Source organism: Vitis vinifera, chromosome 3 (assembly GCF_030704535.1).
Source record: "Vitis vinifera cultivar Pinot Noir 40024 chromosome 3, ASM3070453v1".
Lineage (NCBI taxonomy): Eukaryota > Viridiplantae > Streptophyta > Magnoliopsida > Vitales > Vitaceae > Vitis > Vitis vinifera.
This window is the reverse complement of record NC_081807.1, coordinates 20,561,201-20,705,379: the sequence shown is the minus strand read 5'-3', so window position 1 is coordinate 20,705,379 and position 144,179 is coordinate 20,561,201. Positions and strand designations below refer to the sequence as shown.

The following is a 144,179-nucleotide window of genomic DNA, read 5'->3' as shown; positions in this document are numbered from 1 at the left end:
TTGGTGGAACACGACGTACTGATGGCTCTGGGGCCGAAGAAATTGGCGGTCTCCGTGTCGAATACCGGCGCTGAGGAGGGCTAGAAGGCACTCTTCCCTCAGAAGATGGCACGGTTAGGGCCTGAGAGGCCTGAGATGGATCCTGAGGAGTGAAAGCACTTGGTTGAGCCTCGCCAGATGCAGACGGGTCTGTATGGCCCCCTCTGGTGCGCACCATAGCTGATATGGACGAGAGGTGGATTACTCTTCTTCTCCTTAGTGGCCGCGGGGTGCAGAATGGTGAGGAATTTGCTTCACAAGGTGGCAGTGAATTCTTCGCAACGGAGGATGCTTGTGCGAAATGGTCAGCTGGAGGCCTTTAAATAGGAAATTCAAATAACTTTTGGCTTCCTTCTTGGCCGTTAAGTGACCGTTGGTGTTTCGCACGGCTAGTGGCTAATGCGAAATTTTTCGCATTGACGTTTGGCTTATGCGAAATGGTGATCGCTGATGCGAAAATTTTCCCATTAAGAGTTGGCGGTACGAAGCTGATGTCAATTTTTTCGCATTGAGAATTGGCGGTGTGAAAATTTTCGCAGTGAGAAAAGGTGATGCGAAATTTTTTGCATTGAGTTCGCATTGAGAATGGGCGATGCGAAATTTTTCACATTGACTTCGCACTGAGAATGGGCGATACGAAATTTTTCGCATTGAGTTCGCACTGAGAATGGCCAATGAGAAATTTTTCGCATTGGCTTTTTGTCTTGCGAAGTGCTCTGTTTTCCTCTATTTTGATCACCAAAAATTAATGTAAGTCATAATAAAATAAAATTAAAGCTAGAAATTCTAACTTAAAAACATATATCAAATCTATAAAACTTGAATTTTAGAAATTAAAACAAAATAACAAACAAAAAACCAAAAATAAAAAAATAAAAAAATATGGACTTAGTGTCTTTCGACAAACTAAGCCCATCTAACTATTTTTCCTTCAGGCTTGATGTGGTTTAAGGAGGTTGATTTCCTCCTTGTCTTTAGAAAATGGCTCCAAGAATAGCTTCAGACGTTGGCCATTGACTTTGAAAGTCTCGGTACTGCTGAGTAGCTCAACCACTCCATTTGAATAAACTTCATGGATAGTAAACAGACCTATCCATCTTGATTTCAATTTTCCCGGGAAGATATGGAGCTTAGAGTCATAAAACAAGACTCTTTGTCCCTTTTGAAATTGTTTGCGGGAGATTAACTAATCATGCCACCTTTTTAATCTTTGTTTTGCAATGTTTGAATTGATATAGGCGTCATTCCTCAATTCCTCCATCTCATTAAGGTCTAGAAATCTCTTCATGTCGGCTCTGTTCAAGTCCATGTTAAGTGTCTTGATTACCCACCAAGCTTTGTATTGCACTTCAACTGGGAGATGGCACGCTTTGCCATAAACTAGGCAATAAGGAGACATTCCAAGAATGGTCTTGTAAGCTGTCCTGTAAGCCCATGGTGAATCATGAAGCCTAACAGGCCAATCTCTTCTGCTCGTGTTCACCACTTTCATCAGTATGTTCTTTGTCTCCCGGTTGGCTAACTCAACTTACCCAGAAGTCTGAGGGTGGTAAGGTGTAGCTACCTTATGCTTCACCCCATACTTGGCTAAGAGAATTTCAAACGGTTTGTTACAAAAATGAGTACCCCCATCACTGATTATGGCTTTAAGTACTCCAAATCTGGAGAAGATGTTCTCTTTGAGGAATTTGAGAACAACTCTATGGTCATTTCGCTTGCACGGGATTGCTTCAACCCATTTAGAAACATAATCCACTCCCACCAAGATGTAAGAATAGCCAAAGGACATAGGAAAAGGTCCCATGAAGTCAATGCCCCATACATAAAAAAGATCAACTATTAAAATGGGATTCAAAGGCATCATGCTCTTACGCGTTAATTTCCTAAGCCTCTAGCATCTGTCACAGCTTCTACACATGGTGAGGGCGTCTTTGAAGAGTGATGGCCAGCAAAAACCCGATTGCAACACTTTCATAGATGTCTTCTGAGAAGCAAAGTGGCCTCCACATGCGCTTTCGTGGCAATGACTGAGGATCCTTTGTTGCTCTTGCTCAGGGACGTACTTCCGGATTATTTGATCCGCACAATATTTGAATAGGAATGGCTCTTCCCAATAGTAAGCATGAATTTTTGCAAAGAAGTGCTTCTTATCTTGTGCTTTTCACTTACTTGGAACTTTTCCGGTAACTAAATAGTTAGCAATATGAGCATACCAAGGAGCGGCTTCTATCAACATGAGTGACTCCTCTGGAAAATCATCATTTATTGGCAAACTGTGGGAATTATGTGCTATGGCTAGCCTTGATAGATGGTCGGCTACCACATTTTCAACTCTCTTCTTGTCTTTGATCTGAAGATTGAATTCTTGAAGCAAGAGAATCCATCTGATCAGCCTCGCTTTTACATCTTGTTTAGTCAACAAATATTTCAAGGCCGAATGGTTAGTGAAAACAACAATGAAAGACCTTACCAAGTAAGCACGGAATTTGTCTAAGGCAAAACTACAACCAGCAATTCTTTCTCTGTGGTTGTGTAGTTTCTTTGCACTTCATTCAATGTTTTGCTTGCATAGTAGATCACATAGGGCTTTCCATCTTTTCTTTGCCCAAGAACAGCTCCTATAGCAAAGTCACTGGCATCACACATCACTTCAAATGGTAATTGCCAGTTAGGAGCTCTTACTATTGGAGCGGTTGTCAGCAATAACTTCAATTCTTCAAACTCCGTTGACATCGATCATCCCATACGAATTTAGCATCCTTCACCAATAGCTCACAAAAAGGTCTTGCAAGTTTAGAGAAATCTTTAATGAACCTCCTATAGAACCCAGCATGGCCAAGGAATTGCCTTACTCCTTTGACAGTTGTTGGTGATGGCAACTTGACAATTAGTTCAACTTTTGCTTTGTCCACCTCAATGCCTTGGCTGGAGATAATATGCCCAAGGACAATCCCTTGGGGTACCATGAAATGACATTTCTCCCAATTGAGCACCAAGTCTTTCTCAATGCATCGGTTTAGCACAACTTCCAAATTGACTAAGCATTCGTCAAACGCACTTCCATATACGGTGATATCATCCATAAAGACTTCCACAATATGCTCCACCATATCACTGAAAATCCTTAACATGCATCTTTGGAATGTTGTTGGTGCATTGCATAAGCCGAAAGGTATTCGTCTGTATGCATAAGTTCCTAATGGACAAGTGAAAGTGGTCTTCTCCTGATCTTCAACAGCAATTTCAATTTGAAAATACCTAGAGTAGCCATCCAAGAAACAGTAGAATGGATGGTCTGAGACCCTTTCAAGCACTTGATCAATAAACGACAATGGGAAGTGGTTCTTCCTTGTTACAACATTCAAATTTCTATAATCAATACACACCCTCCAACCTGAAGTGAGGCGTGTAGAAACTTCTTCCCCCTTATCATTTTGCACCACTGTGATCCCTGATTTCTTTGGCACGACTTGCGTAGGACTCACCCATGGGCTATCTGATATGGGGTAGATAATAACGGCCTGAAGTAGCTTAAGCACCTCAGCTCACACCACCTCTTGCATGTGAGGATTCAACATTAGTTGGGGTTGACGAACTGGCTTAGCTTCTTCTTCCATGTATATATGATGAGTACAGACTAAAGGGTTAATCCCTTTCAAATCAGAAATTTTCCACCCTATCGCCTTCTTACATCTCCTGAGGATTTCAAGTAGACAATCCTCCTGAGTAGTGGTAAGAGATGAAGAAATAACAACAGGGCTTTGCTTATTCTCCTCCAGGTATGCATACTTCAACTCCGTGGGTAATGGCTTTAGAATAAGCTTTGGGGGCTCCTCCTTAAAGGTTTCTGGTGTCTCCTCCTCATTGAATAAAGGGAGAATTTCTTCCATCATCTTCAAATGAGGCAGAGTAGCAAGCAAATCTAAGGGTTTAGGTAACCCTTCATCAAGATCCCCAAAATTCTCGTTCAGATCTTCTAGCATCTTTCGATCACAATGCTCCTCTACTAAGTTATCAATCATGCACACCTCTTCTGGTCCTTCTTCTTCTCTCGTATGGAATTGTTTATTGCACATATAGAAGATATTGAGTTCCAACGTCATGTTGCCAAAAGTAAGTTGCATGACTCCATTCCTACAATTGATGATAGCATTTGAAGTAGCTAGGAATGGTCTTCCAAGTATGATAGGAATATAGTTAGTTCCTTTAGCGACTGGATCCGTATCAAGAATAACAAAATCCACTGGGTAGTAGAACTTGTCAACTTGAACTAGGACATCTTCAATCATACCTCTTGGAATTTTCACAGATCTATCTGCTAGAGATAGAGTGATTGATGTTGGCTTCAACTCTCCTAGTCCCAATTGCTTATAGACAGAATAGGGTAGCAAATTCACACTTGCTCCCAAGTCCAACAAAGCTTTCTCCACACACATCTCTCCAATCATCACTGATATGGTAGGACAGCCCGGATATTTGTATTTCACTAGGGACTTGCACTGTATAATGGAACTTACTTGCTCAGTTAAGAAGGCTTTCTTACTCACATTCAACCCTCTTTTGATAGTGCACAAGTCCTTCAGGAATTTTGCATAGGTCGGAACTTGTTTGATCATGTCTAGCAAAGGGATATTAACTTTCACTTGCCTCAACACTTCAAGAATTTCTGATGCGTTGTTGATTCCCCTCTTGCAGTGCAAAGCTTGTGGGAAAGGTGGAGGCATGTGTTTCTTTATCACTTCTTTGTGGTTAATGGTCCTCTCCGGTTTTTCATTCACCTTAGCTTCAAGGTTCTCCTTCTTTGTACTGCTTCCTTTCTTCTTTCTTTTGTTTTCCTCCCTCTTTTCTTTCTCTGCTTCAGTCTCTGGTTTTTGCTCTGGCTCTTGCTTTGGCTTAGGTGTAGGCAGATCAACCTCTTTACCACTCCTTAGAGTGATCACTGCTTTGACTTCCCTCATCTAAGAAGATTCTCCCTCCTGAGCCTCCACTTCATGGATAGCCTTTGGATTCTTATGAGGTTGAGAAGGAAATTTTCCTTTCTCTTGCACTGTGTTGAGATTAGTAAGCCTTGAGATTTGGTACTGGAGATTATCTATCTTCTGAGATAGATCATTGTGCTTCCCATCTATCCTTCTGTCTCGATTGACCAATTCTTGCATGATTTGATCATTGACGGATTTTTGGTCCGCTACAAAGTCTCCCACGACTTTGTTAAGATTCAGAATGGCTTGTTCAAGATTTGTGGCTTGTTTAAGATTTGAGGCTTGCGGGGGTGCTTAGCTAGGTTGCGTGTACTAAGGTGCCCTTGGCTTCCAAGAGAAATTCAGATGGTTCCTCCAATTTGAATTGTATGTGTTGCTATACAGAGCATTATTATTGGGCTTGAATTTTCTTGATCCCCAAACATTTCTCTCATAGAGCTAGCATCGTAGGACACTCTTCCACCAAGTGCTCAAAAGATTGACAAATTGAACACGGCTTAGCTTGCATTGATGTGTCTGAAATGGCCTGCACTTCAAGTTCCTCCATTCTTCTTCTTGCCATAGTTGCAAAGTTTGCTTTCGTATCAATTCCTTCATTCAAAGTATACATCCCAGCCTTAGCATTAGAAGCATTTGGTTGAGAATTCATTCTTCCCACTTCTCTGGCATTGGGCTCATCCTATCCTCTGGAAACTTTAGCTATATAACTCAAGAAATCCATGGCTTCCTCTGGATTCTTACTCATGAAGTCTCCTCCGCACATTGTTTCTAAGAGTTGCTTCATTGAGGAAGACATGCCGTCATAAAAATAGCTCACCAATAGCCATGTATCAAAGCCATGGTGAGGACAAGCGTTGATAGCTTCCATGTATCTTTCCCAACATTCATAGAATTTCTCATTCTCCTTAGCTGAGAAGTTTGAGATTTGCCTTTTCAAGCCGTTGGTCCTATGAGTCGGTAAAAATTTCTTGAGAAATTCAGCTTGCAAATCAGTCCAAGATCGGATACTCCTTAGCCTTAAAGAATTAAGCCAGACTTTGGCCTTGTCCTTTAAAGTGAAAGGAAATAGCTTAAGCCTCATCAAGTCGATTGAAGCTCCTCCCTCTCAGAAAGTGTTACAAACTTTTTCAAATTCCTTGATATGCTGGTAGGGATTCTCACGGTCCATTCCATGAAAAATAGGTAGAAGTGGCACAATATGTGGTCGGATCACTAGCTGCTCTGTAGGTAGCACTATACATGATGGTGCACTCATACAAGGCGGATGCATGCTGTCCCTCATGGATCGATATGCGTTGAGATTTTCAGTTGGAGCATGTTAACTATGTTGATCTTCAGGTATAGCTTCCATGACTTCCACTTCCAATTCCAACTCTGTTCTTGAGGATTTTTTATTTTCACAAGTCTTCCCTCACTGTCTCGTATCCAATATGGCATACACAACTAACAATATCTAAAACAAAAATAAAAACAAGAAAACACAAGAAAAACAATTCTAGAAAGAAAAAAAAAATACGGTTAAATAAAAACTAATTAATTCTAGAAATAAAGAAAATTATGGTTAAATAAAAACTAATTAAAAAGATAAACTAAAAAAAAAAATCAGAGATAAATAAAAAGAAATAAAAATAAAAAGTTAGTAAAGGAAAAGAAAAATCACCAAACTTGTGATGAAGATCACAAGTATTCTAAAACAACCTAAAGGCTTTATTGAAAAGTCCATTTCTCATTTAGTATGCAAGCTCCACAAATCTCTATATGGACTCAAACAGGCACCACATTCCTGGTTTGAGAAACTCTATGAAACACTTATAGATCTTGGTTTTACATCTGCTAAATCTGATCAGTCTTTATTCACAAGGTTCACTATGAATCACACTACCTTTCTCCTAGTATATGTTGATCATATACTGGTTACTAGCAACAATCCTAGTGTAATTCAACAATTAATCTCACAATTAAACAAGAGTTTTTCTCTTAAAGATCTTGGTGAGATAGACTATTTCTTGGGCATACAAGTGAAACACACCACTGAAGGTCTACACTTGTCTCAGACTAAGTATGTGCATGATCTCTTATGTAAAGCCAAAATGAACAATGCAAATGGCATGAATACTCCCATGATCAGTGGTCAACAACTTACAATGTCTGGAAGTGGTACTGTGCAAGACATTCAACTCTATAAGAGTGTTGTATGTGCACTTCAATATGTCACTATCACCAGGCCAGAAATTTCCTTTTGTGTCAATCGAGTTTGTCAATATTTGAAGGATCCACAAGAAGAACACTGGCAAGCAGTAAAAAGGATACTTAGATACTTGAAAAACACTATTCAATATGGACTTCATTTGACCTATTCAAGTACTTTAAATTTGGTGCAATTTTGTGATGCTGATTGGGCATCAAGTCCATATGATAGAAGATCTACATTCGGCTATTGTGTCTATCTTGGAAATAATCTAGTTTCTTGGTGCTCAAAGAAACAACATATTGTCTCTAGATCATCTATAGAGGCAGAATACAGAAGCTTAGCTGGAATAACTGCTAAGATCACATGGTTAACTGCCCTACTAAGTGAATTGAGGCTCATATTACCAAGAACTCCAGCAGTATGGTGTGATAATCTGAGCACAGTATTGTTATTTGAAAATCCAATTTTACATGCTAGAACCAAATATATTGAGCTTGATTTGTATTTTGTGCGTGAGAAAGTTATTCAAAAGCTTATTGATGTGAGACATGTTCCTTCAAGTGACCAAATAGCAGATCTTTTTACCAAAGCTATACCCAGCTCCAGATTTTCTCTACTTAGAAGCAAACTCAGAGTTCTTGATTTAAGTACTTTGAGTTTGAGAGAGGATGTTAGGATTATAAAATAATAATTTGTTAACTATTAGTTTGATAAGCTGTTAGTTTGTTAGCTGTTAAGAGGATGTTAGATTGCTATAACAGATTGTTAGCATTGCACACGTGTAAGCAAGTTAGTTAGTGAGAAGAAACTATTGTAATATAAATATTGAGGTTTGCTCTGTAAACAAAACACAGAGGATTTCTTCCAGATTGAATCTGAGCCCTTTCTTTCCCTCTTTCTCACTTCTTTCTCTCTTTATTATCTTAGTTCTAACAACCATAGACTTTTCCATCATAACATGGACCCCACCTGTCTTCTTCATTCACTCTATGACGCCCACTCTTCCCTTTTACAAGGAAGTGACTTTTCAAACTAAGGCTCTATGGTATGGGGTTGATTTTGGAAAAAGACCAGTGAGGTGAGGTTTTCGAGACTTTGGGGATCTCTCTAGGTTGCTAGGGTTTTTGGAGCAATTTTATTTTCTTTATTTTTAGCAACTATGGATGAAGGGTTTAGAGGTTTGTTTGGAACTCTTTCCTAGGTTCTTAGACTAAATGGGCTTTGGAACTGTGTCTGTGGAGATATCTCTCGGACTGGTGAGGTTTCTTGGGCTTCATTTGGTGGGTTTTCTGTCTTGGTTCTCTCTGGTTTAGGGGTTTTTGCCTTTATAGAAAAGAAAGTGGAAGATCAGAGGAGGGTTACAATGGAGAAAAGGAGAAAGGCAGTTGAAAAGAATAGGGAAAAGAAAGAGTTAGAAGAGAGAAGCTAAGGGTTGTCTTATGGGCTGGAGATTTGTTTTGATAACCGTTTTTCAAAAAGTTAGTATATATATATATATATATATATATATATATATATATATATATATCATGTTTTACAATATGAAATTAGTTAACATTGGAAATTTTTTCATAAAGAATTGACATGGGCTTTCTTTTTACATGATGGCCCCCAAAATTAAGAATCAAGGAATGGTACATGCTTCCTTAAGATAAATGGAAAGAGAGATTTAAAAAAAAATAAAAAATAGAAAAACTTGTCGCTCTGCTTCTACCGTGCATGTAACTTTTAAATAATGTTCAACAAAGAAAACTTTTAAATTTTCTTTTTAGAAAGAAAACTATAAAGCTTTTTTATTAAATTTTATTAAATTATTAATTGTTTAGTAAAAAGGTTTAAACATTTTGGTAAAACAAATTGATGAGATTGTTAAATTTTATAAATATAAACTACTTCCAAAACTTTTTTCCAAAACAAATTTCTTATTTAATTTTTAAACATTAGTCAAATCAAGACTTGTATTTATAATCCTTATTATTAACATTCTAAACGTCGTAACTAAGAAGCGATGATGGCTTTGAACGCCATAACTGAGAACTGACATCTCTTAACGTCAAACTGAGTAGGACGACTTTGAATGTAGTAACTGAGTAGATATTGGTGACTTTAAACGCCAAGCTGTAAAAAGATGGCAGCTCTAAACGTTATAACTAAAAAGGGATGGTGGCTCTAAACGCCAAACTAAAAAGAAATGGTGGCTCTGAACGCCAAAACTGAGAAGGATGACTCTGAACGTTAAACTGAGAATGATGACTTTGAACGTTAAACTGAGAAGGACGACTCTGAATGTCAAAACTGAGAATAGATGGCAGCTCTGAACGCTGAGCTGCAAGGAAATGATGAAGAGGGAAATATGCTTCAATGTAGCGTGCCACCACAACTCCCAATCTACTGAAAGGGTCTGAAAGAGACTCCATGAGTCTCAAAAGATGCTTTGCTAGTGAGTCGGAATGGTAAAATCGACTATAAGTATGGCCTCACAATCCATCCAACTAAATCACAAGGCCTAATGATGTGTCACAATAAGTCAGGCACTTCTAACTCAAAATGCTCTACTGGAGAAGTCCATCATCATCTCAAATGACTGCTCCACTAGGGGACCTCAAAAGAATAGTTTGTTGGGGTAACTAGCGCGACCTCAACATAACAATCTACGGAAGAGTCATGGATAGTGGGACAGCCAAAACCCGAAGGTTGTGCTCCTCTGGAGGCTCATCTCGGCAAAAATCATCGAAACAATGACCAGTAATGCAAATAAATATCCATCGGCTAAGTGATGAAGATTGTAACAAGTTTGTGAGAAAAAAGTCATCTTCACAGCTAAAAAAAGGGAAATATGCCCCAGTATAGCAACTAGGGCATCCGGTCTGTCCTGATAACTCGAGAATAATTCAATGGGGAATGTATAAGAAATTTGACATGTACTCCACTGAAATGATGATGTGGGAGTCTATGCACCTGAGATAACTCCATCTAAGAATCATGATAATATAAGAAAATGTGAGCCTAACTTAATGACTTGAGAAAGACTCCATTGAAGAATCAAGACAAAATGAAAGCAAACCATTGGCCCAACATGTATCTCGTGACTGAGAACAATCATGCAAATTAATGAGGATCTACAAATCTTAACCAAAACGAAAGTATGCCCCAGTATGGCATCGAATGTGTGATAATACGGAAAACCAGATGATATCAAATCATCCATCATTGAATGTGCAATCTTAGTAATCCATGTCCATAATTGAATCAAACCTACAAATCAAAAGGGTGTGCCCCAAAAGGAGAAACATGATGATAACCAAATGTCGAAAAATGTAGGCTTGACTGGATGGCTCCAGAGAGGCTCCATTGGGGGATCATGATAAGATAACAAACAGATCATCATCTCGACGTGTATCTCATAGGTGGGGATGATCATGCGACTCCATGAAGATCTGTAAATCTCAATTGAAACAGAAATATGCCCTAGTATGGAATCAGATGTATGGTAGATCGATAAATCAAACAAAATCAAATCATCCATCATCAAATGTGCAATCCTAGTCATCCATATCCATAACTGAATCGAGTTCAAATGTCAAAGAGGTGTCTCTTAGAAGAAGAAGCATGATGATATCTAAATATCAACCAAATCTCAAACACTTGTCCAAGTAGGGGCAGTCGAAGACGACATTTGATCCCATGACCTCAAGGTGGTCTTAAGACACGGGACATAACGTAGGCTAGGGTGATAAGGTAATAGAAATGAAGGGAAACTAGGCCCAAATACCCAATGATAAAAAACCTATGCCCTCATGTATAAAATGCAACATGCATAGAAAAGCTTGTGAGCCATGGACCTGAGGGTGCCCAATGTGAATATAATATCAATAATGAAACAATGAGGCAAATCAAACCGATAATGAGATACGCAAGTACGATGCAAGGGAAAAATTGAACCTGGAATAGGTTAGTGTAAGAAAAGAACAAGGGGGTGAAGCGAATAGGATGAATCACAAGCAATGACGAGGATGATAGCGAAACAATAAATATACGAAGAAAAGTGATGATCATCTGAAGTCAAACGTGGAGTGAAGCCACATCAATAATGAATATAATGATAGAAAGGACAATGACCTAAAGTCTCTAGGAGAAGGTCACTCATCTCACTCTCAAAGATCTATGACAAAGTGAAAACAAAGAAAAGATGATCTCAGAAAGCTCACATGCGAACTCTCAATAACAAACATACTAAATAAAATGACCCTCAGATATCAATATATACGCTCAATGATGGAGAATACTATGTACATACACACATGTGCTTATTTTTCTTTTCATTTCATTTTTTTTCTTTTCTTTTTCCCAGATTTTTTTTTTTTTTTTTTACATATATACAAATGCACATACCCTGGACATAAACAAATGAACCCCAAAGATGATATCAATAATGGATAGACACACTCTCAAGTGTTAAGGTGACAAAAACTCTCTCTGACGAGATAACCTTCTCAAACTAAGGATCTCTAAATCAGTGTTCGTATAATAGATAGTGGAAATGATGTGACTATCCTCCACGTAATGAATTGAGGAGGATCATCACTCAGGGTGGAGAGGATATGAAGAAAAATAAGTAGTAGATAGAATAAAGAAGAAGAGATGAAGAACACAACCAATGAGATATGAAGGAATGTAGTAGTACGATGGTAGGAAAAATAATGAGAGAATAATGTGCTCGTAAGCCGAAGGCTCATGAAACTCCTGAATGAAGCATGCATACACTAAAGGGCCCCTATCCCAGTATAGAAATGTAAACAAGGTAATAAGAAAGAAAGACTCTGAGGCATATGCGAGGCTCAATGGGCTAGCAACGGTCTGTATGTCAAAAGGGAATAACAAGGTATATGGTTAATCGAAATGATGGCCACCCATCCTACGACCATGGTCTCAAACATAATACTTCTTTAGTTGATCTACATTGTTCGGCTCTAAGAATCGATTTCCATCTAGATCCATCAACCATGCAACACCCTCTAGGGTCAGCTCCCTAATGAAATAAGGTCCGCTCCAATTGGGTCTGAACTTCCCTCTATGGTCTCTGATCAATCCCCTGATGACCTTCATAACCATGTCACCTTTCTATAGCGGTCTAAGTTTGACCAGCTTTTTGAATGCAAGGGTCATCTTCCTTTGATAGGCACAAACATGGTCTACTGTTCTCAATCTCCTCTCATCTAGGAGATTGAGCTGGTATAATCTAGCATAGGCTCAATCTGTCTCTGAAATCTGCTGCTCCAATGCTACCCTCAATGAACCCATCTCTATCTCAACTGGTAGCACCACCTCTATACCATACACCAAGGAGTAAGGTGTGGCTCCTATAGAGGTGCAAAAAGAAGTCTGATAAGCCCACAATGCAAACAGAAGCTTCTTTGACCAATCCCGAGAAGTCTCAATCATCCTCTGCAAGATCCTCTTAATATTCTTATTCGCAACCTCTACTGTCCCATTAGTCTATGACCTGTATGCAAACAATCTATGATGTTGGATACCGTATTTCTGTAATAAAGTGCCAACATCTGCTCTAAAATGTACTCTTCTGTTCGAAATCAGCTCGTGAGGGACTCTATAGCGATAGATAATGTGTGATATGATGAAACTAGCAACCCCAGATGATGTCAATCTCGCATATGAAGTAGCCTCCACCCACTTGGTGAAGTAATGAATGGCAACCAGGATGAACTCATGACCACTAGAAGACTTTGGTGAAATCTTCCCAATAATGTCTATACCCCATACTGAAAATGGTCATGGCGAAGTCAATGCATGTAACTCTAAAGGGGGCACGTGAATGAGATGTATCTGGCATTCTGAACATGTCTGAACAAATTGGCAGCAATCTGTCTCCATGGTCAACCAAAAATAGCCAGTCCCCATGATCTTACGGGCTAACATATGCCCTCCCATATGTGATCCACAAACTCCCACATGAACCTCTCTCATCACCCGATATGCAGAGGCATGATCTAGATACAGTAGTAACATCCCATCAGTTGATCGTCTGTATAATGTCTACCCACAGATCATAAATCGGGTGGCCAACTGTCTCAATGCTCTCTTATCCTTAGTTGTGAAGGTCTCAGGATATGCACCAAATCTCAAAAACTGGTATATGTCATGGTACTAAGGCAAACCATCATCAAACTTTGCTTCATCAACCAAACAACAATAGGCAGGAACAGATCTCTACTCAATTAGTAAAGGGCGAACAATGGTATCAACAGGAATATCAATCATGGAAGCTAGGGTAACTAAGACATCAACAAACTGGTTTTGCGCTCTAAGCAGATGTGTATATCTCAAATCATCAAATCTCCCAACCAGTAGCTCTAAGTATGCATGGTAAGGCCTAAGCTTCACATCTCTAGTCTTCCACTCACCTTAAATCTGTCTTAATATCAGATTGAAGTCACCAAACACCTCCATCTATCTGATCCCGGGCTCAAGAGCTATCTCTAATCCCAAGATGCAAGTCTCATACTCAACAATATTGTTCGTGGCAGGATGTCGATCTAAGAATGTCAAACAAACAGATCTAGGAAAGTGATCGCCATGAGGGAATATCAACAAGACACCTATCCCATATCTAGAATGGTTAACCACGCCATCAAAGTACATGCACCAACCTGATATACTAGTCACAACAGCAACATCCTCATATGGGAAATCATCATCAATCGCTCTACCATCGAAAACTGGTAATAAGGCTAAGTGATCCGCAACAATGCTCCCTTTAATAGACTTATGAGTGACATAATGAATGTCAAACTCAGTCAAAAGTACCAACCATCTTGTGAGTCGACCAACCAAAGCAGGCCTATCAAACAAATATCTCAAGGGATCTAGATGGGATATCAAGTGCACCGAATACTCGGTCATGTAGTGTCTCAGTCTTTGAGTAGCCCAAACCAATGCCAAATAGAAGCACTCAATCATGACATATCTTGTCTCATAATCTAACATCCTCTTACTCAAATAATAAATAGCTCACTCCTTTCCCGAATCATCTAGTTGAGCCAACATGCATCCCAATGCTATGTGTGAGACTGATAAGTATAGGAGTAAGGGACGGCCTGGTGTAGGAGGCGCCAAGACTGGAGGTGATAACAAGTACTCTCTGATCCTCTCAAATGCGTGCTGGCACTGATCATCCCAAATAGTAAGTTGACTCTTCCTCAAAATTTGGAAAATAGGCTCATAGATATTTGTCAATCTGGCAATGAATCTGCTGATGTACTGAAGTCTACCTAAGAAGCCTCTAATCTCTCTCTCGATCCTCAGTGTAGGCATGTCAAGGATGGCTCTGATCTATTTGGATCCACCTCTATGCCTCTTTCACTAACCATGTATCCCAGTAGCTTCCCATAAGTCACTCCAAAAGTGCCCTTCTTAGGATTCAGTCTCAATCTGAACTCTCTAGTCCTCTCAAAAAATCTCTCTAAAGCTGCTAAGTGATCTGCTCTATCTCGGGATTTCACTATCATGTCGTCTACATAGACCTCGATGTCTCGATGCATCATGTCATGGAAAAGAGTAGTCGCTACTCTCTGATAAGTAGCTCATGCATTCTTCAAGCCAAATGACATCACTCTGTAGAAGTAAGTACCCCAATATGTAATGAAAGACGTCTTCTCCATGTCCTATGGAGCCATCAGGATTTGATTGTACCTGAAAAACCCATCCATAAAGAATGACATCGAATGACCTGCTGTACTATCAACTAGCATGTCAATGTGTGAGAGAAGAAAATCATTCTTGGGACTGGCCTTGTTGAGATCTTAGAAATCAACTCAAACTCTCACTTTGTCGTCCTTTTTGGGAACAGGGACGACATTGGCCAGCCACTCAGGATACTCAACCATTGATAAAAATCATACATTGAGCTGCTTCTGAATTTCCTCTTTTACCTGCAAACTCCAGTGAGGGTGCAATCGCCTCAACTTCTACTTAACTTGTCTGACATGAGGCAGAAGTGGCAAGTGATGCTGGACTATGGATGGATCAAGGCCCGACATGTCCTCATAAGACTATTCAAAAACATCCAAATATGACCTGAGCAACTAGGCGAGGCCATCCCTCTCATCTGTAGACAAATCCAATCAATCCTCAGCTCCTTAGGCTAGTCTACTGTACCAAAATCAATAACCTCAATGTCTCCTATAGCAGGTGAAACCTTCTGATCGATGGGGCCCAGGTCAGAAGCAGAAGATGAGTCATCATCTATATCAAATATCTATGATGTGGATGAAGAGAGTGTAGATAAAGTAACATCACAAGAGACAGGCAGATACTTGAAAATGCTCAAATCCATAAATGAAGAGTCATGAACATCATCAAAACGGGAGACAAACTCCGATAAAACATCAAATGAAAGAGGTGGGTCCACAAAGTCGGACGCTCTCTCAACTGGGCCAACTAAGCCCTTAAACAAATCATCAACAACTATAACATCACCATCTGAAAACTCCAAAGCATGAGCAGTGTGGATCTCCTCGGCAACCTTAATGACGAACACCCCAAAGAGATCAAATGGCGAAGCAAGCTTAGGCTGAACTATCCCATCAATCTGGCTCATATTCATTGCAAACATCTCATCAATGTACTTGTCGTGTGGAACAACTCCATCCACCATGTCCCCAATCTTGGCAAATGTCCCATGCTCATCGACTTCATACGAGAAATAGAGTGTCATGAGGCTCATATGATCTGGAGATGATGGGGTAGCTAAAGCAGGAGTGGAAGTGCCAAGAGTTCCATCACTTAATCACAATTGATGGACAAAACGTTGAAGGTCAACCTCCTGAACAGTGCTGAATCCATCAATAATCCCACCTGAATGCGATTGTAGCTCTAGTGCCCTCACGAAATAGTTTACCAAGCACATGTTGTATGGGCGAATAGGATAGTCAAATGGCGTGTGAGTCAATCGGGCTCTCACTCTCTTCTTGTGCAATCACGCCATATATCGATAATCGACCTTCGTAGGAACAAAACCAAGAGCGAAAGGAGTATCGTGATCAACTGGGGCAATGAACACTCCAGAGCCATGCTAATGACGTCCTAAACCCAAACCAAGTAAGAAAGACATAGACCTCATCATGTCCAAAACCACTGTACTACCATGCTCATCAAAAGGAAGCGCCACATGATCTCTACGGAACTGCTCTACCTCCACAGTCTGTATCTTGTCAAAGGTGAAACCAGTCAAAAATAGGTCGTCGTTACTATGACTAATCTCTAATATTGGCTCGGAAGTAGAATAAGTGTCTTCAGTAGACTATATAGTAATGACTCTGCCCTCATGTATGAACTTCACCTTCTAATGAAAGAAAAATGGTATAGCTCTGGCTCTATGGATCTAAGGCCGACCCAGTAACAGATTAAAGGAAATAGGAATCCTCAAAACCTGAAATAAAGCAGAAAATGTGACCGGGCCTATCTACAAATCCAACGTCAATGTACCCAAAACCTCTTTGCATGTACTATCATAGGCTCAAACTGTCTGAGAATATGGCTCAAAGTCTGAAGGTCTGAAGTCGAAAGCGACTGTTGTAGCTAGCGAGCAAACGTTCAGGGTAGAGCCATTGTCTAGAAGGACAGATGGAACTCTATGCCCAGAACAACTAATAAAAATGTAGAGAGGTAGAGTATGGTCAGAACGTTTAAGAGGTAGATAATCAGCAGAGAAGACAATACATGTGGCCCGATCAGCTGTCAACATGTGGATCAATCCATCAGGAAAGGTAGATGTCTCAACTCGTATTTGACTCAATGCCCTGACCAATGCCTCCTGGTGGAATGTAGATGATGCCAAAAGACTCTAAATAGAGATGCAGACCTAAGTGCTCTGAAGTTGTCTCAGAATCTCATCATCCTCTCTCCTAACCTCCTCATGAGAGGCTGCACCCTCCAAGGGTCTAGCGGTTGTGGGGGGCTGCTGTCGTTCTACCCTACCTCCGTGAATAACATATTGTATATGTGGAGTATAACATCATCAACATATGGAGTGTGGACCTCATCATCATCTGGAATCGAAGTGAACGAAGTTTGAACACTGTAGCATGGGAAAGTTAATGGCTCAACTATGGTAGATCATACTAGCGTCATATCAGGAACAATTTGAATGGTGTGGGCATCCATTGGCCCAAGGTCATTCCACCTACCTCATAAATCCCATCCGCTACTATAGGCTCTGGCTCTGACTCATCCCAACACAGCGTGTGGATATGATTATCAAGCTCGACAAAGTCAATGAATTGTATGCCATCATCCAGAGGGGGAATCGCGTGTGTAGTATGGGTCGATAATGGGTTAGTGGTTACACTCAATTGACCCAAGTGAACCACACTCTGATCAATCAAATCTTAGATGACATGCCTTAGAGTAGTACAATGGTCAGTCTCATGCCCTGGCCCCTAATGATATACGTAATGTAAATCCATCCTGAACTGTGGCGAGACGGGCTGAGATAATGGCCTATGAGTAAGAGCTGTCAATAACCCAACCTCTATGAGCTTTCAAAGAGCTTGGCTCAAGGGCATACCCAACCATGAAAACTGTCTTTGCGTCCTCAATGCAAAATGAGTGGAAGTCTGTGGAGCTCTAGGTCTAAGATATGAAGTTAAGGGTCTCGTGACAATCTGTGCTACGTAGCATGGTTGTACTAGGGTAGAATAGGAAACCAGAGGTCTCTTTGTGCCCTGTGTGGCGTAATAAGGTAGTGCTAGTGTGGGAGGCAAGTAGGCCTGATCATACGACCGTGGAGGTGCTCATGGCCTATACTACTAAGGTGGTGGTAGGTAGTAGAGTCTAGAAGTCTGCCCAACTGTCTGATAGCGTCTAGGAGGTCTCAACCCTGCTGAACTGACGACACCAACATATCCTGATCTTTGTCCTCCTAAAGGCTTCTTCCCCTTCGAGTCAGTAGGGGAAGACTCGGACCATAATCATCTAGCTATGCCCTCATCTATACTGTATAAAGCCTGTACCAAGGATCCAAAATCCGTATGAGGAAATCTTATCAAGTACCTAGCAAATCAAGGCTGCAAGCTCCTCATGATCATACTAATCTGATCCTTCTTAGATGGCCTATTAATAACCTATGAAATCTTATCCCTCCAGCGGGAGATAAATGAGGTGATTGACTCCTTTGGCCTCTGTCTCAAAGCCTCCAACTCTCTCCTCGAAACATTAATGATAATGTCAAATGCAAACTATCTCAAGAACTCCTGGGCCAAATCATCCCAAGTCCGACGACATGATACATCCAATGAAGCAAACCAACGTTGTGTCGCACCACTCAAGTACATAGGGAAAAACATAACCATCTGGGCCTCAACCAATCCATGGGCCCTTATAACTGTATTGTAAAGCCTCAAATGGATACGAGGACAGCTAATGCCCGTGTATCTCTCAATCTTAGGCATCCTAAACTTGGCCGGTAGGCTACTGGTGCTCCATCAAAATCCTTCCAAGTATAGCTCCGTTTGAAGCCCTTATCTACCTCAACCTCTACTCAAGTCTATCCATACATGCATGTGAGTTCTCTAAGGTCGGGATAGGCAATGTGATAGGAGGCTAGGCAATCTCGGTCTGACTAAGCAAAGTGAAAGGTATAACCTGTGGTGCTGATTAACTGGGTGGAGGGGGTGGTGGTGGTACTGTAGGGTCATATTGTGCGCCATCCTAAGGCGAGACTTGCTTGGTCTACTACCCATCTATCCTCTGGCAGAGGCCAGCTATAGCCTCCTAAATAGAAAGCCACGGCCGAAGCAAATTGATCGACGGTAACCACCTGCGAATCCATATCCCTTTGATCTGATCTCTGGTCTAACTAGTTTGATGCTCTGATCAATCTACCCTTAACTCTGATCTAAGAAGCTAAACCCAAATTGAACGTATCAATACTCTTGCAATAGTGGAAATACTAGATAAGATATGGTGTAAGGGAAACTCCACAAGGAATGTCTATCAAATATGCCGAAAGGTAACCTGGAAGTAATCAAACTGATATTCAATTCTGAGAAAATATATAAGAGACTACTACGAAGGTAACTAAATTTATCACCACTAATCCGACTCTAAAGGCCCACAAATGCACCCATGTGTAGGAAAGGAAATCCTGATCGAAGGATTTAAGGCTCAACCTACAAGGTTAAGGTGGCTCTAAAAAGAAGAGAGGTGGACTTTAAAGGATCCTTAGTAGAAACGATCATACCCTCCGGCGGTACGCAACCCTCAGCATGCCTCCAAAGAGACGGGGCACTTCCATGAAAGGTGGTCATCACCTCCACACATGCACTACCTCAACATCCTAGGGGGGTTTTCTATAGTGTAAACTTTCGCAACTCTCAGTACTCAATAGTCAACTAGAGTGCACAGTGAGTAGTGTGGGTGCATTCAAAAATCCTATGAAACTAAAGTAGAAAATGAAACACACTGGTCACACAAATATCCATGAAACCTAGCTCTGGGTTATACAGGTCTTCAAAGATCGAACTCCAATCAGCATTAGTGTGTCCATCTCCTCCAGAATGCTCCCAAACATTGATATAACCTGTCGCTAGACCCTACTCCTAACCAATTGGCTCGATCAGAGAAACAAGCACACATAAGACCTCACACTTGCAAATGTAAGAATTGAAATGAAGGAAAAGGTCGAAACCATAGGATTGGAGGTAAGGGGATCGATATGCAACCCACATAGACAAACAATCATGCAAACACACAAGAGAAGAGCATTCATGCAACAGGCAGTCAAACAAAACGCTTGTATATCATTCATGTCCACACACAAGCTAGATGAGAATATGACAATCAAAATGAATAGCAAAAAGGATAGCATGCTCAAATATGATCAAGATAATATACAAGCAAAATAATCAACATTAAGACAAACAAAATATACAGCAATATGAGCATACATGTCAAAGTGAGTAGGATAATCATGGCAAGAGCAAAATCAATATGTTAAGACAAACAAGAAAATCAATCAATATCATCAACATGTCAATGTCTTAAATGGATATAGCGATTAAGCATGAAAAATCACCACATCAAAATCCTCAATGTGCTATGATCACTTAAGCATAGAAAGACACAAAGAGATGGTATCCATCAATCGCCTAATCAAACGCCACATTTGTCTCATCTTAAGTTCAAGCTTGACCCTCAAAACCTCCCCAATGGAGTCGCCATTTTGTGGACCCCGCATTTCATTAGATGTGTTCCCATTCGATGGCGAAACTTGCTTTTTTATGTGTTTGGTGAAAATTTGATTTTTAGAAAGAGACTTGGATTCACCACTTATTTTTGTTTTATTTTTTTAAGGGAAAAACAAAATAAGAAAGAAAAACCCTAAGTGTGATTCCTAAAGGAAAAAAAAAAGTCTGTGAAAAATCGAGTCTAGGTCCGGGGGTCAGGTTATGTTGTAGTATGTGGCTCATATTTGAGCGAAAGACATACAGAGAAAAATGAGCAAATGTTGGAGCGAAGCAGATCAACGACATTTGCCATTCAGGCTTATACTTTTTTATTGTGGGCAAACACTAGGTTGGGGAAGTGCAAGGAGCAATGCCCTCCGTGGTACAATTTAGGGGTATTTTTGGAATTTCATTCCTAAGAGTTAGTATAAATACCCTTTTATGTAACCCTAATTTGATACATAGTGAAAATCCTTTTTCCTTGTTCCTGTGGACGTAGGCAATTAGCCGAACCACGTTAAATCAGCATGTTCTTCTTTCTCGTTTTTCTTATTTTTGCCATTAATCGTTGTACGGATTCCAACAATTGGTATTAGAGCGAGGTTGGATCGATGTCTGGGATTTCTTCTGCGAAGTTCAACATGGTCAAGTTTGATGGATTTGGGAATTTCAGCCTATGACAGATGAGGGTTAAAGATCTGTTAGTGCAGCAAGGTATGGTGAAGGCGTTATACGGAAAGCAACCAGAAGGAATGAATGACATGGATTGGAAGGATTTGGAAGCGAATGTTGCGGCAACAATCAGGCTTTGTTTGGTTGATGACGTGATGTACCATGTCATGGATGAGGAGTCACTGACGGCAATCTGGTTGAAATTGGAAAGTCGATATATGTCGAAGTCGTTGATGAAGAAGTTGTATCTTAAGCAAAAACTGTATGGTCTTAAGATGGCAGAGGGCACAAATCTAAGCCAACATATCAACGTGTTCAATTAGATCATTAGTGTGCGAATTGATGTGAAATTCGAAGACGAAGACAAGACGTTGATGTTACTAAATTTCCTTCCTGTTTTTTCTACGTATGAAAATCTGGTTACAACTCTGATGTAGGAGAAAGAAACTCTTGATTTAGAGGAGATCACGAGCATTATTTTAGGATTTAATCAGAGGAAGAAAGCCGATGATGAGAGTTCTCAGGGTGAAGGGCTTATGGTAAAGAGTAATCAGGAACATGGGAGAAGCAAGTTCCGGAGTGAATTGAGTAACAATAAGTCTCGATCTAAATCCAAGAAGAGAAAAGACATACAATGTTACAAGTGCGGAAAAAATGGGCACATGAAAAGAGATTGTCCACAGAAAAAAAAAAGGGGGAGGGGGGGGGGCTCAGTATCATAAAACAAAGATGGTTCATCAAAGTCTGCGAATGTAGTGGTAGAAGAAGACTCAGAGAGTGGTGATGGTGATATGCTGTCAGTTTCATCCGATTTAGATCATCTTACAAATTCTTGGATCCTGGACTCAACATGCTCTTATCATATGACACCCAATAAAGATTGGTTTAACACATATAGGTCGGTGAATTCTGGTTCTATTCTAATGGGTAATAACGTTTCATGTAAAGTTGTTGGAATAAGGAATATCATAATTAAAATGTTTGATGGTGTGGTTAGAACGTTGTGTGATGTTAGACATGTACTTGATTTACAGAAGAATCTGATTTCTTTAGGGACTTTAGACTATAACAAGTTTAGTTACAAGTCTACAAGTGGAGTAATGAAGTGAGCAAAGGTGTTATGATAGTGATGAAAGGGTAGAAACTAGCAGTAAATATTTATAAACTGTTGGGTACCACTATTGTAGGTGGAGTTGCAACTGTAGAGTCTGAGTCAGACAATACAGTTTTGTGGCATATGCAGTTAGGGCATATGGGTGAGCGTGGGATGATGGAGCTTCATAAGAGAAATCTGTTGAACGGTATCAAAACATGTAAACTTGATTTCTACAAGTATTGTGTTTTTGGAATATAGAATAAAGTGTAGTTCAAGACAACCACACACAAAACAGAGGGGGTTCTTAACTATGTTCATACAGACGTTTGGGGACCAGTAAGGGTAGCATCTTTGGGAGGAAGTATGTATTTTGTGAGTTTTATTGACGACTACTCACAAAAGGTTTGGGTGGTGTACTTCATCCGGCATAAGTTAGAAATGTTTGCCAAGTTTAAGTTGTGGAAAACTGAAGTAGAAAACCAGACAAGGAGAAAGATAAAATGCCTCAGGTCAGATAATGGTACTGAGTATACAGATTCAAAGTTCACATAATTGTGTGAGCAGCATGGGATTAAGAGACACTTCACAATACGCAAGACACCACAGTAGAATGGTGTAGCAGAAAGGATGAACAAAATAATAGTTGAAAGAGCTTGATGTCTCAAATTAAATACAGGCCTTGAAAAGAAATTTTGGGCACAAGTAGTGAACATGGCATGTTACTTATTCAACAGGTCACCCAGAGCAACATTAGATGGGAAAATAACAGAGGAGGTATGGACAGGCAGTCTGGTAGATTACTCTGGTTTGAGAGTATTTGTATGTCCAACTATGTGCACATTCCTAATAAAGAGATATCAAAGCTTGATGTGAAGTCTAGACAGTGTATCTTTCTAGGGTATCAGAAAGAGGTGAAAGGCTTCAAGCTCTAGGATCTAAAGGCAAATAAGATGGTGATCAATAGAAATGTGGTTTTTGATGAGAAACCCATGTTACAATGTACTCAGAAATGAGAGAAACAGGAACCAGAAAGTTGCAGCAGTAATGAGTAGTTGATACATGTGGAATTAGAGACCCTTGATATAGAGGATCATGCATGGAATGCAGGGAAGTCTAGTTCAGAAGATTAGCATCATCACAGTATAGCCATAGATAGACCCAGACATGCTATTAAGCCACTTATTAGGTATGGTTTTGAAGATTTGTTTCTTATGCATTGATTACTAGTAGCGGGGATCCTACTACTTTTCAAGAGGCAATACACAGCCAAGAGAAAAGTAGATGGATGGGTGCTATGGTGGTGGAGATTCAGTCTTTGCATAAGAACCAAACATAGGATTTGGTGGAGCTTCCAAAAGAGAAGAGAGCAATAGGATGCAAATGGGTGTACAAGAAGAAAGAAGTAGTTTCAGAAAAAGATGGTAAAAATTTCAAAGCTCGTTTAGTAGCAAAGGGTTACTCATAGAGGAAAGGGGTTGACTATGATGAGATCTCCTCCCTCGTGGTCAGACACACTTCCATCAGGACAGTTGTAGACCCTCCATTTTGTCCCTTTAGCACATGTTTTTAAGTTTACTTCCAGTGTTCCACAGTGTTTCTTTGATGACCCATTACTACTCGTGTAGCTTACCTTTTCTAAACCACTTTGGAGACTTTAGTTGAGGGGTTTATCCAGTTCCACATTATGACCTTGGCTGCCTTTTAAGTTTAAACTAGGCTTCACTTTACCCTTTAGGTTAGACTTAGTTAGGCCCACCTAGTCTTACCCTTGGCCCGTATAGGTATACCCAACCCATTAGGCACTACCTTAGGCTCATTTAGACACCTTAGTGTCACAGACTTAGTCGTTCACTAAGCTCGTGCGGCACTTAGGCAAGTCAAGACGCTTGACCTTGCTAAGTCAGCCTTGCTCCTTAATGCTTAGCTTGCTCGGCTAAGACACTCGCGACTCGGAAGCTAGAGAAGATTAGTAGGCAATTCTTTAAAGAATGGAAGCTTTCACTAACTCAAGGAAGCCTTTACAAGTGCTTGGAAGCTCACTTGCTTGGTTAGGAAGTGATTTGGGTGGTGCCTTGGCCAAATGAGGCCCTCACCTATTTATAGGCACCAATGGAACTCTCTGGAACCTTGGAGGGTTCCTTACAAATCAAGAATATTCTAGAACTCCCTACACTAATCTATGTACAACCCTATGTACAAGAATATGCAAGAGATCTTTAGAATCTTCTAGAAAGCCTTGGACTCCTCTCATGCCTTCCACCATAGTGTAGAGATGTGTGGACATCTCTAGGCATTTCTAGAACCTTCCACACTCTTCCCACTAATGGCTTAGTGTAGATGGCTCCAGGAGTCTCCAGAAGCTTCATTCCTCATATATAAGCCCATGGGGAGGGTCATTTGAAGCATCCTGTGACATTAGGCCCACTTAGGCCCATTTAGACACTTTATGCCCATTTAGGCCCACTTGGCCCATTAGACCTTTTTAACGTGACTTGTATGGTTGCATGTCCCGTTTATCTCATTTACTTATTTATTTAATTTTATTTTTATTATTATTATCAATCACTTTTTATTTAATCATTTATTATATTTATTTATTTATTATAATTTATTTTCATTGTTATCAATCACTTTTATTTATTTAGATATTTTATTCTTTTTTATTTTTTTATTTATTTGTTCATTATCTTGTTATTTATCTTTTTTTTTTTTATCATGCATGGATTCATTTTTTAAATTCAAAAAAAGACTTTTCTAGTGGATGAGATAGAATTTGGATAGAAGAAGACTCCTTACGTGGAAGGGCTACCAGTTGATATAAAAACACAAACAAATGGGTTTTTCAGGGACTTCGGCTAGGGAGATTGTTTTTGAGATGGAGAAAAGAAAAGAGAGCATAGAGGAAAAGATTCATCTTGGAGAGGGGAATCGGAAAAGAGTAGCAGACTTTGCTTCTTTAGAGAAGTTCTAAGGTAAGTTTTCTATTTATTTTTCTGGCTCGCCTTCCCAATCTATATTCTTCATTCTCTCCTTTTATGATCTGGAACACGGTTTGCTTGTTGGGTTGAAGACAGTAGAAACTCCGTGTGAACTGTGTCGATTTATAGTTCTTACATATGCTTACAGAAATTGTTTCATTCCTTGTTTTTTTTTTTTTTAGCATTATTTGAACTCAATGAAGCTCTATTTCATGTGTGTTATCTGAAGATGTTGGCTGCTATCAAGGATACGTTACCTTAATTAGCGGCTCAATATCTTGTCCTTAATTGGCTATTCCCTTGTACATATTTATTCTTTCTACTTTATGTACTTTGTAAATGGCAATATGTAGAAGAAACACTCACCACAATAATGTGTGGTGCTTTTCTGCAAACGTTCACATGGTATCAGAGCCATTTCGGACTAGCCTCCATTGATCCCTCTTGCTTCAATGGCTGTCAAAAATACCTCCTCCACCCTTCTCCCTTTCAACACCATGATTCACATGGTGACCATCAAACACTCCTCCTCCAATTATCTCCTATTGAAGAGCCAACTTCTTCCTCTCCTTGAAAGTCAAGAACTTCTCGGCCATGTGGATGGAACTCTTGCACTTCCTCTACGATTTGCTCCTACTGACTCTCAAACGTCAAACATCAAGCACTTGGCGTGGAAAAAAACTGACCAGCGTCTCTTGAGTCTTTTTTTTTCCTCCCTCATGGAGGAAGCCATGGCTGAGGTCATGGACCTCTCCACCTCACGCGAGGTTTGGTTAGCACTCGAAAATACATTTAGTCACCGATCAAAAGCTAGAGAAATTCGACTTAAGGATGACCTTCAATTGATGAGACGTGGAACGCGATCGGTAACCGAATATGCTCGGGCATTCAAGGTCCTTTGTGATGAACTCCACGCCATTGGAAGACCAGTTGACAACACTAATAAAGTCCACTGGTTCCTCTATGGCCTTGGTTCTGATTTCACCAGTTTCTCCACAAATGGCTCAAACGCCACTACCCTTCTTTCCCGATTTGGTCTCCAAGGCTGAAAGCTTTGAGCTTTTTTAGAAATCCCTTGACAATCACGGTCCACCTACAGCAACTTTCACAGCCACCAATCACGGTCAACCTCACTCAGCTTTCCGAAATCAGTCTCGCCATCAATCCAATCACCACTCATCTTCCTACCGTGGCAATGGCCGTTCCAACTCCGAGCAGGGCAACAATCCGCCATGCTGCCAAATTTGCCGCCAAGAAGGGCACTATGCTGATAAGTGCAACCAGCGGTATGCACAGGGTGGAGAACCTATTGGCACCACAGCCAACCTTGCCGAGGCCTTTAAGGCCTCTTGCTCTCTTAATGGGCCCGAGCCTAGTGACTAGTACCTGGACACAAGGGCTTCAGCCCACATGACACCAGACTTCTCCCACTTGGATCAAGCAAGTAATTACACGGGTAAGGATCGTGTAGTTGTCAGGAATGGTGCTTTCCTTCCCATTACCCACACTGGTACCATCTCTCCTATCCCATCTCTTAAGTTATTGGATGTATTAGTTGTTCCTCGCTTAACGAAAAATCTCTTGTCCATTAGTAAATTAACATTTGATTTTCCTTTTGTTGTTACATTTACTAATAATTTTTTTTCTATTCAAAATCGTCAAACGAGAAGGATGGTGGCAACCGGTAAAAGAGATGGTGGCCTATATGTGCTGGAGCGCGGAAATTCCGCTTTTATTTTTGTTCTTAAAAATAAGGCTCTTCATGCCTCGTATGATTTATGGCATGCTCGTCTTGGACATGTTAGCCATTCTGTTATTTCTTTATTAAATAAAAATGGTCATCTTTATCTTACCTCATTGTTGTCTTCTCCTTCATTATGTGACACGTGTCAAATTGCAAAAAACCATTGCTTGCCTTATTCTAGTAATGAACGATGCTCGTCTCACGTGTTGGATCTTATTCATTGTGATATTTGGGGTCCCTTCCCCGTTAAATCAACTTCAGAATTTATTTATTATGTGTTATTCATTGATGATTATTCCCGCTTTACTTGGATTTACCCTTTGAAATTAAAATCTGAATTTTATGACGTCTTTATTCACTTTCAAAATCTTGTTGAAAGCCAACATTCCACTCACATCAAAATTTTTCAAAGTGATGGTGGTGCTCAGTTTACAAGCAATAGCTTCAAATCCCACCTTAGCACCTCGAGTATTCATCATCAACTCTCTTGCCCCTATACCCCCGCTCAAAATGGTCACGCTGAAAGAAAACACCGACATGTGACAGAAACCGGTTTGGCCTTCTTTTTCCATTCTCATCTTTCTCTTTGATTTTGGGTTAACGCCTTCAGCACTGCAGTCTACATCATCAACTGTTTGCCCACACCGCTTCTTGGAGGTATGTCTCCCTTTGAGCTTCTCTATGGTTCCTCACCTAATCATGAGAATTTTCATCCTTTTGGTTGTCGTGTTTATCCTTGTCTGCATGATTATATGTCTCACAAATTTTCCCCTCACAGCATTCCTTGCATCTTTCTAGGGTACAGCCCTTCCCACAAAGGTTTTCACTGTCTTGATCCTACCACCTCTAAGCTTTATATCACCCACCATGCTCAATTTGATGAACACCACTTTCCCTCCAGAGATGGCTCCCAAGCCCAACCCTCCTCTTCTCTCCATTTTTTGAATTTCCTTGAACCAAGCATGCCTCATATTGACCCCCCTCCGATGTCTCTTCTGCACCATTCTCCACCCATTACACAGTCTGAATCTAACCTGTGTATTATTTGTCCTGACCTAGTGGACAAGTCTTGTAGGTCCCTCTTCCCCGTCTCTGGAGCCTCGCCCACCTCATGTTGCTTCTAATGTTGCTCCTACTTCAGCTCCTCCGTTGGGTTCTCATCTCATGCTTACTCGAGCTAAAGATGGCATCTTCAAGGCCCGTCATCCGACGAATCTCAGTGTCTTAAGCTCCTTTGGGTTTCTCTCTTCTCTTCTTGCCTCCACCGAGCCTAAAGAATTCAAGTTTGCTGCTAAGAATCCTGCATGGCTTGCTGCCATGGATGAAAAAGTTCAAGCTCTGCAACATAAATCGCATCTAGGTTCTAGTTCCTCGACCTGCCCACACCAATATTGTTGGTTCCAAATGGGTGTTCCAAACAAAATATTTGTCTGATGGGTCCATTGAGTGCCTCAAGGCTCGTCTTATGGCCAAATGCTATACTCAGGTACCTGGTCTTGATTACATTAACACTTTCAGTCCTATTATTAAGGCTACTACTCGTACCTCTACCGGAGCTACGCCTTACTCCTTGGTGTATGGTATGGAAACAGTGCTACCTGTTGAGATTGAGATATAATCTTTGAGAGTAACATTAGAGCAACAGATATCCGAGATCGAGTGGGCTCAGTCTCGTTATGATCAGCTCAGCCTTCTAGATGAGAGGAGATTGAAGGCAGCAAATCATGTTTAGGCTTATTAGAGGAAAATGACTCGTGCATTCAGGAAGAGGGTTAAGCCCAGGAAATTCCAAAAAGGTGACCTAGTTTTGAAGGTCCTCATGGGATTGATTAGCGAACCTAGAGGCAAGTTCAGACCGAGTTGGAGCGGGTCGTATGTTATTCGAGATTTGACTCAAGAAGGAGCTGCCTGGTTGACAGATCTGGACGGAAATCAATTTTCAGAGCTAGTCAATGTGGATCAGCTGAAGAAGTTTTACGCGTGAGATCATGGTCAAATGATGGGTGGCCATCATTTTGAATAGCCATATTCCCTGTTGCACACCCACACATTGATATATCCCATTGCTGGCCCGTTGAGCCTCACACGATTCATTATGACCTATTCATTCACTTAGCCTTGCATACCTTTTCTCACTTGGGTTGGGGGCCTCCTCTTGTGCGCTTTGCATTTATGTCTAGATCGGTGAGTATTGTGAGTCCATTGTGTCATTGTTCGTTTGTTTCATTTTTGGGTCATTCATGATTTCTTTTTTCCTACATTGTGCATCTTCACTTTGTCTGTCATTGAGTTTTGTTTCTATCCTTTCGATTATTTTCGCTTCTATCTTCCCTTTTGTGATGATGACACACTCTCATTCCTAAGCTGCAAGCGAGGCTTGTCACACCCTTTGTTCTACCCTTAGGTTTTGATCCAAGAGTTTTAGTAAAAAAAACCTTGTGCTCGTTCGATGTTCATGTCATTAATATTTGGGTTTTGCGTGGTTTGTCGATAGTATCACGGCTTGATCATCAAAGGTCATTTTGGGTTTGAGATACTTATTATTCTTCTGAGAGTCGATGAGAGCATTGTACAATCCTTTCTTCCATGGATCTGGGAGACATATTAGGAGTGAGGTTTGGGTTTCCTTTGCACTAGGTTCCTTGGATCATTATCTATATCACCACTCCCGTCATACAGTGACTTGCTTCGATTTGGCATTCATGTGATGAGTTGTTCGTCATTATCACACATTGCTACACTTTTATCCCAGTTTGTTTCATCATTTTCTTCTACACCCATTCATCATTCGTCTTATCCCTTTTTGTCTTCTTTTACCCTCATCGATCGTCGTCTCGCTTCATGAACAACTTGTTCTTTGGTGCACATCACCTGTCGTTGGACAATGTTCATTCAGATGCAGGGTTGAGTCACCTTACTCACATAGTCCTCCGATATTTGACATTGCACACACAGAGGCTTGGCATTATCTATTAGGTATTTGGGCATTTGTTCCCATCATTTCATTCACCTTTTACCCTTAGTCTTCATTACGGTCCGAGTCGTAAGACCACCCTAAGGCCATGAGATCTCGTGTTTGCTTCGACATGTTTCATTCGAATAGGCTCCGTCTACTGATTGAAGTATGAGATGCCAACAGGGCTCCATTTCTTAGGGGATATCGAGGATCGCATACTGTTTTTCCGTTTCGTCTCTTCGCCTTTGGTCCACGATCAGAGACAAATGATGTACAGAGTCGAGACTGTCCAAGAACCCCTCCGCTTGCTGGTTTGTTATATTCATACTAGGGCATACCCCTATCCTTGCATGATGGCATCAGTTCTTATACTAGGACGCAGGCAGCCTATTTCACCAGGTGACGTTTGGCATCAGTGTTTGAATAGGCTCCCACATTCAGCTTGGTTTCTTCATACAACAACTTGCTTCTGATAGATGGCCCAGGATCAGATTCATACGTATTCGTCGACCCAGTGGGTGTGCACATTAGGGCATAGCCCATACTTTGTCATGTTCGCTTATCCAGACGATTGGGTCTTCAGTGATATCAGATGTACACACTGGGGCATACCCCTTATCAGTTTTTTTGTGGATGTTGGATGTTGCGGAATAAAGTCGATGTTGTTCTAGGAATGAATGTTTGTGATGTTTTCAGCTCTCTGACTTTGACCATATGTATGGTTATGGGATTCCGACATGGTATGGATATCCTAGACTGGGGCATAGCCCTTTCTTTTCACCTCTAGTCACATTTCTGAGTTGTCCTACAGGGGCATACCCCATTTCTTTCCTTCTTGTTAGTGGTGTTCTTGTTTTCTCACTTGTCATTTATTAGCATTTTCTAGATGTCACACTGAGGCATACCCCCTCGTCTTTCGTGATTGAGATGTTTGATTTCTTGCTTATTCGAATCATTTAGTGGCGTTCTCATGTTCATACTAGGGCATACACCCTCTTTCTTTGTGTTGTGCTTGGCTAGTTTTTTTGGGTTTTTCGGTACTCACTCGGACCATTCTCTGGTACTCGCCCTGACCCTTCTTCAGTACTCGCTCGGATTTTACCCTTCTTCGGTACTTGCCCAGACCATTCTTCGGTATTCGTCCCGACCATTTTCTGATACTCACCTGGATTCTACCCATTTCTCGGTACTCGCTCAGATCCTTCTTCGGTACTCCCCTAGATTCCACCCTTTTTTGGTACTCTCTCGGACCCTTTTTCGGTATTCACCCGGATTCTACCTCTTTCCCGGTACTCGCCCGGACCCTTCTTCGGTACTCACTTGGATTCCACCTTTTTTCGGTACTCACCCGGACCCTTCTCCGATACTCACCCGTATTCTACCCCTTTTCAGTACTCACCCGGATACGATCTCTTCTCCAGCATCATGCCTGGATTTCCTTGGGTTCTCTGGTACTCGCTCGGACTTGATCCATTTTCCTTCAATCTACTCCGGCCTCGTTTCCGAATTTCCTGATCTTTTCCAACATCGCGTCTGGTTTCCTTTAGTCTTCTCTAACATCATGTCCAGATTCCTTTAGCTTTCTCCGACATTGTGCCTGGATCCCCTAGTCCATTTAGTCAGCAGGACTTATTTCCCTTAGCCTTTTTTATTGTTGTGTGTGGACAAAATTGTTGGTCATTTGAATTCTTCACTAGAGTTCATTTCACTCATTCACAGCTTGCACTTCACACATGCATTTCACTCGTTCATTCACTCTACTAAATAGGGGCATATTTCTAGACCCTCAATTTTGACCATCGACACTTGCATTTATCTTAGGGGTGTCACATGCACCCAATTTTTTCCTCATGGCACCGTCATGGCCCTCTTTTGAGTTTGATCGGTTTTCGAGCCTTGTGTAGGTTCATCTGTGGTCCAATGTAGTACAAGTGTGTAGTTCATTTTAGAGTACCTTCATGGCCAATTCCCTAGTTGTTCACATCATGCTAAAGAAAGGAAGTGAGGTCTCCCCAAAACTTCAGTTTAGTTGGAGTTCATAGGAGCACATTCGATTAGGGAGCACTTGGGCTTGTTTTGATCATATCTCCTTCATCCGAACTGGGAATTGTGCACCGTTTTTTTTGTTGGATTCTTTATTCTTCAAGGAATATTCTATCAGAATTTCAAATTTTTCATCAACTTTTCGACCAGATGGTCAATCGATTCGTTAAGTTTTTTTTTAGGCAGTCGACCGGTTGGTTCATCAGGGATGCTTGTGAACGGCTCTGTTTTGGCATTTTTGGTGCCCTTGTTAAGGCTGGTTTGAGCCCTAGTGCTCCAGATGGGTTAGGAGGATGTTTTTATGTCTGATTTGAGCTATTTTTCGGGTTGATTGCAACCCACCTTGAATCCATGTGGATTCTTGGTGGGCAAAGAATTATGAAGTAATGAGAGGGCAGCTGCCCACCTCGGGAAATGGGGGAACTGAATGTGTTGAGGGGTTCCAAAGCTGAAAGTGATCTTTCCAGAGCTGAATGGGAAGAAAATGGTGTGGTGCGGATGCTGAGAGGGGGAAGTTTGAGAGGTTTTTGGAAAAGATGGGACGTTGGGAAGAGAAAAGGGGTTTTTTGGAGAGGTCCTAAAGGAGACTTTATAGAAAAAAAAAACTGAAGCATGGGGAAGGAGTCTAGAGGTCTCTGAGGGTTTGGCACCTAGAGAAAAAGAAAAAATAGAGTTGGGAAGAGAAGTTTGAGGGGTTTTAAGGAAAACAGAGAGAACGGGAAAAGCAAGAAAAAAAAAAAAACAGAGATCTAAGAACATGGGAGGTTTTGGAGAGAATGGCTGAGAAAGCAAGAAGTGGAGAGCGAGAAAGTAGAACTGGAATCCGAACGTGTTCTTGCTTGAGAGGAGAACCTGCAAGTATATTTGTTGTGTTTCCCTTACTTGCTTCCATTTATCGCTCTATTTTTCATCCGCTCTTGTGGTTCTTGGACATTGCTGGATAGTTTGGTTGTGAAATCGTGTTACTATTATGCTTTCTTCCCATTTGATTTTGATTTTCATCAAAGGGTAAGCTTGGATGTGGCTTCAGTTGTGCCACTGATCATGGATCTCATCAACTTCTACATGAAATGGGTTTCCATTTGATAGGTCTTTTATTCGTTTTCCATGACCTTCTCTGTTTTTTTTTGTTTTTTTATTTGGGGTTACCCATCAATAATTCGGACTTAAACCCCAAGTCTTATGGCTACATGTAGAGGTTCCATGTAGCTGAGATTTCAATTTGCTCCATGGTGACTCCAGTAGTTGCATTGGGGGGACTTTAGATGGCTGAATTTCAACTAGATTCATAGGTTATAGGAGGCTTAAATTTCAATTTATTCCATGGGATTAAAGTAACTATAGGTGGGAGGCTTCAGGTGCATGAAATTTTAGTTCGGTTTCAAGGGATTTAGGTGGCCGCATATGGATGTCCGTGTGGCCGAACTTTCAGCTGGGTTTCTTGAGTATAGGGGGGCTGCATTGTTGGTTGATTAATGAGCCCTATGGCCTTAGTTTTAATAAGGTTGGGTGGCTCGGGCTTGGCTTTTTACAAGGAACACATTGTATTGTTTCGGTCGATTCTCTCTTATCTGGGCTCAGAATTGAGCACTGCTTTTTTTTTTGTTGGATTCCCTATTCTTTGAGGAATCTTCTGTTAAAGTTTCAGATTTTTTCTCAATCGGTTGGACCAGTTGGGAACCGGTTCAATAGGTCATACTAGGCAGCCCTGTTTAATAAACATGTTGCATTGTTTTGGCCGGTTCTCCCTCATCCGGGGTCGGAATTGAGCGTCGTTTTTTTTTTTTTTTTTGGATTCCTTATTCTTCGAGGAATCCGCTGGTAAAGTTTCAGAATTTTTCTTAATCGGTTGAACCGATAGAAACCGGTTCAACAGGTTCTGCTAGGCAGCCCCAGTTTTAGCATGTTTCAACCCTCATTTTTGTTGTCGCTTGAGCCCTTAGGCTCCAAGGCATTTGTGGACCACCTTTAGGGTCAGAGTTCGGTTTGGTTAGATTTCATGTGAGCCCACTTTATTGATGAGAAGAATGTGGGTTAAGCAAGCATGGTTTGGTTTGATGGAATTTAAAGGAATGTGTGCAAAAGAAAGCAAACCATTTATTTCATTTTGACCTATTTCCCTCCCTTTTGGGTATGAGATTTGATGCTTGATTGAGAGTGCATGTTGTATGCTTGTAATACTTGCCTCACCTTTTCCTTGCAGCGCATGGCTGGGGACCATAGGTATGCACTTCGGCTTTGGATAATGGAATTCACATGAATGCTTGGTGCATGATTGCTATGTATATTTGTTGTGCATTTGAGCTTATTGACTAACCTCTTATGCAGCACTTGGCTGGGGAACTCAGGTATGCACTCTAATTTTGACTTGTTGAGTGTATGTGCATGCTAAATACTAGGCGAGTCCATGTGATTCATGTCATTTTTTTAGCCTAAGGTTTGTTTGATCTTTGACCCATATGTCCAGTTTATTAGTAGAGACCGAGTTCCGGGCCTAGAGGGGTGCTACCTCGCATAAGGTACCTTCTCGATAGGTAACCTGATCACCAGACCCAAAATCTAGTTTTCGTAGACTGCTTTTTCCTTACTAGAGTCATGCTGGGTTTTTTTTTTTTACTTAAATTTTCCCCATTTAAAAATAAAAATAAAAGGTAAGTGGCGACTCTAAACAAAACTGTTCCTCACTGGAACGAATTTTTCAAAACTCGAAAATCAGCTTTCCCTTTCACCTTTAAAATAGCAAGTCGCGTCGGTCGGTGGATCAGGTGAGGGTCCACAAGGACATGAGACATATCATTGTACCGCTCTGAGACATGCCATCCAGGATCTAATTGATTAGGGTGTGGTCCACTTGGGTCAGCCGAGTGTAACCACAAACCCATTACCGGCTCACACTACACACGCGATTCCCCCTCCGACCGATAATATGCACTCCATCGACTTTGTTGAGCTTGATGATCACATCCACATGCTGAGTTGGGATGAGTCAGAGCAAGAGCCCATAATATCAGACAAGATTTATGAGATAGGCAGAGTGATTTTAGGCCTCGGATGTCCACACCATTCAGACTGGTCCCTGAGGCGACATCAATGTAGACGACCACTGTCAAGCCATCAATCTTCCCCCATTACAGTGTTCGGACTCCATTTGTTTTGATTCTAGATGTTGATGAGGTTCAGACTCCGTATGTTAATGCTTCTTAGACTCCATATGTCGATGATGCTCACACTTCAGATGTGCAGTATGTTATCCGTGGGGGTAAAGTGGTACGACAGCAGCCCCCTGCAGCCGCCAGACCCTTGGAGGGGACGTCATCCTATGAGGAGGTCAGGAAGGGGGATGATGATATTTTGAGGCAGTTATAGAGCACTCAGGCTCACATTTCTATCTGGAGCTTGTTAACATCTTCTAGCACTCATCGAGATGCTTTGATTCGAGCCTTGAGCCAGATCAGAGTCGAGACTACCACCACTTCGAAGGGGTTGATCCATATGGTGACAGCTGGCAGAGCCACATGCATAGTGTTCTCGGATGACGACTTGCCACCAGAGGGTTCGGACCACACATGTCCCTTTTATATATCGGTCGGTTGTTCAAGTCGTCGAGTCCCATCTGTCCTTCTGGACAATGGCTCGGCCCTAAACGTCTACCCTCTAGCCATTGCCATTGCCCTTGGCTACACACCCTCTGATTTTGGTCCCTCCACTTAGACCATTCGAGCATACGACAGTACTCGGAGGGAGGTCATGACCACCTTGGAGATTGAGCTATTGATAGGTCCGACTACATTTGCCACTATATTCCAGGTTTTGAGGATTCCCACATTTTTTAACTTGCTTTTGGGCTGACCTTGGATCCATAAAGCCTGGGCCATTCCTTCTTCCCTTCATCAGAAGGTGAAGTTCATTCACAATGGCCAGATCGTCACAGTGCAGTCTATGGGAGACATGTTTATTTTTGTTGAGCCTATGCTTCGGATTAGTCATAGTGATGATGACTTACTTTTGACTGGATTCACGTTCGATGAGGTGCAGGCCCTGAAGATGGAGGATTTTTGCCGAGACTTTGTGGCCATGTTGTTCGACTAGCACGATAGCATGGTGGTGCTCAATATGATGAGGAGTATGTCTTATCTACCCGGCATAGGATTGGGGCGGCGTCAGCACGGTCCCATTGAGTTCATGACTTTCCTAGATCACGATGTACCATTCAGACTCGAATTCATCCCCACTGAGGCTGATTATCAATATATAGTGTGATTGTTCAAGGAGAGGATGAGGGCTCGACTAACTCATACACCGTTCGATTATCCTATTCGCCTATACACCATGAGTTTGGCAGATTACTTCGTGAGGGCGTTGGAGCCACAAGCACCAACGGACGATATCATTGGGGGACTCAGCACTACTCAGGAGGTTGAGCTTCAGTGCCTCGTCCAGCAACTACAGTTAAGTGACCGAGCCCCTGGCACTTCAATTTTTACGTTGACCACTCCATCATCTCCAGATCACATGAGCCTTATGACGCTCTATTTCCCAGACGAGATCGATGAGAACGGGACATTTGTTGAGATCGGAGACATAGTGGACGCAGCCATGCCACGTGACGAGTATGTTGACGAGATGCTCGCGATGAGTTTGAGCCAGATTGAGGAGATAGTCCAGCCTGAGCTCGCTTCGCCATTCGATCTCTTCAAGGTGTCCGTCATTGAGATTGCTGAGAAGATCCAAACTACCCTTGCTCCAGAGCCTTCTGAGGGTGTTATAATTGTTGATGGTTTATTTGATGGTCATGTTGGCCTAGTTGAGGGAGCGTCCAACTTTGTGGACCTACCTCTTTCCTTTTATGTTTTATCGGGATTTGTTTATCATCATGACGATGTTTCTAACTCTTCATTTATGGATTTGAGCTTTTTTTTTTTAGTATTAGCCTGTCTCTCATGATATTACTTTATCTGCACCTTCTTCACCCACGTCACAGATATTTGATATTGATGATGAGATTGCACAGCATGATTCAAATGATGACTCATCTTCTGTTTCTTATTCAAATCCCATTGATCAAAGAGTTTCACCTATTGTAAAAGACACAGAAATTGTTGATTTCGGCATAGCAAATCAGCCTAAGCAGCTAAGGATCAGATCATATTTATCTACAGATGAGAAAAATAGCCTCATCCAATTGCTCAGATCTTACTTGGACGTTTTCGCATGGTCTTATGAGGACATGTCGGGCCTCGATCCATCTATCGTCCACCATCGTTTGTCACTTCTGCCTCATGCCAAACTAGTTAAGCAGAAGTTAAGACGATTGCATCCTCGTTGGATTTTGCAAGTGAAGGAGAAGATCCAAAAGCAGCTCAGTGTGGGATTTCTATCAGTGGTTGAGTACCCGGAGTGGCTAGCCAATGTCGTTCTTATTCCCAAAAAGGACAGCAAGGTGAGAGTTTGTGTTGATTTCCAAGATCTCAACAAGGCCAGTCCTAAGGATGACTTTCCTCTCCCACACATCGGCATGCTAGTTGACAGTACGGTAGGTCATTCGATGTTATCCTTTATGGATGGATTTTTTTGGTACAGTCATATTCTGATGGCTCCAGAGGACATAGAGAAGACATCCTTCATCACCAAGTGGGGTACTTATTGTTACCGAGTCATGCTATTCGGGTTGAAGAATGCAAGAGCCACCTATCAGAGAGCAGCGACCACCCTCTTCCATGACATGATGCCCCGGGATGTCGAGGTTTATGTAGACAACATGATAATGAAATCCCGAGGTAGATCAGATCATCTAGCAGCTTTAGAGAGATTCTTCAAGAGGATCAGGCAATTCGGATTGAGACTGAATCCCAAGAAGTGCACTTTCGGAGTGACTTATGGGAAGCTCTTGGGATATATGGTCAGTGAGAGAGGCATAAAGGCAGATCCAGATAAGATCAGAGCCACCCTTGACATGCCTGCATCGAGAACAGAGAGAGAGGTCAGAGGCTTCCTAGGTAGACTTCAGTACATCAGCAAATTCATCGCTAGATTGATAGACATCTGTGAGCCTATTTTCTAACTCTTAAGGAAGAATCAGCCTACTGTTTGGGATGATTAGTGTCAGCATGCATTTGAGAGGATTAGAGTGTATTTTTTATCGCCTCCAATATTGGTACCTCCTATACCAAGCCGTCCTTTACTCCTATACCTGTCAGTCTCAAACGTAGCATTAGGATGCATGTTGGCTCAGCTCGATGATTTGGGCAAGGACAGAGTCATTTATTATCTGAGTAAGAGGATGTTAGACTATGAAATGAGATATGTCATGATTGAGCGCTACTGTTTGGCATTGGTTTGGGCCACTCGACGACTGAGACATTATATGACCGAGTATTCATTGCATTTGATATCTCGTCTAGATCCTCTGAGATATTTGTTTAACAGGCCCACTTTGGTTGGTTGCCTCATGAGATGGTTGGTACTTCTGACTGAGTTTAACATCCATTATGTAACTCAGAAGTTCATTCAAGGGAGCATTGTCGCAGATCACTTAGCCTCATTTCCAGTTTCCGATGGTAGAGCCATTGATGATGATTTCCCAGATGAGGATGTTGTTGTTGTGACTAGTCTGTTAGGTTAGCGCATGTACTTTGATGGTGCAGCCAACCATTCTGGATATGGGATAAGTGTCTTGTTGATATCCCCTCATGATGATCATATTCCCAGATTTGTTCGTTTGGCATTCTCAGATCAACATCCTGCCACGAACAATATTGTTGAGTATGAGGCTTGTATCCTAGGATTAGAGACGACTCTCGAGCTTGGGATTAGACAGATGGAGGTGTTCGGTGACTCTAATATGGTATTGAGACAGATTCAGGACTTACCATGCATACTTGGAGCTACTGGTTGGGAGATTTGATGATTTGAGATACACACATCTGCCTAGAGCGCAGAACCAGTTTGTCAATGCCTTAGCTACTCTAACTTCTATGATCACTATTCCTATTGATGCCACTGTTCGCCCTTTACTGATAGACGATACAGAGCCAGATGATGGTTTGCCATGGTATCATGACATATATCACTTTTTGAGACTTGGCGTATATCCTGAGGCCGCCACGACTAAGGATAAGAGAGCATTGAGACAGTTGGCCACTCAATTCGTGATTTGTGGCGAGACGTTGTACAGACGATCAGCTGATGGGATGTTATTATTATGCTTAGACCGTGCCTCCACTTATCGAGTGATGAGAGAGGTTCATGCGAAAGTTTGTAGACCACATATGGAAGGACATATGTTGGCCCGCAAGATCATAAGGATCGACTATTTCTGGTTGACCATGGAAACGGATTGTTACCAGTTTGTTCAAAGATGTCCTGAGTGTCAAATACACAGGGACCTCATTCACGTGCCACCCTCTGAGTTGCATGCATTGACTTTACCATGGCCATTTTCTGTATGGGGTATCGACATCACCGGGAAGATTTCGCCGAAATCTTCCAGTGGTCATGAGTTCATTTTGGTTGCTATCGATTACTTCACCAAGTGGGTGGAGGCCGCTTCATATGCCAGATTGATATCATCTAGGGTCGCTAGTTTCATCAGATCACACATTATTTGTCGCTATGGAGTCCCTCATGAGTTGATTTCCGATAGAGGAGTACATTTCAGAATAGATGTTGACACTTTATTACAGAGATACGGTATTCAGCATCATAGATCGTCTGCTACAAGCCGTAGACTAACGGAGCGTTAGAGGCTGCGAAGAAAAATATTAAGAGGATCTTGCGGAGGATGGTTGAGACTTCCCGGGATTGGTTAAAGAAGTTCCCATTTGCATTGTGGGTTTATCGGACTTCTTTTTGCACCTCTACAGGAGCCACACCCTACTTCTTGGTGTACGGTATGGAGGCAGTGCTACCAATTAAGATTGAGATAGGTTCATTGAGAGTAACATTGGAGCAGCAGATTCTAGAGGCAGATTGGGCTCAAGCTCGATTAGACCAGCTCAATCTCCTAGATGAGAGGAGATTGGAGCAGCAAACCATGTCCGTGCTTACCAGAGGAAGATGGTACGCGCTTTTAAGAAACGGGTTAAACCCAAACCATCACGAATAGGTAACTTGGTTCTAAAAGTCATTAGGGGATTGATCAGAGATCCTAGAAGGAAGTTCAGACCCAATTGGAGCGAACCTTATTTCATCAAGGAGCTGACCCCGGAGGGCACTGCATGGTTGATGGATCTAGATGGAAACCGATTCTCGAAGCCGACCAACGTGGATTAGCTAAAGAGGTACTATGTTTGAGACTATGGTCGTAGAATGGGTGGCCATCATTTCGGTTAGCCATATACCATTTCACCTTTTTTCATATATAGACCATTGCTAGCCCATTAAGCCTCGCATGTGCGTTATAGCTTTTCTTTCTTATTGCCTTGCTCACTTTTTACACCGAGATAGGGGCCCTTTAGTGTATGCATGCATTGTTTGGGAGTCTCATGAGCTTTGGACTTGCAGGTGCATCTTTCTCTCATTATTTTTCCTACCATCACATTACTACATTACATCATATCTCATTGGTTGTGTTCTTCATCTCTTCTTCTTTATTCTATCCATTGCTTGTTTTGCTTCATATTCTCTACACCCTGAGTGGTGATCCTCCTCAGTTCATTACATGGGGGATAGTCATATCATTTCCATTATCTATCCCATGGACATTGGTTCAGAGATCCTTAGTTTGAGAAGGTCATCTCGTTAGAGATAGTTTTTGTTACCTTAGCACTTGAGAGCGTGTCTATCCATTATTGATATCATCTTGTGGGTTTATTTTATTCATGTTCAGGGTGTGTGCATTTGTATGTATGTAAATGTATGTAAAAAAAAAACAATGAAAAAAAAATGAAAAAGAAAATAAAAATAAGCACATGCATGTATGTGCATAGTATTCTCCATCATTGAGTGTGTATATTGATGTTTGAGGGTCACTTGATCGAGTATGTTTGTCTATGAGAGTTTGTATGTGAGCTTTCCAAGGCCCTCTATTTTTTGTATTCATTTTGTCGTGTGTTTTGAGAGTGGGGCGAGTGACTTTCTCTTAGGAGCTCTGTGTCATTGTCCTTTCCATCATTACATTCATTGACGATGTGACTTCACTTCATGTTGGATTCGAGCGGATCATCACTCCTCTTCGTGTTCTTTGTTTCACCATCGTTCTCGTTTTTTGCTTTTGAGTCATCCATTTCATTTCACCCCTTGTCCTTTTCTTACAGTGACCCATTTCCAGGTTTGTTACTCTCTTTGCATCATCATTACATATCTCATTATCAATTTGTTTTTCTTCATTACCTCATTATTGTTATCATATTCACATTGGGCACCCTCGGGTCCATGGCTTCCGAGATTTTCTATACATACTTCATTTCATACATGAGGGCATGGGTTTTTTATCATTGGGTATTTGAGCCTATTTTCCCTTCATTTCTATTACCCTATCACCCTAGCCTACGTTACGTCCCGTGTCTTAAGACCACCCTGAGGCCATGGGATCAAATGTCTTCTTCGACAGCCCCTACTTGGACAGGTGTTTAAGATTTGGTTGATATTTGGATATCATCATGCTTCTTCTTCTAGGAGACGCCTCTTTGATGTTTTGACCCGATTTAGTTGTGGATATGGATGACCAGGATCGTGCTTTTGATGACGGACGACTTGATGTTGTTCGATTCTTTCAATCTACCACAAATTCGATGTCATACTGGGGCATATTTCCTTTTCGGATGAGATTTACATATCTTCATGGAGTTTCATGTTCATCCCCATTTGCGAGATGCACACTTAGACGAGGACGTGTTCTTTATTTTATCATGATCCCCTAGTGGAGCCTCTCTTGATTCATCTAGTCAGGCTCATATTTTTCGGCATTTGTATGTCACCATGCTTCTTATTCCGAGAGACGTTTCCTTGACGTTTGGGTTCGATTTGGATTGTTGAGATCACACATTTGATGATGGATGATTTCATGTCACCCAATTTCCGACCTACCATATATTTGATGTCACACTGGGGCATATTTCCGTTTCGGTTGAGAGTTATAGATCTTCACGGAGCCACATGATCACTCTCACTTACGAGATACACTCCGAGACAATGGTCTGCTTGTTTTCTTTTCATGATCTCTCAGGAGAGCCTCTCTAGAGCCATCCAGTCAGACCCACACCTTTCGGCATTAGGATATCATGTTTCTCCTTCTGAGGTATGCCTTTTGATCTATGAGTCTGATCCAGTTATGGACATGGGTGACCAAGATCACGTATTTGATGATGGATGATTTGGTACCGTCTGATTTTCTGACCTACTGCTCATCTGATGCCATACTAGGTCATATTTCCTATTCGATTAAGATTTGTGGATCTTCATTGATTTGCGTGATCACCCCCAGTTACAAGATGCACAACTTCATTTTATCGTGATTATCCGATGGAGCCTTTCTAGAGCCATTCGGTCGGGCCTATATTTTCTAATGTTGTCATGATTCTTGGATTTAGTTATCTCCGATGCATAGACTCCCTCATCATCATTTCAGTGGAGTACAGATCAGATCTCTTATACATCCTATGGAGCTATTCTCGAGTTATTAGGACAAACTAGATGCACTAGTTGTTATAACTAGGGCATGTTTCCCTCCTTTAGCTGTCGAGATGATTGTTTCCTCGTAGATATGTTACGGTCTTCACTATTTTGGCCAATGGATGTTCATTTGTGTTACTAGCCACAGTCTCGATGATTTTTGCCAAGATGAGCGTTCAGCAAAACACGACCACAAAAGTTTGACTGCCCCACTATCCATGACTCTTCAGTAGATTGAGATCGTAATAGTTACCCTGACAGACTATTCACTTGAGACTTCCCATTGGATCATTCATCTGATATGACAATGGATTCCTCCAGTAGAGTATTTTGAGTTAGAGACGTTCAACCTACTCTGGCACTTTGTTAGGTTCGTGATTCAGTCAGACGAATTGTGAGATTATGTTTATAGTCGATTTGACCATTCCGACTCGCTAGCAAAGCATCCTTTGAGACTCATGGAGTCTCTTTCAGACCATTTATTTGGATTGAAAGTTGTAGCAGCATGTTACCTTGGAGCATATCTCCCTTGCATTATCTCTTTGCATTTCCAGTTTCGACGTTCAGAGTCATCATCGCTTTTCAGTTTCGGTGTTCAGAACCACCATCGCTTTTCAATTTCGGCATTAAGAGCCACCATCGCCTTTCAGTTTCGGTGTTCAGAGCCATTATCATCGCTTTTCAATTTCGACGTTCAGAGTCATCATCATCTCTTCTCAATTCTAACGTTCAGAGTCATCATCGCTTCTCAGTTTCGGCGTTTAGAGCCATCATCATCGCTTTTTAGTTTTGGCGTTCAAAGCCACCATCGCCTTTTAGTTTCGGCATTCAGAGCCATCATCATCACTTTCCAATTCTAGTGTTCAGAGCCATCATCATCGTTTTTCAGTTTCGGCGTTCAGAGCCATCATCATCACTTCTCAGTTCTAGCGTTCAAAGCCATCATCGCTTCTCAGTTTCGACGTTCAGAGCCATCATCATCACTTTTTAGTTTCAGCGTTCATAGCCACTAGCGCCTTTCAATTTCGGCATTCAGAGCCGTCATCATTGCTTTTCAATTTCGGCGTTCAGAGCCACCATCGCCTTTCAGTTTCGGCGTTCAAAGCCATCATCATCGCTTTTTAGTTTTGACGTTTAGAGCCACCATCGCCTTTCAGTTTCTGCATTCAAAGTCATCATCGTCGCTTTCCAGTTCTAGCGTTCAGAGACATCATCGTCACTTTTCAGTTTCAACTTTCACAACCATCATCATCGCTTTTAGTTTTGGGGTTCAGAGCCATCATCATTGCTTTCTAGTTCTAGCATTTAGAGTCATCATCATCGTTTTTCAATTTCGACGTTCAAAGCCACCATCGCTTTTCAATTTCGGCATTCAAAGCCACCATCGCCTTTCAATTTTGGCGTTTAGAGTCATCATCATCGCTTTTCAGTTTTGGCGTTCAAAGCCACCATCGCTTTTCAGTTTCGGCGTTCAGAGTCATCCTCACTTTTCAATTTCGACATTCAAAGCCACTATCGCTTTTCAGTTTCAGCGTTCAGATCCATCATCATTTCTCGGTTTCGGCATTCAAAGCCATCACCGTTTCTCAGTTTCAGCATTCAAAGCCATCATCGCTCCTCAGTTTCAACGTTCAGAGTGATCATTGCTTCTCATTTCCGACATTCAGAGCCATCATCATGTTCACAGTTTGGCGTTCAGAGCCATTATCTCTCCACAGTTTGGCGTTCAAAGTTATCATTCTATCATGATCGAGCATTCGTTGCCACCTTTTGGGCGTTCAAAGCCACATCTTCTGGTGTTCAGAGCCTTCATTTTTTTCGGTTTGGCGTTCAGGGATGCATCTCTAGTTCGGCGTTCAAAGTAGCTATCCCTGCACAGTTTGGTGTTCAAAGTCATTGTCCCTTTCACAGCTTGGCATTATGATCAGGAATTTGTTGCTATCTTTTCAGCGTTCAACGCGACATTCCTAGTGTTCAGAGCCATCTTTCGCAGTTTGGAGTTCAGAGTCGTCATTCATTCTCGGAGTTTAGAGTCATCATATCTTCAGTTTGGCATTTAAAGCCATAAGTCAGCCTGTCATTCAGAGCCACCATTTTCCTCTAGTTTGGTGTTCAAAGCCACATTCCTGGCATTTAGAGTTGTCTTTTTTCTTGTAGTTCGGTGTTCAGAGCCACATTGCTAGCATTTAGGATAGTCATTTTCTTTTAGTTTGGCATTTAGGGTCGTTCTTACCATTCAGAGCCACTTCCATCAATTTTAGGCGTTTAGAGCCTTGTCTTCAGTTTGGCATTTAAAGCCACCACCATCTTCTTCAATTTGGTGTTCAGAGCCATGTCGTCATTTTGACATTCAGAGCCATTGTCCAGCTTGGCGTTCAGTGCCACCATCTTCCTTTAGTTCCGGTGTTCAAATATGTTGTACATACTTATTCAGGCATTTAGATTCACCATCTTTCCTCCTTTTGCCATTTAAAGTCGTTTTCCCCCAGCCCTGTCATTCATAGTCATGGCTCTTGACAACCATATTCACTAGCATTGCACATCTTACCTTCATGGTTTTGCACTCGTCTTTGGTCTTTCCTCACCTCGTTACCTTATACTTATAGCTTATTCATCATGCTCTTCTAGACTTCCCTTTCTCCTGCACATGACGTGGTCCATTGAGTTCATGACACATATTTCAGTCATGTTGTTGGACATCCCACACTTAGTGTTCTCATGTAGTTCACCTAGGACAATCCCCTTTGGACACATTATTTCCTATACTTGGAGGCAGTTCAGCCATTACTCATCTTTGGCATCGATTTTTGAGTCACTTATGGAGAAATCTTAAATAGAGCCTGGATCCCTAGTATGACTTTGGGAGCACTCTGAGAGCTACTTTCCCCTTAGGATTTTGGAGCCTTGAGCGAGCTTGTGTTTTATTTATGTACCTTTCGGGGGTCTTTCTTTGTTCTTCAATAAAGTTCACTCCATTCCACTCACTTTTCATACTTTCCTTTTACTCTCGTGTTCATATTCCTTGCACTCGTGAACTCTATCGAAAAGGGGCATATTTGTAGACCCCCTCAGATGGAGGCATTTTCTCTTTTTTCCTTCTTTCTTATTTTTTTCTTTTTTTGACTGCCTTAAAAGTGAGATGGTTTTGGGACAGCCAAAGAGGACTGATGGGTGAGCTATTGGGCGGCCAGATGGGACGGGATACAAATATATAGCTTGGAGGAGAAACAAGCTGGAAGAGGGCAGGGAGAGATATTTTTCGTTTTTCTGGTGGTTATGAAGCGGGCTGAGAAAAAAAAGAAAAACCCAACTGAGAGGAGACGTGGAGGAAGGGAAGTAGAGCTAGCTGAGAGAGATAAGAGAAAAGGACATTCCGAGTTTGAGCAGAGGAAGAGCCTGTCGTTTTGGTCCAAGTATGATTTTATCATGCTTTGCATTTCCCATTTCGGTTTGTTCTATTTCATTTCCCGTCGATTTTGGGTTCATCTTGATGCTTGAATAAGGTTTTGAAGATCACGTTCTTGCTTTCTTTTGATTCCACCTATATCCAGCCCATTGATCTTTATTAAATGGAGCTAGGTTTAACGATATCATTTACGTTTGTGCATGCTTTGTTTTTGTTTACTTTCTCCTCTGTTTTTAGTATATTTTGGAGTGTTGGGCATTACGTTTGAGGTTGGCCATCTTGGGTGGGCTTGTTTCTAGGAGAGCACCATGAGAGCCATTTTTCATACTGTTGGGAATTTAAGGATGTTTGAGAGCCATTTGAACCATATCGAAATGCTTGGATATGCTCAAACCCGGCACTATACTCACCATCTATCTCTCATGTATCCATTAAACCCACTTCCTTCACTACCTTCCATTATCTGTTCTCCCATTTATTCCCCACCCATTCGTTTTCTGTCTTCCCACATACATGGAGCCTTATGCGCATGGCCACCTTCATCTTTCTATCATCCACCCACCGAACCCATCACCATATCAAACCACCTTCAGCTCGTCCTCCACTCCTGCACCCGCCCAAAGATCAAACATTTACCCATGGTTTCAGTTTCGGAAATGGGTACTTCCAACACAGACAGCGCAAGCATCAACATCAACACCATGGCGGTCGGCACCACCACTGACGACCTCAAGGACAGCATAGCAGCAGCGACAGCAGCTGCCTCCTTATTCTCATCACCATCCTCTTCCACTCCTAGCCGATACGAGAACCAATTGTGTCGGTCACCAGTAACGGCAGCAGCGTTTTTTGGGTGCTGCCGGATTGCTACCACTGCTCCCGTCTCTACTGTGTCGATGCGTGGTTGAAGCTCAACACGTCATGCCATGCTTGCTAGAACTCATGTGCAGTCGTCTGTAAACTGGCTGCTAGTTGGCGTTTTTTTTTTTTTTTTTCATGGAGAAGTGGGGCTTCGTTACTCCACTTCCTGGTGGTTCACTGATGGCATGAAACTATTTAAACAATTAGTGAATGAAAAGTCAAAGGCATGAGTTTTTTTTTTTCATTAGTGGCATGTGTCTAGTGGCCTCAGGTGATTTATTATTAGTTTTTTTTCTTTTCTCTCATGTGTCATCTTCTTAATTCCACTTTTTGTGTTAAAATTTTCATTTTTTTTAAATTCTATTATCAAATAATTCTTCTAAAATCCCAACATTTCAAATTCATTCATTTTATTTATTTATTTTTATTTATCTATTTATTTATTTATTTATTTATTTTTAAAATCCCATCTTTAAATAATTCTTCAAAATTCCGATTTCCAAATTTAATTCCGAATTTAATTTCCAATTTCCAAAATTCCAATTTTTACATTTATTTATTTATTATTACTATTATTATTTTGTTTATTTTTTCCATCTTCAAATAATTTCCACGATTCCAATTTTCATAATTTAATTTTCATAACTCCAATTCTCAAATAATTTGCTAATTTCTTTCGAATTTAATTTCTAAAGTTCTAATTCCTTAATATAATTTTCAAAACTCTAATTCTCAAATAATTTTAAAAATTCCAATTTCTTTCAAATTTAATTTTCAAAACTCCAATTCTTAAATTTAATTCCCAAGACTTCAATTTTCAAATAATTTTTTAGACTCCAATTTTCAAATAAATTCCAAAAATCCAGTTTTCTCTCGAACAGTTTTAATTTCACTCTGGTTTTCAAATAATCTTCTGTTTTTATTTTATTTTTCATAAGTAAAAATGGATTTTTCATAATTATGAAATAATGAAATTTGTGAGACCAATGTATGCAAGATAAATAGGGCTTTGGTAGGGGCCCCTACATATGAGATTTCTCTTCTGATTGTTAATTGTTATGCCTAATGGATATTTTTTTTATTTTTGTTCTAATCTTTGACATGCATGCGATATATTTTGTATTTGTTATTGCGCACTAACTTTGTTTCATGATAGCGCTTTATTACCTGCTGCCAAGGTACACTCTTGCTCTCACATCGTTCATTTATTCATTATCATGCCTTGCTTCTGATTTGTGATCACTTTGGTATCCATTGATTTCCTTACCAATTGTCATGTTTGCTTCATCTTATTAGTAGAGACCTGTTTTTAGGGACTTGGAGATGTGTTACGACTCACCACTATACCTTCCCAATAAGTAACCTGACTCCCGGACCCAACTCGATTTTTCATAGACCTGCTTTTCCAAATAAGGAATCACACTTACAGTTTTTTTTTTCTTATTTTGTTTTCCCTTTAAAAATAAAACAAAAATAAGTGGCGACTTCAAGTCTTTTCAAAAAAATCATAGTTTTAAACAAATAAATAAAAAAAAGGCGAGTTTCGCCATTGAATGGGGACGCATCGAGTGAAAATGTGGGGTCCACAAATATCTTTTAATTTTTTTAAAAAAATAATCAAAATCAATAACACTTATATTTATAATCTATCATCTCATAAAATTTCAAATTTTGTTTTATTGAAATTGTTTAGTACCTGTATTATTTAAAAACAATTGTTTTGTTTATTGGTCAAATTTTTGCATTCAAAAAAAAAAATTTTTTTGGTTAAATTTTTCTTACTTTTTTGAACTAATATGTATGTCATTTTATTTTTAAGAATTTTTTTTTTTTTTTTTTTTTTTGGTGGGTCAACTGTAACCTTTGAGGAAAAAATTTTCACAAAGAAATTTATTTTTAATTAGTACTTTATAAAAATGTAATGAGAATTCTTTGTTTGAGTTGAGAGTTATTTACAAATGAACAAACAACGTTCCTTTATTTGAACTTTATTTTCCCCCCTCCTTCATACACAAGAAATCTCTTTGTTCAAAGTGGCAAAAAAAAAAAAAAAAAAAAGGAAAAAGCAATAGACAAGTTAAAATGTTAAAGGAAAAATACAAAAACTTCATTTCAAAAAGTGAAGTGCCCAGCTAAGAGGACAAAATTAGCTTGAGATTAGTTTTCTTCTTGTCAATAAATGTTTTATTTTATTAGTATTATTATTATTATTATTTAGGGGGCATCACATGTTCTTGTTATTTTTTTTTAGTTGGGCATCCCATATTGTATCCCTTAGTGGAAGATGAATAAATTAAAATAGAATTTGTATTATACATATAAAATTTATTTTTTAAAAAATAAAATAATTTTTGAGAATTGATAAATACACCTATCTAAAATTTTTATAAAATAAATTTAATATATGAAATACACCTATAAAAGTGCTAACTAATAAAATTAGAAATCAATAATGATTAGGTGTATTTAAATCAAACCTTTGAAAGTCTAAGTGAAACTAATCTTTCTCAAAATCTATTTAATTTTAAAAAAGTTTTCTATTTAATGCTGAAAAAAAATGGAAATCTAAACTAATATTTATGAGTTTTATCATTAACATTATTGAATTGTTCATAAAAACAATATTGTTATTTTAAAATATTTTTTAGATGAATCTTTTTATTGAATTAATTCTTTTTAAATTATCAAAATCAATAAGACTTATATTTATAGTCCTTCAATAATTTTATAAAATTTCAAAATTTGTTTTACTAAAATTTTTTAGTACTTCTATCATTTGAAAAAGCATGTTTGATTTATTGGTCAAATATTTGTATTCAATTTTTTTAAAAAAAAAAAAAAATTCCCCTTTCAATTTACTTGTAATTTTTAATTTTAAGAGTTATTTATGGATCAAATTTAATTTTCAATCTTTGTTCATGGAAACCCAACTCCAACACCAACCAAGGAGTCATGAAAGGATGGTTAATTTTAAAAGTTGGAAAACTGAAAGTAGCCTTTGTCCCAAGTTCTTTACTTCAATACCATAAAATGGTATCATGGAGTCCTTCACTTGTTTCTTTTGGGTCACGTTCCCCTTCTCATTTCTCAAAATGTGCCCCATTTGGTGGGTCACATCCATAGATACCAATCAAGATAATTAGACATTCTTTCTCATTGAATGGAAGTATTATGATTCATGACCATCATTTGCTTAATTAAAGAACATTACTTACCATATGGAAGATGTCTCTTGTGAAGCCTTCTTCTCCGATAATAGTTAGTAAAGAATCTCAAGCAATCTTTGAGTTGGGTAAAATTAGTACGTTTGAATAACCAATTGAATTCATGAAAATATAAATTTAAAACATATTTAAAAGTTGAGAGTTAGAAACTTCTTCCCCTACTCATATGAAATAACACAAATTCATCATCAAAATATAATATAAAGAGGGTTCTTTGCTTATGTAAAAGTGTTAAAAGTCTAATGAGGATTCTTTGCTTAAGAGAGCTTTTTTTTTTCTTTTTTCTTTTTTAACTTAATTTTCCTTTTTCTATTTTGATCTTTCTTCAAACACAAATATTCTTTCTTCGTAGATTAAAAAAAAAAAAAAAACACGTGATATACACAACATATGTATAGGAAATTGAAATTTAAGACCATAAATCCCCACATTTTTACTAAATACATCTAACCTAAATGAAATTAGATATAAAATAGTTAAAAATAATTGATTCCAATTAATTAAAATATGAATTTTACTTAAAACCCGTGTAAAATCTCAATGCTTAATTAATAAATAAATATTTAAAACTTTATTTAAATGTCAATCTTTATAGTTTTTTTTTATATTCTATCTTTAGCTGTATTTCTAATTTTTTTATATTTTTTAATTTATTTTTTTACTGTTGTTTATTTTTATCCATTTTCTTCAAACACATTAAATTTCTTCCCCAAAAAAGGAAGGCTTGTAATAAATAATATATATGTTATGGCGAGTATTTGATATGACAAAAAATCTTGTGTCAAAAGCTATAATAAATAAACCATCCATGCTTATTAGTTCTCTCCCTTAAATTTGTATGGTGTTTTCTCCTCTTACATTTGTAGCTCATTTGGTTATTAGTTGTTTAGAAAACAGGTTTTTGAGCATTGTTTTTAAAACAAAGTCTTTTTCGTAGATATATTTTAATTATTTTTAGGGACTATTTTTAAAATTAGTTATACAAAATTATTTAAAATAAAGCACTATTTATAAAAATTATTTTTTAAAAATATTTTAACTTTTTAAATAGACTTTTATTTTAAAAAATATTAAATAATTACTTTTTAAAAAAAATATTTCTAAACACTTTCTCAAACATACCCTTAAAATAGGTATATAAATATATAACTCAAACTTGTTGCGAGCACATCTCATGTTTATGTTTAATAATATGAAGTTAGTTTACATTGGAAAATTTTTCATAAAGAATTGGCATGGGCTTCCCGTATGATATATTTAACAAAATCATATGTGTCTCTTAAATATATAGTTCTTTTTTTTTTTAAAGAAAACTAAAAAATTTTGTATTTAATTATTAACTGCTTATTAAAAAGGTTTAAACATTTTGGTAAAAAAAATTGATGAAATTATTGAATTTTATAAATATAAACTACTTTTAAAACTTTTTTCCAAAATATTTCTTATTTAATTCTTAAAAATGAGTGAAATCAAGACTTGCATTTATAATATTTGTCATTAACAATATTGATTTGTAGGGGTGCAACTTGGGTGGGATAACCCAACCCAACACATTTTTAATATTCAAGTTGAGTTTGAATTAAGTTAAATTTAATTTAGATATGACTTGAACCAATGTTTAAACAATTTAGGCTTGAACCTAATTTAATGTTTTTATAATTTTTATAATATTTATTATATTATATAATAATTTTTTTTTCTTTTTTCTTTTAAATGATACATAAGTTTATTTTACATTTTTATTGTTATCTTGAAGTTTTATTTTATTTACTATTTAAATTTTGATATAAAAATATAAAAAAAAAAGTTTTTAAAAAACCACATATAGATTTGAATCATACAACCTTGCTAACCAACTTGGTATCTTAGCCTTATAGGATATTCATGAACATAATTCAATATTTTATTTTTAAATTTCATTTAATCCATTGTTAAGAATATGAAAACCCTACATTATGATCATTTTTGTAACTAACTTTTTCTTATATCTTTTGTATATTAATTAAATATAAAAAATATAAATATGTTTCAAAAAATCATACAGATGTCATCATTTTTTTATATTATAAATATATTTTAATTGTTTTCAATTTTTTTAGGGATTATTTTAAAAAATAATTGTGTAAAATTATTAAATATAAAATACTATGTATAGAATTTTTTTTTTAAAAAAAAATTTTGAAAATATATAAAATAAGTTAAAAACAATTCAACTTCTTAATCAATACTTTTATTTTAAAAAATATTAAATAACTGCTTTTAAAAACAATTCTTAAACACTATGTTTTGATAAATGTTTTCCAAAAAGTTAGTATATATCATGTTTTATAATATGAAATTAATTTACATTGGAATTTTTTTTCATAAGGAATTGGCATGGGCTTCCATTTTACATGATGGGCCCCCAAAATTAGGAATCAAGGAAAGGTACATGCTTCCTTAAGATAAATGGAAAGAGAGATTAAAAAAAAAAACAAAAACCCAAAAACAAAAAGCATGTCGCTCTGCTTCTACTATGTAACTCTTAAATAATGTTCAGCAAAGAAAATTAATAGACTTAATAAAAATAGATTTTTCTTCCAATAAAAAGAATTTGCATGATATATTTAACAAAATCATATGTATCTCTTAAATATATAGTTCTTTTAAAAAAAAATTTTGAAAAAAAAACTATAAAGCTTTTTTATTAAAAGTTTAACTGTTTACTAAAAAGGTTTAAACATTTTGGTAAAACAAATTGATGTGATTATTGAATTTTATAAATATAAACTACTTCCAAAACTTTTTTCCAAAACAAATTTCTTATTTAATTTTTAAACATTAGTCAAGACTTGTATTTATAATTACGTTTAAAAAAACTTATCATTTTTTAAACAATAGAATTTTTTTCTATTGAATTCGTGTTTTTTTTTAAAAAAAAATTATCAAAATTAATAAGAGTTATATATTTAATCTTATAGTTAGTACTTTATCATTCTATTTCCATTAATTATGTTTAAAAAAATTAGAATACCAAAAAAAAAGTCTACAATCATTTACTATAGTCACACCATTTATAATCTTTATTTAAATAGTATTTTTTATTAGAAAAATACTATTTAAGAAAAGAAAAGACTATATTTCTAGTCAAAGCAAACCAATCTATTAGAAAAATATATGTATATATATGTACTAGTATTTTTTATTAGAAAGTTTTAGGTAGGATTCTTTATTTAAGGAAGAGGAAATCATAAGCATAAATACTTACAAAATATAAAAAGAGAATTCCTTCCTTCACATATAGGTAAACACTTTTACTTTTTTTAATTTATTCCTTTTACTTTTCTTTATTCTTATAAATTCTTTCCCCAAAACAAGGAAGAATCTCAAGCACCCTGTGAGGTGGGGAAAATATAAAGAGGATTATTCTTTGCTAATGGCGAAAGGAACCCCATTGATTTCTTTGCTTAAGCACGGAGGTATATACAAAAGAATAAAGAGCTTTCCTTTCTTTCAACCTAATTTTCTTTTCCCTGTTGTTTGTTCTTTTCCCCTCCTTCAAACACAAGAATATTCTTTCTTCACGGAGAAAAAAAATCAAAGATATACACAACATGACTATGGAAGACTCAGATTTGAGACCATAAACACCCACATTTTTAGCAAATACATCTAATTGCCTCATCATCAACAAAATGTCTGCTGATCATTTGCAGTTCTTGAAGAACAAGTTCATTCTGGACTTGGAAGACGCGGAGGAGGAACACTCCGGGGAAAATGAGATCCCCCTTCTCGCTCATTTTCTACAGATTAGAGATGTCTTGAAAGCAAAGGACATCACGGCATCTACACCCATCAGATTGAAGAATTGTCTATACAACGCCATCAGCGCATTAGAAGAGTGCGTGGTGTTGTCGGAGAAGCGTGAGCCCCGAAAGAAGAAGGATGGTCCGATGCATGGATATACTCTGGCGGAGCATTGGCTTTTATGCAAAACCAGAAGGTTGTTGGTTCAAATATCGAGAAGGCTAACTGCTACAGCTGATGCGGTTATTCCTGGTATGACCGACATGGCCGTAAGTTCATCCTCCGCCTCCTTACCACTTATTCCAAGACCAAACCCTGAGAATTTTTATCCCAACCATTTTCGAAGTTTTTATGGACAAAGAAATGAAATTATTGATCGACTTGATTTTGGGAAAGGATTTCAGGAAATTGGAATCGTGGGGATTGGGGGCTCGGGTAAAACCACTCTGGCCCAATTGGTTTTTACTAAAATCGATGGGTATCTACGGGATAACAGAATTTGGATCTGCTTATTCCCGAAACTGAGTGGAGATGTGGACTTCAAGGAGATGATAAAAGACATGTTGAAGCAGTGCGGGGCAGCATCTCGGGAAGTAGAAGTAGAAGAGCTGTTGGAGAATCTTGGGAAAGCTTTGAAGGGTAAAAGGTATTTGATGGTGTTGGACGGCATCTGGGACATCAACATCCACTGGTATTTCAAGTTAAAGGAAAAGTTGAAGTCTGTAAGGGGTGATGGGCATGTCATCATCACCAGCCGACTACCCCACAAAGCAAGAATGATGGTGGGCCCTCACAATCTGTATCACATACAGCCTCCCATGGGCCACATGGCGCGATTCGAAGAAATATTGGGTAGGCTTGAAAGGTATAAGTTGAAATTGAAGGATGAGGCTGCAGAGCAATGTGATGGCCTCCCATTAGCAATGCACACATTGGCACCAGTGATTGAAGACCGGATCCTGGGAAAAGTCGACCCGATCATGGGATATAGGTAATATCTGAGCATTTATGGTATTGTTGGTTTTTATTTGTTTTAATGGTTTCATAATTTATTTCATTTTAAAATATAGAAATATGATTTAGAAAATTTTATATTATGAAATAAAGGTTTAAAAGTTATTTGTTAATTGTCAAAACAAAATCCATTATTTCAATTTTTACCAACTTTTATTTGTTAATTCATTTTCTTATTTTTTTTTAGTATAATTGAAAAAGCTATATACATATATAAAAGATCATATTTTGTTCATATTTATATTCCTATTATATTTATAATATTCTTATTTTTTATATTATAGATCTCATAAAGTTTTTTTTTTCCTTGTTTGTTTTCAGTTTTTGTTTTCTTTAGGTTTATGTTTGGATCCCGAAAAATATTAAGTGAGGAAAAAAAATATAAAGAAAATTGATTTTCTCATATTTGGTTTCACTATAAAATTTTAAAAAAAAATTAAATATGATTAAAATTAGTTAGAAATTTATATATTTTAAAATTATTTAATCTTTATATAATAGAGGAAATGAAGTGAAATGAGTTCGAAGAAATATATAAAAATAATTTTTAAATTTTAAATCTATTTTTTATTTTCTTTAATTTTTTTTCCTTCAACTCTTCCTCTTTATTTTTTTTCCTCATATTTTCCCTCAAATTTTTTAAGAACCAAACATAAACTTAAATTTTTAGTTTTGAAAATGTCAAATTAATGTTTTCAATTTTTCCTTTTGTAAACTCACCTTTTCCCAAAAATTGAAAATGAAAATATAAAAAGAATGTAAACAAATAGGACTTCCCATTTTTTAATATTTTTTAAGTACAAGTTGCTTAAATTAAATCTTTATAACCTCTTACGTATATTTTTGTTTTAACGTAGTACAAAAATTGCTTTTGATAATGTATGAATCTTGAAGTAAATCTCATTCACAACACAAATTTTCTATTCTAGTATTTTTTATAAATAAAATAAATATATATTTTATTTATTTATTTTTCGGACTTTTCCTTAAATATGTCATTAAAATCAAGCTTATTATTAGTTGTTGTTGTCTTACAGAATTTGTAGTTGGATCTAATTTCAATATTTACCAACTTTGGGAACAAAATGTTATTACGATATTGGATATTTTCATTATTATTTTTATTTTCTTTGTTATATTTTTTGTTTTAAGGTATAATAAAGCGTTTTAATACATTTATAGTTAAACACATAAAATAAATTAATATCTAAAAGTATAACAACTTCTCATAATTTATAGTCTAATAAAGAAAGTAAAATATTTATACAATATTTTCCAAATAACATTTGATTTCAAATAAACCTCATATTGTATTTTGTTAATATTCATATATATATATATTTTAATATTTTGGATTTTCTTTGTCCTTGTCAGTTCTCTTAAAAAAATAAAAATTGAAAATGTACCTTTTTAAAAAAAAAATGAAAATAGAAATATGCTATCACATATGGTTTCCATTTTTTAAAATAAATATAGGAGTTCCGGTTTCTTAATATTTTCCTTTAAAATTATTTAATTTTATGTGAAAACCATTTTAAAATTAAATATGTATAAAATATTTTTAAATATTTTAATTAAATCTTTAAAATTGTTGTTACAGGAATTTACTTTTTAGTGGAACTGATCAGATGGTGTTGGTCAACCTTGAAGATGATGCTATATTGGGAAATGAGCTTTTGTTATCATGGCGTGGCACCTCATATAATGAAGAATGGGTTTGGTTTTAAAACATAACCTTTTTATATTATGATAAAAGATTCATTTAATGAGATAGTTTGCTTTTCATCATCAGGTGATCGATGTATCAAAGCTTCTTCTTCATGATGTATTCAACAAAGTCCATCAATTTATTCTATCATCTTTAAGGGAATCAAGAGGTCGGCCCACTAGGATGATAATAGTAAGTTGAGTTGCAATCACTTTCTATATATTCTATTTATTATATCATATATTACCATATACATATATTCACCAGGTTTGGAGTGGGGATGCAATGGCTAATCAACTCATGCAATTAATCATGCAAGTAGTCAGAAATCTCAAACGTGATTCAAATCCACCAATTCTCTTATTACCTTTGGGATCAAAAGCTAATATTTCGTTTTCACTTGGATGGGTAAGTTAAAATCTGCATCATTTATTTCATAGTCATTTACGAAACTTCTATCTCTAACACCCGGTGTAATTCTCATATATTTTTTAGTTGTTGTTTAAATGAAAGTCTATTGTTAATTGATTATGTTAAAATTGAATTTCTTAAAGGCGAAATCTTTTCTATTAGTTATTTAATATAATAAAATTAGAATTCCAAATAAATGATACTTAATTTAATAAAAGAACTATTTTTGCATTAAAGAATTAATGAAAAAAAATAAAAAGCATCATTATATTTCTTTAAATATTTTTGATAAAAAAATAAAATGATGATGAAGTATATTATTTTTATTTACTATAAGCTATTTATTGTATATAATATCTTTTTTCTGTTTTGTTATAATTTTTACTCCATAATTTACTTTTATTGATTTTCTTCTTATATATTACTTAAAAAATATAGTAATAAAAAATTTGAACCAAAGGAATATAGTGAATAGAACTTCTTTTAAAAAATTGAAAAAATAAATTTAAATTATTAACAAATTACTTTTTCAAACTTTCTATATTTTTTTAGGAAAATGTTTAAAAAAAATTCATAGTATTTCCTTTTTTATTTTTTTCTATTTGGTTTTTCTTGGACGAAAAATGATTTTTCTTAACTTTCTTTTTCTTTTTCTAATATTTTTTGAGAACCTAACACAATCTCAATAGTTGTTATTAAAAGAAAAAAAAATATTATGATGACACAAATTAAATAATTCATCATTTTTAATTATTTAATATTTTATGAGATACTTTAAAGGTAGAGTTAATTGTACTTAATTATAAATCTATAAATAATTCAAGTATTATTTATAATTAAATTAATTAAGATGAAAAACAAAGTAACAAACATTGTGGATTTATAAGAAGAATATTGAATCTTATTTTAAATTAAAATTTGACTTTTTTTAGATAAATTTTTTATTATATAAATTAAAAATAAAATAACAAATAAAAACTGTTTAATTAATTTTATTCTTATAATTAAAATTTTGAGGTTAAGACAAAGTAGTGAATGAATGTTTGATATCTTTTTTCTTTTTTATTACTTTCTACGTAAATGATAGTTAAAAAATAATCCTTAAAATTATGTAGAATATAAAATGACAATTTTTTTTATATATTTTAATCACATCATGCAAAATTTTATTATTAAATAAAGATTTAATTACTTCATTCAAATAATATATTTTTAAAATTTTTAGAGATAACATGATAAATGTAAGTAATTTTAAATTTGTACAATTTCATTATCAAACAATCAAATTACATTCAACGCTTAAACATAAGATAATAACAAATACTTTTCATTTTCATTAATTCAACACTATAATTTCAACATCAACGGTGTTTTGTACCTAATTTTCAGTTTTATCTATACTACCTAAATGAAAGGAAGGTAAATTTCTTAGAAAAAACTTAGGAAAGTATGGTCTAAAGATCCCATACTTTTAAGCATATTTTGTTCCTTCCTCCATTTTCCTTCCAATAAATTAGAACTGATTGAGTTTTAAGCATATTATTCATACTGCATTCCTAAAAATTTGATACTTGCAATTTTATTCTATAATTTTATATTTATTATTATTGATCCATCCAACAAATGATGATAATATTGTACCTAAAGACATTAAAAAATCCAATAAATTCAATCATTTCAAACAAAGAGAATGCTAAGCCACTAGAGATTGATTCCAGTTCTTACATTAGAAACCTCAAAATTGTTCTTTACATGCTTTAAATACATTGTAGTTTCTATTAATAGTATTCTTGCAAAAAACGATTAAGCCTTGAAATATTTCATGCTTCATTAAATAGATTTTTTTTTCCTGAAAAAAAGGCTTCCAATATTTGAGGTCTTTCAATCCATCCACAAGATGACTTGACCAATATTTAATGAAATTTGTAATATGAAGGTGTTGGTGCAATAACCTAAAGATAAAAATAATTACATGCATATATATAAGGTCTTAAAACGGTTTGATGCCACCAATATTACTTATATATGCATGCATGTGAGAACAAGTTTAATATACCATAGAGAATTTATTGAGGAAAAAGAAAACAAAGATGTCTCTTGACCCTTGAAACATCTCATATTTGTTGGCTTTTAATATCTATACTTGAACTCTAAATTAACCTTATTCCACTATTTATCCTTCATGTTTTACATTTCTACGTACTTGGCATGATATTTATGATTAAATTCACAAACTTTTCCTTCTCATATCCTAGAATATGTGTCGAGATATTCTATCAAAAATTGTTTGCTTCACCCATTGAGCCATCTTCACATTGAAGAAGGCTAAATAAAACATTTATCCAAGGGGTGGAAAGGAATATTGATTACATAATGCAATGATGAAGTAGAAATCACATGTATGTGACAATTACTTGTGAGCTTGCAGGAGAATCAACCACTAGGAACATTACCTAAGCATATGATCAAATTACGTGAAGAGTTGTGGAGCAAACCAAAAAAGGATATAGACAGGTAATGAAGTTTGCATTTAAAAGGCACCTAATAGAACACTAGTTGAAGATTATAGTTATGATTATTAAAAAAGATTTCATCCCTAAGGTTTTTATTTCATTTCCTTACATTATTTCTTTGGTATAGAAGACTCTTTTTTCTCGATCAATTGCAAAAAGACTCAAATTTTATTATAGGGTAGTACATCTTCATTCCAGTTTGTTAAAATTTTATCACAAGGTCTCATGGTTCTATAAGAAGCTTCCATTTATTGTTTTCATGGGTCTTTTAGTGGCATTTTCCAATTTTTTTTTCTCCTCTTTCTTGTAAGGTAATCTTCCATTTACCATAATGGTTATATTTTGAACCTTGATAGCACATATTTTGATCAATACATGACACCTAGCATATATGAAACCAAATTGTAGGACATGTATTGTTATTTAAATAGACAAAGAATATAGATTTATAATAATGTTAGCACATGTTAACATCCATAGATTTTAGATCTTATAAAATTAACAAGTTGTCCCTCTAAACTATTAAGCCGAAATTGTTGATTGAAGTTGACCTTGCACACTTGATGCTCCTATTGGAACCTAGGATCCAATGTCCTTGGATGAAGTGATCATACCCTCTCAACCATCCAACTATGGTCCTCATTCTATGGAGTCATCTAAAAATATTTTCCAATCAAGGAATATTGAAATGGTTGATAAGGTATGAAAGTTTCCTCATCTTTGAAAATAGATTTCAGGTTACTAGCTTTGTTGACACTTTTGTACCCAAATGCTAAACGTTTAATAAATCTAAAAGGATCTCATAGGCTTTTAACTAAGTATGATTTTTCTACTAAAGTATTGTTGAGCAAGCCTTCATTAAAAGATTATAGGTGGCTAAAAAATAGCATGTTCCGTATCGTCTTTTATAGTTATCAAAAACTCCTAATTTTACATCATCCCAATTTTAAAACTAAATTGAAACGTAATCACACATCATCTCTCTCACTCCTTGGCTCAAAGATACATAAGTTTAGAGACATAATAGAAATCTTCAATAAATTCAAATACTTATTGAAAGTCAAGGAATTTAGGAACCATTTTTTCTACAAAAAAATCTTTTAAAATGAATAGAAAGCAAGGCCTACATATGTAGCACTTAGGTGACATGGCTTTATTTAAAGTTTTTATATGTTTCTATTTTAGATCCTATCCATTTTGTCATTATTTAACATTAGGCAGTTGTGAGTTACAAATTTTATAAAAGGCTTCTTATATCCTATTCACAATTTATTTATTACTACATTCCTTGATTAATTTCAATTGTTATGATAGTAAGTAATGTTCTATTTCCAAGTTGAAATGAAAATTGATTTTGGTTGTCCTTTGAGGGCTTTGACTATTTTTGCACCATTTGTTTTTATACCCAATGGCTTTTAGCCACTCTTGCTTTGTTTGTTGAAACCTCTCAACCTTCCTTAACATTAATATAACCTCATTTTAGTTATACTTTTTCTTACATGTGTTCCAGTTGGGGGGTTGTAATGAAAATGAAATCTATTCTAGAAGGTTTTCCGTTTGATAGTGCTATTGAAGAAAACTCGCAACCTATGGTAATGTTTATCGAAATGCATTTTTCTTTAATTTACACAACCATATCTCCTTTTGATTCTAAAAAATATCAATGCACTCATTAGTCCACTAATTAAGCTTGAGGATCTTTATTCTTTGTTTTTAGTTGGCTTTGTAGTTTTTCATATATAGACTTGTTAATTATCACATGCTTAACATAGGATTTTAACTCTACTTAAAATTCTTTCGAATCATACCCATACCATCTATTACCTAATTAAGAAAAGGTATCAAAGTATGTTTTGAAGTAAGAGTTATATATTGCTCTAAGTTTTGGTGGTAGTAATCGATTGCTAGAAGAAATTTAATCATTTTTAAAAATATATTTTATAAATTATGCACATTATTGCAATATGTCTAAGTGTTAAACTAGATCAAAGAAATAAAAATTGCATTCTTATAAAGTATGTTAGAAACACAAAGATAGGCTAGGTTGATTAACAAATCAATAATAGGACAATACAAATTCAGTTGAAAATAGGAATATATAAAATTGATAATTCGTAGATTGATGAGCAAACGATTGAAGGAAAAGCTTATATTGGAGAATACAAAGTGACACACACCATATGGGAAGTAGGTGCTTCTTAGTGGAACCATCTATTTATGTCATCCTTGCTTAGATAAGTGACTTTGTGGTTGGTGTTGTGGATAATTTTAATGCTAAATAAAATGGGTTTCCTTGTTGTGAAGATACCTAGAGATGTGATGACTAGGTAGTTGATCATGTTAAAATGAATTAAAATGATCTTACTATATGTAGGTAGTTCTTACATGGTAAAAAATGTGTACAACAAGAAGCTATGGTAGTACAGTGGAACCAATTGTCTTCCACTTGGATGGTTAAAATTGTAAGTAACTAAGATAGAAAAAAATGTGAATTGAGGCGATAATGATCAAGTGATAAGGTAAATAAAATTCATATTTGAAAAATGGAAAAATTGATTGAATTTGAAGATATAAAATTTGTCCAAATTCAAATTTTATCAATCAAACAAAAAAGCTTCATACTTGGAGTTAACTAGAGATCAATCTCTATTATGATTTAGGTCATCATTGTAGGAAATCCTGAATCTCTTATTCATTCCCTATCCCAAGTTCAAGTTAGGTGTATGTATTTCTTCCTAGGGATCTAGATATTAGAAATGGAAGCAAAAGATACAATTTTTAACAGAAGGGTTTAGATTAAAAATGCTACACTTTAAAGAACTTTAATATTTGGATATTAACAAATCTAATCCATGCGGTGAAAATGAAGATGAATTCTCTGGAAGTCTCGTACACCCAAAATCTTCCACTTGATGGCTTTAACATGATCTTGACATTTTAACTAATAAGAAGGTATGAAGGATGGAGGTTGTTACTCTTCTTTCTTTGGAGGTGGAAGACAACTCTCTTGAAAACCTTAGGCCCTAAGGGGGTATTTATATGGTTCCTTAATTAGGCTTAAGTGATTTAAGCCCACTAAAGGCTTGGGTTACTTGATCTAGCCCAAAATGGGTTCTAATTAATTAATTAACCTTATGGTGCCACCTAATTAATCAATCAGTCCAATCCCAATACTTTGCTCACTAACCCCTGTGCAACCTTGTGTAGTTACCAAAATTCCCTTATGCATAAAAGTGAACTAAAAGTCAATCCAACCCTCATAGATTGTGCCATCAAGGTATATAATCTCAAGCAGGGACCACTAGGACTTATAGGATAGTATTGGCGCCCTCAGAATCCAATTATGAAGTTAATTCAACTTCCCATTACAAAGAATCAGCTACACTCCAGTACTTTATGTAAATAACAATGAGACACTAAGTGCTCAAATTTGTGACTTGTTATCCATTGCGTTCAATCTCCTTATGAATAGGTGTTCATAGTCTAACCAAGTAAACACTATCAACCTTTCAAGGCTTCCTTTACTATCCTTGAGTTATAGATCTTCCTATTATGTGTTCAATTGACATATTTTAGCTCTCAAAGAGCTTAAATCAAGTTTAACTTAAGGAACTACGACATAATTTACATAGACACACATCTTTAGGATCACCCAAGGGGACACTCTATCTCAATCCCATGAAATATCATATTGTCTTTATTCAGAATACCTATTGCTACTGACTTCCATCAATTGTGACCCAATCCATAGGAAATATATAATCAATTTATGATCTCATCCCTACATTAAAGCCATTATTAACTTTACCACAAACTCAGTATTCTCTCAAGGCTGAGAAACAACATGATGAAGAAATTTGGTGAAGTTGACAACTTAATAGCTTTATGTCATGGCTTACTGATTCATTCCCAATTGGTGTCTCAGCTGATTCATGTCCAGCTGGTGCTCTTTGATTGAGAGAGTAATCAACAAAATTTATAACCTATATCACCATGCATTAGGATAGCTTTAGCTAATATAGCATAGTGGCTCTAGGATCGTTCACTGGGAAGGGTTTTCAACTCACAACTGATACCAATTCAAAGTTAAATTGGTGCTTTTTACTTTCAAGGTTAGCTTTAAAAGAAAACATAATAGTTGGTGTAAAAGGTTTGGTTTTAAGCTAACTAAAAATAAAGTAATGGAAATTACTTATGAAGAAAAACATTCCTTGGAGGTTTGGGTTCACAAGGGAGGTTCTTTATGCAAAAACAGAGCTCCGGTCATTTGGTTCATTTTCTCGCATTAGAGAATTAACATATAGTCAATTCTTTAACCGGTGCTATACAGATGTATCCTTTAAATGGATTTCAGCTCTAATTCCCTCTCACTAATACAACTTGCAATGGCTCGTGCCTCTCACTAGCATTTGCCATTCAATGTGATCTTTAACTTTGGACTTCCCTTCTCAAGCTCGCAAGAGATAACTAATGGATGTCTCCTTGGAGTCCAAAAGCTTACCAAGTGTTGGCAATTCTAGAAAATCCTACCTTCAAACCACCTCCCAAAAGCTCGCAAAAGATAAACAAATGCATCTCAATGGATGGAGATCACTTGCCTAACCAAGTGTTGGCCCAGGTGATTTAAAGGCGTTTTAAGTTAACTAAAAAGATAAAAACCATCAACGGGTCACACTTTCTCTTCATTAAAAACTAAAACAACAAAACTTCCAATTTATGCATGTGAAAACTTACCCGGCTTTCTTCACTCCAAGAGACGAAGAGCCTAGCCTCTCATCCTCTGAGGAAAAATCCTCAGAGTTTGATTGGCTAGAAATAAGAAGAACGAAAGAAAAAAAATAGGAAAAACAGAGCAAGTGCTTTGTTCGTCGGTTTCATATATATTTTCTGATATTCGATATAGAAGATTACAAAACTATATATAAGGGGTTATTCACCCTTTGTTCTTACTTAAAGACTAAGGAACCCTATGATAGGTGGATTACAATGAGAGTTTGGGGATTTAGACATCAAATATCTAAAGAAAAATATCTCAAAATGTCGATCGCAAATATCAGGATGCTGTAGGAGAATACCGCGGCACTGTGCAAAATTCTGTCTTCAGCTTGGAGTGATCCGGGTACGCGCTGTCAGGGGATCCGGACATGTCTGTCCAGGGAAGTTGAAACACCGCCATTTCTCCCATCCGGCGTCAGGTGCCGGATGTGAAATATCCGGAGAAGGTGGAAATGTTTGCCGGACAGAATTCCGGATGGGAGATATCCGGAGAAGGTGAGACGTCGCAAGGGGGACCGTCTACGTGTACAAGGTGTAGAGACCCCTTCCCCTGATGACACGGAGCGCGCATTGCTATCCGGATCAACTCCATCCGGATTCCTCAAGAGGACATATGGCGGCGCTCTCCTATCTAGACTTCCTCAGGGAGAAGCACCCGACACTCGCGAACATCATACCCGGACGATAGCATATCTTATCCGGATATGTTGTCCGGATCATTGACTATAGTGAGCAAGACTTGCTACATCATTCCGACAGCCTGCCACTGCCCATGTTCCGCCGCCTTTCAATAGTGTGTCCGGACGCCCTGTTTGGACATCTTTTGCAGGGAAGACTGAAGGATCCCACATTCCTTGCATTCCGGATAGAATTTCGGATATGAGATATCCGAATTTGCTTATGGCAAAGGACTTAAAAGCTTTGGTTCTTCATGTTTCTGAGCTCTCCATTGCTTTGCCATGGATTCCAAAGAACTCTCCTCAATCTTGGATTGCTTTGGTGATAAAAAAGCTATCAAAACACCAAAACTTAACACAATTTGATTAGAATTGATTGCAAGGGTCCTTAATATGTTAATTGGGTTAAAAGGTGATAACTACTACTCAAAAGTGTTTAAAAGAGTTAATCACAAGCTATCAAATAGCACTTTTTGAGTAGTAATCACTTACCATAGGTCTTGTTCAATATGTAACCATATACACTAGTGCACTCACCTTGGAAAATCCATTTCAATGGCTAAAACTAACAATCTTTCCAATTAGGAGGTAGTGTACTACAACCTCTAATGGATTACCTAGGCCCATGAACTAGTTGTAAACAAGTCATTTACTTGCAAGGAACCTATGACTTGGATCTTTCGTACAACTCCTAATGCACCCAAGTTACATACATTGAAAGAGATGCGGGTCATAATACTTACAAGGTATAATGCATCAAATGGAGATAAATAAAAGTGAACTAGAAATTTATTAATAAATAATAAAATTCAAAAGTTTATTACATCATGTCATGCTTTTAAGGGTTTTATCCTAACAATTATGATCTACACTTTATCAATCTAGGTTAAAGACTTTAAAATCTCATTTAAATTGATATATGATTTAGCTTTAAGTTTATATCAATTTAATGCTCAAATTGGGTCTCTTAGTTGCATGGATCAAGAATACATAATTAGTTTAATTCATCTTCAACCACCCTTCCCATATATCCTATAATGAAACTACATAATTTCACCAAATCTAACATTAAGTATTCAGTGAATCGAGAAAGATTACATTATATTCCTTATTCTAGGCATATTTTCTTAAAATAATCAATCAAAAAATTTAATCAAGATCACCATCCATTCATAGCTCCAATTAACCAATTCACCATGGATCTTGACTCTAGTTCTTTTCTTCTCTATAAAAGTGAAAATTAGCCACTTATTTTTTGGAGATCTAATGGTAAAAAATATGTTTGGCTCTAAAGAAAATGAATGAAAATTGCTAAGAAAGTAAAATAAAAAGGTATTTCTCCAAATGAAAAATTATACAGCTCTCTCAATTACAAAAATGGCTAAAAAAAATCTTAAATGAAAATTCTTAACTCCTACGTATAGTGATTACAATGAACACATGGTACAAAAATAGGTGACTAATTTTTTTAGCCCATCAAGAATTTTCCAATTATGCTAACCCAGTAATGGAATGAGCCTTTCAATTTTAAATGTGGAGAATTAGCATTGAGTTGAATTCTTCTCACATGGTGGATTTGATACTCATATGAGCATGCAAGGCTCTATGGAGAATTCATCATTATGACATTACTCAACCTTTCTTTGAATGAGTCTAGTGCAAATAGCACATGAGAATGTAGCTGGATTACACCAATTTTGTGGTTGCTCGAATAGGGATTTAAAAGGCTCACATAGGTGTTAGAAAATAGTGTGAAAATAATGCTCAATTATGGCCTTTTATGGAGCTTTGCATAGGCATTCCAACCATTATAAAACCAACCAAAAGCATACAGATTATAACTTTGTTGGCATAATAATCCAAAGATTCACATGGATATTCAAAATTGGTTGTTTCTCGTTCAAATATAGCTACAATTCCCTTATCAAATTAACTATTCATACAAACTTCCAACCATGAAATTTCAACCTTTAAAGTTGCTTAATGCATGAAGTTCCCAACCAAGCTTGGATTCTTCATTTCCTTCCAAAGATCAATCTCTAGCCTTTCTCCAAATCTCTTAAATTCATCACTCCCTATTGTAATTTTTGGATGACACCAAGATAATAATAGGGGTACATGCTCTTTAGATCCTAAGGCTACTAGATCTACTAGGCTAGGTTTTTAAAAGACTACTAGTCTCAAAGTTAGAGTCTAACCCTAAAACCCAAGGGGTTTATATAAACTCTTCTATGGGCTTAAGTAACTTTGGCCTAACTTAAGCTTGGGTCACTTAATCTAACTCACTACGTCTTAATTAATTAATTAGCCATAATGGGCTTTAGTTAAGTAAATAGCCCAATCCAGAAAAACCTAAAAAAATTAATCATAAATTCATGTGCAACCTTTCTCTTTTACCAAAACTCTCTTATGTATACAAATTATTAACTCTCCATAAAACATCAAAACTTTGGGCCAACAAAGACTATAAGCTCGAGTAGGGACCATTAGGACCCATAGGAAAATACTATCCCTCTCAAAATCAAATTTTAAAATTGACTCGACATTTCACTAAAGAAAGTAAATTGCACTCCAATATCGTATGATATTACATCGAGATAAAAATTGATTAATCCAATTTAATCAATTTCTTGAGTTCATGAACTACTATCCACTAGATGTAGACTCCACATGAACTGAAGTTTATAAGTTAATAAGGTGAAAGTTATTAACCTCTCAAGATTACCTTTATCATTATTAAGTCTCAAATCTTTCTATTATCTGATCAACTGACATACTCTAACTCACAAAGAGCATATATTAAATTCCACTAAAGGATTTACTATGACCACATATTTCATGATTACAAATCCTTAAGATCATCTAAGTGGACATATTTTCTTAGACTTATTAGATATCTTGGTACATATCTTGAGAATACCTATTGTCACCTGTCTTATCTTGGAAACCCCAAATTTATCTATTCCCGGTTCTACCTTGGTTTGTCCCAGGAAGGGGCTAGCCAAACTTTCCCAATGATGGCGCCAGTTTTTGGTTTTGTCATGAGGCAAGTTGCCACGGTTCTGTGTATGTTAGGAACATCAGTATGGACATTAAGTACAAAAGGTTACTTGTTAACAACACCAATTCTCCCATTAGGAATGTTCTTGGTTTAAACAAAATCTAGAAATAATTTTCAATACACTTTACTAGTTCAAATTTTAAACCAAGGTAGTCATTAAAACTCCAAACTCCCGATAAATTGGTGTCCTTGGTCTAAAAAGGTAAACCCATTAAGATTACCTTTCCAATCATTGAGTTACAAATCTTCCTATTATGTGATCAATTAACTCCAATGAGCATATGTCAGATTCCACTAAAGGAATTACTATGACCATATACAGATTTCATGATAACATATTCTTAAGATCACCTAAGGGGACACACAGTCTCAATCCTATGAGATATCATGGTGCCTCTAGTGAGAATACTTGTTGTTAACAACCTTCATCAATAGTGACCCAATCTATAGGGATATATGACCACTTTAGAGTCTCACCTATAGGTCAAAGCCTCCTATTGATTTTAGCACAAGCTCAATATCCTCTCAAAGTTGAAAATCCATACATTCTAGTAGCTTGGTGAATCATTAAAACTCGATTGCCTTACATCATGATTCACCCTAGGTCTTATCCAATGTGTAACCATACACACTAATACATTCACCATGAGAAACCCATCCAAACGACCAAGACAAGTCATCATTCCAATCAGGAGGTAATGTACTATAGTCTCTACAAGATTGCCCAAATCCATGAATCAACTGTGAACTACTTATCATCTTACAAGGAACCTATGACTTTTATCTTATGTGCAACTCCTAATGCACCCAAGTCATGTATAATGCAAATTATATGGGTTTAAATTATCAAATCAATGTCAATGCATAAAAAAGATAGTTAGAGGAAACTGAAGTCTAACTTTGTTATATCATGTCTTGCTTTTAAGGGCTCAATCCCAAACTAACCCCAAAAAAAAAAAGATTGAGCACTATAGAAAGAATATGTTCCACAATCACATCACCTCTCTATACTATCTCATAAAATAGGTGGTACTTTCTCTCCATGCATTTTATTTTTTAGTGGTATTTTGGTTCTTTAAATTGTGTCACTACCCTACTATTATCACATAATAGGATCTTAGATGATACAACTAAGAGAATTAGCCTTAATCCCATAATGAAAATCCTAAGCCAAACGATATCCTTTGTTGCTTTAGAAGTAGCAACAAATATCACTTAGAGTGTAAACACATATCTAAAGGTAGACCTACGAGAGTCCTCATTAAACTGAAAGTCTAATTCCCGATACCCAAGGAATACCAACTCAATGCATGACTCATAAACATATAATCCCTCATTCTCATAAGATACTTAAGTATATGCTTGACATACGTCCAAAAGTCTAATCCTCGATTAGACTAATATCAACTTGCCATTCCTACAACAAAGCAAATATTCGATCTAGCACATAGCAACACATACATAATCCTACACATTGTAGAAACATAGGGTACTAGCTTAATGCAATTTATCTCTTCATATGTCAAAGACGCTAATCCTAAGAAAGACAACTCTAAACTTAAGGGTAGAAACCCTTGGAGTCTTGTATCATGCACTTGATCAAATGCTTATCAATGTAGGTGATATAGCACAATTTTCCCATTCTTATAGTCCAAAAATACTTCAAACCCAAGAATATATTGTGCCATCTTCTAAATTTTCATCTAGAGATGAGTAGAGAACCAAATCTTAACTGATGACAATATCCTTATATCATACCAATGAGTATATTGTCATCTACCTGCAAGATCTTAAAGCACCATCATGCTTTCTTTCGCCTTCTTGTACACACAAGGCCTTTTGCTATGAAAATATTTGGTTACATCATAGTGATGCTAACATCAAGATAATCATTCAAGAATGCTATCTTGATATTCAATTGTTGTATCTCATAGTTGAGATACACTGCAATGGATGGCAAACACTCTAATGAATTTTAGTATAACTACTGGTAAAAAGGTTTGTTATAGTTGAAAGAATGTTATCAAACTATAACTTTAGCTACAACCTAGCCACATAAAACTCAGTCTTTCCATCTACTTTCATATGGGTTTTACCTTTTCCAATGCTTCTATAGGAACCTAAACTATGTTAGAACACAAATATTTTAACCATCCCTTCATAGCTCCTTGCCATAAGTGAGCACTAATGCAACTCACTACTTCATCATAACCTGTGGGATACAAAACTCCTACTATGATGAGGCACTTGTGTACTAGAAATACGGAGAATGAAATGTGCTTATACCTTTATATCCATAGTATTCTATGCAATGTAGGACTATCTTTTAGTGTTTTCCAATCTATATCTTTCTTTGCCATATTCCTTATCATATTGGAGCACATGTTTCAACTCTAATCAAACACTTTGTCTCAATCCCATGAGATATCATGTAGCCTTTATTAAGAACATGTACCTATTGCTACCAATTTCCATCAACAGTGACCCAATCCATAGGGAATATATGATTAGCTTATGATTTCACTCATAGGTCAAAGTCATTGTTAACTTTACCACAAACTCGGTGTTTTCTCAAGGTTGAGAGACAACATAATGAAGCAACTTGGTGAAGTCATAACTACTTGATAGCCTTAAGTCATGACTTATTATAAGTCCTATCCAATGTGTAACCATACACACTAGTGCACTCACCCTGGGAGACCCATCCTGATGGTCAAGGACTAGTCGTCCCTCCAATTAGGAGGTAGTGCACTACAACCTTTAATGGGTTGCCTAAGCCCACAAACCACTATAACTAAGTCATCTACTTGCAAGGAATCATGATTTGGATCTTCCTTGCAACTCCTAATGCACTCAAGTCACATATAATGCAAGAGATGCAAGGTAGAATGCTTATAAGGTATAATACATAGAATGAGGATAGATAAAAGTGAATTATAAATTTATTAATAAATATTAAAATACAAAAGTTTATTACATCATGTCATACTTTTAAAGGCTCTATCCTAACATTTACTAACATGATAGTTAATTAATTTTGTTAAACCAAACTCTTGAAACATCAATGAGAATTGATTCCCTAACTTAATCTCAAATCAGGAAGAACTATCCTTTAGCATATTAATCATTATATGAATTAATACTTCAATTGGATGAAATTTTATTTAATTTTTTGTAGTACTGATACTTCTTGTAACAACATTTTTTTAGGAAGCTGACAAAGAATTTCATGTAATATTTTGGAACTACTTTATTATCGGTAAGAACTTTATCTTACTCTTTTTCCCTTCTTTTATAGGTAATATATTTATTCTCTATTAAGATTCATTATTATATAGATGCATTTATGAAACATTGATTTGTATTCCAAAACTTTAACTTTTATCTTGTTTTCTATATATGTTTCATGAGACTAAGGACAAAAGTTTCCTACTATCTTTTTTATGTTGATTCATTCCACTTTTTATTTTTTAAATTGCCTATTAATTATGTAGCTATTTAGTTATATTTATATTTAATTATATACAAGGCTTACATATGAAGAGCTGTAGAAGATAACTTTTGGAAGGTAACATAACAGATTTTTGTTTTATCTTTTCAAATTTGATAAAAAAAAATGCATCATTTTAGTTAACTTGATTTTTCTTAGTGAACTAAAAATAGAAAAATAAATCATATTAGTTGGTAATAGTGAGCATAATGTTATGCCATGGGAAATAGATTTTAAAAAATATCTAAAGGAACAAGTGATGAATAATGGGTTATCATATGTTAAGGTCAAAAAATAATTTTGAATGTTTAGTCAATTTCAACATTGTTTGTTCAATAATTATTACAACATTTTTTATAAAGATTTGAGCTATTTTAAAACCTTAAAACTTATTTATCCATAATAAAAAAATTAAAAAGATTATAACATTTGTCCATTTTATTAAACTATATCCAATACCAATTGATTTATGCATTAGTACAATTATTCGTAATGTTATATTCAGCCATCCATGTAGAATCTTCATCAATGTGTGAGATAATTCAATATTTAATGATGACTACAAGGAATGAAATTGTGGAGTCCTTCCTCTCTCATTTTTTGTATTTCATTCTCTTGATTCTTAGATAACATATTATGGACTTCCCCATGAGCTTGGCCATTAGACTTTTAGTTTGAGAAACATTATAGAGGACTTCTCTTGAAATACAAAACTTGATCTATGAAAAAAACATTAATTTTTCTTTGTTTTTTAAACCCATCAAATCTATTAGCTTAAAAATCTTGTGTGCCCATAAGGACCAACTATTAAGGTGAAACTTCATTAAGGAAAGATTCATAAAAAAGAATGGGCATGAAATTGATCTTTGACACACATGGTTCAAAAGAGTAAGGATTTTTCAAATTATAAATTAGTGATTCTTGTGACCTGTATGCCTTTGAGTTTGATGCAACTAGCATATAATTACGTTCTTATACTTCTAGTTCTCTAACATCCTTCATGGATGCAACTTTCATTTCTCAACTAAAATAAGCCCTATGCTCATCTTAAATACCAAACCTAAGACTTTGCATATTAATTATCAAATTAGATATTAGCAAATCAACCTTTTTTTATAGAAAGCATTCATTAAATCCAGTAGGTATTAAATATATTTTGTCTTAGCAGAGTCATAGAGTTACTTTTTCCTTTTTGAGATCATGAGAATTGTGCATCTTAAAGTAGGGATAATTATTTACCTCATCATGGATGCATTCCTCTATTTTTTTTCCCTTAAGAGATCCTCCTCCTCTTGATATCAAGGATTTTAACCACTTATATTTAATCTAACATTTGACATTGAAGTCAAGAAGAATAGAACAAGTATCAAGAAAGAATGTATATTATCTTCAATAGTCACCATCCCCACCTTAAAGGTTGTAAAGTTAGTATTTATATCTACTTCTCAAATCTACAAACATCAATAAAATATCTAAAAAATTGAACAATAAACAAGTACAATTCTTTAAAACAAAATAACAAAATAAACTATTGCTATCAAAAATTTTAATACATCATCATTGTGGTAACAAAATTTCGATGAATCGTATCATCTTTCAAGTGCTTGTTTTAAAATGTGTACTATGTACTGAACATGGTTTCAAAATTTCTAGTGTTGGTATAAAAAATTGGCAACTTCAAAAGTACCATTCCTCATGACTTTCTCAAGTTTCTCATACCTCAAACACATCCTAATAATCACAAATTACTCCTTAAAACACCATTTTCATGGAATCAAGCTCAAAAAGAAAAATTGCATACTTATATCAATATTTTGGATGAGGCGTCAAACTAGTATTACAATTTCGATAATCAGGTGAAGTAATTTGTTCCAAATATTGTTCAATGAGTATGTTGTTGAAGTGGGTATTGAATCTTTGATACCAAGTCTTACTTGCATCAAATTTGTATCAAAGTGTTGTCAATTGTAATTGCTAAATAACGCCAAGACTTGATATCTCTAAGGCCTCTATTGAAATTTTGATGAGTCATCTCATGTATCAATTTTGTTTCAATATAAACCATTGGGCTTCGAAATTCTTTTGTTAACAATCCTTCCATTCACAATTTTCAACATCAAAATACACCTTTAGGTATTGATTTGGTTTTAGCATTTCAACTATGCCCTTTTCCTTGCCTTTTTCATATTTTCTTATGGATCCAAGCTTCTCCACCTTGCTTTCATCATTCTCATAACTCTAAATTGTCTTTGATACTTCCCACCAAGACTTAATCCTTTTTTTTATTTTGCATTCTACACTAGATAAACATATTAGTACTTAAATTGGAACATAGCATACGTTTATGCTAAAACAAAATGATTATCACTTAAGGTATATAAAAATTCATTTTTAGCATATATAAACATTTATTTGAGTGATAATCAATATGTTTTCTCTAATATACTAAATAGTCATCCAAGTGTTTAATTTGAGTTCTCATCATTGTTCCAGAGAAACTCTATTTTTTTCTTAGAAATGTTGTGAATTATGTGGATTATAGAGAGTAAATTTTCAAAAATGTGAGTTCCTAAACTACTTGAGTTTAGGTTCAATTTAACTAGCATATATTTGTATTCTTGTGTTCAAAGGTCTCACATAGATTATCGATTTTTGAACATCATTCCCTATCCTTTAGGGCTTACTTGAATTAGTAAAATCTTATATTTCATTGCCAGAAACTTTTATTTAATAAATCATATTTTTGTTACTCAATCCTATAATTGAGAAACTATAAACTTTGGTTGATCCTAATAGTTCCTCATCTAGGATTCATTTAGTAAATAATATAGTAGGACTATTCATTTTTCTCTAAGTTTTTCAAGGCTACTATGCATACTTTCATATCACATTTGACAATTTTATGGCCTAGTTTGTTGATTCCTTTGGATCGTTTTTTTTATTCTACTTCAAACTAATTGTTCTATCTATGAAATATTTAGTGGATTTTTGTTTCCTTGAATTGATCGATATCATGTCTCATTATATTCACCTCATTTTATCATATAGACTTGCCTTCATATTTTTAGAAAACCATTATTTGATATTTTAGAAGTAAACATTCAATTACTCATTTATTGCACTTAACATTGAATGTAAATAAATTGTATTTTTATACTAATTTCTTTTTTTTTCCTCTACGTTATTGCATTATGAGTTTTAAGATATTCAACCAAAACTGCTAATTAATGAAAATCAAGCCAAATTAACTTGGATTACATTGTTGATTGATTTAACATGTTTATATTAGGATTGGATATTGAAGATTTGTCACAGAAAAATGATGGATGTTGTGGTAGTTGTTCTTTGACGTCTTGGCCAAGGTGATTGTTTGATAATGATATTTTCAACATTTACAAATAATTGTATTTGTCTTTATTTCATACTTCTTATAATACTCTACTTAGTTTAGAGTAACAATTATGTGGCTAGATCGAAGTTTACTTGGTTTTGTTAAGATATGTCTTAGATATATGTTTGTTTTGTAAATTAAAAATGCATTAAATTATGATGTGATATTATCCTTGGAGGTAGAGTGAGGCTTGAGAGAGAGAGAGAGAGAGAGAGAGAGAGATTTCATTATATGTATTTCTTTATTTCCTATTCCTTATGATGTTCTAGTTAGTTCAAATTAAGATTTTGAGATATATTTAAACATATGTTTGTTTGATGACCAAAAAGTACTTTAAATTTATGTGTAATCTTCTTCTTAACAAGGGATAGAAGGGAAGGAAAAGAAAATAATGTGAGAAAAAAATGGAGTGGGAGAGAGAAATAGAGAGTGATTTTTTATTATTTATGATAATGAAATTCTAAACTAGTCAAAAGACAAAAAAAAAAAGGATACTTTTATTTGATATTTGGTGGTTCATGGTTGCTTGTGACAAAAGTCAAAATAAAGATAATAAACCCTTAAACAAGCATTAATTTTTTTGAATGTGTTTTATACCTCTACTTATCTTTGGAATAATCATGTCTTCAAGTATTGGATTATGTGAGACTTAAGTTATGCCATCTTGAAGACCATTTCATCTAATTAGAAAACAATAGTATAGGATTTTTCATAGGGTTATTTTAGGCCATTAAGATCAAGCTAGTATCCTTGGAATCAATCCAAATAAAGAAGAAGACATGTTTAACATGAACCCTCCCAACTGATAGGGTGTTAGAATTCACCTTAAGATGGTAAATGAAAAGGTCAACTCTCTTTTGGTAGTTTCTTCACTACTTAGAATCCAAATATGTAAGGAAGTAAGGCTTATTATTTGGAAGATAGTCCAATTTAATAGTAATAATTTGATGTTGTAGGAGATGGTCTAAATGGGTCAAACCATATAAATCATTACATCCTTTATGATTATTATTTTTTTCTTTTTTCTTTTTTAATGTAGCGCACAGGGTACAAACTCTTTAGTGATGAGGATGTCCTTTATGGAAATTAATGAACTCATAGAGAAAATATAAAATGAAATTCTAATATACTTATATGTTATCAATAGAGTTAGGGAGTTTATTAACCGCTCTTAAATAAGTATACTATATGGTAGAGTCCCTAAATATAAAAAGAAGTTATAGATAAGAATCTCAGTGAGTTGAGTATTATTCACGAGGAGATGGCCTTAGAGGTATAGGGGAAATGGAAAGCTTTGAAAAGTGAGCAAAAAATTTTAAGGTGATTGTGTCATTCAATTGTTGACCAAAAAAATGTTGATAAATTTTCTTCAAACAAGGGGAAAACCTAGGTGAAATTAAAATGAAATTATATTTGAAAAGATTTGCGAAAGTTGTAATGATTGAGGGATCCCTTTAGCTCCTTTACTTTTATGAAAAGACCCTCAATTAAATTAAGACAACTTAGATTACCTACAAGTATTCTCAACTAGAAGGTTTTCAATACAAGCTATTTTTAACCAATCTAGAAGTCTCACACTTGTGAGTTACACCTTTATATGTATCCTTAAAGTTTCCACTACTTATTTGTTCGTTAAACCATTCCTTTAGGAGCTCAATAAGAGTTGTCTTACATTGAAAATGGATTTTGACTATTATGCACTTGAGATACTCTTAAAGAGGCTCATAAACTCAAATTTTTAGGCATCAAGAACCAATGTTCTAATCAAAGCAAGGAAGTCTAGATTACAAGCTAAGTTTATCACCAAACACCTAAGATTTGAGAAACACTTCATGGACAAAAGAATGGTCATAAGGGTCTCTTTCTCCTAAACTAGATTGCCATATGCAATGGGATGTCGTCACCAACTCTAAAATACCTTAAATAAAATACCACATTGGGAGTGTGTTTATCACCTATCATGCACCTAATATGTGATTTTAGCCTTATTAAATGCCCAACTTATGACTTCCATCACTTATAAATATCACTAAGCCAATGATAAATTGTTTCTTTTTGAAAAAAAAATGCTCAATCTTCAAATATATAGAAGAATTATGTTGAAGACTATCTTCATCGTTTCAATTTAATAACCATTATGGTTTTAAGGAGTATTGTTGTTGATGCCCATGAAATATGGCAAAATACTTTTTCAATGGGGAAAGTTAAAAGCTAATTTTGAACTTCAATTAGTTGAGAAAAAATTGGCTCAAAGTAGAAGGCATAGGTGATTTTGGTTGCTAAAGGGAGAATATAAAAGAAGAATTATCATGGTGAAAGTAAGTTTGGATCAGAATTGATGTCTAGAGAAACAAGTACTTCAATTATTATAAGAAAAAATGCATCATGAAAAACTATGTAGAGCACAATGGACATGAGAAGGAAGCTTAATAAGTTATATTGAAGAATCTTCTCAAAAGATCATAGAACCTTGCCTATATAAAACGTTGCATATCTAAGGGCACAAAAAATATTTAGGTATACTTACAATTCAAGTCTTGAATCTTAAGTAGTATCTTTCATGAAATCTTACTCTACACCATTATAAGACCAAATATTTTAGCAAATCAAGTTCAATATTTGAATGGTAAAACATCACTAGTCTGAACTCCCCAAAGTTGAATACTTGCATCCACTAGTCATTTATGAAAATAAATCTAGAACATCTCTCTTCACAAGCCTTTAGGCAAATTCATAAGTACCAAGTTTGATGTTGCTACAATGTCTAAGGATTTCATTTTGTTACTCTAAGAATGGATTATGAGATTTTTATTTCTCTTTGAAAAGAATCCTTTCCATGTCTTTTGTCTCAAATTGGAAATATAAAGAAGAATTAATAAATAGGGGAATATAACATAATTATCTCTCAAAATTAATATTTGTAGGAAGGGGTTTAATCTAAAATAGAATTCTAGATTTTTGAAGATTATAAAGTTTGCAATCATTTTAGGTTGGCATGAATTAAGAAGCTTGTTTCATCCACTATTAGATTGGTTAACCTAATTTTCTTGCAAGATCGACAATGAAAAATGGTCATTAGTCAAATGGTAAAATCTTTTATCCTATCAATCCAATCAAGAGCTTAATCAATTTATAATCTTATTTTTATCAATCCTAATTTAGTTTTATTTGATGGAGGTTTTTTTATTAGAAGAAGTTGACCACATAGATGTAAGGTTCAAGTTTGGATCCATTTTGGTGACTAGATATGGCTTTAAGGACAACTTAACGTGGTGGAGATAGAATTTGCCCATGGACAATAATGGTTCCATCCTTCTACATTGAACCAAAGCAAGTCTGGCAATTTATATATCATTCTTTCTTAGCAAGCTTCCCAACCCAGTCATTAAACCAAGACCCTCAAACCATCCTATTTTACTTAGTATAAGGAAGAGGTAAGCTATCTATCAAGATGGACCAAGACCATGTTAAGGACCTCAAGCTTTATTATCGAGTGAGATGGAACTAAAACATATAGTTTATATGTTCTTAGTCACCCTTGAAAGAAATGTAAAATATGAGTTTATCAATTGAGTGACTAAATTCTTCATGATCCTTGTTGTGAATATATCCTCTTGATGAGGTAACTAGGTGCTTACTCTTCATGGCCTCTTGGAAAAATGTTGATTCATATAACCACTTTTTTGAGAAGTGATGAGGATGATAATTGAAGGAACCCTTGATGGAGTGAGAAGGTGCTAATGAGACCCAACTAGTAAAGGTTAATTAGGAGGATCTAACCTGGGCATACAAAGTACACAACTAGGATTATGGGATCGCCATATATGCATGTCTATGTTTAATTATATCCTCATATATAGATATATATACATACACAAGCACATGTTCATGTATGTCGACACTTTACCTTTCACTTTAAATTAATTATATTATTAAAACTCAAGATTGAAGTATTAAAGATCAAATTTACTCTTTTCAATTTACAACTCATGTTCCTGAAACAACTACCCTCTCCACGTGTATCTATTATTGGAAAGTCTTACTTTAACATTTTTAATAACAAAATTTGACTTCACTTTAATGATAGTTTGTTCATAGCTTATGTCAACATAGGAGGTTGAAATCTTGACTTGTGATTGAATTCATAGTTATCATTGTGCTAGGATATCTTAATTTGAAGGCCATCAAATAAGTTGACTTTTGGATTGTTTTATGTACTTAAAAGGAATATTTAATTTTACACTAGCATTTTATTTATTTATTTATTTAATAATGTGAGGAGCATGAGAATGCAGGAACATTGTTCTACCTATCAGTATTAAAACTAAAGATGAACAAGGAGAGTGGAAGGAAATAAGCATACCACACAGGTAAATATATTATGTTGCTATATTCTAATTTATATTTTTTAATTAAACTTTCTTGAACTATAGCTTCCACACTTGGTCACATGAAAGTGTAAATGGATCTAATGGGCTTACATTTCTAAGTGTCTTTGTAGTAGAAGATAATGATCGAATAGCTACCTGAACTCCATAGCACAAGGAGAATGATAATTAGATTAAGATGAATTACTATGTTTAGCCACTTTACCTATAGATGATCTTCATGAACCTTCCAACAATTCCCTAAATTGAGATATCAAATTTGAAAGAGGTTTGGCTTGAGGAGAGGGATGATATGGATAAGAACATGTAATGATTGTAACATTACTAATGCCACATAATTAAGCATGCCTATTTAGTGCATACAATGTAATCAACCACCTATAGACCGTTGAAAGCATTTTGAGTATAATAACAATTTCTTTTATCTCTTAAGTTTATGCCATAACCTTGAAAAGGGATTGGTAATCTTGTTAAGTATTTTATGAAGAAGAGCACTCTCAAAATTAAAGAGGATATCAACACACAAAAAATAGTGTTGTGCTAATTTTGTGCATAGTTATTCCAAGTGTTTTCAAAGGATCATAAGTGAACTTAAAAACATTCCATTGAAATATAATTAAAATGGTGGTAAAATTTGTACATGTTGAGGTCATGCTCATAAGGAAGATTATAAAAAATAAAAATAAAAATAAATCAATTGTTGAAGTTTGGATTCATATATAATCTAGGAAAATCATATAGGAAGTATTTTTGCATGTTTGAGATAAATTCATCATAGTTTGACCACCTTATATTAATGTTTGAGGGAAGCACTACAAATTTTGATGATTGCACCTAAGCAAGGTGTAAATTGGTTTTTAATAGCATGTCCAACAAGTTGTGGAGTAAGGAGATCAATAACATGTGTAAAGAAGGATTCAAAGAGAAGTAATAGTGTCCATATAATAAGATCTAATATTAATTTTTCAAGGCCATGTATAGTTTGATATTCAAGTTGTTCATATCATCTTTAGATATGATAAATTGAGGAAGAAAAGAAAGCACTCTACTAACATAGCCATCAAGGTCATAACCTTTGAGTGAAAAATCTAAGATTGCCCCAGATGATGAATTTGATTATCTAGCTTGATTGATAAAAGATATATGATGTTGGTATTTAAAAAAGGATGATGACAAGTAATAGTAGTAAAAATAAAAAAGGACTATTTGTTGAAAGAAACAAAGAAGTGGAAAGAATAGTTCTAAAAAAAAGTATATTATCTTAGAATGACTTCAATATTATCATAATAAACTAATATTGAATCCAAAAGCTTAAGTTGTTAGATAATAAACCTCTTAGTTGTGGAATGTAACCCAATCTTTATACCATTATAACTTCCCAGTATTAAGGTAACAAAGGTTTGTTGTATGTCATCTAAAGCTAAGAATTTATTTTTAGGTATTGTCTATATGGGTTGTACTTAATTAATCATCATTGTTACTTCCTTCTCTTATATGTAGCACCAGGTCAATCATTTGCGTTAACTTGCCTTGCTTTCCAGATAGACCAAATGTTAAAAAAAAATATGTAAGTTCTTTTTCTTAAATGTACTCTTTTATGTCCAAAAAGAAGACTAATTTTTTAATGGATGCAACAAGCCAACTTTATGATTACATCATTAGAACTTTCACTAAAGAGACAAAGTTTGTTTTGATGCACAGAGAAACTTTAAAGATCCTTTTGTAGATGATGGGCTTCTTGAAGTTATTTTTTTTAAAGATGCATGGCATGGAAATGATTTTCTTCCTTCCAAAGATCGAGGGGAATGTCTTGTGCAGGTTAGTTAGAATGCATCTATATTTGCCTTAAACTTGGAACTAGGTAATGTCTTAAGCTGTTTGAACTCAAGGATTCTTACAAAAGAAACTTACAAATATGAAGTATTGATCTATATATATTTAGATACTCACATTGGTACATTAAATAAGCAATCAAGTAAGAAAACAGGTGAAAATTTATTATGGAACCCTTAAGGCTAACCAATAATATTACTATTTGAAAGAAATTTTGTGTTTACTCTTGATATAATGAAACTACCTAGAGGGGGTGAATTGGTAGTCCCTGAATTAATCCTCAAATTTTATTTTTTATTACTTGCTTAGTTTCTTCCTTTAGATTAGTTTTTAAGCAAGAGAAAAAAATCTCATGCACAGATAAATAAAAGTGATTCTAATAGTACACAAGGTATAACATTGAAAACCACCTAGCAACCTACGAGATGTAAATGCCACAGGTGGTCTTAATTGCAAATAATTCACTAAATATGAGAAAATGGTTCATAGTTTTACTTAACCCAATAGACCTACTCCCTAGGGTCTTAGATCAGCAACACCTACGCTTAACTTCCCTAATGCGACACTCCTCTATGTTGCTTAGTGAATCCCTTGAAGCCTTTATCAATGTTGAAGTAATTTGAATTCATACCTTTGTTGAAACCAAGATGTACTTTCAAAAGGGATCTTGAAAGATTTGAGAGTTGAAGGATGAAGCTTTGAGATGACAACTACTCTTTTATGGTTTTTCTTTTTTGCTTATAATTTTCTTGAAGTCCCTTAATTTTCAACAAAACAAATTCTTTTATATTAAAAATACCTTACACTTTTGTTATGAAAAGTTTCCTAATTGTAAAATATTCTAAAAACCCTAGTAGCCAATTAGGAGAGTTTTTAATTTTTAAAAATATTCCAATCTTTTTAGAATCAAACTACAATTTAGAAATAAACACAATTTTAAAACTTACCAAAAATCATTTTTGGAATTAAAAAAGTAGTTAAATCGAATTAGAAAACAGAAAGTAATTTTCATCTTAATTTCTTGTATTAGTCAGTTCAAAAGCTTTACGAACCATATATACATTCTTGCCTCAAATTAGATGACTTTGTACCCTCCCGAACTCAATTCTATAGAAGCATGAAGTCCTTTTAACCATTAAGATCCAAAGAAGTAAGTTGAATCTAATCAATAAGAAATGGAACAAAATTGCCAACTAACTAAAATACACAAACATTGTGTGTTTATATTCTAGATTGCCAACTTCTACACCCATGTTGACAAGTTAACTCATAAGTTTCAATTGAAATACTGCTTAACAAAAATAACTTGAAGCAAACAATTTTTTCTATGGTATATCCATCAGTTATTTATGTGTGGAATAACCCATAGTTTGCAAGGATGCACCATTGATTCAATGATGTTTACAACAATTTTCAATTATAGTAGTGTTTAATGTTACTTGAATATTTGTTATTAATCACATGGTTTCATTATAAACAAATTCATCTCATATGGCAAATATGATCTTATTTTAGTTTAGGGAATTTTCTTCTAATTTTTATTATACCATTACAATGCTCAAGACTATAAATAAGAAAATTCATTAAGATAAGTTCTATTTTTGCTTTCCAATTTAGGTGGAAACAATCCGCTTTGAGCTTTACAATAGTGCAGTCAACAATATCCATATGAGCATTGACGGGAATAGATGGAAACATCCTCTCCCTATTGAGGACGACAATAAGGTGATTGAGATCTATCATTCAGGAAAAACAAAGGTGTTTGTAAATTCCAACTCAAGATGCAAATTCAAATCGCCCGATGAGTGATATTGAATGTCTTCCAAAGAGTTGAGTGGTGTTCTCAGTCCATGCTAGAACAATCTAGTTGTATTACTTTTATAGTGAGTAAATATTTCATATAATTGCTATCCAGTTGAGTAGACTGAAAATATTTGTTTTCATTTCATAAATTTTAATAAAAAGAACTTTATTTTTTTATCCTTAATTATAAATATTTATACTTTATAGTACAACTCTAAAAAGTGATGGGGGTTTTATAAAATAAAATAAAAAAATAAAAGAAAACAAAAAACAAAGAAAAATAAAAATAAAAATAAAGATTAGGTAATGTTTGTTTTTTTACTTAATTCTAAATAAAACTTAAAACTAAATAGTAATTAGTACTATTAAGTATTAAATTGTTTGTTTTTTTAAATATTTTATTTCTATTCAAAAATAAGAAGTAAAGAAAACCAACATGTTACTTTTAACATTATAAAAAAAAAAAAAAAAAAAAACAAGCCAAATATTTTAACTTTTTCTATTAAGTAAAAAAATTCAAGAAATAAGTAATAAGTCAACAAAAAGTAAAAAAATAAACTATCTGAAATCTAAAAGTAAGTTGTTTTCAGCAAAAAGGTAAGAAAACAAACAACACCTTAGATAATGTTTCATTTTCCATTCCTTGTTATATATTTGGTTTAGCTACTAACAAAGCTTCTATAAATTCCAATGTTGCACCAATAATTATAGTTTTGACAATTTTATGTAGAAATTAGGCTTAGAATCTTAACAATTATTTATGAAACTACTAAAAAAATAGCTAAAAGATATAGAGTTTCATTTTCCATTAAAAATACTACCATAGAAATACTATAAAGGCATTTGAACAAATCACAACTCAGTAACGGCATTAGAGCATTAGAAATTCTTGGAAAGAGGCATAGCCAATAAAATTGGTTGAGTCGTTAATTGGTCATGTCTCCAATTTGGTTCACTTGTAAATCCATTTTTAGCATTTACCATAAAATCCGAGAACTTGTGAATTGTAATACAACTATTGGTGTACTATATGTAAGTTGGTTAAAATTTGTATAATTGGGAGTAGAAAATTTGTTCTTAATACTATTAACATAAAGCTAAAGGTTTTATTTCTTATCAATCTAACCTAAGGTTTTAAAAAAGGAAACATGTTAAAAGTATACAAAATAAAGGGGTACAATAAAAACAAAGTAAATATTTGTTTGTCATACAAAAATAATAATATTTTCTTTCCTCTTCACTAATTATACTTCATATGTGGCCACTACTTCCAAAGCATAAAGAGCCTAAGGCATCACTCGACAAGGAACAAAACAATTCCATGTAGCTAGCACTTGTGAAGTACAAAGAACATGAGATATCACTCAATAAAGAACAGAACTGTTTTATAACAAACCACAGAGAACCTAAGACATCACTCAACAAAGACTAAAGCCACTTTATATAAATGCCACTTCCAATGCATAAAGGGTTTGAGGCATTACAAAGATATTAGAAAGTGTGTTAAATTCTCTTTTAAGTTAATTTTTTAAGTCTTTGACAAAGAGAAAGTCCTTATTTAGGTGTAATTGGGACTCTGAGATTTGAAAGCCCTGGGATTGCAATCTCATTGAAAAAAAAAATGAAAGTTTTTCTTTGTCTTTTCCCATGGATATGGACTTTAAGCTAAACCACATAAATCATTATACATTTTATGTGTTTTTTATTTTGTTCTCTTATTTTCTTCCTATTATTAGTTTTCCTTTTCATGGTTTTCCATAACAAACTAATATCAAAGCTAAAGTTGTTAGACCTGGAATGACAATAAAGTTTGAAGTTGAGAAGTTTGATAAAAGAAACTATTTTAATTTATAACATACTAAGATGTGTGTAGAATCTAATGTCGAACTATCTTATAGTTTTTGTGATAATATTTAGATTCTTCACATGAATAGGTATGAAGAACAAATCTTGAGGAAGGTTAGGATCTGTTTGGAAATTATTTAAAAAATAATTCTTTTTTTTTGAAATATTTTTGATAAATAATTGAAAACAATAAAAAAAAAAATTAAAATATGTTTAAAACACCTTATTTTTAGAATAAGCTTTCTATTAAAAATTTCATAACCTTGTTTTACACGACAATTCTCAAAAAGATTCTTTATCTCAACACAATTTAATGTTTAATGAATTTTAAATTTTAAGGCTATTTTAGTAATTTCATGAGAATGAAGTTACAGCAAATTCCTCTTATCCCTTTTTTCTTTTTTCTTTTTTTCCCCTTTTTTTTTTAATTTATTTATGAAATTTCAGCAAATCTTACTCGACGTTATTTACTCCACGGTTTTAAAACTTACACAAGAAGGGACATACAATTTTAATTACTCTACGGTTTTAAACTTACAATAATCAAAAGAGTATTACCGTTTCAACCTGAAAAGGCTTGAGGGGTTAGGGTTTCTTCTTCAAGCCTTTGAGGGATAGCTTCGCGGTATCTTCGATGGCGGAGACGACGGAATTGAGAGTGTACAACACCATGACTCAGCAGAAGGAGATCTTCAAGCCCGTTGTCGATGGCAAAGTGTCCATGTACGTCTGCGGTGTCACCGCTTACGACCTCAGTCATCTTGGCCACGCCCGCGCCGCCGTCTGCTTTGACGTCCTCTACCGGTTTGTTTTATTCCTCAACCATTTAAGTTGTTTGATTTCATTTTATTCTGGCCCGCAAAGATTGATTTTTTTTTTTTTTTTCCTACGATTGATCCTTTTCGCTTCGGTTTGCAGTTTAGGAAAGAATTTTTTATTTTTTTTTCATTTTTATATTAATTCCAGGTGCGGGTTTAGCGTAAAAGTAAGAGGTCTATCTGGTGTGATGAAAGTGTGTGACAATTCAGAATTCTGAATTTATCATCTTTAGAGGAAAAAAAAATTTAGGGTTGGTTTGGCTGCGAAATCGAGATATGTTTGTTGTTCTCGAGAACGGGAAAATTTTGAGAATAATACCCAAAAAAATAAAAAAAAAACCTGTGAAGCTACAAGGTTTTTAAAGCTATTTTTGAAAGCAGTTGTTCTCGTCTTTCAATTGAAGACATTTCTCAAAAAGTAATTTTGATTCCGCTGGCAAACAAGCCCTTATAGGCTTCTTGTAATTGATGCTTCAATCTCAGGGTGATGCGGGATGAACCCTTGAAGAAGTTTGATTTTGTCTTTGCAATATTAATGAAGGGATTGTTTTCCAAATTGCGTCTTTGACATACTCATTGGCATGCCTTATAACATGCTTTTTATCAAACCCGGAGAGTAACTCTGGTGTATCTTAAGAAAAATGACTCAAGTTCTGATGGAACTCTCTTGATTGATTTTTTCTAGTTGAATCAGGTGTAAAGGATAATTTGTAGATTCTAAATTTTACAACACTTGGGCCATGAAGTTATTTGTGTACTAAATTTTACAGATGTTGACGACAAGGTTAGAATTTTGATCGAAGATACTATTTTATTCTATGCTTTGATGATTTAAAATTAAAAATTAAAACAGAGAAAATGTGAAAAGGAGTGGTGATCAAGAGGCATTTAGAATGGGATATGGGGAGAGACACTTCGCCAAGAATTCAGCATGCTGAAAAGTGATGATGATTGTAATATACATGCCTTACCACTTAATAGTAAAAACAACCCTCAAAGTACTCCCAAGAAGAGGATATTGTTGCTATCAATTTTAGCACACTATTGGCTTACCCCTTGCCTCATACATGTTTAAGACATTCAAAAGTTTCCTCATTTTTATCTTTGTAGGATCACATGAAGCAAATCCCATTTTTTAATGTTTCACAAGAAAAAAAAAAACTAATTTCATTATTTTTGTTATCATTATGATTATGATGTTCGAAGAATGAGAAAAGGAAGATATGCTAGATGATAGTTTTTAAAACCAGTTCTCAATATAATTTTTGGAAACATTTTTAATACTTTTTAATTGTTTTTAAGAATAAAATCCTATTGAAAATTAAAATATGGAAAACATTTTTATGTGATCGATTATTCTCTACAAAGACAATGTATACTTACATATAATGTAAAATTTTTTAACTATTCATTATATTTTCAATTGTTTCTCAAAACATTCTAAAAAAACTTAAAATACCTTAAATTTATCTTAAAAAAATAGTATCTTTATTAGATAAATTTTCAAAGAACTATTTTCAAAACCCAATTGATTTTTTAAGTTTGCAAAATTCATTTTAAGAATAGTTGCCAAGGCCTAGAGTTTTTTAAGCACAAACTCAAATCCATTTTTTTTTTTATATATATATACTTTAAAAAAACTCCATTTCATTTTTTTTTTTTTTTTTTGAGTGATGATTTGAGATGGAGAAAAGGAAGTTTTTCAAACATAAACTTAAATATATTTTCAAACTTCTCACTGAGTAAAGTAAAATATGAAGGTGTTTATGAGAGAAAGGACCAATTTAGTTAATTTATTTAATAGACTTTGAGAAAATGTATATATAAAAAACATCAAAAAGACAAAAAATGATCAATTTTCTCACATGAAATGAGTTTTTAGTCCTTAAATTAGACATTAGATGCCTAAAAGTTTGTTTCTTTTATATTTGTAGGATTATATGTGAAGGAAAATATGAAAGAAGACAAGAAAAATGAAAAAAGTTAATAAATTTTTCATTTTCGTCCACATAAATCATTATACATTTTATGTGTTTTCTGTTTTGTTCTCTTATTTTTGTCCTACTATTATTTTTCATTTTCATGGTTTTTCATAACAAACTAGTATTAAAGCTAAAGTTGTTAAACCTAGAATGACAATAAAGTTTGAAGTTGAGAAGTTTGATAAAAGAAACTATTTCAATTTATAGCACACTAGGATGTGTTTAGAATCTAATATCGAACTATCTTATAGTTTTTGTGATAATATTTAGATTCTTCACATGAATAGGTATAAAGAACAAATCTTGAGGAAGGTTAGGATTTGTCTGGAAATGATTTCAAAAATAATTTTTTTTTTTTTTATAAATATTTTCGATAAATAATTGAAAACAATAGAAAGAATAATTAAAATATGTTAAAAACACCTCATTTTTAGAATAAGCTTTCTATTAAAAATTTGATAACCTTGGTTTACAGGACAGTTCTCAAAAAGATTCTTTATCACAACACAATTTAATATGTAATGAATTTTAAATTTTAAGGCTATTTTAGTAATTTCATGAGAATAAAGTTAGAGCAAATTTCTCTGATCCCCTTTTTTTTTTCCCCTTTTTTTTTTAAAAAAAAAAAAATTATTTATGAAATTTCAGCAAATCTTACTCGACGTTATCTACTCCACGGTTTTAAAACTTACAATAATCAAAAGAGTATTACCGTTTCAACCTGAAAAGGCTTGAGGGGTTAGGGTTTCTTCTTCAAGCCTTTGAGGGACAGCTTGGCGGTATCTTCGATGGCGGAGACGACGTAATTGAGAGTGTACAACACCATGACTCAGTAGAAGGAGATCTTCAAGCCTCTTGTCGATGGCAAAGTGTCCATGTACGCCTGCGGTGTCACCGCTTACGACCTCAGTCATCTTGGCCACGCCCGCGCCGCCGTCTGCTTTGACGTCCTCTACCGGTTTGTTTTATTCCTCAACCATTTAAGTTGTTTGATTTCATTTTATTCTGGCCGGCAAAGGTTTATTTATTTATTTTTTTCCTACGATCGATCCTTTTCTCTTCGGTTTGCAGTTTGGGAAAGAATTTTTTTTTTCAATTTTATATTAATTCCAGGTGCGGGTTTAGCATAAAAGTAAGAGGTTTATCTGGTGTGATGAAAGTGTGTGACAATTCAGAATTCAGAATTATCATCTTTAGAGGAAAAAAAATTTAGGGTTAGTTTGCCTGCGAAATGGAGATATGTTTGTTGTTCTCGAGAACAGAAAAGTTTTGAGAATAATACCAAAAAAAAAACCAGTGAAGCTACTAATTTCATGAAGCAAATCCCATTTTTTAATGTTTCACAAGAAAAAGAAAAAAAAAAACTAATTTCATTATTTTTGTTATCATTATGATTATGATGTTTGAAGAATGAGAAAAGGAAGATATGCAAGACGATAGTTTTTAAAACCCATTTTCAATATAATTTTTGAAAACATTTTTAATACTTTTTAATTGTTTTTAACAATAAAATCCTATCTAAAAATTAAACTATAAATGTTATTCTCTATAAAGACAATATATACTTACATATAATGTAAAAGTTTTAGATATTCAATTGTTTCTCAAAACATTCTAAAAAAAAACTTAAAATACCTTAAATTTATCTTAAAAAATAACATCTTTATTAGATAAATTTTCAAAGAACTATTTTCAAAACCCAATTGATTTTTTAAGTTTGCAAAATTCATTTTAAGAATAGTTGCAAGGCCTAGAGTTTTTTAAGCACAAACTCAAATCCATTTATATATATCTACTTTATAAAAAAAACTCCATTTCATTTTTTTTGAGTGATGATTTGAGATGGAGAAAAGAAAGTTTTTCAAACATAAACTCAAATATATTTTCAAACCTCTCACTGAGTAAAATATGAAGGTGTTTATGAGAGAAAGGACCAATTTAGTCAATTTATTTAATAGAGTTTGAGGAAATGTATAAATAAAAAACATCAAAAAGACAAAAATTATCAATTTTCTCACAAAAATTATATAATGAAGAAAAATAAGTTAGATGAATATGAAAAAAATATATAAAAATAATTTATTGGTTTTGAATTTATTTTTATTTTTTAGAATTTTCTTTCATTCCGTTTTATTATTATTATTATTATTATTTTCTTTTCCTCAAAACCAAATATAGTCTTAAAGTTAATAAATTATTTTTATATGCTACTTCAAACTCATTTCACATATTTTAACTCATTAATACAAAAATTAAATAATTTAGAAGTGTAAAAATTTCTAACTAGTTTTAATTATATTATATTTTCATACGATAACTAAATATGAAAAAAATAATTTTTCTTAGTATTTTTTATCATTAGTATTTTTCATAAACCAAGATTAGAAGGAAAGAAAAATGGAAGAAAAAAAAGATTTAAAGTTAATAAATTATTTTTATTTATTATTTAAAATAATTTTAAAAATATAAGTTTATAATTAATTTTAATTATGTTTATTTTATTTTTGGTGTTTTTTATAAGACAATAAAAAAATGAAAATTTTATTTTCTTAATACATATTTTTTTTCCTTCGTGCGTTCCAGGTACCAAACTTAATTTATAAGATAAGTGAAAAATGATTTTATTATTGGATGTTAGGGAAAAAAAAAAAAAAAAAGGAACTATGGACCCCGTATTTCGGCTCATGCAGTTCCACTCAATGGTGAGCTCGATTTTTATTTTGGAAAATGATTTATTGTTTGGAAAATGACTTGGAGTCGCCACTTATTTTTGTTTTATTTTTAAAAGGGTAAACCAAATAAGAAAAAAAACCCTAAGTGTGACTCCTTATTTTGGAAAAGGTGATCTGTGAAAAATCGAATCGGGTTCGGGGGTCAGGTTACTTATCGGAAAGGTACAGTAAAGACCGTAGCACCCCTCTAAGTCTCTAAAGTCAAGATCTCTACTAATAAAATGAAGCTGACATGACAATCAATAAGAAAATCAATAGATAATCGAATCGATCATACACATATGAGAATCAGAACATGTATAGAGAATGACTAGAATGGGAAGTGAATGCGTACCTGAGCAACGATCCTCAATACGCTATCAAGAAGTGAGGTTAGTGCACAATTAATAGACATAAAATATAGCACGCATGCATCACTAAATAGTGTAATAAGTCACCAATGACAAATCTTGCACTTCACTCAGGTTTATTTTTATTCCTCTAATGTTGGGCTCCCACCAAAGCCCATTTTATTTTGCATGAATCAATTCCAATAACTCAACCACTTGGAATTACGAAATTGGATTCTTGCTTATTTTAAAAAATTTTAAACAAAATCATGGAAGATGTGAAAATGAGGCTCGTCGAAAAGAAAATGGCAACAAATTTTTTATTGGAAAATGGATTTTCGAAACCAAAGAAAAATGCTAAAGATGAAAAATGAGAGATTTGAAATTATTTAAAAAAAAACTAAAATCTGAAGAATTATTTGAAAAATGGGATTTGGAAAAAAAAAATTTAAATCAAAGAGGAAGAAATGAAGATGACACGTAGCCCCAATGAGGCCATGCAAACCATAAAGTGGGTCCCCAGGGGTGCATGTGGCATTGTATTGTGAGATTGATGATGGCAAGTGGTGTTCTCTCTCATCTGACATGAAGTTATCATTGACCTTCAGCAATTCAAGTCCAGGCTTACTTGCAATTTCAGTAATCTGGCATGGAGTTGTTTCTCTCGAATGACTCGCTGTAAGCTGCTATTTCTCTAAAAGGAATGGCAGCTTCGACTATCTCATTTGAACATGGAGATGGTGCCGTTTAGAATCATACTTGCTTGAATCAATAAGAATATTGCCGAGCATGTTACCCAACGTTGCATCAGAAGTGTATGGAACATCTCTCGGTCAACGAACCAGAAATCACATCCTCATCCTCTTCATTCCTTAGCTTTCCCAATTTAGGCCACCAACATTCCTAGCCACGCGACATCACAGTTACCCTTTAGACTGCTAGTGACAATCTATTTGTTTCCATTTGCACACTCAAGATCTTCCCATTATAGTTCAACCCCCAGCTTTGAACAAATAAAAATTTACATTAGCTGGCAACTTACTAGGCTTAAATGCCTGATTTTACAGACACCAAGATTCCTCAACGGTTTCGAAGCTGCAAATCTTGTGAAGAGAAGTTTCTCCCAGCCGCATCTTGCTTGGGTTTAGATTGGTTATCGAGCCTGAAGGTCTACTCCTTATCCATCAACTTGAAGCTTAAGAAAACGTCTGTCCATCTCATAGACAGTTAAGACAGGACGGATCCTTCCACTCAGGTATGCCGCAGAACAGTTTCAGTTTGGGCATAAACACCCTCAACACAATCCACCACCACAAGTGCATCATCAGTAATATGAAGAGCAATAGTGACCTTAGATGAGAAAACCTCGTACCCTAGGGAATCAATAAGGTTGATAAGGTATTCGTTCCCTTGTTTCTCTCTTTTATAGTTCTTGAAAGACTCATTTTCGAAACCTTGTTTAAAGAGCCAAGAGCAACTAGACCAAGAGAAGCTTCAGAAATATCATCATTGCTCCTTGTTAATTGTCTATCACGGAATGAATGAGCCCACAGAGCAGCTTGAATTAGAGCAGCATCATGAGCTGATTTTCTAAGTGCAGCTAGAGAGCCTTTCAGGGAGAGCTGCTCTTCTGTCACCCCATCAACATTCTGTACTACAGTTTGAGCAACCTTTTCAGCTACAATATTAGCAGAAACAAAGTCCATTACGTCTTCATTGGGACTCAGGGAATAAAGGTGACTCGATAAATGTGCTTCTGCCAAATATCCAACAACTCCTCTATGTCATCTTTTGGATGCTAAATCAGTAGCTGTTTGTCCTCTAGGAAATGCTGGAGTTGGGTCCTCTACAACATCTGGAGTTGGGTCCTCTCCAGCATCTGGAGATGTTCCCAGTTTAACAAGTGCAATGACCCTTTCCTCTCCTGGCCTAAATGTAACATTTTTGCCAGTCGTATTTGGAACTACACATCATCTTCTGGTGTACTTCTAACAGCCATAGAAAAAGCAACTCCTGATGGTTTTTCACGATATTCAAACTCCTGAACCTCACTACAGGCTAACCGATTACTATAAGTGACATAGAATGGAATACGCCCAGGGGCATGCAAAGGAGCATGACATCGGATGGCATTATTAGTCAAAACTTCATCAGAAACCTCAATTTCCCCAAACATACAACACCATTTAATGTTGGTAGAATGCTCCATGCCTCCCAAAAATGTACCTATGATTGAAACCTTTGTTTCATCTTCAGAATAAGCCCAATCTCCTTGTTGTCATTCTGCGTATCAAGTGTATTCCAATAATTTCCAGAGGCAGACGCCATCAAGGAATCATCACAGTCCCCACCAATTTCTTTATCCATCCATTTCCCAAAGCTGTCAAGTTTCTTCAACTCTCCCGATGCATCATTATTGGCACCATCCTCTTTGGACTTGTTGAAAATTTCAGAAATATCTACTAGTGCACCATGTAATGTCTGCCCTAGAGGTTGGTGATGATCGCGACATGGTCGTGTGGCCATACTCCAACACAAGAGCAGGTGGTTCCGAGATCAATTCTGATGGCAGGATCTCCACCATTTCCATCCTTCAATGTGGAGCCGCCAAGTGTTGAAGATGCCGAGATGGGTAATAAGCTTGCATGAAGGTTGCGTGTATATGAGAGAAGATGGAAGAGAATTTGCATGGAGGGAACGGTGGAAAAAAAATGGCACGGTGGTGAGATGAGTGAAAGGGTAGTGGGAGAAAATGGGTTTGGTAGTGTGGTTGGATGGGTATATGCGTGAGGGGTATGAGATATGGATATGGAGGTTAGGTGATGAGATGATGTGGTAATAAGAATGTGGGTAGGGTGAGTAGGAAAGACGAAGGATGGGTTTAATGGGCAGTGGGATAGGAGTATGAAAACACGTGGTGTTAAAAAGAAATACGATATGCATGGGGTGGGATGAATGGTGCATGGCGTTGGATATGTCGGGGTGGTAACGGTGTGGGTGTTATGGGTAGATGATGGGTATGGTATTGGAGATGAACGGAAAATGGTATGGAAGAGAAGAAAAAAAAGGTATCAAGATGTGGAGGCGTGGTGATGAAACTACGCAAGGCAAATTATGGGTGGCAGGTATGGAGAATGGGGTGGTGATTAGTGAGGTGTTTGCATGGGAATGGAGGTAAGGGCTATGAAGCATAGACACAGGTAGTGAGAGAAAATGGGTATAAGAGATATGACTATGTGGAATGGGTATGGGGATGTAGAGAATGGGTATGAAAGCAGTGGGTTTCATGGATGGCATGAAGAATGGAGGTGCGGAGTGAGAAATAGGTTAATGAGGTGGTTGGAATATAAGCATGAAGGACATGTGGTGTTAAAAGGAAAAATGATATGCATGGGGGGGCATGAGAAGTGATAAATGGTGCATGGTGATCTGGCTATGACGTCTTAGGCAGTCAGGCGGGAGTGATTTGGCATGGGATTCAAGCTTAATGGGATGGATTTTGGGTGGAATGGTTTATGAAGATTCTTGTGGTCGTGCATGGCCATGCATAGGTGGGGAATTTCATGATTTTGTTGCAGACCTGGAGCTTCCATGGGATCCACTTGGGAGTAAGGCCCTAACAGACCCTGGTAGATCAAATGTACTACTGCCTGCTGATGATGCTGCTGCCCCAACCTGCTCAAAGAACAGGACCTACACAACAACCCGCAAGAGCAGCTCATTTTGTACAGCGTGCATGCAAGTGTTTGTGGATAGTCTCTTGTAGTCCATTAGCCGGCGTATTCTCTTTCTCTCACTCATGCTGATTCCAGGGTGTTCCTTCAGATACATGTCAATGGCGTGGTAAAGTCCATCATGAGATGGTCTTGAAAAGCCTGTTACCATTTCAGCAAGGTAGCCATCAACCAACTTAACCACCATCAACTTGAGAGTTTTTGAGACACACCCAGGGCTACTAATCTCCTGGAATTCATTTTCCCCAGGAGCACTCCGGTCATGAATCACAAACCCCTCAACCAGATTTTGTACTATATTGCCATCATATATAGTTGCTTCCTCAGAGGAGGCACGAATCAAAAGATCAGTCGTCGTTACGTCCTGAAGTTATCCGAAGGTCGGACAATGGACCAGAGGCAAGTCAACTAACAGCTAGTGAACGGATTGCATCAGAGGCACCAAATACTGTTATTGATCCACACAAGGCAGAACATGCAGCTTCAACAAATTCATCAACTTAAACTGTCCAAGCAATCCTATCTGTTTTCCTTGTCCAGATATCTCCCAGAGACTCTGATGCTGAACTCCTTCAGAAGCACCCAAACCAGATTTTCTCCGGCAGCGCCTTACTCTTTCAGGTAGAGATGGGAAATCTGATACTCACCATGGCAGAGCACCAAGAACAGGGGAAGACAGCAAACAGAGCACAAATAATGGGAACCAAATGAACCCCCACAAACCTCATTTCATGTATCAATCAATGAGCTCAGACGGGAGTGGGCCAAAGCAGATTGATGTGAATGCCAATATCTCATATGAAATCTCAAAACAGAGGACATAAAACAAGTTAGAAATCAAACATAAGGCGAGTGCAAGCAAGCTCAAATTCCATAAAAACAAACGAGAGTCCCCAATAAACACATTCAAACACCAAAATAGAATCTCATGATACCCAGAAAACACAATAAAATGGCATGAACATGGAAGAACCGGCCTATAGAAATAATACATGAGTCTTCTTCTTTCAGGATGATTCCACTGCGTGTTTCTTCTTGTCTCTAACTAGGTCTCCCTTCCAAAAAAATCCAGCTGATCTCCCTTTGCCCAAGCAATCTTACTCTTCTAGTGACCACACTGCAGCTCCCTCCCTCTGTAACCTCTCAAGCAACCAAAACATCTCCTCCCAGACAACAGAATACCTTGCTCCTCTCCAAGGTGTCTCTCTCACGTTACTCTCTCCGTCCCTAGCTAGCTTGCTCTCCAAGGCAAAGAAAAACCTCTTCCCAAAAATGTCTCTGTAAAGCAACCACCCAAACCTCACTTTGGCAGCTTGCTCCTCAAGCTAAACGAATACCCTCCAAAACTAAAGAAAAAATCTCCTCTGTAGATACAGAATACACTCTTTTTCTCTCAACTCCCTAACTTGCTCTCCAAGAGACTCTCCAAGCACAACAGCCTCCTCCTTGTGGATGCAGAATACTCTACAAAATATCCCCCCAAAACGGCAGCAAAAGCACCAACCTAGCTCACTAACGGCCTGCAGCTTTTCTTGGAATATTCTTGGCACATGTCGACCTCTCATTGCCTCTCAAAAGCATTATTGTGATTCCCTAGTAACCAGTCATGAGGCAACACGTGGCCACCTGGATCGTGACCCTTGGCAAATTTGAGCTGTAGAAAGGTGAAAAAAGGAGCACAAAATGGGGGTCTATAGGAACATATATAGAAAATACTAAAAGATTTTTATCTTAATTAGAGAAAATATTAAAGAAATTACATTTCCAATCATTTAACTTCATTGACTTAACTTCTTTAACTTTCTTTACCTAACTTTTTCTATTAAATTATCAATTTATTTAATAGACATCAGATGCCTAAAAGTTTGTTTCTTTTGTCTTTGTAGGATTATATGTGAAGGAAAATATGAAAGAGGACAAAAAAAAAAATGAAAAAAGTCAATAAACTTTTCTCTTGTGCATTTTAAATTTATTTTTAGTTTTTCTCTTATGTAAAACAATAAATATTTGAAAATATCATCTTTAACTAATTTGCAATACATTTATTTTCTTTAATATTTTTCAGACTTTAAATAATGATTAGAATCTTATTCAAAATAAGTAAGTTTAGGTTCTTATTCAAAATCATTGAAAGTCTACATTGGGATCATGCAAATTAAAGTATTAGGAACTTTAATTTGAAGAGAGAGATTTATTTGAATATTGAAATTTGAAAAATTAAATAAATAAATAATAAGAACCAAGAAAGGAGCGCCATCTTAAAGTGATCTCTTATTTTATAATAAATTATATTTAATGTAAAATAGTTTTTTTTTTTTTTTTAAAAAAAAAGAATAATTCCAATTAAAATATAAATTTTTCTTAAAAAAACATTTAAAATCTCAATGCTTAATAAATATATATTTAAAACTTTATTTAAATGTCAAATTTTATAAGTTTTCCTCATAATCTATCTTCTTTTTTTCAAGTATTCAAGTGGCATCTATTTTTTTTTATTTGAAATCTAGGGGTGAGCAGGGTTTTTAAAATTGATTCTTTAGCTATATTTCTAAGCTCTTTTACTCTTTTTTTAAATTTATCCTTTTTACTTTTCTTTATTATAATCCCTTTCCTTTAAACTCGTTAAATTCCTTCCCTAAAAAATTAGAAACACATCCAATTAAATTATTAGCTATTTATTAATAAAGTTTAAATATTGTGGTAAAACAGATTCATGAAATTATTGAACTTTAAAGTATAAACTGTGATCGCTATTTTAAAACCTCTTCTTTTAATAATTATTAAAAATTATGGAAATCAAGACTTATATTTGTAACTTTTATTATTAACATTATTAATTTGTTTATAAAAACACTTTTGTTATTTTAAAAATATCTTTGAAAAGCATTTTTTTTATTGAATACTTTTTTCAAAATAAGACTTATATTTCTAATCTTTCAATAATTTCATAAAATTTCAAATCTTGTTTTACTAAAAAATTTTAGTGCCTTTATTATTTGAAAAAACATGTTTGATTCATTGGTTAAATAATTCTCTCTCTTTTTTAAATGAGTTGTAATTTTTAATTTTAAGAGTTATTTGTGGATCAAATTTAATTTTAATTTCACAAAGAAATTTAGTTTTAATTAGTAATTTTATATTTTGAAATTTAGAATACCAAATGACGATGAATATAAAATCTCGCTTCTTCTCACCCCCAAGCAGCAACACCTCTCTCGGCTGACCTAGCAGGACTCATCCACTGTCGCCGACGGCACGGAGCTGCCGTTGGTCGGACGTCGTCGCTCCCCAACCCCCCTCCGCGGCAGGGCGCCCTTCTCCCACTGGTTTGGCAGGTGCTATAAACCCACCCCCCAACAAAACACTGTGCTGTAATATTTAATTTTATAATTTTATAATTTTTTGTTTATTTATTGCAATTTACACATTTTAATTTATTCAAATTATTAAAAAGTTAAAACATAAGGAATTACTTTTAAAATTATTTAATTTATTATTTTTAAAAATTTTAATAATATATAAAATTTATATTTATAACATATGATCGATTCAACTGTCGTTTTGATTAATGAATCATAAATCGATAATTTTTTTTTATCCAATAATTAATTAGATTCTAAAAACATTAGGTGTACTCGTTTTCTTCCTATATGTATGAAATGGAACCATTTTATTTTTATTTTATTCATAGTTTTATTTCATATTTTATATTATACACATATAAAATACCTTTTCTAACATCACCATTAAAATACTGTCTTTTCTTTATATAGTGGGCAATAACCTCACCATTCATCTATTTTTCTCTGGAACCCACTAAAAATATGCCCATCAAAATAAAACCTTTTCTTTTACACCACTGTTAGGATTATAAAATAATAAGCTGTTAACTGTTAGTTTGCTAAGCTATTAGTTCGTTAGCTGTTAAGAGGATGTTAGATTGCTATAATAGATTGTTAGTGTTGTACATGTGTAAGCAAGTTAGTTAGTGAGAAGAAACTATTGTAATATAAATATTGAGGTTTGCTCTGTAAACAAAACACAGAGGATTTCTTCCAGATTGAATTTGAGCCCTTTCTTTCCCTCTTTCTCACTTCTTTCTCTCTTTATTATCTTAGTTCTAACATGGTATCAGAGCTCTCAACAAACCCTAGCTTCTTCTTCCTCTAGTCATTCTATCTCTATTTCATTCAATCATTCTACCTCAGTTAAGCTGGAAAATCATAATTTTCTAATATGGAGAAAACAGATTTTCTCAGCAATTCATGGTCACAATCTTTAGCACTTTGTCACTGGAGTTCATGATCCACCGTTAAAATTTTGAAGTTCAGAAGATCGATCTCGATGAATATTGAATCAAGATTTTCTTAATTGGGAACAACAAGATCAAGTCTTAGTTTCTTGGCTTCTTTCATCAATGTCTGAAGAAGTTCTTTCGAGGTATGTAAATTGTGAATCTGCTTTTCAAATTTGGAAGACATTGGAAGTATATTTTGCTTCTCAAACACGTGCTAAAATCTCACAATATAAAACCTTGCTTCAAAACACCAAAAAGGAATCTCTGAGTATGAATGAATATTTGCTTAAAATTTGTGGTTTTGTTGATCTACTTGTTCTTGTTGGTGTGAATCTCTTTGTGAAAGATCACATTGATGCTATCACAGATGGACTGCCTAGTGAATACGACACATTCTTTCTCATAATTAATTCTAGAACTGAGGATTATTCAGTAGAGGAAATTGAGTCTCTTTTATTAGCACAAGAAGCTAGGATTGAGAAACACAACAAGAGGCTAGACTTTGAAACTGCTTCTGTTCATATTACACAAGGTTCGGGTAACTTTGGAAGAGACAATTTTTCTCAAGGTAGAGGTTTCACTAGTAACAATCAGTTTAGCCCTAATTTTGGCAAAGGTAATTTTTCTCCCAGAGGAAGGGATGGTTTTCAAGGTAGAGGTGGTTTTAACAATGGTGGTTAGAGATCTTGGAACACTTGGAATAATAATGCTACTGCTAATGCTGAAAAACTGGTATGCCAAGTGTGCATGAAGATTGGTCATTCTACAGATAGGTGTTACTACAGATACGATCCTAGTTTTCAGAGTCCTCGTACTCTTGGTTTCACTCCTAGTTTTCAAAAGTCACCTCAAACACAGATTCAGGTGGCAACAAGCCTAACATGCAAGTCCTGATGGCTACACCAGAAAACATTTGTGATACTAATTGGTATCCAAACTCAAGTGCCTCGAACCATGTGACTGCAAATGCCAATAATCTGGTTGAACACACACCATACTATGGCAATGAGCAAGTTTGTGTTGGCAATGGTATGGGAATCTCTATTAAATATATTGGCCTTTCACAGTTTTCCTCTCCTTTCACTTCTCAGCTTTTGTCTTTAAATTATCTTCTTCATGTTCCTAAAATCACAAAGCACTTGTTGAGTGTATCTAAATTTGCTAGAGACAACAATTTATTCTTTGAATTCCATCCTAATTTTTGTCTTGTCAAAGATCAAGTTTCCAAAATTGTGGCTCTGGAGGGCAAACTTAAAGGTGGCATGTATGCATTTGATTCATCACAAATTCAGCTTAAAAAATCTGCTCCATCTCAAGTTTCTCTTTCACAAAGTGTCACTTCCCATCAATCTGGTCCTAGTGCAAACTGTCAAGTGTCTGTACATGTTTCAGATCTCCAATCTCATAATGGTAGCTCTACAGTTGGTCTTTGGCATGACAGAATTGGTTATCCATCTTTCAAGATTGTACAAAATGTTATGAGTCTTTGTAAACTTTCCAAATTCAATAAAATTCTACCCAATTTTGTGTGTAAAGCTTGTTGTCTTGGCAAAATACATATGCTCCCCTTTCCTGCTTTTATATCTGAATATCAAGAACCTCTACAACTAGTGTACTCAGACTTATGGGGACCATAACCTGTTCAATCATCCAATGGCTATAAGTACTATATCTGTTTTGTGGATGCCTTTTCTAGGTATACTTGGATCTACCTCTTAAGAAACAAATCTAATTCGTTTCAAACCTTTCAAAATTTCAAGGCTCAAACTGAATTACAATTAGGGTTCAAAATTAAATGCCTACAATCTGATTGGGGGAGGGGGGGGGAGGGGGGGGGGGGAGAGAGAGAGAGAGAGAGAGAGAGAGAGAGAGGAGTGAATTTCGTGCTTTTACTGATTACCTTACTATAAATGGCATTATTCATAGGATTTCTTGTCCTCACACTCACCAACAAAATGGTATAGCTGAAATGAAGCGTAGACATATTGTTGAGAATGGTCTTACCTTACTTGCTAGAGCCTTAATGTCTTTCAAATATTAGGATGAATCATTAAGAACATCTATATTCTTGCATAATAGGTTGCCCTCTCTAGTTTCACATGGTAAGTCTCCCTTACAGCTTCTTTTTAATCATGTTCCTTATTACAAGGCTCTTAGAATCTTTCGTTGTGCTTGCTATCCCAACACTAGACCATATAACAACCATAAACTTGTCTTTCGGTCTGTACAATGTACATTTCTATGTTATAGCCTCACTCATAAAGGCTACAAGTGTTTAAACCCCTCCGGTAAAATTTTCATATCCAGAGATGTTATTTTTTATGAACATCTATTTCCATTTTCAGAATCTCTTTCCTCTCAACCTCAACATTCTTCCATTTCTCAACCTCTCTCCTTTAGTCAATCACCACCAATTCTTTCTTCTAAACAACTTGTCTCTTCTATTTCTACAGCCTCATCACCCTCTCCCATTGCTTTCATTCCTCCTGTTAACACAACCACTCACTTGGAAAACTGTCAAGACTCTAATTTTCCCATTGTATCATCATTTATCCCAAGTACTGTTGGAAATACACACTATATGATTACCAGATCTAAGAAGGGCATATTTAAACCAAAAGTATACAGTGTTACCAAAGAACCTCAATCTGCTAATGAAGTCTTGCAAAATGAGAATTGGAAAATAGCCATGATAGATGAATATTCTGCTCTCTTGAGAAACAATATGTGGTCTTTGGTTGACCTTCCAGCTGGTAGAAAAATAATAGGATGCAAGTGGATTTTCAGAGTTAAAGAAAATCCAGATGGTTCTATTAACAAATATAAAGCTAGACTCGTTGCAAAGGGGTTTCACCAAACAACTAGATTTGATTATACAGAAACATTTAGCCCTGTTGTGAAGCCTACTACTATTAGGGTGGTTCTCACTATAGCATTATCAAGGAATTGGAAAATTCAACAACTTGATATCAACAATGCCTTTTTGAATGGAGATCTACAAGAAGAAGTTTATATGGAGCAACCTAAAGGCTTTATTGAAAAGTCCATTTCTCATTTAGTATGCAAGCTCCACAAATCTCTATATGGACTCAAACAGGCACCACATTCCTGGTTTGAGAAACTCTATGAAGCACTTATAGATCTTGGTTTTACATCTGCTAAATCTGATCAATCTTTATTCACAAGGTTCACTATGGATCACACTACCTTTCTCCTAGTATATGTTGATCATATACTGGTTACTGGCAACAATCCTAGTGTAATTCAACAATTAATCTCACAATTAAACAAGTTTTTCTCTTAAAGATCTTGGTGAGATAGATTATTTCTTGGGCATACAAGTGAAACACACCACTGAAGGTCTACAATTGTCTCAGACTAAGTATGTGCATGATCTCTTATGTAAAGCCAAAATGAACAATGCAAATGGCATGAATACTCCCATGATCAGTGGTCAACAACTTACAGCGTCTGGAAGTGGTACTGTGCAAGACATTCAACTCTATAAGAGTCTTGTATGTGCACTTCAATATGTCACTATCACCAGGCCAGAAATTTCCTTTTGTGTCAATCGAGTTTGTCAATATTTGAAGGATCCACAAGAAGAACACTGGCAAGCAGTAAAAAGGATACTTAGATACTTGAAAAACACTATTCAATATGGACTTCATTTGACCTATTCAAGTACTTTAAATTTGGTGGGATTTTGTGATGCTGATTGGGCATCAAGTCCATATGATAGAAGATCTACATTCGGCTATTGTGTCTATCTTGGAAATAATCTAGTTTCTTGGTGCTCAAAGAAACAACATATTGTCTCTAGATCATCTATAGAGGCAGAATACAGAAGCTTAGCTGGAATAACTGCTGAGATCACATGGTTAACTGCCCTACTAAGTGAATTGAGGCTCACATTACCAAGAACTCCAACAGTATGGTGTGATAATCTGAGCACAGTATTGTTATCTGCAAATCCAATTTTACATGCTAGAACCAAACAAATTGAGCTTGATTTGTATTTTGTGCGTGAGAAAGTTATTCAAAAGCTTATTGATGTGAGACATGTTCCTTCAAGTGACCAAATAGTAGATCTTTTTACCAAAGCTATACCCAGCTCCAGATTTTCTCTACTTAGAAGCAAACTCAGAGTTCTTGATTTAAGTACTTTGAGTTTGAGGGGGGATGTTAGGATTATAAAATAATAATTTGTTAACTATTAGTTTTCTAAGCTGTTAGTTTGTTAGCTGTTAAGAGGGTGTTAGATTGCTATAACAGATTGTTAGCGTTGCACACGTGTAAGTAAGTTAGTTAGTGAGAAGAAACTATTGTAATTTAAATATTGAGGTTTGCTCTGTAAACAAAACACAGAGGATTTCTTCCAGATTGAATCTGAGCCCTTTCTTTCCCTCTTTCTCCCTTCTTTCTCTCTTTATTATCTTAGTTCTAACAACCATAGACTTTTCCATCATAACATGGACCCCACCTGTCTTCTTCATTCACTCTATGACGCCCACTCTTCCCTTTTACAAGGAAGTGACTTTTCAAACTAAGGCTCTATGGTATGGGGTTGATTTTGGAAAGAGACCAGTGAGGTGAGGTTTTCGAGACTTTGGGGATCTCTTTAGGTTGCTAGGGTTTTTGGAGCAATTTTATTTTCTTTATTTTTAGCAACTATGGATGAAGGGTTTAGAGGTTTGTTTGGAACTCTTTCCTAAGTTCTTAGACTAAATGGGCTTTGGAACTGTGTCTGTGGAGATATCTCTCGGACTGGTGAGGTTTCTTGGGCTTCATTTGGTGGGTTTTCTGTCTTGGTTCTCTCTGGTTTAAGGGTTTTTGCCTTTATAGAAAAGAAAGTGGAAGATCAGAGGAGGGTTACAATGGAGAAAAGGAGAAAGGCAGTTGAAGAGAATAGGGAAAAGAAAGAGTTAGAAGAGAGAAGCTAAGGGTTGTCTTATGGGCTGGAGATTTGTTTTGATAACCGTTTTTCAAAAAGTTAGTATATATATATATATCATGTTTTACAATATGAAATTAGTTTACACTGGAAATTTTTTCATAAAGAATTGACATGGGCTTCCTTTTTACATGATGGCCCCCAAAATTAAGAATCAAGGAATGGTACATGCTTCCTTAAGATAAATGGAAAGAGAGATTTAAAAAAAAATAAAAAATAGAAAAACTTGTCGCTCTGCTTCTACGTGCATGTAACTTTTAAATAATGTTCAACAAAGAAAACTTTTAAATTTTCTTTTTAGAAAGAAAACTATAAAGCTTTTTTATTAAATTTTATTAAATTATTAATTGTTTAGTAAAAAGGTTTAAACATTTTGGTAAAACAAATTGATGAGATTGTTAAATTTTATAAACATAAACTACTTCCAAAACAAATTTCTTATTTAATTTTTAAACATTAGTCAAATCAAGACTTGTATTTATAATCCTTATTATTAACATTATTGATTTTTAATAAATTTTTATTTTTAAAATATCTATTAAAATAATTTTTTTATATTGAATTCATTTTAAAAAAATTATCAAAATCAATAAGACTTATATATATATATAATATTTCTATCATTTCACAAATTGAGTACTTTTATTATTTGAAAAAACATGGTTGATTTATTGGTCAAATATTTGCATTCATTTTTTTTTTTTTATTTCTCTCTCTTTTTTAATCGACATTGTAATTTTCAATTATAAGAGTGTGGACCCTGCATTTCACTAGATGCGTTCCCACTCGATGGTGAAAATTTGATTTTTAGAAAAAGACTTGAAGTCACCATTTATTTTTGTTTTATTTTTTAAGGGAAAAACAAAATAAGAAATAAAAACCCTAAGTGTGAATCCTGAAGGAAAAAAACAGGTTCGTGAAAAACCGAGTTTGGGTCCAGGAGTCAGGTTATTCATTGGGAAGGTAAGGTAAAAACTGTAGCACCCCTCTAAGCCCCTAAAAATGGGTCTCTACTAAATAAGGTGAAACAAGCATGACAATTAACTAGGAGATAAGTGGATACCAAAGAGATCATAGATTAAAAGCAAGTCATGATAATGAATAAATCAACAAAGTGAGAGTGAGAGCGTACCTTGGCAGCAGATAATAAAACATTATCATGAAATAAAGTTAGTGCGCAATAACGAATACAAAATATATCACATGCATATCAAAATGCAAGACAAAGATTAGACAATACTCATTAAGCATAACAATTGACAATTAGAAGAAAAAACTCATATGTAGGGCTCCCACCAAAGCCTAATTGATCTTGCATGAATTAATCTCACAAATTCTATTATTTTGGAATTATGAAAATTGCCTTGATGCTTATTAAAAATAGTGAAAAACTAGAAAATTATTAAAAATCAAAGAAAATCACAAGATGCATACCTGAATAAAAAATGGCAGCAAGTTTATAAAAAAAATTAGGTTTTGGTGAATCAGGATTTTACTGAAGAAAAGAAAAAGAAAAAAAAAAGAAAAAAAAAATAATAATAATAATAATAATGACAAATAAATAAATAAACGAATAAAATAAAGTAAAATAATAAAATAAATAAATAAATAATTATATGAAACATGAATAAATAAAATAATTAAATTAGGTGAATAAACAAATTAAATAAATAAATTTAAAAGATTTAAAACCATTTGAAAGGCAAATTTTTGAAAATCAAGTTTTGAAACTTATTTGAAAATTGAAGTTTTAAGAACTAAATTAGAAAATTGGAATTTTAGAAAAATAATTTGGAACTGGAAGTCATGAAAATTGGAACTTGGAAAAATTATTTGGGAATGAGATTTCTTAAAAATTAAATCTGAAAATTGGAATTTTGGAAAATTATTTAAGAATGGAAATTTTTAAAAGAATAAATTTGAAAATTGGAATTTTGAAAAATTATTTGAAAATTAAAGTTTGGAAAATTAAATTTGAAAATTGGAGTTTTGAAAATTATTTGAAAGAAATTGGAGTTCTGAAAATTAAATTTAAGAATTGGAATTTTAAAAATTAAATTTGAAAATTTGGAATTTGAAATTTTGGAATTTTTGAAAATTTAAATTTAAAAATTTGAATCTTGGAAAATTAAATTCAAAATTAGAGTCTTAGAAAATTATTTTGAGAATTGAATTTTGAAGAATTAAATTTAAAAAAAATGGAGTTTTGGAAAATTGAATTTCGAGAATTAAAGTTTTGAAAATTACTTGAAAATCGGAATTTTGGGCGATCATTTGAAAATAGAAGTTTTGGAAATTAAATTTTAAAAATTAAAGATTTGAAAAATTATTTTAAAATGGAATATTTAAGAATTAAATTTGAAAATTGGAATAGAAATGAGATTATTTGAGAAACCGGGATTTTAAGAATCATTTAAAAAGAATTTACGAAAATCAAACTTTGATATGTGAGGGAAAAAAAAATAATTTTCACCATGAGGCCACAACTGGACCCACACACTGAAGGGTGTTATTTAATTAGAAAACTTGAAGTGCCCTACCACTTACTAAAATTCTCATGCCACTATTGATTTGTCATTCATCATTTGTTTAAACCTTTTCATGTCATTAGTGAACTACTGACTTTTGGGAGAGGAGTAATGAAGCCCCACTTCTCTATGAAAAACACCAACTCATAGCCCATTTACACATGGTAGCACATGAGTCACCATGCAGGGCCTCATTCCATCTCCAGAAGGCGACAACCCTGAAATATACTTAGTTGATTACGGAAGGAAGAGTTAGCGTAATGGGAGGTGGAACGTTGTTGGTGGGTGGAAGAGTGGCATTGTTTGGTGACGAAATATCGGCTTCTTCTTCATAGTCGGGCATCTGTGGCAAGTGGTTTACATTTATTCCATGGAGGAATGATTTGGGTGGAGCAGCGATGAGTTATGGCAAACATGGCACGATGCGTTAAGCTTCAACCACGCATCGACGCAACAGAGACGGAAGTAGTGGCAGCACCCAGAAAACGCTGTCGTCGTTACTGGTGACCGGTGCAACTGTCCACTTAGCCAAGCATATTGAGCAAGACTGTGTGTCGCCGCCGGAGCAGTTTCCTTCAAGCACCATTTTTTTTTTTCACTTTCTCTTTCCCGAATCACCTCTCCACATCTCTTCCTAAGCCTTCAATGTGACCCATATGGCTCTCAAACACCCAGAAATTTCTAACAGTATGAAAAATGGCTCATGGTGCCCTCTTGGAAACACCCCCAAATAAGATGGCCAACCTCAAACGTGATACTTGACACCCTAAAATATACCAAGAACAGAGGATAAGGTAAAGAAAAATAGAGCATGCACAAACAAAAATAACACAGTCAAATCTAGCTCCATTCCATAAATGCTGACGAGTTTTAAAAGTTGGTGGGAAGGTTTGAGTTATCTTAACACATGAACAATGGCATATCTACCATGCAACGCATTCAGGTGAAACAGAGATCAAGTAAACAGAAATAGGAAATAGGCTTAACACATTCAAACGTAAAAAAATAATAAAAAAAAAATAATATAAATAAATAAATAATTAATTAAATAATTAAAAAAAATAAAATAAAAAATCCAAATATCAGCAAGGAGCATGGTATGTCTGTTAAAAAAAAATGGAGAGCCTAAGGTGTGAAATAGTTAAACCCGAGTGATTCCCCTCGAGTAAAATATTGCTTGGCTTCCAGCAAGCTGCAATATTCTCTTTCTACTTCCTATTTTCTCCTAATTATTTTTTTTCTTTTTACAGATGCCCTAAAAAACCCAAAACGGCTCTCACTTTTGCTTCATCTTCCTACTTGCCCGTTTCTTCTCCCAAAACCTCACCTACTAAAAAAAAAACTCTCTCACACCTCTCTCTTCTGTCTCCTCTTCAGACCTCCTCCTGCCTTTTCTTTTCATGCCAGCTTCTACCAACTCCCTGCTCTTACTTAGATCGTACTTTCCTCTATCTCGTTCCAACCATCCCCTCTCCAACTACTCCTCTGCTCCACTGCTTCAACCACCATCATTGCCTAGTCACATCTTTACCACACATCCCATGCAGGTTGGCTCCTCCAGAAAATAAAAAAGACAGCTATTCCCGGGTGTGAGAAAAATCCCCTGGTCCAAGAGGGGTCTACAAATATGCCCCTCTTTGATAGAATTCATGAGTGTAAGGAATATGAACACTAGAGTGAAAAGAAAGTGTGAATAGTGAGTGGAATGAAGTGAACTCTACCGAAGAAAAAGAAAGACACCTAAAGGTACACAAATAGAATGCAAACTTGCTCGAACCCACAAATGAACAAAAACGGCTCTAAAAATCCTAAGAGAAGGGTAGTCCTCAGAGTGCCTCTAAAGCTGCACTATGGATCCAAACTCCCTTTAAGATGTTTCCAAAAGTGACTCAAAGATCAATGTCAAAGATGAGTAACAGTCAAACCACCTTGGAGTACAGGAAAGAAGGCGTCCAAATGGGAACTAGCCTATGTAAACTACATAAGAATGCTAAGTGTGGGGTGTCCAACAACATGACCGAAAATGCATCGTGAACTCAAAGGACTATGTCATGTGCAGTGGAAGGGAAAGTCTAGAAGAGCATGATGAACAAACTATAAGCACAAGGTAACAGGGTGAGGAAAATGAGGACGAATGTAAAATCGTGAAGGCAAGATATGTAATGCCAATGAATATGAATGTTAGGAGCTATGACTTTGAATGATATGGATGAGGAAAAATGACTTTGAATGCCAAAAATGAGGAAAAATGGTGACTCTAAATGCTTGAATGAGTATGCACAACAACTCTGAAAGCCAAAACTAAAGGAAAATGGTGCCACTGAATGCCAAGTTGGAAAATGGCTCTAAATGCCAAAATGAAGACACGTCTCTGAACGCCAAACTGAAAAAGATGATGGCTCTAAATGCTTAACTAAAGACATGGCTCTGAACGCTTAAAATTGATGAAAGTGGCTTTGAATGGTAAGAATGACTCTGAATGCTAAACTAAAAGAAAATGGAAACCTTAAATGCTAGCAATGTGGCTCTGAACACCAAATTAAAAGAGAAAGACAACTCTAAATGTTAGGAATGTAGCTCTGAACGCCGAACTAGAGGAAAATGGTGGCTTTGAATGGTAGACTGACTAATGGCTCTGAATGTCAAACTCAATATATGATGGCTCTAAATTCCAAGCTAACTAATGGCTCTAAACGTCGAACCTAAGATATGATGGCTCTAAACTCCAGGAGTGAACGACGACTCTGAACTCTAAACTATGAACGGTGGCTCTAAACACCAGGAATGTAGCTCTGAACGCCGAAAATGTGGTAGCGAATGCCCAATCATGATAGGATGATGTCTCTGAACACCAAACTGTGAAGGGACGGTGACTCTGAACACCAAACTAAAAAGAGATGGTGGCTCTGAACGCCCAAACTGAAAAGGGATGGTAGCTCTGAACTCCAAATTGAAAACATGTCTCTAAAGGCCAAATTGAGAAGATATGGCGGCTCTAAACGCCAAACTGAAGAAGATGAAGGCTCTGAACGTCAAACTGTGAAGGGATAGTGACTCTGAACGCCAAGCTGGAGATGTGGCTCTAAATGCCAAATTGAAGAAGATGGAGGCTTTGAACATCAAACTGTGAAGGGATAGTGACTCTGAATGCCAAGTTAGAGATGCGGCTCTAAACACCAAATTGAAGAAGATGAAGGCTCTGAACGCCATAACTGAGAACTAACATCTCTGAATGTCAAACTGAGAAACACGACTTTGAATGTCGTAACTGAGAAGCAATAATGGCTCTGAACGCCAAGCTGTAAGGGGATGGTGGCTCTGAACACCATAACTGAGAACTGACATCTCTGAATGTCAAACTGAGCAAGATGACTTTGAATTTCGTAACTGAGAAGATATGGCGGCTTTGAATGCCAAACTGAAAAAGATGAGGGCTTTGAACGTCAAACTGTGAAGGGATAGTGACTCTAACGCTAAGCTGGAGATGCGGCTCTGAACGCCAAACTGAATAAGATGAAGGCTCTGAACGTCAAACTGTGAAGGGATAGTGACTCTGAATACCAAGCTGGAGATGCGGCTTTGAACACCAAACTGAAGAAGATGAAGACTCTGAACGCCATAACTGAGAACTGACATCGCTGAATGTCAAACTGAGAAAGACGACTCTAAACGTCATAACTGAGAAGCGATGATGACTTTGAATGCCATAACTGAGAACTGACATCGCTGAATGTCAAACTGAGAAAGACGACTCTAAACGTCATAACTGAGAAGCGATGATGGCTTTGAACGCCATAACTGAGAACTGACATCTCTTAATGTCAAACTGAGCAGGACGACTCTGAATGTAGTAACTGAGTAGATATGGCGACTTTAAACGCCAAGCTGTAAAAAGATGGCGGCTCTAAACGTTATAACTAAAAAGGGATGGTGGCTCTAAACGCCAAACTAAAAAGAAATGGTGGCTCTGAACCCCAAAATTGAGAAGGATGACTCTGAACGTTAAACTGAGAATGATGACTTTGAACGTTAAACAGAGAAGGACGACTCTGAATGTCAAAACTAAGAATAGATGGCAGCTCTGAACGCTGAGCTGCAAGGAAATGATGAAGAAGGAAATATGCTTCAATGTAGCGTGCCACCACAACTCCTAATCTATTGAAAGGGTCTGAAAGAGACTCCATGAGTCTCAAAAGATGCTTTGCTAGTGAGTCGAAATGGTAAAATCGACTATAAGTATGGCCTCACAATCCATCCAACTAAATCACAAGGCCTAATGATGTGTCACAATAAGTCAGGCACTTCTAACTCAAAATGCTCTACTGGAGAAGTCCATCGTCATCTCAAATGATTGATCCACTAGGGGACCTCAAGAGAATAGTTTGTTGGGATAACTAGCGCGACCTCAACATAACAATCTACGGAAGAGTCATGGATAGTGGGATAGCCAAAACCCGAAGGTTGTGCTCCTCTGGAGGCTCATCTCGGTAAAAATCATCGAAACAATGACCAGTAATGCAAATAAATATCCATCGGCTAAGTGATGAAGATTGTAACAAGTTTGTGAGAAAAAAATCATCTTCACAGCTAAAAAAAGGGAAATATGCCCCAGTATAGCAACTAGGGCATCCGGTCTGTCCTGATAACTCGAGAATAACTCAATGGGAAATGTATAAGAAATTTGACATGTACTCCACTGAAATGATGATGTGGGAGTCTATGCACCTGAGATAACTCCATCTAAGAATCATGATAATATAAGAAAATATGAGCCTAACTTAATGACTTGAGAAAGACTCCATTGAAGAATCAGGACAAAATGAAAGCAAACCATCGGCCCAACGTGTATCTCGTGACTGAGAACAATCATGCAAATTAATGAGGATCTACAAATCTTAACCAAAACGGAAGTATGCCCCAGTATGGCATCGAATGTGTGATAATACGGAAAACCAGATGATATCAAATCATCCATCATTGAATGTGCAATCCTAGTCATCCACATCCATAACTGAATTAGACCTACAAATCAAAAGGGTGTGCCCCAAAAGGAGAAACATGATGATAACCAAATGTCGAAAAATGTGGGCTTGACTGGATGGCTCCAGAGAGGCTCCACTGGGGATCATGATAAGATAACAAACAGATCATCATCTCGGCGTGTATCTCATAGGTGGGGATGATCATGCGACTCCATGAAGATCTGTAAATCTCAATTGAAACAGAAATATTCCCCAGTATGGAATCAGATGTATGGTAGATTGATAAATCAGACAAAATCGAATCATCCATCATCAAATGTGCAATCCTAGTAATCTATATCCATAACTGAATCGAGTTCAAATGTCAAAGAGGCGTCTCTTAGAAGAAAAAGCATGATGATATCTAAATATCAACCAAATCTCAAACACTTGTCCAAGTAGGGGCAGTCGAAGACGACATTTGATCCCATGGCCTCAAGGTGGTCTTAAGACACAGGACATAACGTAGGCTAGGGTGATAAGGTAATAGAAATGAAGGGAAACTAGCCCCAAATACCCAATGATCAAAAACCCATGCCCTCATGTATAAAATGCAACATGCATAGAAAAGCTTGTGAGCCATGGACCTGAGGGTGCCCAATGTGAATATAATATCAATAATGAAACAATGAGGCAAATCAAACCGATAATGAGATACGCAAGTACGATGCAAGGGAAAAATTGAACCTGGAATAGGTTAGTGTAAGAAAAGAACAAGGGGGTGAAGCGAATAGGATGAATCACAAGCAATGACGAGGATGATAGCGAAATAATAAATATACGAAGAAAAGTGATGATCATCTGAAGTCAAACGTGGAGTGAAGCCACATCAATAATGAATATAATGATAGAAAGGACAATGACCTAAAGTCTATAGGAGAAGGTCACTCATCTCACTCTCAAAGATCTATGACAAAGTGAAAACAAAGAAAAGATGATCTCAGAAAGCTCACATGCGAACTCTCAACAAGAAACATACTAAATAAAATGACCCTCAGATATCAATATATACGCTCAATGATGGAGAATACTATGTACATACACACATGTGCTTATTTTTCTTTTCTTTTTCCCAAATTTTTTTTTTTTACATATATACAAATGCACATACCCTGGACATAAACAAATGAACCCCAAAGATGATATCAATAATGGATAGACACACTCTCAAGTGTTAAGGTGACAAAAACTCTCTCTGACGAGATAACCTTCTCAAACTAAGGATCTCTAAATCAGTGTCGTATGATAGATAGTGGAAATGATGTGACTATCCTCCACGTAATGAATTGAGGAGGATCATCACTCAAGGTGGAGAGAATATGAAGAAAAATAAGTAGTAGATAGAATAAAGAAGAAGAAATGAAGAACACAACCAATGAGATATGAAGGAATGCAGTAGTACGATGGTAGGAAAAATAATGAGAGAATAATGTGCTCGTAGGCCGAAGGCTCATGAAACTCTTGAATGAAGCATGCATACACTAAAGGGCCCCTATCCCAGTATAGAAATGTAAACAAGGCAATAAGAAAGAAAGACTCTGAGGCATATGCGAGGCTCAATGGGCTAGCAACGGTCTGTATGTCAAAAGGGAATAACAAGGTATATGGTTAATCGAAATGATGGCCACCCATCCTACGACCATGGTCTCAAACATAATACTTCTTTAGTTGATCTACATTGTTCGACTCTAAGAATCGGTTTCCATCTAGATCCATCAACCATGCAACACTCTCTAGGGTCAGCTCCCTAATGAAAAAAGGTTCACTCCAATTGGGTCTGAACTTCCCTTTATGGTCTCTGATCAATCCCCTGATGACCTTCATAACCATGTCACCTCTCTATAGCGGTCTAAGTTTGACCCACTTTTTGAATGCAAGGGCCATCTTCCTTTGATAGGCACGAACATGGTCTACTGCTCTCAATCTCCTCTCATCTAGGAGATTGAGCTGGTATAATCTAGCATAGGTTCAATCTGTCTCCGTAATCTGCTGCTCCAATGCTACCCTCAATGAACCCATCTCTATCTCAACTGGTAGCACCGCCTCTATACCATACACCAAGGAGTAAGGTGTGGCTCCTATAGAGGTGCAAAAAGAAGTCCGATAAGCCCACAATGCAAACAGAAGCTTATTTGACCAATCCTGAGAAGTCTCAATCATCCTCCGCAAGATCCTCTTAATATTCTTATTTTTAACCTCTACTGTCCCATTAGTCTACGACCTGTATGCAAACAATCTATGATGTTGGATACCGTATTTCTGTAATAAAGTGCCAACATCTACTCTAAAATGTACTCTTCTGTTCGAAATCAGCTCGTGAGGGACTCCATAGCGATAGATAATGTGTGATCTGATGAAACTAGCAACCCTAGATGATGTCAATCTCGCATATGAAGTAGCCTCCACCCACTTGGTGAAGTAATGAATGGCAACCAAGATGAACTCATGACCACTAGAAGACTTTGGTGAAATCTTCCCAATAATGTCTATACCCCATACTGAAAATGGTCATGGCGAAGTCAATGCATGTAACTCTGAAGGGGGCACGTGAATGAGATGTATCTGGCATTCTGGACATGTCTGAACAAACTGGCAGCAATTTGTCTCCATGGTCAACCAAAAATAGCCAGTCCCCATGATCTTACGGGCTAACATATGCCCTCCCATATGTGATCCACAAACTCCCGCATGAACCTCTCTCATCACCCGATATGCAGAGGCATGATCTAGATATAGTAGTAACATCCCATCAGTTGATCGTCTGTATAATGTCTACCCACAGATCATAAATCGAGTGGCCAACTGTCTCAATGCTCTCTTATCCTTAGTTGTGAAGGTCTCAGGATATGCACCAAATCTCAAAAACTAGTATATGTCATGGTACCAAGGCAAACCATCATCAAACTTTGCTTCATCAACCAAACAACAGTAGGCAGGAACAGATCTCGACTCAATTAGTAAAGGGCGAACAATGGTATCAACAGGAATATCAATCATGGAAGCTAGGGTAGCTAAGACATCAACAAACTGGTTTTGCGCTCTAAGCAGATGTGTATATCTTAAATCATCAAATCTCCCAACCAGTAGCTCTAAGTATGCATGGTAAGGCCTAAGCTTCACATCTCTAGTCTTCCACTCACCCTGAATCTATCTTAATATCAGACTGAAGTCACCAAACACCTCCATCTATCTGATCCCGGGCTCAAGAGCTATCTCTAATCCCAAGATGCAAGTCTCATACTCAACAATATTGTTCGTGGCAGGATGTCGATCTGAGAATGCCAAACGAACATATCTAAGAAAGTGGTCGCCATGAGGGAATATCAACAAGACACCTATCCCATATCTAGAATGGTTAGCCACGCCATCAAAGTACATGCACCAACCTGATATACTAGTCACAGCAGCAACATCCTCATATGGGAAATCATCATCAATCGCTCTACCATCGAAAACTAGTAATAAGACTAAGTGATCCGCAACAATGCTCCCTCTAATAGACTTATGAGTGACATAATGAATGTCAAACTCAGTCAAAAGTACCAACCATCTTGTGAGTCGACCAACCAAAGCAGGGCTATCAAACAAATATCTCAAGGGATCTAGACGAGATATCAAGTGCACCGAATACTCGGTCATGTAATGTCTCAGTCTTCGAGTAGCCCAAACCAATGCCAAATAGAAGCGCTCAATCATGACATATCTTGTCTCATAATCTAACATCCTCTTACTCAAATAATAAATAGCTCGCTCCTTTCCCGAATCATCTAGTTGAGCCAACATGCATCCCAATGCTATGTGTGAGACTGATAAGTATAGGAATAAGGGACGGCCTGGTATAGGAGGCGCCAAGACTGGAGGTGATAACAAGTACTCTCTGATCCTCTCAAATGCGTACTGGCACTGATCATCCCAAATAGTAAGTTGACTCTTCCTCAAAATTTGGAAAATAGGCTCACAGATGTCTGTCAATCTGGCAATGAATCTGCTGATGTACTGAAGTCTACCCAAGAAGCCTCTAATCTCTCTCTCGATCCTCGGCGTAGGCATGTCAAGGATGGCTCTGATCTATTTGGATCCACCTCTATGCCTCTTTCACTGACCATGTATCCCAGTAGCTTCCCATAAGTCACTCCAAAAGTGCCCTTCTTGGGATTCAGTCTCAATCTGAACTCTCTAGTCCTCTCAAAGAATCTCTCTAAAGCTGCTAAGTGATCTGCTCTATCTCGGGATTTCACTATCATGTCGTCTACATAAACCTCGATGTCTCGATGCATCATGTCATGGAAAAGAGTAGTTGCTACTCTCTGATAAGTAGCTCATGCATTCTTCAAGCCAAATGACATCACTCTGTAGCAGTAAGTACCCCAATATGTAATGAAAGATGTCTTCTCCATGTCCTATGGAGCCATCAGGATCTGACTGTACCCGAAAAACCCATCCATAAAGGACGACATCGAATGACCTGTTGTACTATCAACTAGCATGTTAATGTGTGAGAGAAGAAAATCATTCTTGGGACTGGCCTTGTTTAGATCTTAGAAATCAACTCAGACTCTCACTTTGTCGTCCTTTTTGGGAACAAGGACGACATTGGCCAGCCACTCAGGATACTCAACCATTGATAAAAATCCTACATTGAGTTGCTTCTGAATTTCCTCTTTTACCTGCAAACTCCAATGAGGGTGCAATCGCCTCAACTTCTACTTAACCTGTCTGACATGAGGCAGAAGTGGCAAGTGATGCTGGACTATGGATGGATCAAGGCTCGACATGTCCTCATAAGACCATTCAAAAACATCCAAATATGACCTGAGCAACTAGGCGAGGCCATCCCTCTCATCTGTAGACAAATCCAATCAATCCTCAGCTCCTTAGGCTAGTCTACTGTACCAAAATCAATAGCCTCAATGTCTCCTATAGTAGGTGAAACCTTCTGATCGATGGGGCCCTGGTCAGAAGCAGAAGATGAGTCATCATCTATATCAAATATCTATGATGTGGATGAAGAGAGTGCAGATAAAGTAACATCACAAGAGACAGGCAGATACTCAAAAATGCTCAAATCCATAAATGAAGAGTCATGAACATCATCAAAACGGGAGACAAACTCCGATAAAACACCAAATGAAAGAGGTGGGTCCACAAAGTTGGACGCTCCCTCAACTGGGCCAACTAAGCCCTCAAACAAATCATCAACAACTATAACATCACCATCTGAAAACTCCAAAGCATGAGCAGTGTGGATCTCCTCAGCAACCTCGATGATGGACACCCCAAAGAGATCAAATGGCGAAGCAAGCTTAGGCTGAACTATCCCATCAATCTAGCTCATACTCATTGCAAACATCTCATCAATGTACTTGTCGTGTGGAACAACTCCATCCACCATGTCCCCAATCTTGGCAAATGTCCCATGCTCATCGACTTCATCCGAGAAATAGAGTGTCATGAGGCTCATATCTGGAGGTGATGGGGTAGCTAAAGCAAGAGTGGAAGTGCCAGGAGTTCCATCACTTAATCACAACTAATGGACAAAACGTTGAAGGTCAACCTCCTGAACAGTGCTGAATCCATCAATAATCCCACCTGAATGCGATTGTAGCTCTAGTGCCCTCACGAAATAGTTCGCCAAGCGCATGTTGTATGGGTGAATAGGATAGTCAAATGGCGTGTGAGTCAATCGAGTTCTCACCCTCTTCTTGTGCAATCACGCCATATATCGATAATCGACCTTCGTAGGAATAAAACCAAGACCGAAAGGAGTATCGTGATCAACTGGGGCAATGAACACTCTAGAGCCATGCTAATGACGTCCTAAACCCAAACCAAGTAAGAAAGACATAGACCTCATCATGTCCAAAACCACTGTACTACCATGCTCATCAAAAGGAAGCGCCACATGATCTCTACGGAACTGCTCTACCTCCACAGTCTATATCTTGTCAAAGGTGAAACCAATCAGAAATAGGTCGTCGTTACTATGACTAATCTCTAATATTGGCTCGGAAGTAGAATAAGTGTCTCCAGTAGACTGTATAGTAATGACTCTGCCCTCATGTATGAACTTCACCTTCTAATGAAGGGAAAATGGTATAGCTCTGGCTCTATGGATCTAAGGTCGACCCAGTAACAGATTAAAGGATATAAGAATCCTCAAAACCTGAAATAAAGCAGAAAATGTGATCGGGCCTATCTGCAAGTCTAACGTCAATGTACCCAAAACCTCTTTGCGTGTACTATCATAGGCTCGAACCGTCTGAGAATATGGCTCAAAGTCTGAAGGTCCGAAGTCGAGAGCGATTGTTGTAGCTAGCGGGCAAACGTTCAGGGTAGAGCCATTGTCTAGAAGGACAGATGGAACTCTATGCCCAGAACAACTAATAAAAATGTAGAAAGGTAGAGTATGGTCAGAACGTTTAAGAGGTAGATAATTAGCAGAGAAGACAATACATGTGGCCAGATCAGCTATCAACATGTGGATCAATCCATCAGGAAAGGTAGATGTCTCAACTCGTATTTGACTCAATGCCCTGACCAATGTCTCCCGGTGGAATGTAGATGATGCCAAAAGACTCTAAATGGAGATGCAGACCTAAGTGCTCTGAAGCTGTCTCAGAATCTCATCATCCTCTCTCCTAACCTCCTCATGAGAGGCTGCACCTTCCAAGGGTCTAGCAGTTGTGGGGGGCTGCTATCGTTCTACCCTACCTCCGTGAATAACATATTGTATATGTGGAGTATAACATCATCAACATATGGAGTGTGGACCTCATCATCATCTGGAATCAAAGTGAACGAAGTTTGAACACTGTAGTATGGGAAAGTTAATGGCTCAACTGTGGTAGATCATACTAGCGTCATATCGGGAAAATTTGAATGGTGTGGGCATCCATTGGCCCAAGGTCATTCCACCTACCTCATAAATCCCATCCGCTACTATAGGCTCTGGCTCTGACTCATCCCAACACAACATGTGGATATGATCATCAAGCTCGACAAAGTCAATGAATTGTATGCCATCATCCAGAGGAGGAATCGCGTGTGTAGTATGGGCCGGTAATGGGTTAGTGGTTACACTCAGTTGACCCAAGTGAACCACACTCTAATCAATCAAATCTTAGATGGCATGCCTCAGAGTAGTACAATGGTCAGTCTCATGCCCTGGCCCCTAATGATATGCGCAATGTAAATCCATCCTGAACTGTGGCGAGACGGGCTGAGGTAATGGCCTATGAGTAAGAGCTGTCAATAACCCAACCTCTATGAGCTTTCAAAGAGCTTGGCTCAACGGCATACCCAACCATGAAAACTGTCTTTGCATCCTCAATGCAAAATGAGTGGAAGTCTGTGGAGCTCTAGGTCTAGGATATGAAGTTAAGGGTCTTATGACAATCTATGCTACGTAGCATGGTTGTACTAGGGTAGAATAGGAAACCAGAGGTCTCTCTGTGCCCTGTGCGGCGTAATAAGGCAGTGCTCGTGTGGGAGGCAAGTAGGCATGATCATACAACCGTGGAGGTGCTCATGGCCTATACTACTAAGGTGGTGGTAGGTAGTAGAGTCTAGAAGTCTGCCCAACTGTCTGATAGCGTCTAGGAGGTCTCAACCCTGCTGAACTGACGACACCAACATATCCTGATCTTTGTCCTCCTAAAGGCTTCTTCCCCTTCGAGTCAGTAAGGGAAGACTCGGACCATAATCATCTAGCTATGCCCTCATCTATACTGTATAAAGCCTGTACCAAGGATCCAAAATCCGTATGAGGAAATCTTATGAAGTACCTAGCAAATCAAGGCTGCAGGCTCCTCATGATCATACTAATCTGATCCTTCTTAGATGGCCTATCAATAACCTATGAAATCTTATCCCTCCAGGGGGAGATAAATGAGGTGATTGACTCCTTTGGCCTCTGTCTCAAAGCCTCCAACTCTCTCCTCGAAACATCAATGATAATGTCAAATGCAAACTATCTCAAGAACTCCTAGGCCAAATCATCCCAAGTCCGACGGCATGATACATCCAATGAAGCAAACCAATGTTGTGTCGCACCACTCAGGGACATAGGGAAAAACATAACCATCTAGGCCTCAACCAATCCATGGGCCCTTATAACTGTATTGTAAAGCCTCAAATGGATACGAGGATAGCCAATGCCCGTGTATCTCTCAATCTTAGGCATCCTAAACTTGGCCGGTAACTTGGCTACTGGTGCTCCATCAAAATCCTTCTAAGTAATAGCTCTGTTTGAAGCCCTTATCTACCTCAACCTCTACTCAAGTCTATCCATACATGCATGTGAGTTCTCTGAGGTCGGGATAGGCAATGTGATAAGAGGCTAGGCAATCTCGGTCTGACTAAGCAAAGTGAAAGGTATAGCCTGTGGTGCTGATTAACTGGGTGGAGGGGGTGGTGGTGGTACTGTAGGGTCATATTGTGCGCCATCCTAAGGCGAGACTTGCTTGGCCTATTGCCCATCTATCCTCTGGCAGAGGCCAGCTATAGCCTCCTAAATCGAAGCCACAGCCGAAGCAAATTGATCGACGGTAACCACCTGCGAATCCATATCCCTTTGATCTGATCTTTGGTTTAACTAGTTTGATGCTCTGATCAATCTACCCTTAACTCTGATCTAAGAAGCTAAACCCAGATCGAATGTATCAATACTCCTGCAATAGTGGAAATACTAGATAAGATATGGTGTAAAGGAAACTCCACAAGGAATGTCTATCAAATCTGTTGAAAGGTAACCCGGAAGTAATCAAACTAATATCCAATTCTGAGAAAATATATAAGAAACTACTACGAAGGTAACTAAATTTATCACCACTAATCGACTCTAAAGGCCCACAAATGCACCCATGTGTAGGAAAGGAAATCCTGATCGAAGGATTTAAGGCTCAACCTACAAGGTTAAGGTGGCTCTAAAAATAAGAGAGGTGGACTTTAAAGGATCCTTAGTAAAAACGATCATACCCTCCGGCGGTACGCAACCCTCAGCGTGCCTCCAAAGAGACGGGGCACTTCCATGAAATGTGGTCATCACCTCCACACATGCACTACCTCGACATCCTAGGGGGGTTTTTTATAGTGTAAGCTTTCGCAACTCTCAGTACTCAATAGTCAACTAGAGTGCACAATGAGTAGTGTGGGTGCATTCAAAAATCCTATGAAACTAAAGTAGAAAATGAAACACACTGGTCACACAAATATCCATGAAACCTAGCTCTAGGCTATACAGGTCTTCAAAGATCGAACTCCAATCAGCATTAGTGTGTCCATATCCTCCAAAATGCTCCCAAACATCGATATAACCTGTCGCTAGACCCTACTCCTAACCAATTGGTTCGATCAAAGAAACAAGCACACACAAGACCTCACACTTGCAAATGTAAGAATTGAAATGAAGGAAAAGACCGAAACCATAGGATTGGAGGTAAGGGGATCGATATGCAACCCACATAGACAAACAATCATGCAAACACACAAGAGAAGAGCATTCATGCAACAGGCAGTCAAACAGAACGCCTGTATATCATTCATGTCCACACACAAGCTAGATGAGAATATGACAATCAAAATGAATAGCAAAAAGGATAGCATGCTCAAATATGATCAAGATAATATACAAGCAAAATAATCAACATTAAGACAAACAAAATATATAGCAATATGAGCATACATGTCAAAGTGAGCAGGATAATCATGGCAAGAGCAAAATCAATATGTTAAGACAAGCAAGAAAATCAATCAATATCATCAACATGTCAATGTCTTAAATGGATATAGCGATTAAGCATGAAAAATCACCACATCAAAATCCTCAATGTGCTATGATCACTTAAGCATAGAAAGACACAAAGAAATGGTATCCATCAATCGCCTAATCAAACGCCACATTTGCCTCATCTTAAGTTCAAGCTTGGCCCTCAAAACCTCCCCAATGGAGTCGCCATTTTGTGGACCCCACATTTCATTAGATGTGTTCCCATTTGATGGCGAAACTTGCTTTTTTATGTGTTTGGTGAAAATTTGATTTTTAGAAAGAGACTTGGATTCACCACTTATTTTTGTTTTATTTTTTTAAGGGAAAAACAAAATAAGAAAGAAAAACCCTAAGTGCGACTCCTAAAGGAAAAAAAAAAGTCTGTGAAAAATCGAGTCTAGGTCCGGGGGTCAGGTTATGTTGTAGTATGTGGCTCATATTTGAGCGAAAGACATATGGAGAAAAATGGGCAAATGTTGGAGCGAAGCAGATCAACGACATTTTCCATTCAGGCTTATACTTTTTTGTTGTGGGCAAACACTAGGTTGGGGAAGTGCAAGGAGCAATGCCCTCTGCGGTACGATTTAGGGGTATTTTTGGAATTTCATTCCTAAGGGTTAGTATAAATACCCTTTTATGTAACCCTAATTTGATACATAGTGAAAATCCTTTTTCCTTGTTCCTGTGGACGTAGGCAATTAGCCGAACCACGTTAAATCAGCGTGTTCTTATTTCTCGTTTTTCTTATTTTTGCCATTAATCGTTGTACGGATTCCAACAATTGGTATTAGAGCGAGGTTGGATCGATGTCTAAGATTTCTTCTGCGACGTTCGACGTGGTCAAGTTTGATGGATTTGGGAATTTCAGCCTATGACAGATGAGGGTTAAAGATCTATTAGTGCAGCAAGGTATGGTGAAGACGTTATACGGAAAGCAACCAGAAGGAATAAATGACATGGATTGGAAGGATTTGGAAGCGAATGTTGCGGCAACAATCAGGCTTTGTTTGGCTGATGACGTGATGTACCATGTCATGGATGAGGAGTCACTGATGGCAATCTGGTTGAAATTGGAAAGTCGGTATATGTCTAAGTCGTTGACGAAGAAGTTGTATCTTAAGCAAAAACTGTATGGTCTTAAGATGGCAGAGGGCACAGATCTAAGCCAACATATCAATGTGTTCAATTAGATCATTAGTGTGCGAATTGATGTGAAATTCGAAGACGAAGACAAGACGTTGATGTTACTAAATTTCCTTTCTGTTTTTTCTACGTATGAAAATCTGGTTACAACTCTGATGTGGGAGAAAGAAACTCTTGATTTAGAGGAGATCACGAGCATTATTTTAGGATTTAATCAGAGGAAGAAAGTCGATGATGAGAATTCTCAGGGTGAAGGGCTTATGGTAAAGAGTAATCAGGAACATGGAAGAAGCAAGTTCCAGAGTGAATCGAGTAACAATAAATCTCGATCTAAATCCAAGAAGAGAAAGGGCATACAATGTTACAAGTGCGGAAAAAATGGGCACATGAAAAGAGATTGTCCAGAGAAAAAAAAAAAAAAAAAAGGGGCTCAGTATCAGAAAACAAAGACGGTTCATCAAAGTCTGCGAATGTAGTGGCAGAAGAAGACTCAGAGAGTGGTGATGGTGATATGCTGTCAGTTTCATCCGGTTTAGATCATCTTACAAATTCTTGGATCCTGGACTCAACATGCTCTTATCATATGACACCCAATAAAGATTGGTTTAACACATACAGGTCGGTGAATTCTGGTTCCATTCTATTGGGTAATGACGTTTCATGTAAATTTGTTGGAATAAGGAATATCATAATTAAAATGTTTGATGGTGTGGTTAGAACGTTGTGTGATGTTAGACATGTACTTGATTTACAGAAGAATCTGATTTCTTTAGGGACTTTAGACTATAACAAGTTTAGTTACAAGTCTACAAGTGGAGTAATGAAGTGAGCAAAGGTGCTATGACAGTGATGAAATGGCAGAAACTAGCGGTAAATATTTATAAACTGTTGGGTACCACTATTGTAGGTGGAGTTGCAACCGTAGAGTCTGAGTCAGACAATACAGTTTTGTGGCATATGCGGTTAGGGCATATGGGTGAGCGTGGGATGATGGAGCTTCATAAGAGAAATCTATTGAAGGGTATCAAAACATGTAAACTTGATTTCTACAAGTATTGTGTTTTTGGAATATAGAATAAAGTATAGTTCAAGACAACCACACACAAAACAGAGGGGGTTCTTAACTATGTTCATACAGACGTTTGGGGACCAATAAAGGTAGCATCTTTGGGAGGAAGTATGTATTTTGTGAGTTTTATTGACGACTACTCACAAAAGGTTTGGGTGTACTTCATGCGAAATAAGTTAGAAATGTTTGCCAAGTTTAAGTTATGGAAAGCTGAAGTAGAAAACCAGACAAGGAGAAAGATAAAATGCCTCAAGTCAGATAATGGTACTGAGTATACAGATTCAAAGTTCACAGAATTGTGTGAGCAGCATGGGATTAAGAGACACTTCACAGTACACAAGACACCACAGTAGAATGGTGTAGCAGAAAGGATGAACAAAATAATAGTTGAAAGAGCTTGATGTCTCAGATTGAATACAGGCCTTGAAAAGAAATTTTGGGCACAAGTAGTGAACATGGCATGTTACTTATTCAACAGGTCACCCAGAGCAACATTAGATGGGAAAATAATAGAGAAGGTATGGACAGGCAGTCCGGTAGATTACTCTGGTTTGGGAGTATTTGTATGTCCAACTATGTGCACATTCCTAATAAAGAGAGATCAAAGCTTGATGCGAAGTCTAGACAGTGTATCTTTCTAAGGTATCAGAAAGGGGTGAAAGGCTTCAAGCTCTAGGATCTAAAGGCAAATAAGATGGTGATCAATAGAAATGTGGTTTTTGATGAGAAACCCATGTTACAATGTACTCAGAAATGAGAGAAACAGGAACCAAAAAGTTGCAGCAATAATGAGTAGCTGATACATGTGGAATTAGAGACCCATGATATAGAGGATCATGCATGGAATGCAGGGAAGTCTAGTTCAGAAGATTAGCATCATCACAGTATAGCCATAGACAGACCGAGACGTGCTATTAAGCCACTTATTAGGTATGGTTTTGAAGATTTGTTTCTTATGCATTGATTACTAGTAGCGGGGATCCTACTACTTTTTCAAGAGGCAATACACAGCCAAGAGAAAAGTAGATGGATGGGTGCTATGGTGGAGGAGATTCAGTCTTTGCATAAGAACCAAACATAGGATTTGGTGGAGCTTCCAAAAGAGAAGAGAGCAATAGGATGCAAATGGGTGTACAAGAAGAAAGAAGTAGTTTCAGAAAAAGATGGTAAAAAGTTCAAAGCTCATTCAGTAGCAAAGGGTTACTCACAGAGGAAAGGGGTTGACTATGATGAGATCTCCTCCCTCGTGGTCAGACACACTTCCTTCAGGACAGTTGTAGACCCTCCATTTTGTCCCTTTAGCACATGTTTTTAAGTTCACTTCCAGTGTTCCACAGTGTTTCTTTGATGACCCATTACTACTCGTGTAGCTTACCTTTTCTAAACCACTTTGGAGACTTTAGTTGAGGGGTTTATCCAGTTCCACATTATGACCTTGGCTGCCTTTTAAGTTTAAACTAGGTTTCACTTAGGTACCCTTTAGGTTAGACTTAGTTAGGCCCACCTAGTCTCACCCTTGGCCCGTATAGGTATACCCAACCCATTAGGCACTACCTTAGGCTCATTTAGACACCTTAGGCCCACTTAGGCCCATTTAGACACTTTAGGCCCACTTAGGCCCACTTGGCCCATTAGACCTTTTTAACGTGACTTGTATGGTTGCATGTCCCGTTTATTTCATTTACTTATTTATTTAATTTTATTTTTATTATTATTATCAATCACTTTTTATTTAATCATTTATTATATTTATTTTATTTTTTTATTTATTATAATTTATTTTCATTGTTATCAATCACTTTTATTTATTTAGATATTTTATTCTTTTTTATTTTTTTATTTATTTGTTCATTATCTTGTTATTTATCTTCTTTTTTTATCATGCATGGATTCATTTTTTAAATTCAAAAAAAGACTTTTCTGGTGGATGAGATAGAATTTGGATAAAAGAAGACTCCTTACGTGGAAGGGCTACTAGTTGATATAAAAACACAAACAAATGGGTTTTTCAGGGACTTCAGCTAGGGAGATTGTTTTTGAGATGGAGAAAAGAAAAGAGAGCACAGAGGAAGAGATTCATCTTGGAGAGGGGAATCGGAAAATAGTAGCAGACTTTGCTTCTTTAGAGAAATTCTAAGGTAAGTTTTTTGTTTATTTTTCTGGCTCGCCTTCACAATTTATATTCTTCATTCTCTCCTTTTATGATTTGGAACACGGTTTGCTTGTTGGGTTGAAGACGGTAGAAACTCCGTGTGAACTGTGTCGATTTATAGTTCTTACATATGCTTACAGATATTGTTTCATTCCTTGTTTTTTTTTTAGCATTATTTGAACTCAATGAAGCTCTACTTCATGTGTGTTATCTGAAGATGTTGGCTGCTGTCAAGGATACGTTACCTTAATTAGCGGCTTAATATCTTGTCCTTAATTGGCTATTCCCTTGTACATATTTATTCTTTCTACTTTATGTACTTTGTAAATGGAAATATATAGAAGAAACACTCACCACAATAATGTGTGGTGCTTTTCTGCAAACGTTCACATGGTATCAGAGCCATTTCGGACTAGCCTCCATTGATCCCTCTTGCTTCAATGGCTGTAAAAAATACCTCCTCCACCATTCTCCCTTTCAACACCATTATTCACATGGTGACCATCAAACACTCCTCCTCCAATTATCTCCTATGGAAGAGTCAACTTCTTCCTCTCCTTGAAAGTCAAGAACTTCTCGGCCATGTGGATGGAACTCTTGCATTTCCTCTACGATTTGCTCCTACTGACTCTCAAACGTCAAACATCAAGCACTTGGCGTGGAAAAAAACTGACCAGCGTCTTTTGAGTCTTTTTCTTTCCTCCCTCACGGAGGAAGCCATGGCTGAGGTCATAGGCCTCTCCACCTCACGTGAGGTTTGGTTAGCACTCGAAAATACATTTAGTCACCGATCAAAAGCTAGAGAAATTCGGCTTAAGGATGACCTTCAATTGATGAGACGTGGAACGCGATCGATAACCGAATATGCTCGGGCGTTCAAGGTCCTTTATGATGAACTCCACGCCATTGGAAGACCAGTTGACAACACTAATAAAGTCCACTGGTTCCTGTGTGGCCTTGGTTCTGATTTCACCAGTTTCTCCATCGCCCAAACGGCTTAAACGCCACTACTCTTCTTTCCCGATTTGGTCTCCAAGGCTGAAAGCTTTGAGCTTTTCTAGAAATCCCTTGACAATCACGGTCCACCTACAGCAGCTTTCACAGCCACCAATCACGGTCAACCTCACTCAGCTTTCAGAAATCAGTCTTGCCATCAATCCAATAGCCACTCATCTTCCTACCGTGGCAATGGCCGTTCCAATTCTGGGCAGGGCAACAGTCCGCCACGCTGCCAGATTTGCCGCCAAGAAGGGCACTATGATGATAAGTGCAACCAGCGGTATGCACGGGATGGAGAACCTATTGGCACCACAGCCAACCTTGCCGAGGCCTTTAAGGCCTCTTGCTCTCTTAATGGGCCCGAGCCTAGTGACTGGTACTTGGACACAAGGGCTTCAGCCCACATGACACCAAACTTCTCCCACTTGGATCAAGCAAGTAATTACACGGGTAAGGATCGTGTAGTTGTCAGGAATGGTGCTTTCCTTCCCATTACCCACACTGGTACCATCTCTCCTATCCCATCTCTTGAGTTATTGGATGTATTAGTTGTTCCTCGCTTAACAAAAAATCTCTTGTCCATTAGTAAATTAACATCTGATTTTCCTTTTGTTGTTACATTTACTAATAATTTTTTTTCTATTCAAAATCATCAAAAGAGAAGGATGGTGGCAACCGGTAAAAGAGATGGTGGCCTATATGTGCTGGAACGCGGAAATTCCGCTTTCATTTTTGTTCTTAAAAATAAGGCTCTTCATGCCTCGTATGATTTATGGCATGCTCGTCTTGGACATGTTAGCCATTCTGTTATTTCTTTATTAAATAAAAATGGTCATCTTTATCTTACCTCATTGTTGTCTTCTCCTTCATTATGTGACACGTGTCAAATTGCAAAAAACCATCGCTTGCCTTATTCTAGTAATGAACGATGCTCGTCTCACGTGTTGGATCTTATTCATTGTGATATTTGGGGTCCCTTTCCCATTAAATCAACGTTAGAATTTATTTATTATGTGTTATTCATTGATGATTATTCCCGCTTTACTTGGATTTACCCTTTGAAATTAAAAGCTGAATTTTATGACGTCTTTATTCACTTTCAAAATCTTGTTGAAAACCAACATTCCACTCACATCAAAAATTTTCAAAGTGATGGTGGTGCTCAGTTTACAAGCAATAGCTTCAAATCCCACCTTAGCACCTCAAGTATTCATCATCAACTCTCTTGCCCCTATACCCCCGCTCAAAATGGTCACGCTGAAAGAAAACACCGACATGTGACAAAAACCGGTCGGGCCCTCTTTTTCCATTCTCATCTTTCTCCTTGATTTTGGGTTAACGCCTTCAGCAATGCAGTCTACATCATCAACCGTTTGCTCACACCGCTTCTTAGAGGTTTGTCTCCCTTTGAGCTTCTCTATGGTTCCTCACCTAATCATGAGAATTTTCATCCTTTTGGTTGTCGTGTTTATCCTTGTCTGCATGATTATATGTCTCACAAATTTTCCCCTCACAGCATTCCTTGCATCTTTCTAAGGTACAGTCCTTCCCACAAAGGTTTTCACTGTCTTGATCCCACCACCTCTAAGCTTTATATCACCCACCATGCTCAATTTGATGAACACCACTTTCCCTCCAGAGATGGCTCCCAGACCCAACCCCCCTCTTCTCTCCATTTTTTGAATTTCCTTGAACCAAGCATGCCTCATATTGACCCCCCTCCAATGTCTCCTCTGCACCATTCTCCACCCATTACACGGTCTGAATCTAACTTGTGTATTATTTGTCCTGACCTAGTGGACAAGTCTTGTAGGTCCCTCTTCCTCGTCTCTGGAGCCTCGCCCACCTCATGTTGCTTCTGATGTTGCTTCTACTTCAGCTCCTCCGTTGGGTTCTCATCTCATGCTTACTCGAGCTAAAGATGGCATCTTCAAGACTCGTCATCCGGCGAATCTCAGTGTCTTAAGCTCCTCTGAGCTTCTCTCTTCTCTTCTTGCCTCCATCGAGCCTAAAGAATTCAAGTTTGCTGCTAAGAATCCTACATGGCTTGCTGCCATGGATGAAAAAGTTCAAGCTCTACAACATAATCGCACCTAGGTTCTAGTTCCTCGACCTGCCCACACCAATATTGTTGGTTCCAAATGGGTGTTCCAAACAAAATATTTGCCTGATGGGTCCATTGAGTGCCTCAAGGCTCGTCTTGTGGCCAAATGCTATACTCAGGTACCTGGTCTTGATTACATTAACACTTTCAGTCCTGTTATTAAGGCTACTACTCGTACCTCTACCAGAGCTACGCCTTACTCCTTAGTGTATGGTATGGAAGCAGTGCTACCTGTTGAGATTGAGATATAATCTTTGAGAGTAGCATTAGAGCAACAGATATCCGAGATCGAGTGGGCTCAGTCTCGTTATGATCAGCTCAGCCTTCTAGATGAGAGGAGATTGAAGGCAGCAAATCATGTTTAGGCTTATCAGAGGAAAATGACTCGTGCATTCAGGAAGAGGGTTAAGCCTAGGAAATTCCAGAAAGGTAACCTAGTTTTGAAGGTCCTCATGGGATTGATTAGCGACCCTAGAGGCAAGTTCAGACCGAGTTGGAGCGGGCTGTATGTTATTCGAGATTTGACCCGAGAAGGAGCTGCCTGGTTGACAGATCTGGACGGAAATCAGTTTTCAGAGCCAATCAATGTGGATCAGCTGAAGAAGTTTTACGCGTGAGATCATGGTCAAATGATGGGTGGCCATCGTTTTGAATAGCCATATTCCCTGTTGCACACCCACACATTGATATATCCCATTGCTGGCCCGTTGAGCCTCACACCATTCATTATGACCTATTCGTTCACTTAGCCTTGCATACCTTTTCTCACTTAGGTTGGGGGCCTCCTCTTGTGCGCTTTGCATTTATGTCTGGATCGGTGAGTATTGTGAGTCCATTGTGTCATTGTTCGTTTGTTTCATTTTTGGGTCATTCATGATTTCTTTTTTCCTACATTATGCATCTTCACTTTATCTGTCATTGAGTTTTGTTTCTATCCTTTCGATTATTTTCGCTTCTATCTTCCCTTGTGTGATGATGACACACTCTCATTCTGAAGCTACAAGCGAGGCTTGTCACACCCTTTGTTCTACCCTTAGGTTTTGATCCAAGAGTTTTAGTAAAAAAAAACTTGTGCTCGTTCGATGTTCATGTCATTAATATTTGGGTTTTGCGTGGTTTGTCGATAGTATAACGGCTTGATCATCAAAGGTCATTTTGGGTTTGAGATACTTATTATTCTTCTGAGAGTCGATGAGAACATTGTACAATCCTTTCTTCCATGGATCTGGGAGACATATTATGAGTGAGGTTTGGGTTTCCTTTGCACTAGGTTCCTTGGATCATTATCTATATCACCACTCCCGTCATACAGTGACTTGCTTCGATTTGGCATTCATGTGATGAGTTGTTCGTCATTATCACACATTGCTACACTTTTATCCCAGTTTGTTTCATCATTTTCTTCTACACCCATTCATCATTCGTCTTATCCCTTTTTGTCTTCTTTTACCCTCATCGATCGTCGTCTCGCTTCATGAACAACTTGTTCTTTGGTGCACATCACCTGTCGTTGGACAATGTTCATTCGGATGTAGGGTTGAGTCACCTTACTCACATAGTCCTCCGATATTTGACATTGCGCACACAGAGGCTTGGCATTATCTATTAGGTATTTGGGTCTTTGTTCCCATCGTTTCATTCACCTTTTACCCCTAGTCTTCATTACGGTCCGAGTCGTAAGACCACCCTAAGGCCATGAGATCTTGTGTTTGCTTCAACATGTTTCATTCGAATAGGCTCCGTCTACTGATTGAAGTACGAGATGCCGACAGGGCTCCATTTCTTGGGGGATATCGAGGATCGCATACTGTTTTTCCGTTTCGTCTCTTCACCTTTGGTCCACGATCAGAGACAAATGATGTAGAGAGTCGAGACTGTCCAAGAACCCCTCCGCTTGCTGGTTTGTTACATTCATACTAGGGCATACCCCTATCCTTGCATGATGGCATCAGTTCTTACACTAGGACGCAGGCAGCCTATTTCACCAGGTGACGTTTGGCATTAGTGTTTGAATAGGCCCCCACATTCAGCTTGGTTTCTTCATACAACAACTTGCTTCTGAGAGATGGCCCAGGATCAGATTCATACATATTCGTCGACCCAGTGGGTGTACACATTAGGGCATAGCCTATACTTTGTCATGTTCGCTTATCCAGACGATTGGGTCTTCAGTGATATCAGATGTACACACTGGGGCATACCCCTTATCAGTTTTTTTGTGGATGTTGGATGTTGCGGAATAAAGTCAATGTTGTTCTAAGAATGAATGTTTGTGATGTTTTCAGCTCTCTAACTTTGACCATATGTATGGTTATGGGATTCCGACATGGTATGGATATCCTAGACTGGGGCATAGCCCTTTCTTTTCACCTCTAGTCACATTTCTGAGTTGTCCTATAGGGGCATACCCCATTTCTTTCCATCTTGTTAGTGGTGTTCTTGTTTTCCCACTTGTCATTTATTAGCATTTTCTAGGCGTCACACTGAGGCATACCCCCTCGTCTTTCGTGATTGAGATGTTTGATTTCTTGCTTATTCGAATCATTTAATGGTGTTCTCATGTTCATACTAGGGCATGCACCCTCTTTCTTTGTGTTGTTGTGCTTGGCTAGTTTTTTTGGGTTTTTTGGTACTCGCCCGGACCATTCTCTGGTACTCGCCCGGACCCTTCTTTGGTACTCGCTCGGATTTTACCCTTCTTCGGTACTCGCCCAGACCCTTCTCCGGTACTTGCCCGGACCATTCTTCGGTACTCGTCCCAACCCTTTTCTGATGCTCACCTGGATTCTACCCATTTCTCAATACTCACTCAGATCCTTCTTCGGTACTCCCCTAGATTCCACCCTTTTTTGGTACTCTCTCGGACCTTTTTTCGGTATTCACCCGGATTGTACCTCTTTCCAGGTACTCGCCCAGACCCTTCTTCGGTACTCACTTGGATTCCACCCTTTTTCGGTACTCACCCGGACCCTTCTCCGATACTCACCCGAATTCTACCCCTTTTCGGTACTCACCCGGAAACGATCTCTTCTCCAGCATCATGCCTGGATTTCCTTGGGTTCTTTGGTACTCGCCCAGACTTGATCCATTTTCCTTCAATATACTTCGACCTCGTTTCCGAATTTCCTGATCTTTTCCAACATCGCGCCTGGTTTCCTTTAGTCTTCTCTAGCATCATGTCTAGATTCCTTTAGCTTTCTCCTACATTGTGCCTGGATCCCCTAGTCCATTTGGTCAGCATGACTCATTTCCCTTAGCCTTATTTATTGTTGTGTGTGGACAAAATTGTTGGTCATTTGAATTCTTCACTAGAGTTCATTTCACTCATTCACAGCTTGCACTTCACACATGCGTTTCACTCGTTCATTCACTCTACTAAAGAGGGGCATATTTCTACACCCTCAATTTTTTCCATCGACACTTGCATTTATCTTAGGGGTGTCACATGCTCCCAATTTTTTCCTCATGGCACCGTCATGGCCCTCTTTTGAGTTTGATCGGTTTCGAGCCTTGTGTAGGTTCATCTGTGGTCCAATGTAGTGCGAGTGTGTAGTTCATTTTAGAGTACCTTCATGGCCAATTCCCTAGTTGTTCACATCATGCTAAAGAAAGGAAGTGAGGTCTCCCCAAAACTTCAGTTCAGTTGGAGTTCATAGGAGCACATTTGATTAGGGAGCACTTGGGCTTGTTTTGATCATATCTCCTTCATCCGAACTGGGAATTGTGCACCATTTTTTTTGTTGGATTCCTTATTCTTCAAGGAATATTCTATCAGAATTTCAAATTTTTCATCAACTTGTCGACCAGATGGTCAATCGGTTCGTCAAGTTTTTTTTAGGTGGCCGAGCGGTTGGTTCATCAAGGCTGCTTGTGAACGGCTCTGTTTTGGCATTTTTGGTGCCCTTGTTCAGGCTGGTTTGAGCCCTAGTGCTCCAGATGGGTTAGAAGGATGTTTTTATGTTTGATTTGAGCTATTTTTCGGGTTGATTGCAACCCACCTTGAATCCATGTGGATTCTTGGTGGGCAAAGAATTATGAAGTAATGAGAGGGCAGCTACCCACCTCGGGAAATGGGGGAACTGAATGTGTTGAGGGGTTCCAAAGCTGAAAGTGATCTTTCTAGAGCTGAATGGGAAGAAAATGGTGTGGTGCGGATGCTGAGAGGGGGAAGTTTGAGAGGTTTTTGGAAAAGATGGGACGTTGGGAAGAGAAAAGGGGTTTTTTGGAGAGATCCTAAAGGAGACTTTGTAGGAAAAAAAAAACTGAAGCATGGGGAAGGAGTCTAGAGGTCTCTGAGGGTTTGGCACCTAGAGGAAAAGAAAAAACAGAGCTGGGAAGAGAAGTTTGAGGGGTTTTAAGGAAAACAGAGAGAACGGGAAAAGTAAGAAAAAAAAAAAACTGAGGTTTGAGAACAGGGGAGGTTTTGGAGAGAATGGCTGAGAAAGCAAGAAGTGGAGAGCGAGAAAGTAGAACTGGAATCCGAACGTGTTCTTGCTTGAGAGGAGAACCTGCAAGTATATTTGTTGTGTTTCCCTTACTTGCTTCCATTTATCGCTCTATTTTTCATCCGCTCTTGTGGTTCTTGGACATTGCTGGATAGTTTGGTTGTGAAATCGTGTTACTATTATGCTTTCTTCCCATTTGATTTTGATTTTCATCAAAGGGTAAGCTTGGATGTGGCTTCAGTTGTGCCACTGATCATGGATCTCATCAACTTCTACATGAAATGGGTTTCCATTTGATAGGTCTTTTATTCGTTTTCCATGACCTTCTCTGTTTTTTTTTTTTTTTTTAATTTGGGGTTACCCATCAATAATTCGGACTTAAACCCCAAGTCTTATGGCTACATGTAGAGGTTCCATGTAGCTGAGATTTCGGTTTGCTCCATGGTGACTCCAGTTGTTGCATTGGGGGGACTTTAGATGGCTGAATTTCAACTAGATTCATAGGTTATAGGAGGCTTAAATTTCAATTTATTCCATGGGATTTAAGTAACTATAGGTGGGAGGCTTCAAGTGCATGAAATTTTAGTTCGGTTTCAGGGGATTTAGGTGGTCGCATATGGATGTCCATGTGGCCGAACTTTCAGCTGGGTTTCTTGAGTTCAAGGGGGCTGCATTGTTGGTTGATTAATGAGCCCTATGGCCTTAGTTTTAATAAGGTTGGGTGGCTCGGGCTTAGCCTTCTACAAGGAACACATTGTATTGTTTCGGTCGATTCTCCCTTATCGGGGCTTAGAATTGAGCGCCGCTTTTTTTTTTTGTTGGATTCCCTATTCTTTGAGGAATCTTCTGTTAAAGTTTCAGATTTTTTTCTCAATCGGTTGGACCAGTTGGGAACCGGTTCAATAGGTCCTGCTAGGCAGCCCCGTTTAATAAACATGTTGTATTGTTTTGGCCGATTCTCCCTCATCCGGGGTCGAAATTGAGCGCCGTTTTTTCTTTTTTTTTTTGTTGGATTCCTTATTCTTTGAGGAATCCGCTGGTAAAGTTTCAGAATTTTTCTTAATCGGTTGAACCCGATAGAAACCGGTTCAACAGGTTCTGCTAGGCAGTCCCAGTTTTAGCATGTTTCAACCCTCATTTTTGTTGTCGCTTGAGCCCTTAGGCTCCAAGGCATTTGTGGACCACCTTTAGGGTCAAAGTTCGATTTGGTTAGATTTCATGTGAGCCCACTTCATGGATAAGAAGAATGTGGGTTAAGCGAGCATGGTTTAGTTTGATGGAATTTAAAGGAATGTGTGAAAAAGAAAGCAAACCATTTATTTCATTTCGACCTGCTTCCCTCCCTTTTGGGTATGAGATTTGATGCTTGATTGAAAGTGCATGTTGTATGCTTGTAATACTTGCTTCACCTTTTCCTTGCAGCGCATGGCTGGGGACCATAGGTATGCACTTCGGCTTTGGATAATGGAATTCACATGAATGCTTGGTGCATGATTGCTATGTATATTTGTTGTGCATTTGAGCTTATTGACTGACCTCTTATGCAGCGCTTGGCTGGGGAACTCAGGTATGCACTCTGATTTTGACTTGTTGAGTTTATGTGCATGCTAAATACTAAGCGAGTCCATGTGATTCATGTCATTTGTTTAGCCTAAGGTTTGTTTGATCTTTGACCCATATGTCCAGTTTATTAGTAGAGACCGAGTTTCGGGCCTAGAGGGGTGCTACCTCGCATGAGGTACCTTCCCGATAAGTAACCTAATCACCGGACCCAAAATCTAGTTTTCGCATACTGCTTTTTCCTTACTAGAGTCATGCTGGGTTTTTTGTTTTTACTTAAATTTTCCCCATTTAAAAATAAAAATAAAAGGTAAGTGGCGACTCCAAACAAAACGGTTCCTCACTGGAACGAATTTTTCAAAACTCGAAAATCAGCTTTTCCTTTCACCTTTAAAATAGCAAGTCGCGTCGGTCGATGGATTAGGTGAGGGTCCACAAGGACATGAGACATATCATTGTACCGCTCTGAGACATGCCATCCAGGATCTAATTGATTAGGGTGTGGTCCACTTGGGTCAACCGAGTGTAACCACGAACCCATTACCGGCTCACACTACACACGCGGTTTCCCCTCCGACCGATAATATGCACTCCATCGACTTTGTTGAGCTTGATGATCACATCCACATGCTGAGTTGGGATGAGTCAGAGCTAGAGCCCATAGTATCAGACAAGATTTATGAGATAGGCAGAGTGATTTTAGGCCTCAGATGTCTACACCATTCAGACTGGTGCCTGAGGCGATATCAATATAGACGACCACTGTCGAGCCATCAATCTTCCCCCATTACAGTGTTCAGACTCCATTTGTTTTGATTCCAGATGTTGATGAGGTTCAGACTCCGTATGTTAATGCTTCTTAGACTCCATATGTCGATGATGCTCACACTTCAGATGTGCAGTATGTTATCCGCGGGGGTAGAGTGGTACGACAGTAGCCCCTTGCAGCAGCCAAACCCTTGGAGGGGACGTCATCCCATGAAGAGTTCAGGAAGGGGGATGATGAGATTTTGAGGTAGTTACAGAGCACTCAGGCTCACATTTCTGTCTGGAGCTTGTTAGCATCTTCTAGCACTCATCGAGATGCTTTGATTCGAGTCCTGAGCCAGATCAGAGTCGAGACTACCATCACTTCGGAGGGGTTGATCCATATGGTGACAGTTGGCAGAGCCACATGCATAGTGTTCTCGGAAAACGACTTGCCACCAAAGGGTTCGGACCACACATGTCCCCTTTATATATCGGTCGGTTATTCAGGTCGTCGAGTCTCATCTGTCCTTCTGGACAATGGCTCGACCCTGAACGTCTACCCTCTAGCCATTGCCATCGCCCTTGGCTACACACCCTCTGATTTTGGTCCCTCCACTCAAACCATTCGAGCATACGACAATACTCGGAGGGAGGTCATGACCACCTTGGAGATTGAGCTACTGATAGGTCCAACTACATTTGTCACTATATTCCAGGTTTTGAGGATTCCCACATCTTTTAACTTGCTTTTGGGCTGACCTTGGATCCATAGAGCCGGGGCCATTCCTTCTTCCCTTCATCAGAAGGTGAAGTTCATTCACGATGGCCAGATCGTCACAATGCAGTCTATGGGAGACATGTTTATTTTTGTTGAGCCTGTGCTTCAGATTAGTCATAGTGATGATGACTTACTTTTGACTGGATTCACGTTTGATGAGGTGCATGCCTTGAAGATGGGGGATTTTTGCCGAGACTTTGTGGCCATGTCGTTCAACTAGCACGGTAGCATGGTGGTGCTCAATATGATGAGGAGTATGTCTTATCTACCCAGCATAGGATTGGGGCGGCATCAGCACGGTCCCATTGAGTTCATGACTTTCCCAGATCACGATGTACCATTCAGACTCGAATTCATCCCCACTGAGGCCGATTATCAATATATGGTGTGATTGCTCAAGGAGATGATGAGGGCTCGACTAACTCATACACCGTTCGATTATCCTATTCGCCTATACACCATGAGTTTAGCAGATTACTTCGTGAGGGCGTTGAGCCACAAGCACCAACGGACGGTATCATTGGGGGACTCAGTACTACTCAGGAGGTCGAGCTTCAGTGCCTCGTCCAACAGCTACAGTTAAGTGACCGAGCCCCTGGCACTTCAACTTTTGCGTTGACCGCTCCATCATCTCCAGATCACATGAGCCTTATGACGCTCTATTTCCCAGACGAGATCGACGAGAACGGGACATTTGTTGAGATCGGAGACATAGAGGACACAGCCATGCCACGTGACTAGTATGTTGACGAGATGCTCGCGATGAGTTTGAGCCAGATTGAGGAGATAGTCCAGCCTGAGCTCGCTTCGCCATTCGATCTCTTCAAGGTGTCCGTCATTGAGATTGCTGAGAATATCCAAACTACCCTTGCTCCAAAGACTTCTGAGGGTGTTATAGTTGTTGATGGTTTATTTGATGGTCATGTTGGCCTAGTTGAGGGAGCGTCCAACTTTGTGGACCTACCTCTTTCCTTTTATGTTTTATCGGGATTTGTCTATCATCATGACGATGTTTCTAACTCTTCATTTATGGATTTGAGCATTTTTTTTTAGTATTAGCCTGTCTCTCATGATATTACTTTATCTGCACCTTCTTCACCCACGTCACAGATATTTGATATTGATGATGAGATTGCACAGCATGATTCAAATGATGACTCATCTTCTGTTTCTGATTCAGATCCCATTGATCAGAGAGTTTCACCTATTGTAAGAGACACAGAAATTGTTGATTTCGGCACAGCAGATCAGCCTAAGGAGCTAAGGATCAGATCAGATTTATCTATAGATGAGAAAAATAGCCTCATCCAATTGCTCAGATCTTACTTGGACGTTTTCGCATGGTCTTATGAGGACATGTCAGGTCTCGATCCATCTATCGTCCACCATCGTTTGCCACTTCTGCCCCATGCCAAACTAGTTAAACAAAAGTTAAGACGATTGCATCCTCGTTGGATTTTGCAAGTGAATGAGAAGATCCAAAAGTAGCTCAGTGTGGGATTTCTATCAGTGGTTGAGTACCCGGAGTGGCTAGCCAATGTCGTTCTTGTTCCCAAAAAGGACAGCAAGGTGAGAGTTTGTGTTGATTTCCAAGATCTCAACAAGGCCAGTCCTAAGGATGACTTTCCTCTCCCACACATCGGCATGCTAGTTGACAGTACGGCAGGTCATTCGATGTTATCCTTTATGGATGGATTTTTTTGGTACAGTCATATTCTGATGGCTCCAGAGGACATAGAGAAGACATCCTTCATCACCAAGTGGGGTACTTATTGTTACCGAGTCATGCCATTCGGGTTGAAGAATGCAAGAGCCACCTATCAGAAAGCAGCGACCACCCTCTTCCATGACATGATGCCCCGGGATGTCGAGGTTTATGTAGACAACATGATAATGAAATCCCGAGGTAGATCAGATCATCTAGCAGCTTTAGAGAGATTCTTCAAGACGATCAGGCAATTCGGATTGAGACTGAATCCCAAGAAGTGCACTTTCGGAGTGACTTATGGGAAGCTCTTGGGATATATGGTCAATGAGAGAGGCATAAAGGCAGATCCAGATAAGATCAGAGCCACCCTTGACATGCCTGCATCGAGGACAGAGAGAGAGGTCAGAGGCTTCCTAGGTAGACTTCAATACATCAGCAAATTCATCGCTAGATTGATAGACATCTGTGAGCCTATTTTCCGACTCTTGAGGAAGAATCAGCCTACTGTTTGGGATTATCAGTGTCAGCATGCATTTGAGAGGATCAGAGTGTATTTGTTATCGCCTCCAATCTTGGTACCTCCTATACCAAGCCGTCCTTTACTCCTATACCTGTCAGTCTCAGACGTAGCATTAGGATGCATGTTGGCTCAGCTCGATGATTCGGGCAAGAACAGAGTCATTTATTATCTGAGTAAGAGGATGTTAGACTATGAGACGAGATATGTCATGATTGAGCGCTACTGTTTGGCATTGGTTTGGGCCACTCGACGACTGAGACATTATATGACCGAGTATTCAGTGCATTTGATATCCCGTCTAGATCCTCTGAGATATTTGTTTGACAGGCCCGCTTTGGTTGGTCGCCTCATGAGATGGTTGGTACTTCTGACTGATTTTAACATCCATTATGTAACTCAGAAGTTCATTCGAGGGAGCATTGTCGCAGATCACTTAGCCTCATTTCCAGTTTCTGATGGTAGAGCCATTGATGATGATTTCCCAGATGAGGATGTTGCTACTGTGACTAGTCTGTCAGGTTAGCGCATGTACTTTGATGGTGCAGCCAACCATTCTGGATATGGGATAGGTGTCTTGTTGATATCCCCTCATGATGATCACATTCCCAAATTTGTTCGTTTGGCATTCTCAGATCAACATCCTGCCACGAACAATATTGTTGAGTATGAGGCTTGTATCCTGGGATTAGACAGATGGAGGTGTTCGGTGACTCTAATATGGTATTGAGACAGATTCAGGGTGAGTGAAAGACTAGAGATGTGAAGCTTAGGCCTTACCATGCATACTTGGAGTTACTGGTTGGGAGATTTGATGATTTGAGATACACACATCTGCCTAGAGCGCAGAACCAGTTTGTCAATGCCTTAGCTACTCTAGCTTCTATGATCGCTATTCCTGTTGATGCCACTGTTCGCCCTTTACTGATAGACGATACAGAGCCAGATGATGGTTTGCCATGGTATCATGACATATATCACTTTTTGAGACTTGGCGTATATCCTGAGGCCGCCACGACTAAGGATAAAAGAGCATTGAGACAGTTGGCCACTCAATTCGTGATTTGTTATAACTAGGGCATGTTTCCCTCCTTTAGCTGTCGAGATGATTGTTTCCTCATAAATATGTTACGATCTTCACTATTTTGGCCGATGGATGTTCATTTGTGTTATTAGCCACAGTCTCGATGATTTTTGCCAAGATGAGCGTTCAGCAAAACACGACCATAGAATTTTGACTGCCCCACTATCCATGACTCTTCAGTAGATTGAGATCGTAATAGTTACCCTGACAGACTATTCGCTTGAGACTTCCCATTGGATCATTCATCTGATATGACGATGGATTCCTCCAGTAGAGTATTTTGAGTTAGAGACGTTCGACCTACTCTGGCACTTTGTTAGGTTCGTGATTCAGTCAGACGGATTGTGAGATTATGTTTATAGTCGATTTAACCATTCTGACTCACTAGCAAAGCATCCTTTAAGACTCATGGAGTCTCTTTCAGACCATTTATTTGGATTGAAAGTTGTAGCAGCATGTTACCCTGGAGCATATCTCCCTTGCATTATCTCTTTGCATTTCCAGTTTTGACGTTCAGAGTCATCATTGATTTTCAGTTTCGGTGTTCAGAACCACCATCGCTTTTCAATTTCGGCGTTAAGAGCCACCATCGCCTTTCAGTTTCGATGTTCAGAGCCATCATCATCGCTTTTCAATTTCGACGTTCAGAGTCATCATCATCTCTTCTCAATTCTAACGTTCAGAGTCATCATCGCTTCTCAGTTTCGGCGTTTAGAGCCATCATCATCGCTTTCGGTTTTGGCGTTCAAAGCCATCATCATTTCTTTTCAGTTTTGGCGTTCAAAGCCACCATCGCCTTTCAGTTTCGGCGTTTAGAGTCATCATAATTGCTTTTCAGTTTCAACGTTCAAAGCCATCATCATCACTTCTCAGTTCTAGCATTCAGAATCATCATCGCTTTTCAGTTTCGGCGTTCAGAGCCATCATCATCGCTTTTTAGTTTCGGCGTTCAGAGCCATCATCGCCTTTTAGTTTAGGCATTCAGAGCCATCATCATCACTTTCCAGTTCTAGTGTTTAGAGCCATCATCATCACTTTTCAGTTTCGACGTTCAGAGCCATCATAATCACTTCTCAGTTCTAGCGTTCAAAGCCATCATCGCTTCTCAGTTTCGACGTTCAGAGCCATCATCATCACTTTTTAGTTTCAGCGTTCATAGCCACTAGCCGTTCAATTTCGGCATTCAGAGTCGTCATCATTACTTTTCAATTTCGTCGTTCAGAGCCACCACCCCCTTTCAGTTTCGGCATTCAAAGCCATCATCATCGCTTTTTAGTTTTGACGTTTAAAGCCACCATCGCCTTTCAGTTTCGGCATTCAGAGTCATCATCATAGCTTTCCAGTTCTAGCGTTCAGAGACATCATCGTCGCTTTTCAATTTCAGCGTTCACAACCATCATCATCGCTTTCAGTTTTGGGGTTCAGAGCCATCATCATTGCTTTCCAGTTCTAGCATTTAGAGTCATCATCATCGTTTTTCAGTTTCAACGTTCAAAGCCACCATCGCTTTTCAATTTCGGCGTTCAAAGCCACCATCGCCTTTCAATTTTGGCGTTTAGAGCCATCATCATCGCTTTTCAGTTTTGGCGTTCAAAGCCACCATTGCTTTTCAGTTTCGGCGTTCAGAGCCATCCTCACTTTTTAGTTTCGACATTCAAAGCCACTATCGCTTTTTAGTTTCAACGTTCAGATCCATCATCATTTCTCAGTTTTGGCGTTCAAAGCCATCATCGTTTCTCAATTTCAGCATTCAGAGCCATCATCACTTCTCAGTTTCGACGTTCAGAGCCATCACCGTTTCTCAGTTTCGGCATTCAGACCCATCATCGTTCACAGTTTCGGTGTTCAGACCCATTATCATCGCTTCTCAGTTCCTGCGTTCAGACCTATCACCGTTTCTCAATTTTGGCATTCAAAGTCATCATCACTTCTCAGTTTCGACGTTTAGAGCCATCACCGTTTATCAATTTCGGTGTTCAAAGCCATCATCACTTCTCAGTATCAACATTCAAAGCCATCATCGTTCATAGTTTCGGTGTTCAGACCCATTATCACTTCTTAGTTTCGGCGTTCAGAGCCATCATCATTCTCAGTTTCGGTATTCAGAGTCATCATCGCTTCTTAGTTTTGGCATTCAAAGCCATCATTACTTCTCAATTTTGGCGTTCAAAGCCATCACCATTTCTTAGTTTCGGCGTTCAGAGCCATTATCACTTCTCAGTTTCGGCATTCAGAGCCATCATCGTTCACAGTTTCAGTGTTCAGACCCATCATCATCGTTTCTCTGTTCCTGCATTCAGAGCCATCACCGTTTCTTAGTTTCGACTTTCAGAGTCATCATCATTTCTCAGTTTCGGTGTTCAGTGCCATCACTATTTCTCAGTTTCAGCGTTCAATCATCACTTCTTAGTTTTGGTGTTCGAGCCATCATCATTCTCAGTTTCGGCATTCAGAGCCATCATCACTTCTCAGTTTCGACGTTCAGAGTCATCATCGCTTTTCAGTTTTAGCGTTCAGAGCCATCATCATTCTCAGTTTCGGCATTCAGAGCCATCATCATTCTTAGTTTCAGCATTCAGAGCCATCATTGCTCCTCAGTTTCAACGTTCAGAGTGATCATTGCTTCTCATTTCCGGCATTCAGAGCCATCATCATGTTCACAGTTTGGCGTTCAGAGCCATTATCTCTCCACAGTTTGGCATTCAAAGCTATCATTCTATCATGATCGAGCATTCGTTGCCACCTTTTGGGCGTTCAGAGCCACATCTTCTGGTGTTCAGAGCCTTCATTTTTTTCGGTTTGGCATTCAAGGATGCATCTCTAGTTCGGCGTTTAGAGTAGCTATCCCTGCACAGTTTGGTGTTCAAAGTCACTGTCCCTTTCACAGCTTGGCATTATGATCAGGAATTTGTTGCTATCTTTTCGGCGTTCAGCGCGACATTCCTAGTGTTCAGAGCCATCGTTCGCAGTTTGGAGTTCAGAGTCGTCGTTCATTCTTGGAGTTTAGAGTCATCATATCTTCAGTTTGGCATTTAAAGCCATAAGTCAGCCTGACATTCAGAGCCACCATTTTCCTCTAGTTCGATGTTCAAAGCCACATTCCTAGCATTTAGAGTTGTCTTTTTTCTTGTAGTTCGGTGTTCAGAGCCACATTGCTAGCATTTAGGATAGTCATTTTCTTTTAGTTTAGCATTTAGGGTCGTTCTTACCATTCAGAGCCACTTCCATCAGTTTTAGGCGTTTAGAGCCTTGTCTTCAGTTTGGCATTTAAAGCCACCACCATCTTCTTCAATTTGGTGTTCAGAGCCATGTCGCCATTTTGACATTCAGAGCCATTGTCCAGCTTGGCGTTCAGTGCCACCATCTTCCTTTAGTTCCGGTGTTCAAATCTGTTGTACATACTTATTCAGGCATTTAGATTCACCATCTTTCCTCCTTTTTCCATTTAGAGTTGTTTTCCCCCAGCCCTGTCATTCATAGTCATGGCTCTTGACAACCATATTCACTAGCATTGCACATCTTACCTTCATGGTTTTGCACTCGTCTTTGGTCTTTCCTCACCTCGTTACCTTATACTTATAGCTTATTCATCATGCTCTTCTAGACTTCCCTTTCTCCTGCACATGATGTGGTCCATTGAGTTCACGACACATATTTCAATCATGTTGTTGGACATCCCACACTTAGCGTTCTCATGTAGTTCACCTAGGACAATCCCCTTTGGACACATTATTTCCTGTACTCGAAGGCGGTTCAGCCATTACTCATCTTTGGCATCGATTTTTGAGTCACTTATGGAGAAATCTTAAATAGAGCTTGGATCCCTAGTACGACTTTGGGAGCACTCTGAGAGCTACTTTCCCCTTAGGATTTTGGAGCCTTGAGCGAGCTTGTGTTTTACTTATGTACCTTTCGGGGGTCTTTCTTTGTTCTTCGATAAAGTTCACTCCATTCCACTCACTTTTCATACTTTCCTTTTACTCTCGTGTTCATATTCCTTGCACTCGTGAACTCTACCGAAAAGGGGCGTATTTGTAGACCCCCTCAGATGGAGGCATTTTCTCTTTTTTCCTTCTTTCTTTTTTTTTTTTTTTTTTGACTGCCTTAGAAGTGAGATGGTTTTGGGGCAGCCAAAGAGGACTGATAGGTGAGCTATTGGGCGGCCAGATGGGACGGGATACAAATATATAGCTTGGAGGAGAAACAAGCTGGAAGAGGGCAGGAAGATATATTTTTCATTTTTCTGGTGGTTATGAAGCGGGCTGAGAAAAAAAAAGAAAAACCCAACTGAGAGGAGACATGGAGGAAGGGAAGTAGAGCTAGTTGAGAGAGATAGGAGAAAGGGACATTCCGAGTTTGAGCAGAGGAAGAGCCTGTCGTTTTGGTCCAAGTATGATTTTAGCATGCTTTGCATTTCCCATTTCGGTTTGTTCTATTTCATTTCTCGCCGATTTTGGGTTCATCTTGATGCTTGAATAAGGTTTTGAAGATCACATTCTTGCTTTCTTTTGATTCCACCTATATCCAGCCCATTGATCTTTATTAAATGGAGCTAGGTTTAACGGTATCATTTACGTTTGTGCATGCTTTGTTTTTGTTTACTTTCTCCTCTGTTTTTAGTATATTTTGGAGTGTTGGGCATTACGTTTGAGGTTGGCCATCTTGGGTGGGCTTGTTTCTAGGAGAGCACCATGAGAGCCATTTTTCATACTGTTGGGAATTTATGGATGTTTGAGAGCCATTTGAACCATATCGAAATGCTTGGAGATGCTCAAACCCGGCACTATACTCACCATCTATCTCTCATGTATCCATTAAACCCACTTCCTTCACTACCTTCCATTATCTGTTCTCCCATTTATTCCCCATCCATTCATTTTCTGTCTTCCCACATACATGGAGCCTTATGCGCATGGCCATCTTCATCTTTCTATCATCCACCCACCGAACCCATCACCATATCAAA

At 37.1% G+C, this 144,179-nt stretch overlaps 2 protein-coding genes across 2 annotated transcripts; one reads left to right on the top strand and one right to left on the bottom strand.

Annotated features, from left to right (window-relative positions):
* The first annotated feature begins 53,356 nt into the window (after positions 1 to 53,356).
* LOC104878933 (uncharacterized) lies at positions 53,357 to 83,005 on the top strand. Its single transcript, XM_010649911.3, has 12 exons — positions 53,357 to 54,824; positions 56,448 to 56,562; positions 56,640 to 56,747; positions 56,823 to 56,963; positions 59,395 to 59,480; positions 60,990 to 61,071; positions 71,204 to 71,252; positions 74,773 to 74,845; positions 79,170 to 79,244; positions 80,763 to 80,829; positions 80,964 to 81,080; positions 82,713 to 83,005. Exons 1-12 carry the CDS (start codon positions 53,722 to 53,724, stop codon positions 82,902 to 82,904), a joined length of 2,208 nt encoding a protein of 735 aa, XP_010648213.2. The 5' UTR covers positions 53,357 to 53,721; the 3' UTR covers positions 82,905 to 83,005.
* A 9,825-nt stretch (positions 83,006 to 92,830) lies between these two features.
* LOC109122327 (uncharacterized) lies at positions 92,831 to 106,703 on the bottom strand. Its single transcript, XM_019218877.1, has 6 exons — positions 106,560 to 106,703; positions 106,359 to 106,460; positions 94,334 to 94,702; positions 94,185 to 94,279; positions 93,133 to 93,244; positions 92,831 to 93,040 (listed from the first exon to the last, which is right to left on the bottom strand). Exons 1-6 carry the CDS (start codon positions 106,701 to 106,703, stop codon positions 92,831 to 92,833), a joined length of 1,032 nt encoding a protein of 343 aa, XP_019074422.1.
* Positions 106,704 to 144,179: the final 37,476 nt, after the last annotated feature.

Bases quoted from the DNA above. Each gene is read 5' to 3' on its own strand.
- LOC109122327 (XM_019218877.1), bottom strand. From the start codon at position 106,703: ATGGTGCTTGAAGGAAACTGCTCCGGCGGCGACACACAGTCTTGCTCA. The intron at 106,461-106,559 runs GTGGTTGAAGCT...CACTTGCCACAG, and splicing joins CGTCTCTGTTGCGTCGATGC to ATGCCCGACTATGAAGAAGA. The intron at 93,245-94,184 runs GTCTGCAACAAA...CCTTCATGCAAG, and splicing joins GGATCCCATGGAAGCTCCAG to CTTATTACCCATCTCGGCAT.
- LOC104878933 (XM_010649911.3), top strand. From the start codon at position 53,722: ATGTCTGCTGATCATTTGCAGTTCTTGAAGAACAAGTTCATTCTGGAC. The intron at 80,830-80,963 runs GTAAGTTCTTTT...TTTGATGCACAG, and splicing joins CAAATGTTAAAAAAAAATAT to AGAAACTTTAAAGATCCTTT. The intron at 81,081-82,712 runs GTTAGTTAGAAT...TTTCCAATTTAG, and splicing joins GAGGGGAATGTCTTGTGCAG to GTGGAAACAATCCGCTTTGA.